Genomic DNA, 144,179 nt, shown 5'->3' on the forward strand with positions numbered 1-144,179 from the left:
GGTTACTTTTCCACTTCTGTGTAGCATCTAAGTAAAGTACACTTGTCAGCTCGTTAGAGAATACAAGAGTAGATAGCATTTCAGGTGTTCAATCCTTGATGTCTCTGTAAAGCCCCGGCAAAAGGCACTATCTTTAGTGAAAAACAAATCAAAGCTTTCTTTCCAAGCTACCATGAGACGATGCAATAATGAAACCTTATAGATTTAGTACACTCTAAGCTACGCTTTATCTGCTGTAGAAGTGCTCCTGAAAGTTAGATGCACATATGCTTAAGAATTCTACTGTACTCCTTGTCTAAGAGAAAAATCACCCACCCACCCACACACACACACACACACACACACACACACACACAAACAGATCTAAACATTAAATGCTGAATTTGCACCAGAAAGACAACTGGAAACAAAACCCTGCTTAACATTGTCTGTATCTAGAGCAATTGTCCTTTCTGAGCTCCTTATGTCACTTCTGAAAATAATAACAATAAATAGCCAGTCCTCAGCACATATATATCTCCTCAGTGAAACAAATCAGATAACATTGGAAAAAAGGCCAGCTCACTGATCTCAGCCCTTTTATCTCAACGGGATTTTCCAGAAATCATGTGGATAGAGATCACACAAATTAGTCTGCTCCTTCAGCTGTCAGTAACAGGAAAGTGTGTGTTAATGAAATTTCACTATTGATAGACATCAGCATTTTCCAGAAAGGAGATGGCATCATTTTCAATACAGGAAACAATTTCTCAATGTATAGTCAGATTCAAAATACACAGAAAATATTGAATGACAGACTTAAAACTTAAAACTCAGCAGTGGCCGGTGCCGTGGCTCAATAGGCTAATCCTCTGCCTTGCGGCGCTGGCACACCGGGTTCTAGTCCCGGTCGGGGCGCCGGATTCTGTCCCGCTTGCCCCTCTTCCAGGCCAGCTCTCTGCTATGGCCCGGGAAGGCAGTGGAGGATGGCCCATGTGCTTGGGCCCTGCACCCCACGGGAGACCAGGATAAGCACCTGGCTCCTGCCTTCGGATCAGTACAGTGCGCTGGCTGCGGCGGCCATTGGAGGGTGAACCAACGGCAAAAGGAAGACTTTTCTCTCTGTCTCTCTCTCTCTCTCACTGTCCACTCTGCCTGTAAAAAAAAAAAAGAAAGAGTTACTGTGCTAATAAAAATATAATGAGGCCAAGTTCCCTGGGGCTGTTTATAAAAAAATAAAATAAAATAAAAAATTTAAAAAAAAACTCAGCTGTAAGGCAAGTTATTTATTAACTATTGTTTCTAAGAATAAATAAAATGTGTTTTTTGGGATTTTTCCACTCTAGAATCAGTACCAACTGCTGAAAAAATCAATATAATGTTAAAAAATTCTTGCCCATAGAAGTTACCTTGGTTCTCAAAAACAAACATTACCTGGAATTCCAGTTCAGCTAGTGAGACACATGATCTTTTATCTGCCCTATTCCATTTTCCCTGATTGGCAAACACAAAAAGGCAGCAGCTTCTAAAGTAATTTCCCAAATTGCTTTCCATAAAGTATTAATAAACATTCCTTAAAGAAAATATCTATAAAGTATATAGGGAAAATATATGCTTCAATGGAAAACCATGATTGTTAGTATCACAACCTTCTGGGTTATCTGATCCTGCACTGCCATTGTCTTTGAGCTATTTTATAGTTCTATAAATTATAGACATTTGTCAGAAATGCAAAATACATATATTCAGTCCATAGCTGTAGTCTGATCTAATGATTTCATATTTTGTGTTCATTCACTCAGGTGCTTAGGTTAAAACCTAGAGAACATTACTGGTTCTTTTTCTTTTCTGTCACTTGTCCACATTTAATCTTGTAGCAAGTCCTATCAGCTTTAATATTAAATTAGATCCCAATTCCCATCATTAAACAACACACGTATTTCCACCACTGTGGTCCAATGTGGTCATTTACCTGACAATCAGATGATGAGTTCAAAAACAAGTCAAATCATGTTATTCCCCTGCTTTCAACTTTTCAATAGCTTTTCATTACACTTAAAATAAAATCCATACCTCTTACCAGGTAACCATCAGGTAACCTTCTCCTCCATTACACACACACACACATACACACACACATACTGTATTAATCTCCATTTTTCCATTGTCTCATTTTGACTTGAAAATGCCACATTTATTCTAATTCCAGAGCCTTTACAAAATTGCTCTTTCTTTCCCCCAAGAAACACTGTCTTCTAGGTTTTCTATGACTGACTCTTTTTCTATGACTGTATGTGTCTCATAAATACATTATGTACATGGTAATTCTTCCCACTGTGCTTGCCCTCCCACCTATTCTCCCCCAACTTCCAGCTCTCTCTCTTGTTTTATCCGAGAAAGAGAAATAAAAAAAAAATGGAGTAAAAAAAAAAAAAAACTAAGAGAAGTGTTCCTCAACTGTCTATGCAAGGGCTGCTATGTTATTGCTTCTCGAAGGTAATTTCATTTTCCCCCTTCTTCTTTTCCCCTCCTTCCTCCCCCTTTCCTTTTAGAAACTTAATTGCCTTTAAAGAAGAACCCAAGGATGTTACTTCTTTTGTGAGCTCTTGGACATAACTATAACTTATGAGGTGTAGTAATATCCTCCTTTTAATATACTAAAAGGAAGTGACTCTTGAGAACAAGTTTTACTCTTAAGTCTCACGGTACAACTCTTTGGGGACAGAGGTCCTGCATGGGAAGTTAGTATACAGTGACTCCTGTGGTTTATTTAACAAATAACACTCTTATGTATGACATCAGTAATTGCCCAAGGCTCTTGACATGAGCTGTCTCAGCTATGGAAGCCTTTTAGATCCACTAGCTCAACAGAGCCATAAGCAAAGTGGAAGTACTCTCCTCTCTTCAGAGAAAAGTACATCCTTCTTTGGCGAACCATTCTTTCCTCTGGGGTCTTGTCCATGGGAGTCCTTTGTGCAGGACATCTTTTGCCAGAGTGTCTTGGCTTTTCATGCCTGATATACTTCTCCTGGGCTTCCAGCCTGACCTGAGTGCCTTAAGGGCTGATTCGGAGGTTGGAGTGGTACCTAAAGCAACTGTCCTTCTAGGAGTCTGCTATATGGACTGCTTCCCTATTGGAGCCTTCTCTTTTTAAATCGTCTATTATTGTTTCCATATACTTATTCCTATTTATATGATCACTTGTTCACTTGATCCTATCTATATGGTCACTTTAGTACTTAATCCTATCTATTTGGTCTTTATAACACATAAGCTGCTATTTTTAATCAGCCAGCTTAAGGAATTTTGGGGTTCTGTGGCATTTTGTTTACCTGTACCCTTAGGAGTGAGTCCTTAGAAGAGTATGTAGGACTATACTGCTTTGCAGTTATGCCCTTAATGCTTTTCAACATTATAGCTTTAGGGTCTTGGCAATTCTTTCCACCATGCCCACCCTAGCACCCACTCTCCCATCTCCCTTCCTCTTTCCTTTCCTACTCTCACTCTTATTCTTTATTAAGATCTATTTTCAATTAACTTTATAACATATATGATTAACTCTGTTAAGTAGATTGTTCAATGATTCATATGAAAGAGAAAAAGGTAAGGAAAATACTCCAGGGGAAAAGAAAGGAAAGTATAATGAGAAATGTAGAATAAAAGACTGTTCCTCAATAGTCAAGAGAAGGGCTATTCAGAAAATCATTGCTTTTCATAGTGTCATTTTCATTTCTACATGCTGCCTTTTAGGTGCTATATGAGTTATCAGATATCAGGGGGAACATACAGAATTTGTCCCTTTGAGATTGGCTTATTTTGCTAAGCATGATGTTTTCCAGTTTTGTTCATTTTGTTGCAAATGCCCAGACATCATTTTTTCCTGCTGTGCAGTATTCCACAGTGTACATATCCCATAATTATTTTATCTAGTCTTCAGTTGACAGGCATTTACGTGGATTCCATGTCTCTGCAATTGTGAATTGAGCTGCAATAAACACGGAGGTACAGATATCTATTTCATATGTTGATTTCATTTCCCTTGGGTAGATTCCCAGGAGTGGGAAGGCTGGGTCATACGGTAGGTCTATGTTCAGACCTCTGAGGTATCTCCACACTGTCTTCTATAGTGGCTTTACTGGTTTTCTATCCCACCAACAGTGGATTACGGTATCTTTTTCCCCACATGCTTGTCAGCATTTGTTGTTTGATTTCTGTATGAAAGCCATTCTAACTGGGGTGAGGTTATCTGCATTTCCCTGACAGCTAGCAATCCTGAGCATTTTTTCATGTGTCTGTTGGCCATTTGGATTTCCTCTTTTGAAAAATATGTTTTAGTCCCTTGCTCATTTTTTAACCAGACTGTTTGTTTGTTGTTGAGTTTCTTGATCTCTTTATATATTCTGGTTATTAATCCTTTATTAATTATATAGTTTAAAATTCTTTCTCCCATTCTGTTGGTTGTTTCCTCACTTTCCTGAGTGTTTCTTTTGTAGTGCAGGAGCTTCTCAATTTGATGCAATCCCATTGTCTATTTTGGCATTGATTTTCTGTGCCTCTGGGGTCTTTTCCAGGAACTTACTGTCTATGCCAATGTCTTATAGGGTTTTCCCCAATGTTCTCTAATAAGTTCATGGTGTCAGGTCATAGACTTAGGTCTTTAGTCCATTTTGAGTGAGGTGTCAGGTAAAGGTGTTGCTTCAAGCTTCTGCATGTGGTGATCCAGTTTTCCCAATATCATTTGTTGAAGACTGTCCTTACTCCAGGGGTTGATTTTAGCTCCTTTGTCACAGATTAGTTGGTTGTAGATATTTGAATTGATTTCGGGTGTTTCTATTCTGTTCCATTGTTCTATCTATCTGTTTTTTGTACAAGTACCAGGCTGTTTTGATTATAACTGCCCTGTAGTATATCTTAAAATCTGGTATTGTGGTGTCTCTGGCTTTTTTTTTTTTTTTGTATAAGATTGCTTTAGCTATTTGGAGTCTCCTGTGTTTCCATATGAATTTCAGCATCATTTTTTCCAGATCTGAGAAGAATGTCTTTGGTATTTTGGTGGGTATCATATTGAATCTTCAAATTGCTTTCAGCAGTATAGACATTTTGATGATATTGATTCTTTCAATCCATGAACATAGAAGAATTTTCCATTATTTTTGTGTCTTCTATTTCTTTCTTTAATGTTTTGTAATTCTCATTGTAGGGAACTTTACCATCTTTGGTTAGATTAATTCCAAAGTATTTTATTTTTTTGGTGGCTATTGTGAATGGGATTGATCTTAGAAGCCCTTTCTCATCTGTGACATTGTCTGCATTTAAAAAGCCTGCTGAGGGCCAGTGCTGTGGTGCAGCAGGTTAAAGCCCCAGCCTTTAGAGCCGGCATCCATGTGGTCGCTGGTTGAAGTCTTGACTGCTCCATTTTGGCCTGGGAAAGTAGTGGAAGAAGGCCAATTCCTTGGGTCCCTGCACCCACTTGGAGACCTGGAAGACACTCACTGGCTCTTGGCTACAGATCGGCTTAGCTCTGGCAATTGCAATCATTAGGGGAGTGAACTGGTGGATGGAGAACCTTTCTCTCTCTCTCTCTCTCTCTCTCTCTGGCTCTACCTCTCTCTGTAACTGACTTTCAAATAAATATCTTTAAGAAAAAAATGCTGTTAGGACCAGCGTTGTGGCAAAGTGGGTTAATGTCCTGGCCTGAAGCGCCAGAATCCCATATGGGCACCAGTTCGAGACCCAGCTGCTCCTCTTCCAAAGCAGCTCTCTATTATGGGTTGGGAAAGCAGTAGAAGATGTCCTAAGTCTTTGGGACCCTGTACCTATATGAGAAACCTGGAAGAAGTTCCTGGCTCCTCGCTTCGGATCAGCACAGCCTGGGCCTTTGCTGCCATCTGGAGAGTGAACCCATGGATGGAAGACCTCTCTTTATGTCTCTACCTCTCTCTGTAACTCTGGCTTTCAAATAAATAAAATAATTCTTTAAAAAATGCTGTTTAATTTTGTGTGATGACTTTATATCCTGCTACATTTCCAAGCTCTTCTTTGAGTGCCAATAGTCTCTTAGTGGAGTCTTTTGGATCCCCTAAGTATAATATCATGTCATCACCAAATAGGGATAGTTTGACTTCCTCCTTCCCAATTTGTATCCTTTTGATTTATTTTTCTTGTCTAATGGCTCTGGCTAAAACATCCGGGACTATATTGAAAAGCAGTGGTGAGAGTGGGCACCCACATCTGGTTCCAGATCTCAGTGAGATTGCTTCCAAATTTTCCCCATACAATAGGACACCAGCCATAGGTTTGTCATATATTGCATTCATTATATTGAGAAATGTTCCTTCTATTCCCAATTTGCTTCAGGTTTTCATCATGAAGGGGTGTTGTATTTTGTCAAATGCTTTCTCTCTATTGAGATAATCATATGGTTTTTATTCTTCATTTTGCTAATGTGATGTATCACATTGATTGATTTGCAAATGTTGAACCATCTCTGCATACCAGGAATAAATCCTACTTGATCCAGATGAATGATCTTTCTGACATGTTATTGGATTCGATTGGCTAGTTTTTTGTTGAGGATTTTTGTGTCTATATTCATCAGAAAGATCGGTCTGTAGCTCTCTTTGTTGTATCTTTTTCAGGTTTAGGAATTAAAGTGATGCTGGCTTCTCAGAAAAAAATTGGGAGGATTCCCTTCTTTTCAATTGTTTTGAATAGGTTGAGAAGAATTGGAGTTGCTATTCTTTAAATTTTTAATAGAATTCAGCAGTGAAGCCATCCAGTCCTGAGCTTTTCTTTGTTGGTAGGGTCTTTATACTACTGATTCAATTTCTGTCTTGGTTATTAGTCTGTTTAGGTTTACTATGTCTTCCTGGTTCAATTTAGGCAGGTTGCATGGGTCAGGGAATCCATTCATTTCTTCTAGTTTTCCCATTTTGTTGGCATACAGTTCTTTGTAGTAATTTCTGAGGATTCATTTCTGTGGTGTCTGTTGCTACATTTCCTGTTTCATCTCTGATTTCATTAATTTGGGTCTTCACCCTCCTTTTTTGGGTAGTTGGGCCAATGGTGTGTCAATTTTATTTATTTTTTAAAATAAACAGCTCCTCGTTTTGCTGATCTTTTTTTTTTGGTTTGATTTTGTTGATTTTTTCTCTAATTTTAATTATTTCTTTTCTCCTACTAGTTTTGGGTTTGTTTTATTGTTGTTTTTCTAGGTCCTTGAGATGCATTGATGTCTCATTTATTTGGTGCCTTTCCAATTTCTCGATGTAGTCTTCAATTGCTATAAACTTTCCTCTTAACATTACTTTTGCTGTATCCCATAAGTTTTGATATGTTGTATTGTCATCTCCATTTATTTCCAGAAATTGTTTGATTTCTCTTTTGATTTCTTCATTGACCTATTGTTCATTCAAGAGCATGTTGTTCAGTCTCCAAGGGTTTTCAAATGTTCTGAGGATTCCTGAATTGTTGATTACTATCTTCATTCCATTGTGGTCAGAGAATATCCACAGTATGATTTTGATTCGTTTGAATTTGTCAAGACATGCTTTATGGCCTAGCATGTGCTCAATCCTAGAGAAGGTTCCATATACTGGTGAGAAAAAATGTGCATTTTGTGGCTGTAGGGTGCAAGGCTCTATAGATATGTCAGGTCCATTTGATCCATAGAGTCGATGAACTCTGTTGTTACCTTGATGATTTTCTGTCTGGTTGATCTGTTCAGTGCTGAAAATGGGGTAATGAAGTCCCCCATTACTATTGTATTTGAGTCTATATCTCCCTTTAAACCCATTAACATTTCTTTTAAAAAGCCAAGGGCCCTGCAATTAGGTGCATATATGTTTAAAATAGTTAAATCTTCCTATTGAATCGATCCCTTAATCATTCTTTGTCTCTTTTAATGGTTTTTGTGTTAAAGTTCATCTTGTCTGATACTAAGATGGCTATTCCAACTCTTTTTTGGTTTCTGCTAGCATAGATTATTTTTTCCATCCTTTCACTTTCAGTTTGCATGCATTTTTGTTGGTGAATTGTGCTTATGGAAGGCAGAAAATGGGTTTTGTTTTTTAATCCATTCAGCCAGTCTGTATCTTTTAACTGGAGAGTTGAGATCATTTACATTCAGGGTGACTATTGTTAAGTAATGACTTTGCCCTGCCATATTTCCATTAATAGTTCTAATTTTTTACTTTGGATTTCATTTGTACTTTTACTGGACAATTTTCTGTCTTCACTTTCACAGTGATGTTCTTGTTTCTGTTTCTGTGTGTAGCACATTCTTGAGCATCTTTTGTAGGGCTGGGCAGGTAGTTACAAATTCTTTCAATTTGTTTGTTATGGAAGATCTTTATTTCATCTTCATTCATAAATGAGAGCTTGCAAGGTACAGTATTCTGGGTTGACAGTTTTTATCTCTTAGGACTTAAAATATATCTCACCATTCTCTCCTTGCCTGTAGGGTTTCTGATAAGAAGTCCACAGTGAGTCTAATTGGTGTTCCTGTGAATGTGATTTGGTGTTTCTCTCATGTACATTTTAGGATCTTTCTTTGTTTTATTGTGGAGAGTTTTACTACAATGTGTCATGGTGAAGATCTTTTATGGTCATGTTTATTGGGAGTTCTGCGTACTTCCTTTTTCTTTCTTTAGATTGGAGATGTTTTCTGTTGTTATGTCATTAAGAAGCCCTTCTAATGCTTTCTCTCTTTCCACAGCTTCAGAAACTCCTAGGACCCACATGTTGGGTAGTTTGATAGTATCTTCTAGCTCTCCAACAGTGTTTTTTAATTTTCTAATTTCTTTTTCTTTTCTTTGGTCTGACTCTAAAATTTCCAGAAGTTTGTCTTCTAGCTCTGATATTCTTTCTTCTGTTTCACCTATTCTGTTGTTAAGGGTTTCCATTGCATTTTTTATTTGCTCTGTTGAATTCTTTATTTTTAGTATTTCATTCTGGCTTCTCTTTATCTGAATTCATGGGAAAACTTTTCATTTAGTTCATGAATTTTCTTCTGATTGCTTCTAAGTAGTCTGATAATTAATTTTCTGAATTGTTTCTGGCATATCCTTGATCTCTTCATCTTCCCCTTCTACTATTGAAATGTTGTAGTGTTCCTTCGGGGGATTCATATATCTTCCTTATTCTTATATAGTGCTCACATTTAGTGTCTGGTTGCTTTTCTGTGGCAACTTTCCTGTGGGCACGGTTTCCTCTGTTCTTCTCTCTTTCTCTCTGCCTCTCCTCTCTCTGTGTAACTATGACTTTCAAAAAACTTAATAAATCTTTAAAAAATAAAGAAAGAAAGTCTCTGGAAAGAACATACTATAAGGTTATCTATAGTTTTTATTTTCCTGGACAAGTATTTCCTAGAATAGTAAAGTTATGTTGATGAAGACAGTAAAAGAATAAATTCAGGTTAACATAGAAAGAATAGAGAGGCACCAAGATAATGGAATAAGGAGGGAACTTATTGCTTAAAAAGTGTGGAGAGATTGCAATCTCAGGAGTTACGGAGAAACAGATCAACCAGACAGAAAATCAGCAAGGAAACAACAGAGTTCACCGACTCTATGGATCAAATGGACCTAACATATCTACAGAGCCTTGCACCCTACAGTCACAAAATAATCTATTGAGATTATTGCTACAATGGGTCTATGCGCTGTGAGCAGGTGAGCAGAACCTCACCTGCTGGAGCCCAGCTCACTTCTTAGTGGTAGTGTGGGTATGAGCTCTGTTGCATGGAGCCCTGCTTACTGGAGCCTGGCTCACTTCTTGGTGAGGGTAGGGGTGGATACTAGCTCAGGTGCGCAGAGCCCCATCTACTGGTGGCTGTCTCACATTTCAATGGTGGTGTGAGTGGTTATGAGCTTCCAATAGACAGGGCTTCCCCTGGCTACACAGCCTGTGTATTGGGGGAAGATATTCTTCTGGATTGTTGTGGCCCTGATTCTTGGGTGGGGTGTGAGATGAGGTGACACCCATGATTGATGGGCATATGCATGGGAGGCAAGGGTGGCAAGGGTGGCAGGCCCTTAATTGTATCCACGTGTATAAACAAGCAACAGGGAAAGAAGGCTTCTCCCATGGGCTGCAAGTCCAGGTTGGGGGAGGAGGTAAGGAGGTGGGCAGGGTGGTGTCCAACCTCTCCACCTGTTCCTCAATATTTATCCCCTCCTTCTTTTTCCAATGTGGAACTTCAAAAGCTCTTTGCCAAGTTCTCCCTTCCAGTGCTATCCATACATCTGTAGACCTGCAAATTCCTATCTCATCTGGTCCACTATAAGCTGGTACCAAACTCCCCAGTCTAAGCCTCCACCATTTCCCCTTTATTCTTGCTCTCTTGGCGTGTACCTTGCCAGCTGGCCTCTGCATTTCTCCTGGGTTTTCCATTACAAATTTCCCACAGCCTTATCTCAGACATGTATCTTCTCTCCTACTTACTAATTTTGCCCAGCATGATTCCAATTGCCACTATTCCACCATCTTGGTTCCTAAATCATGGAAAGTCCCAGGAGCATGTCCCCTTTCGTCAGGACACACAGAGAGCAAAGCAGAGAGTGTGGGGCAGAAAAAGTCCCCAGCATGTGGGACTTACAGATGGCAGATGCAGAGGCACAAAAGCAGGGCATGGCAGGGTGTGTGCTCACAAACTGTCTAGGATAGCACTGGCAGAGCAAGACACACAGTGAATGCTGGAGAAGGAACAGCAGGCCTTGCAGGGCTGACTCTGATCAGTGAAGGAATCCTTATTTTTAAAACTTGTTCTAATGATATCTTTTCAGAGAAGCCTTCTTTAACCATCCTTTTTGGAATTACTTCCTCTTTTCCTAACTCTGCACTTGTTCTACTTTATTTTCTACATTGCATATACAAGAATCTAATGGCATTATTTACTCTTTCACTTACCTATTGCAATCAGTTCCCCCTAACAGAATGTAGTCAAAGATCCACCTTTTTCACAGTTGGATTCCCAGTGTCCAGAACTGATAGTGGCATAAGGCTACATGATAATGTCCTCTGCCACAATGTATGTTCACATTCAAAACCCTAGAACCTTCAAATCTACTCTAGTACTTTGCAGATTTGATTAAATAAAGAGATGGCAATCAACATGTTATCCTGGATTATCTGAGTGGGGCCTAAATATTATGATGAGAGGGTTTTTAAAAATTTTTATTAATTTATGAAAGGCAGAGTTACAGAGTGACAGAAGGAGAGAGAGCAATCTTCTATCCACCAGTTCACTCGCCAAATGGCCAGGGCTGGGTCAGGCCTAAGCCAGGAGCCTGGAACTCTGTATCTTACATGTGAGTACAGAGACCCTAGTACTTGGGCTATCTTCTGCTGGTTTCCCAGGCACATTAGCAGGAAGCTGGATCAGAAGTGGAGCAGCCAGAACTCAGAAAGGCATCCATATAGGATGCATTGGTGGTACATTAACCTGGTCCTCCACAATGCCTGCCCCAAGACGGTGAGGGTTTTTATAATGGAGAGTAACAAGGTCAATGGGAGAGATAGTAGTGACATGATGAGCAAATTGGTGGAGCAATAAACAAGCAGCCAAAGAATAACAGCAGCTTCAAGAAGCTGAAAAAGTCAAGGAATTGATCTTCCTTTAAAATTCCTAAGGCATGCAATCTGCCAACACTTTGATTTTAGCTACTTGAGACTCATAACTTCTTTTTCTTTTTATTTTATTTGAAATGCAGATCAACAAAGAAAGAGGACAGAAACAAAGGTACCCCATCCACTGATTAACTCCACAAATGCCCATAATAGCCAGAGCAAGGCCAGGCTGAAACTAGGATCCTTGAACTCTGTCCATGTCTCTCTCTTGGGTAGTTGAGAAGTAAGCACTTGGCCCATCACCTACTGCCCCCCAGGTACATTGGCAGGAAGCTGGATGGGAAGTAGAGTGGGGATTCATACTCAGGCACTCTGATATGGGATGTGGGAATACCAAGAGGCATCTGAACCACTGCACCCCAACCTTGCTGCTTGAGACTCATAACTTATTACTTCCTGAACTATAAGATAATAAATTTGTGTGGTTTGAAGGCACTAAGTTTGTGATACTTTTTTAAACAACAATAGCAAATTAACACACATGCAATAGAGTACTCACTTACTGAATCAATTATTAACAGAGGAAACATAATAATAATTTGGAGCAAAGACTGTGAACTAGAACCTCTTGGGTTAAAATCTCATCTCACCTCCTAGATTAATGATAGTGCACATAAAGCACTTTATGTAATCATTACTAAAATAAAGTCAGCTATCTTATTATTTGGTCTTATACTTCAGAAAGTAGTACCAACCCTATGTTTCCTTATCTTGGCTGCATATTAAAATCACTAGAAGGGATACAAATTGCTCATGCCTTACCTTTGAAAGGTGTGGCCAACTACATAATTTTCAGGGCCTCATACAAAATGAAAATGTAAGCTCTTTATTCATTAATTATTATAATTTCATAAAAGAAAACACAACAGCATAACATTTAAAGTAAGTTTGAGTCCTTCTAGACATGGGGACCTCTGAGACTGCACAAGTCAGATTCCCCCGGAGCCCACCTCACCCAAAGGATTCTGAAATATACCTTACCTACAGTAGTGTTCATGTATCTTTAAAGTTTAAAAGCCAAGTTATTCTAGTGTAAAACCAGAGTTGACAACCTGTAATATCATCTAAAATATTAAAAACACTAGATTAACATGTAATGCTGGCTCTCCAGAATACCCCTAAAATGACTTGTGGGTTAAAACAAAGTTGAGATTAATGCTTACTGTGGTAAGGTTGAGCACTACCTCAACTGCTTTAGTTGTGTCTCGGAGAAAGGAGGGTAAAATTGGGATGTTTGCTGAAATTTGGAAGTCTCCTTTAAAACATTTCTCAGAGTAGTTCAGACTTGGTTAGGACTAAGTAAGGATCAGGATACAACATTATGTTCAGTGAATGCCTTAGTATAAGCTACCACTTGACGCCTTCTATTGAAGAGTATGCTGGTCTTCAGAAAGTCTCTGGAGGGGCCAGTGCTGTGGCGCAGTGGGTTAACGCTCTGGCCTGAAACGTAAGCATTCTATATGGGCGCCAGTTCTAGTCCCGGCTGCTCCTCTTCTGATCCAGCTCTCTACTATGGCATGGGAAAGCAGTAGAAGATGGACGAAGTCCTTGGGCCACTGTACCCATGTAGGAGACCTGGAAGAAGCTCCTGGATCCTGTTTCAGATCGGCACAGCTCCAGCCATTGCGGCCAATTGGGGAGTGAACCATCGGATGGAAGACCTCTCTCTTTCTCTCTGCCACTCCTCTCTCTATGTAACTATGACTTTCAAATAAATAAATCTTGAAAGAAAGAAAGAAAGTCAGTCAGTCTCTGGAAAGAACATACTATAACGTTATCTATAGTTTTTATTTTCCTGGACAAGTATTTCCTAGAATAGTAAAGTTATGTTGATGAAGACAGTAAAAGAATAAATTCAAGTTAACACATAAAGAATAGAGAGGCACCAAGATAATGGAATAAGGAGAGAACTTACTGCTTAAAAAAATGTGGAGAGATTGCAATCTCAGGAGTTACGGAGAAAATGGCAGAGGAAACTCTCCATAAATTAGAGGCACACTGTGAATCAATGTGAATGGTGTGGGCACATACAATTCAGGATCGCGGCAGCCAAGATCCTCAGTTCCAGCTTTGGGGAGAGAGGTTAGGTCAGACTGCAGAAGCACAAGTCATTGGCAATAAAGCTGTGGGAAGAACCTGGCGCAAGTTTAGCTTGGAGCACTGTGGGGGACACTATAACTGGCAACCTAGAGGGAAAAAAAGGGGGTATGCTCCTCTCTCCCTAACCATCTTGGGCTGGTGTCCTGTAACTAGTTGAGAGCAGGTGGGCACGATTTTGGACTTATGTAATAGCTGTGCCAGCTCATGTCCACACCCTCAGCAACCAGCCAGGAAGAGTCAGTGGGAGAATTGACAGGGGGCTGGGTGCTCCTGACAGTGGGAGCTTTGTATGCTGGGACTGTGAAAACACTGTGGCTGAGTGGGAGGGCACAGAGGGACAGTATTTGAGCAATCACTGTAGGCGGCTCCACACGCTCAGGGCTCTAATTCTTTGGTGAGGGTCATTGCTGCAGGATTTGTGCTCACCCTGAGGACTGCATGGATCCTTGTGTGATTCTCGTGGAAGCACAGATGAATATTATATCCACTGGGGTCAAAGCAAAAGGCATTGGTCTCCTTGGAGGAGAGGAGGTGAGTGTGAGACTACGCCAACAGAGTTGAACAAATTTCTCCTCTGATAAAAAAAAAAGAGGGGATTTATCACACCTAATTTGGGAGTCATCTTGGACACTCCCCTCACACTGTAGCAATGAACAGCGCCCCATGGCCATTCCTACCACACGCCTCAGGGTATTCACTGAAATAGCAGACACTCCACTAATCCACAGGGGCAAAATCAAAGATAAAAGCCATCACAGGGAAAAAAAAAAAATATATATATATATATATATATATACACACACACTAACAAGTATCTCCAAAAATGCCTAAAAAATAAACACAGCAATTCAACAAACAAGAATAAGGAAGACAACATGATCCCCCAAAGGAACACAACAACACATCAATACTAGAACGTGAAAATGAAGAGATTGAAGAAATGCCAGAAACAGAATTCAAAAAATTGATTGTAGGATTACTTAGAAGTAATCAGAAGTAAATCTGCAGATTAAGAAATCCATACATGACATTAAGGAAAATTTTTCTCATCAAATAAGATTTTAAAGTGAAATCAAAATGAAATATTAGAAATGAAGAATTCAATAGAACAAATAAAAAATGGGGTGGAAAGCCTTAACAACAGAATTGGTGAGGCAGAAGAAAGAATATCCAAGTTAGAAGACAAATTCTGGAAATTTTACAGTGAGACCAAAAAAGAAGAAATTATAAAACTAAAATACAGTGTTGGAGATATATGGGATACTATTAAATGACCCAACATAAAGGTCTTAGGAGTTTCTGAAGGTATGGAAAGAAAGAATGGATTAGAAGTCCTTTTTAGTGAAATAATTATAGAAAACTTCCCTAATTTGGAGGAAAAAAGGGACTTCCAAGTACAGGTAGCACATAGAACTCCTAATAGTCATGACCAGAAAATATCCACAGAACATTGTAGTAAAACTCTCCACAATAAAACATAAAGAAAAGATTATAAAAGCTGCACAGGAGAAAGGCCAGATTACTTTCAGAAGATCTCCAATTAGACTCAGTGCAGCCATCTCATCAGAAACACTACAGGCTATGAGAGAGTATCGCAAGATACAGTCCGTCTAAGTCTTAAGAGAAAAAAAAAAAAAACTGTCAACCCAAAATACTGTACCCTGCAAAGCTCTCATTTATGAATGAAGGTGAAATAAAAACCTTACATAACAAACAGAAATTGGAAGAATTTGTCATCACCCATCCAGCTTTACAAAAGATGCTTAAGGATATGCTAAACACAGAAACACGGTCATCACTATGAAAGAAGGTGAAGGCAGAAAATCTCCAAGTAAAGTTACAAAGAAAATCCAAAGTAAACAATAGGAATATTTATGGAAAAATGGCAGGGCCAAGTTGTTACTTATCAATAGTCGCAGAATATAAATGGCCTCAACTCTCCAGTTAAAAGATACAGAGTGGCTGAATGGAAAGAAAAAAAAAAAAGCAAACATCTATTTGTTGCTTACAAGAAACACATCTCACTGACAAAGTTACATGCAGACTGAAAGTGAAAGGATGGAAAAAGATTAAGCCAAAAAAGAGCTTATGTAGCCATCCTAGTATCAGACAAAATAAACTTTAACACAAAAACTGTTAAAAGAGACAAAGAAGGGGGCCAGCACTATGGTGCAGAGGGTTAAAGCCCCAGCCTGCAGCACCAGCATCCCATATGGGTGCCAGTTCAAGTCCCAGCTGCTCCTCTTCCAATCCAGCTCTCTGCTATGGCCTGGGCAGTAGAAGATGGCTCAACTCCTTGGGCCCCTGCACCTGCATGGGAGACTGGGAAGAAGCTCCTGACTTCTGGCTTTGGATCAGCTCAGCTCTGGCCATTGTGGAGATTTGGGGAGTGAAACAGCAGAATTGAAGAAATCTCTCTCTCTCACTGACTCTACTCTACTTCTCTCTGTAGCTCCTCTGTCTCAAAACAAATAAAATAGGGGCCGGCGCTGTGGCTCACTTGGTTAATCCTCCACCTGTGGCACCAGCATCCCATATGGGCACCAGGTTCTAGTCTCGGTTGCTCCTCTTCCACTCCAGCTCTCTGCTGTGGCCCGGGAGTACAGTGGAGGATGGCCCAAGTGCTTGGGCTCCTGCACCCACATGGGAGACCAGGAAGAAGCACCTGGCTCCTGGCTTCGGATTGGTGCAGCGCCGGCCTTATTGACCATTTAGGGAGGCAACCAATGGAAGGAAGACCTTTCTCTCTGTCTCTCTCTCACTATCTATAACTCTACCTGCCAAATAATTTTTTTAAAAAAAGGCAAAATAAATAAAATAATAAACTGTTGAGGATCTTTTTTTCAAACTCTTTGTTAAAATTTTTCCTTATTACAGAGGTAATCTTCTATGTATAAAGTTACTTGAAAATAGATTTTAGTAAAAAATAAGAATGGGAATAGGAGGAGGAGGAAGAAGGGAGGGAGTGGAGGTGGGAGGGTGAGTATGATGGGAAGAATCACCATCACTGTGTTCCTAAAGTTGTATTTATGAAATGCATGAAATTTGTATATTAAAAATAAAAGGTTTCTGGGGTCAAAAAAAAAGTATAAACTGTGTAGATAGTCTTATTTTCACCAGAAGAATCAAACAATTTGCATGGTTCAATTTAAGTAGTGGGTAAATTGATCTAGACTTTAAAGGATTCGATGTCAAAGATAAGGCTTGCATCACCTCAAAGCCTGTTATGGTAGAATGCATGGATCTAAATAAACCCTCCAGGTTAAATCAGAGTTTTCATAAAACATATTTCTAAAAATAATATCCTCAACAGGTATTATTCATCTATAAAAACTGTAATATAACAACCTTCAACTGGGTTCTAACATAAGAACTGAAAGCATTTATTTTTCATCATTATAATGATAATCCTTCAAACATAAAGGTAAATTATGAGAAATATTAGAGCATTTTAAAATTTTTGGGCCATATAAGTAATAGCAAATTTGTAAATCTTATACTCAAGTCTATAACAGAGAACACTGAACTAGTACAAAAATCAGAATTGAGTAGACTTCTCCAACTAGTATTTCATGGCAGTTACTACAAACTGAAACATGTTCTAGTCTTTACATCTGTTTTACATTTTTTTCAAACACAGCAACAATATATGATTTAGAAACTTTTAAGGGAAACCATTATCTTTCAGTGTAGCCAGGGTGATGTCAAGAGTAGAATTTTTTGTTGAATTTTAGCTACAGAGGTTATAAATCTAAAACAATTTTTAGCAAATTTTCACAAAGAGAATCAGCTCTGATTTCCCATTAACTTGAGGTATTTTTCCAAAAGAAAACTAATTAATAATGCTTTATTTAAATGGGAGACTAATTCCTTGGGTTGATAAGGGTATAATGCTAAGAAAGCAGCCCCCTGAGATATCTTTACATGTAAAATTAAATTGCATATAAAAATACATTAATCATTACACACTGTTATTGACAACTTATGATGATCACATAGAGGTAACAAATGAGGCAAAAGAAAAATTTTTTCTCTTGCTGGAGCAGCAAATGTGAAGTTTTCTTTTTTACACATCCTCAAGGCTAACTTATTTCTTAGCAGACATGAAAAACGTAGCAGAATCAATATGACTAACTTCAGAACTCAAAGCTTGCAAAAAGGTTATGTTGGGGAAGGAAGGAAGAACAATTATTTTATTTCTGGTTTTAGATTGAAGACAAAAAGCATCCAACTTAAAGAATGAAAAACAGTTGGAAAAGAGGCAACAAACTATATCATCTGTAATGTATTACTTTCATTTTAATGTAGGGACAAAATATTATTTAATATTTGATGATTCTTTTTCAACTCCAGGAAGGAATAATATAATTTTGTCCAGTTTTTTTTTCCTTTGTTCTTTGCCATCCTCCTAGATCTTATTACAAATATTCAGATCAATAGAAGGGCAGATCAAAATAAATGAAAGATAAAAGAAGAACAGAGCAACAAAGATTGAGACATAAGGAGAAAAATTGAAACACAGAAGCAAAGGAGGAAAATACAAGAGCATGTGCTAAAAGAATGAAGGAAAAATAGTTTTATGGGAGGAAAGAATCGAAACTGAGAAAGGGGATAGAACTTCAAGGGTAGCTCAATATACCTGCGTATGAGAGAGCAGGAGAATAACAGAAATGACTGGAATATGGATAATGAATTGTATGGTCTCCACTTGGTATTTTTCCAGAAATAAAATTAATTACTTATGTTGCTATATGTTGTGGTGAATCTTATTATCTGGAAATACTGGGACGCAGAGATCCCCTAATTTAAGATGTTAAGATGGGTTACATTCTGGGAGTGAATCTTCAAGTTTTTTGGATTGTAATGTGATACCTAACTGTATCTTGAATTAAATCACTGCTTGAATCAATAGTGCAAATTTGGTATGAGGTCCAGACTCAAAGGGATAACGATGTGAAATTAAGAGTGGGTTCCTGAAATAACCCCAGAAAGCCAGAGAGCCATGTGGCTAAGTGTTTGATAAAAAGGACACTGAATGTGGTGGTAGATGGGATCAAGTACACAGCTCCAAGTTTAAAATCAGATGTAGGAAGCAATATAATGCAGTACAATTGAGGTCACTTCTATGAAAGAAAAACTTACCTTGTGAAATTCCAAATTGGATGTTAGTTTCAAGAAGCATCAATGGCCATCCAATTTCTTAAGAAATTATTTTTCATTCTTAACAGAGAAAGGCAGCCTATTTCAATCCTGCTTAGAGTAGTCAAAAGCTGCTGCCTTGTTCCACTCACAGTGAAAAGATTAATTCCAGAGGAGTCTGGCAGCTACCATGGAAGCCAACTGCAAGACAATTTTGGAATAGTTGGAACAGGCTAACAGTTCTCAGGAGCTTGAGAAATTTCTGGGAAGTATCATGCCAATGAATGGCCAAATCAAAAACTATTGAGTTGTGATTTGGGCATTCCACTAAAAGGAAGCAAAGATGTACAAAAATAAAGAAGTAGCACTGATAGGCCGGCGCCGTGGCTCAATAGGCTAATCCTCCGCCTTGCGGCGAAGGCACACCGGGTTCTAGTCCTGGTTGGGGTGCCGGATTCTGTCCCAGTTGCCCCTCTTCCAGGCCAGCTGTCTGCTGTGGCCCGGGAAGGCAGTGGAGGATGGCCCGAGTGCTTGGGCCCTGCACCCCATGGGAGACCAGGAGAAGCACCTGGCTCCTGCCTTTGAATCAGCGTGGTGCGCCAGCCGCAGCACGCCAGCTGTGGCGGCCATTGGAGGGTGAACCAATGGCAAAAGGAAGACCTTTCTCTCTGTCTCTCTCTCTCTCACTGTCCACTCTGCCTGTCAAAAAAAAAAAAAAAAGTAGCAGCAGCACTTATATCCTCCACCAGGGTGACCATGAATTCAAAGCTAGAAATATTGACATTAAAGTTATGGATGTTTTTGAGAGGATATGCCCATAAACAGTAAGTACCTGGAAGAATTCCGAAGGTGGAATGTCTGCCAGGAATGATGGAATGAGTCCTGGCAAATCTCCTGATAGGTAAGATATGATTTACTGCATTTTAATTTTCAGAGCAAAAGTCACATGAATTTTCACTGCTGGTGAAGTTGACCTAACCTGAGGTAGAAAAAAAATGGGTTGTAATAGCCTTTAGGATCATCAAATGGGGCTCATTCCAGAGGCCTCATACAGTTTTATGGAGCTTAAAGTGATAGCAAAAATATTCCATCTTACTGAAGCCTTCCTAGATAAGCATAAACAGCATCCAAATTCCAATCAGAAACCTCCTTGGAGACAGCTCTTGTTGGAGACTGAGTACGACTTTGGCTCTTGTGATGAGAAATTTTGGAGAACCCAGCATGGGTGAGTCCATGTGATGATCACCCCAGCTTGCCTAACTAACCCTGGAGGGACTTGACAAAGCCAATATAGGCTTCTGTTGTACAGAAGGGAGCATCTGATGCTATCCTCCACCACAAGCATGGTCAACAGCTGAGTCATCTTTTCCAATATGAGGAACCAGAAACTGGGGAACGAAAATGAAGATTCTTCAGAATAGAATAGGGGAGGGAGAGAGTGATTAAATCTGGAATCTGATATGTTCACCACCAGGCAGTTTTCCCATTCTCTGCTTCCAAATTTTGTGGAGAGAACAATAAAGCATTTTGGCAGAACCCAGACAGTTCTTTCTGTGAGAAGCACCTGATGGAAATTCAGGTATGTGCAGCATAAGCTGGAGAAACTGGAAATTCAGGTATATCCAGCATAAATGAGAAACTGGGTTGTGGGTAGCATCAGTTGGAAAGTGTAATTGGCACACAGGCACCACTCCTTTTGACAAATGTAAATTCATGGTCATCTGTCCAATTTCTCTTCCAATCAGGGAATATTCTGGCAATGTCACTTGGTATTCACTACTTTCCTGGAGTAACTGAGCAGTGAGGAGAACCACACAAGCAGATAGGGTATCTATATCAGAAAAGATCTTCAGAAAAAGGATCCTTCTCCTGAAAGAGTAAAGATGGAGAGGCTGTGTTTGCAAAGAGAGAGAACAATTAACGTACAATCTTGGAAACACCAAAGAGAATTTTCAGTGGTATAATAAATAAAAGAGGAATAACATACTGTATTGGGATAAAGAATAGCTTTGGAGAACTGAAATCAATTTTCACTTTTTATTGCTACAATGTAGTTCTTTTTCAAAGTGTGGTCTCTTTTTCTCATAGGTGCTCTCACCAGTATGATACCATCCACCCTGAGGTCCTCACCAGAACTCCTCTCATGCCAGCCTCAGGTCTTTTAATCCCCCAAATGGTAAGCTAAATAGAAACTTTTTTTAAAAGTTACCCTACCTCAGATATGTCATTACAATACTACAAATGGACTAATACAAGCGGGTTTGTTAAAATTACTTATTGCTTCATTGGTAGATATGGAAGTCTTCATTATCCCCATTACAAAGATGAGGTTAGGTAACTTGTTCAAGTTCACACCAATAGCAAGTGGCAGACTTGGGATTTAACTCCCCAGGAAGACTTGTTCTGGTACCTGTGCTCTTTAGCATTTGCTCCCCTGCTGTGGTGGAATGAGGTGAAAAGGTCATACCAAGATGGCCCCTGAAGTAAAATGTTCATGCCAAGATGGCCACTGAGGTGAAAAGGTCATGCCAACATGGCCACTGACGTGAAAAGGTCATGCCAAGATGGCCGCTGACAACAGAAACTGCCTGGCAACAAGAGCCTGACTGGCAACAGGCTGTGATTGGATGGCTTTGGAAACTATCTGGCAACAGGCTGTGATTGGTTGGGGCATAGACCACCCCTTGACCGGATTGGCTGGTCTTGACTATATAAGTTGTTGTACTAACTGAAATAAATGAGTCTGCAGGGCTGCTTGCCTCAAACCCGCTTTCACCTGACTCCCGGGGTCTGTGTGGTGACTCCACACCTCTTGCCCCCACCACACTCCTCCTCTCAGAAACAAATCCACTGCAACATTGTTGAGAAATCAACTGCAACACCCTGCTAAAGTTATCTAAGGATACTTCAAAAAGTCAAAAAGTTCATAGAAAAGGAAATTAAAAGATATCTATTTTGGTGGACAATTTTGAAATCCATGCATATTTTTTCACATTTTCCATGAATTTTTTGAAGATTCCCTCATATGAATGTTCCATTCTGGTGATAGAAAAAGAAGACTGGGAATACCCTGAGAAATATAATTCTGATATTTTTGCCAAATATTATCAATGAAATAGTCCACAGAACTTCTTACAATTCAAATATTCAACAGACCAGCTAGATAGAAACACTCTACATATGTGTCAGAATGGATAAGCAATATGTAGTCTATTCATATAATGAAATATTACACACCAATAAAAAGGAATGAACAACTGACACATGCAGGAGGGATGGACATCAAATATATTATTTTGAAAAAACACATTTTTGAGAAAAGGTCCCCTATTCTTTGGTGTTCTTATATTCCTTCTTTCATGTTTGTTTTATTTCAGTTTCCTACTAAATAACTTCATTATCTTACAGATTTGGAAAATTTTAATCCTGCTGTGTGATAATTTCCTTGTGTCCCCCATAATTTTGGATTGTGAGTCCATATTTTTTTGAGGATAAGAAAGTTATTTATTTATAATTATAATATGCAGTATTCATTTGTTTAAAGATTCTTTAAAGGAATGAGATAAGAATACAGATTTTATAGGAGGTTTTAAATTTTTAGCTTTTAAAAATCAGTTTTCTTGTTTTACTTTTTCCCTCTTCTATACCTCTTTACATTTCCTCCTGGAAGTGAATAACTACACCTCCTATTGTCACCCTTTGCTGCTCAGCCTTATTCCCCTCATCAGTGAAAGTAGAATTAAAAGATGTTTATTTTAGTGCAAAAAAAATTGAAATTTGTGCATACAATGAATCTTTAAAAAGTTCAAAAGAGGTACAAATTATTGAAATCCTTACTTGGTATAAAGTTGGTCTTCTGTATATAAAGATGGTGGAATAGGGAGGGAGCTCACTGATAGTCCAGGAAAACACAGTTTAATAAGAGTGGAGATAGTGAAGTCTCAGGGAAGAGTTGGGGAAAAAACTACAGAGGGAACTCTTCCGGAATTAGGAGGACATGGTGGATCTACGTGGAGGACACGGGTGCCCACAGATCAGGAGCCCAGCTGCTGAGAATCTTCTCCCAGACACCAGTGCTGGAAACAGAGGTGAGGCGAAACCACAGTAACCAGAGACACCGGCAGAAAAGCGGTAGGAAGAGCCTAGAGGGAACGAGGCTTGAAGCCCCATGGGGGAAAGTACACCAGCCTAACTAGAGAGAGAAAAAAACAAAAGGGACAGTACGGACACAATTCTGTCTCTCCATTCACTTTACAAAGGCAAGTGAGACAACAGAGCAGGCGCCATTTTGGACATACGTAACAGCTGCGCCAGCTCGGGGCTGCGCCCGCCCTCAGCCAAACAGTAAAACTTGACTCTGGCTGGAAGTAATAACAGGAGACTAAGACCTAGTGAATATGTGGAGCTTATGAACCAAGACTGTGGAAAAAAAAAAAAACAAGGGTGTGTGGGAGAACTCACAGTGTGGCTGAAATGTGAGTAGTCTTGGTGTGATAAGCCACAAACTCGGTAGCCTTGGCTACCGGGTGAGATCATTGCAGGGGAATCTGAGCTTACATTGAGGACTGCACAGATCCTTTGTATGGTCCTTGGGACAGGACAGATGAATACTATACCCACTGGGGCTAGCACTCAGGCACTGATTGCCATCAAAGAGAAGAGCTCAGCTGAACAGAATAAGTTCCCTTATGAATAAAAAAAAAAAAAGAGAGAGAGAGAGATTTACCACGCCAAAGTTGTGTCACCTTTGGCACACCCTTAACCCTGAAGAACTGAACAGAGCTCTTTGGCCACACCCACCACAAGCCTCTAGAGATTCACCAAAAGCAGACAGTCCACTTAATCTAGAGTGATAGTATAACGAGAAAAGCCACCACAACAAGGAAAAAAAAAAAAAAAAAAAGAAACCAAAGAATATCTCCACAATGCCAAACAACAAACGCAGAAACCAAGGAAACAAGAACAAGGAAGACATCATGATGCTCCCAAATGAACATGACACTCCAATACAAGATTATGAAGATGATGAGACAGAAGAAATGCAAGACACAGAATTCAAAAAATTTATGATAAGAACATTTAGAAGCTATCAAAAACAAATGCATAAACTACAGAAATCTACACAGGACAGGACAAAAAACCTCTCTCGTGAAAATTAAATCTTGAGGAGGAATCAAAATGAAATGAGGAATTTATTTGAACATGAAAATGAGATATTGAAGAGAAACCAAAATGAAATGAAGAATTCAATAGATGAAATGGCAAACACATTTGAGAGCCTTAAGAACAGAGTCAGTGAAGCAGAAGAGAGAATATCGGACTTAGAAGACAGAGCACAGGAAAGTATACAGTCAAACCAAAGAAAAGAAGAGGAAATTAGAAATCTAAAAATATTGTTGGGAATCTACAGGATACTATTAAAAAACCCAACATTCAGGTTCTAAGAGTTCCTGAAGGCATTGGGAGGGAGAAAGGATTAGAAGGCCTTTTTAGTGAGATACTGGCAGAGAACTTTCCAGGTTTGAAGAAGGACAGAGACATCCTAGTACAGGAAGCTCATAGAACCCCTAGTAAACATGACCAAAAGAGATCCTCACCACGATAGGTTATAATCAAACTCACCACAGTGAAACATAAAGAAAAGATTCTAAAATGTGCAAGAGAGAAACGTCAGATTACTCTCAGAGGATCTCCAGTTAGACTCACAGCAGACTTCTCATCAGAAACCCTACAGGATAGGTGGAAACAGCAAGATATAGCCCAAGTACTAAGAGAAAAAAAAAAAAACCTGCCATCCCTGAGTATTATATCCTGCAAAGCTCTCATTTGTGAATGAAGGTGAAATAAAGACCTTTCATAGCAAACAAAAATTGAAAGAATTTGTCACTACTCGTCCAGCCCTGCAAAAGATGCTTAAAGATGTGTTACACTCAGAAACATAGCCATCGATACGAAAGAAGGTAAAGGAAGAAAATCTCCCAGTAAAAGATCACAGAGTTCATCTTAAATAGGATTTAGCTATAGATCTTTTAACTTGATTAAGCATGTTTTCAAGAGTAGTTTTGTGCATATTTCTGCTAGTACATCCCAACCTGCCACTCCACTAGCCTTCTTACAAAAATTGTTTTTGTTTAGTGCCTTTTAAGGTGAAGAATTAGCACATATTCAAACCCCAAGTTCTATGAGGTCAGGCCCATGATTATGTTTCAGGGCAGTCTACTGTTTTAATACATAGACCAGATAAAGACAGGTAAGCTTTCTTGTAGTCTCCATGTGTTACTGAGCAGAATTTTGTTTCACTAAAAATGTAGCTGGGCATTTTATGTATTTCATTTCTAACTTTTCACCTTCTACAGTCAAGGTGGAGCATACTACACCTGCATGACCAATAAAACATAAAATCTCTGGTTACCTAGGGAAGTAGCTCTTCACCACCATCACAACCACCACTGGAATACCAAGTCATGTTTATTTACCTCATGATTTTGGGCCCCTGTAACTTTTTCCTACTTTCTTTTTAGCTCAGCTCTGTATGTCAAAAGATGGACTATATATATGTTACTCAGAATTTTGAGTTTTTGTATTAGGAGGGTTTTCAAATTTTCTGTTCCACAATATTGTCAAAAAAGCTTTGGAAATGCTAGATTAAACTCCTCCTTGGATATCCATATCATTAAAAAGCCTATAAAAACAAAACAAAAAAACTACTAAAAATCCTGTGTTGGCCCTAAGTCACCTCTTTGCATTTTATGAATGAGGAAATTCTCCTCACCCAGGGATAGCCATGGCCTACTTCTTGAGGGAGGTCATGACTTTAACCTATGACTATGACTGTGTTTGAATCGCAGGGCTTTATCTCTGTGTTGAACTGTGAGAACAGATTGACTGACTTAAAACAAATGCCAATACCACTCATACATGAATTAAAAGCATAGAAGAAAAATAAATCAACCTATCTAATACCAGTTAAGAAGACAATTTTCTCTGAAAGAGGGTAAATTCTATTTCTCCAGGTTCAGTGGAACACTCTTAAGAAGGGCCAGATGACCTGATGTCGTATCAGTCATACGTCTTTGCCCACAGCTGATTCCTTTCTTGAATGATATGAAAACTATCAGAGTACTAAGTACAATACTGTTATTAACCCAAAGAATAAAAAGTGAATAGCTAATCCTTAAACTCTTGCTTTTAATGTTAACTGTCATACGGAGACTCCTGCTTAAGATTTATTGCACAGAGTTAGAATATGAAGGGCTTCATTGTTTTGTGGACTTCGCAGTTCATCTCTGATATACAAATATTCTCTGGGTCTATCCTGTGGTCTCTACACAAAAAAACTAATAATTTTGAAAAAGGGCTCCACCAGTGACAACACTAAACAAATAATTCTGATGGCATAAATATTTCCAAAGGATAATGTTTTAAGTTGACATGATTAATTACATGTCTACTAACCAGAATCTCATTTAGGAATTTGAAAAGAATTTATACATTACTGATTTGATGTCAAAGATATTGAAATGAGAGAGAAAGCTCATGCAAAGAAATTACGTCCCATCACTTCCTAAGAAAAAATGAGAGCCAGAATCTATCCTGGTGGTTATCAAAGTACTTCCCTTTGAGGTTACTGCTATTCCTATTTTCTCACACACATATCTTTGGGGTTGCTCTGGGTAGATCTGAGATCCCAACACTACCTCTTACTCTGCAACCTCTAATCTTACCCTTTGTCACATTCGCCATCAAAATACCCAAACTGGATCAGGATTTTTTTTTTAAATAAGATTTCATAGCAACTCAACTTCTCCATTTGTAATTTTTTTTTGTTTGGCCAGGCAGAGTTAGACAGTGAAAGAGAGAGACAGAGAGAGAGTTACAGACAGTGAGAGAGAGACAGAGAGAAAGGTCTCCCTTCCGATGGTTCATTCCTCTAATGGCTGCTACGGCTGGCACTGCACCAATCCAAAGCCAGGAGCTGGGTATTTTCTCCCGGTCTCCCATGTGGGTGCAGGGACCCAAGCACTTGGGCCATCCTTTGCTGCCCTCCCGGGCCATGGCAGAGAGATGGACTGGAAGAGGAGCAACCGGGACTAGTACCCGGCCCCCCAACCGGGACTAGAAACCAGGGTGCTGGCGCTGCAGGTGGAGGATTAGCCAAGTGAGCCACGGCGCAGGCCTTATCTCACTTTTTAAAAAAGGTTTGATTTACTTGAAAGTGATAGTTACAGAAAGAGAGGGAGACACACACACAGAGAAAGAGGGAGAGAGAGAAACAGACTGATTTTCCAACTACTAGTTCACTCTCCAGATGGCCTCAGGGTTGGCGAGGACAAAGCCAGGAGCCAGGAACTTCTTCCAAGTCTCCCACATGGGTGGAGGGGCCTAAGTACTTGGGCCATCTTCCACTGCTTCTCTCAGGCCATCACCAGGGCACTGAATCCAAAGTAGGGCAGTAGGACATGAACAGGCACCTATATGGAATTACTGGCATTGCAGGTGGTGGCTTTATCCACAATGGCACAATGCTGTGCCCCTTATCTCACTTTTTAATGGCCATCTTCTCAAATAAAATATAAACTCCATGAAATCACAACACAGTTGAAAAAATCTGATATTCTGAAGACTAGCAATGGTAAAGTCCAGGAAGAAAATTACCAGAATTGGAACCATATGTATTGTGTGCATTCAGATCATTTTTCCTCAGGAGCTCACTCAATGCCAAGCACTAGACTTCCTAAGGCAAGTGAGAGAAAGTCATTATGGCAGATATTGTTAGTTCTCAAATTTCCTTTCATCCTTAAGTATGTGGCAATATTACATTCCCTAGTCCCTCTTTCACTTGTGTGATCCTATGACAAAGTCCTTTCATAGGAAATGTGAATACAAATGATGCATATGTGTCTTTTAGCAGCCTAACTTTAAAATCTCTCAGGAACGTCACTCCATTTTCTCCTTCTGACTGGTTGAAATGGAAATGGCCATAACCACATTAGACGGCACATATTAGACAGCAAAGCCTCCCTTTAACCTGTATCCCAGAAGAGCCCACATGAAGCAAAGACACTATTGCCTGGTTTGCCTGACTCGGACAAAGTAAACAGTAATAAAATTCTTGTTCTTAAAGCTTGAGATCTGGGAGTTTGATAGCATAGTATAAACCAGGCTAATACAGTTAACCAATTTCTTTTTTTTTTTTTTTTTTTTTGACAGGCAGAGTGGACAGTGAGAGCGAGAGACAGAGAGAAAGGTCTTCCTTTTGCCGTTGGTTCACCCTCCAATGGCCGCTGCGGCCGGCGCACCGCGCTGATCCGATGGCAGGAGCCAAGAGCCAGGTGCTTTTCCTGGTCTCCCATGGGGTGCAGGGCCCAAGCCCCTGGGCCATCCTCCACTGCACTCCCTGGCCACAGCAGAGAGCTGGCCTGGAAGAGGGGCAACTGGGACAGAATCCGGCGCCCCAACCGGGACTAGAACCCGGTGTGCCAGCGCCGCTAGGCGGAGGATTAGCCTAGTGAGCCGCGGCGCCGGCTACAGTTAACCAATTTCAAGAAGTTCATGTTCTAACAAAGAATTCTTGTAATTGTGGAATATGTTCCATAGAACCTTCAAGGTTAGATCGAAGTAGGGGATTGCCTTTTGCAATACAGCATGGTTGGCTTCAAAAACTGCAGGTTTTGCCATCACCAAAGATGGATAGCAAGCTCAGCTAGGCTGAGACAGAGAGTGAGACATATTTCTTTTTATGGGCAAATAAACATCCTGAGCCATTCTTGTGGGAAACAACTTGGTAGTACATAATTTTGACAATTTCTATCTCCTATTCATTCCCCTACTGTCTTCCAAAAGAAGTCTCTGAGGTAAAGGAATCATGTCACTTCCTTTGTGGTCTCCTACTGCTACAGTGGCAGGAACGTTTAGGTATGGAATATTCTTTTACATGTTTTCGGAGACTACTAGGTCTGTCCACAGTGTCTTAAGAGTAGTAGCACCACTAGGCATCTGCTCCAGTCCTAGCTAACCTGAGACCTCAGAATACAAACCTGAGATGTTAAGTGCAGTGCATTTCTATGGGCAACACAATGCAAGAGCCTTTGGACTCTTCCATGAAGAGCTGAAAAGCACATGGTTTGAGTTTCACAAACTTGAGGACAGGGAAATGAACAAATAGATGAAGGTTAAACACAGAGGAAAATTATTTTTAAAAAATTAGTATTTTTTCACTGCCTATGCAAATAGCTTTTGTGAAAATATTTATATGAAAAGCAATACACCATTTTGTTTTTAGTCATCAGTATCATTAGGTTTGATGAAAATGGAAATTTATACTGAAATGAAAACATATAGGACCAAGGATTATGTACAATTTTGTGAACAAAAGAATTGTAACTCAGGCAATGTACTGCTTGAAACACAGATTTTGACTTCTCATTTTAGTTGCTGCAGATGCTGTTTGAGGAAGCAAATACATAAAGAGAAAACATGTATATACTGGGCTTTAACTCGGATTACTACAAAGAATATAAACAATGTTTATGATACGTTGTTTTACAAATAAGCAGTGTTTTTCTGTATTAAAAATTGCATTTCCAGAAGAAGTCATCTATTAAATATGATTAAACTACATTGGAAACAAGTCAAAGCTGTATGAGTCACATATATACAGTATTATAGTCTACATAAAACTTTTCTGACAATAAGTCATCTGAAGGCCATGGCCTGGGCTATAGCTATCAAAGGCCTTTCAACTGGACCTCTAGCTGTGGAAAAGCTTTTCACAAAGTTGCCCCATCAGATTTTATCAGATGTGGTAACTCCACATCCAGCCTTTTCAAGACAAGTTATCATCTTGTTCAGAGGATCAAACCGTTAAGACTGAGGTAAAGAGATATAACATATAAAGGAGTTCTTCTATTGGCACAAAAGATTTACATGTATACTTTTTGAGATGTTGGTATATTTGACAGGATACATCAACCACCACATATATAATACTGGCAGAAATAACATTGCAACACTGAGATGACGTAGACAACCCACTGCAACATACTAGCAAAAGTACCAGTCTCTGTCTCCTTTCTCTTAACTTCCCACCAAAAGCTTTATATTGAAATTTTAGGACTGCCCTATCTTTTCCATGTTTTTAATTTTTCTTTGGCCTATTTCTTTCTTTCTATCTGTAAAGCAACATACCAGCTCCACTTCAAAGGACTTGGCTGTAAGTCACACGGCAAGCATTTGCTTTAAAAAGAATTTACATCATCTACCCCAAAGGCATTATGGGATACAGGTTTGGCACACTCACATATAACCAAATCATGTAACAACAACATAGATACTAATAAGAGGTTTGGACCACAAAAATCCAAATTTGGTTTTTTCCACTGTCAAAAGCCAACTTTTTGGAAATGTGTCCACTTTTTCGTACAGTAGTTAATCTGAAATTCTTTGTGCAAAGAGGACTATAAAGTAACAGATAGGGGTCACATGCACAAGATAAGGCGGTAAATAAGTGTCCATGAAATACAAACTCCTGTTAACTGAATAGGCCCTAGTCCTCATTCTGTTCAATGATTATATTTCAAAGAGAGAGTAAGAAATGAAATTACCCATATGTTGTTTCAGTATGGTATCTAAGCAAAGTGGGCTGGTTTAGGAGATCTAGCAAGAGATGAATATTGAAGACATCAATAAGAGAATAATTAGAAGTTTCAAATTTCCCTTCTAGTCAAAGACAAGCTACCCTATTCCAACTACCCACATATAATCACTACAAAATCCCATTTTGAAATCCAGTTTTATTTCATAGTCACTTTTACTTCACTCACCTAATATTAATTTACATAAAATACCATTGTGTAATTAAATTATTGATACTACAATGGAAGAAAGCATGATTATTCTTTTATTTTTTAAAAAAATTATGTTTCCATGCAATGGACTTTTCCATTAATTACATTATCTACAGGAAAAAATCCACAAAGTCCTACCGAAATGTTGATCTAATTTTAAGTATAAATATTTTATATTGACTTTTGATCTTTTAGCTTTATATTCAATAAGTATTGAAGACAAATCCAAAGGCTTCCATTGGAAACAAATTAAATATGTAAATATCAGGCCATTTTGTAAAAGAACTTTTAGTTAGAATGTTTAAAAAAGAGAAAATGAAGAAAAATTATTCTCAAGCAGATATTTAAACATTAACGGTATCCCATTTCCCAAGATATTTTTCTCCCCCCTCCAGATTTTTCTTAAGTATGGCTAAAAAAGAATTTTTTAAAAAATTCTAAAGTTAGGTACTATTTGGGATACAATCAGAACTTACATTTAGAAAAACAAAGGTGGGGCATACATGTGGCACAGTAGTTGAGCTGCCCCTTTTGGGACATCTGTATCTCATATCTGAGTGCCGACTTGAGATCCAGTTCCTCTGCTTCTGATTCAGCTTCCTACTAATGTATACCTTGTGCTCAAGTACTTCAGTTCTCTTGCCACTTCCATGAGAGACTGGGAATGAGTCTGGGGTTCCTGACTTCAGCTTGACATAACTCTGGACTTTGTAGGCATTTGCAGAGTGAACCTGCATATGGAAGATCTCTATCTCACTGACTTTCAAATAAAAAATGAAAATAAATATATATTTAAAATATTAAACAAAGCAAAGTTGGGGCACTCCAGGGCTTCAATTGTAAAATAATGTCAAATCAGGAGAAATGTGAATTTGATCAGCAATCATTATAGACATATGTTGGGAAATGTCACTAGGTGGCCCATAAATATGTGCAATCATTGTTAATAAATTTTTTAAAAGCAAAAGTGGATTATATTTCTTGATTGCTTCCTCTTTAGTGAAATACTTCTCTAGAAAATGAATATGTACACAAAGAGTCTGGGGAGAGATTATACAGAAAAGCCAACTCTGAGAACTTTCTTATTCCCACACCTCTGAATTTGAGCTTAGTTTTCTTTGAAAACCTTGCCTCTTGGATTGAAAGAGAAAGAAATTCAGTGACAGGAGGACAGCACCACATAACTCTGACTCAGAAAAGAACCCTGACATCAGGGTGACAGAAGTTCCCCTTGAGAATAGTGGCATTCTGGGTGAGGATGTGTAGAGGAGCAGAAGAGGGGCCCATGTCAAAACTCTCCTAGGCCACAAATTCTGTGATGGCCTCAAACCTCAAGTCACACTCTGAAGAGTGCAGTTACAACTGCTAAGTGAACCTCATTGTACTGGGGCTAAAGACTGTTAACTAGAAAGATTGAAAAATAAACATCTCTAGAAACTTCCTTTGTGCAGTTTGTAACAACCTCATTTAACCACAGGAGGAAAGAGTTTCAGAACCTCCCATGCATTAGCGAACCCCATGCTCACAGTTAATACAAAGAAAGCATTATCTAAACAGGCAGATAGGAATATATTGCATATTGCTTTTTAAAGGTGACAAACTTTTTTGATTTTCATAAACCTGTACTTGTTATTTTGTCTAAACTCAAGGGACATTAAGATTGACTTTAGTTTTTATATGCTGAGAATCTAATTTTATGAATTTATTCGAAGACATAAATCAAGGAAGGGGGAAGTGGACGGATAGAATTTTTAAAAGAAATTGGGATCCCTGGGAACTTACCGTAGATTGAGTACTGAGAGATTTACAAAGAAACAATTCTCTAAAATATTAAGGAAGATGGAAACAAAATCAAATCTTTCACTTCCAGATATTGACTTCTATTAATATTTTCACCAAAAGCATAGCAGTGAAGGAAATAAGGAATGGTTTCTCAGTTAATATTAAATACAAGAGCCAGGGAACCCCTTGAAATGAAAACAACACAACACTATATCAAGTTTTCTTCACAAAAAATACCTTGTCTTGGCAAAACTTAGAGGATTTTTTCCTTCAGAAAGTATATTATTGAAGAAATTTTGGGGGAAATAATGACATTTTGCCCCCCCAAAATAAAGAGACTTCTATCCTGTAAAATCTCTACTTTCTTTTGAATTTTTGAAGAATATATCATTTCATCCTAGATGCCTGGCATTCATGGCTTCATGGGTTGTGGTCACTGATTATCTACACCCTTAAGTCAGAATAAATGTGGCTGATGCAAATCCAGCTGCTGTCTGAATCTTCTCTTAAGCAGTAATAACAGTGAAGAGAAGGGGAGCCTGGAGACCCAAGGTGAAAAAGCTGGAAACATAAAAGCTAACAAATAAAACATAACAAAGGAGACTTAAAGGGTTGGGATAACTTCCAAGCAGGCTCTCTCAATTTCTATCTCTAAAAAAGTGTTTGCGCACTGTGGTAACCAATGTTTCTTCCGTTTGACAAAAACAAATTGTAACAGAAGAAGAGGAAGCCAAACCTCTGCTACACAATGAGGATGCTCAGGAGTAAAGGCTACTTTACCTTCTTTTGTATGGAGCCCGCTGCCTTATTTCTGGAAGGTGCTAATGAGCATGGGGGTTGCCTCCTTTGGTCAACTCTCTTCCCATCCCAAGCTCTCAGACAAATCCTAATACTGTGTTGTCCTTTTGTTTACTGATGTCATATCTGGAAGATTCCCTTAGGATATATGAAACTACCTTGAAACCATATGACTTAGAGATCATCTTTTAAGAGAAAAATTAAGAATTTGGTTTAAACTGCAGACCAGAGGGAAGCTGACATATTTTTTGGTCTGTATTCATGGGAAGAGCATCATTAATCCTACAGTCCCTTAGTGGCAGGCTGACTTTTGCGCTGCCTCAAGGAGTCTTCCAGACCCTCTATGTCAGCCACACGGGGCTGCTCAGGGAGGTCATCAGTATTATCAGGTTCGACTTCTGCCTGGGACACACTGCCTTGTCTCAGGAGCCCTTGGTCATTGGTGTCATTCTTCTCCTCATCCACATTGCCAGTTGGGTTGTCCTCTTCCTCTTCCTCCTCTGCTTCATCCTCATCAGCAAGGTCTTCTTTCTCTTCTTCATCATCTACAAGGCTGTCTTTGTTTTCTTCTTCATTCGAATCATCCTTTTCCTCCTCTGCATCCTGTAATTGTTCAGCACTATGAGCATCCTCTGACCTCTGATCTTGCTCTGTGGAAGACAGAGAATCATCTTCTGAATAAGCAATGTTAACTTAGTAATATTTTGAGTGGGGGTATAGCTGCAAACTGAAATTTGTGGGAAGCGAGTTTTCTTTACATTGAAGCTATGGTATAACACAGGTCAGATTCTCTGGTCAGCTTTCCAGCCTCTTTTAAGGCTTCTCCATCCATCTCTCTCTGAAGATTCTCTCGACTATGTTGACTCTGGCAGAGCATGTGGACACAAAGAGCAAAGTTTCCCTCATATTTTGCACCTTGTGGAAGGCTCAATAACCCACTAGTCATGGCAACTGGTTCACAAATAAAACAAGCTGGGTCAATCTGAGTGCTTCCCAGGAGTCTGTGGCAACAGTCAGACTTTTGCAGGGAGCTGGGACAGCTGACAGCCACTGAATGAGTCCCATAGAAATCAAAACCTAACACAACTGGGGTATGCTTGAAGCCAGACCATCCTTGACTTCTCATCCTTGGACTATCAGATGAGTGAACTAATAAATTTTCATTTTTTTCTCTAAGATGCTTTATACTGAGTTTTTGTCACTTTTAAGAACTCAAAGGATCACATGATATTTGTTTTTTTTGGGGACTAACTATTTCACCAAGCATAATGGTCTCCAATTGCATCCATTTTGTTGTGAAAGACAGGATTTCATTCTCTTTTTTATGGGTGAGTAGTATTCCATCGTGTATATATACCACAATTTCTTTATCCATCATAGATTATTTTTGTTTATCTATAAAAGTCTCAAAGCCTCAAAAAGTTTAAGAACCCCAAAATTATGATTTTACTTAAACTCCCATATAAAATTCAACAGCAATTATGAGGTTTTATAAGTCTTTATTTAAAGTTCCCCAACTAGTTAGAAATAATGACATGTGAATCTAGGACCATTTGGTCCCAGAAGCAGTAAAGAGCAGGAAAAGGACTTGGGGGAGTAAGTATGCTACTGACACACAGACACTCAATAAATGTGATTCTCCTCCCTCCATTCTCATTTCAGTTCATATGAAAGAAAACATGTCCACTGATTAATACAGCACATAAAGGGGAAAAGCAAAAACCAAAATTAAATATTTCCTAATTTAAGAAAGAGATAAAAAAGAATTTTTGTTGAAATCTACCAAGTGAACCAATTTTAAGAAATTTGATGATTTGGTCACCTTGCAAATCAAGGAAAACCCACTATCTATATGAGCAAAAAACTAAATTACAAACTTCAAAATTTTAAAAGAACTGTATTGTATGAGTTCATCATACTTACCAGAACGTTCAGATAAATCCCTTGGAAGTGGCACACAGAAACATTCTGATATTACCACCAAGACCTATAGGGAAAAAGTAATTTTACAATAAGTAGTTAGGACATTTATTACCAAAGGGCCTCAAAATTAGGCCTTGCCTCTATAAATTAGGTATTCTTAGACAAATAATTAGCAGCTGGTCAAGAGTCTTCAAAAGGGACAAGGATATAATTAAGAATTTCCTACTTTTCAAATGTGACATAACACAGGAAAATATTATTAATTTAGAACAGGGATCACAAAGTCAAAAGTCTATAGAGAGCTCACTATAAGTGGATCAAGTATCTATAAAAATAACAAATCTTCAGCCAAATCTAAAACGTTTTTAAAAATACTGTTCTGAACAAACCAAAATACTCTACATGAGTGCAGCTACATGAGTGCCCCCCCCCATTAATAGAAAACCCCCAATAGAGGGGAATTCTCTTAAGAGTAAACATTAGGACATCGCCAGAGAGATGAATTGTGAGAAAACTCAACAATGTGAACTAAATCCTGCTTTAGACAGTGAACAACTGGCTTCTTTTCTGACCTTGACTGCAGCACCAGTCACTTTCTACTTCTAATAAACACTCCTGTCCCCACGACAAATTATAAGCTTCTTCAGGGTAGGATCACTGCAAGGTCGTGTTCCACACCGGCACTAACACAGGCCACAGTGATGAAATTCATGGGTTATGTCCACCAAGGCAGAGTCACTGAAGCTAGAATAAGTCAGAGCCGCTCTACCTAACTGTGATTTTTCTTTCCCCTATAGTACCACACAATACAAAGAGATCCAACACAGGAAGAGGCTGCCTGTTTAGGAAAGCTATACATTTATTCTTGTGCCTAACACTCAGAATATAACTTCTCTTTGAATAACACCCATGCCTTTAAAATAAGAATAATACTAATATGTTTGTGTTTAATGTGTATTCTGAAATTTATTTTAAAAAAGATTTTATTTATTTGAGAGTAGAGTTACAGACAGTGAGAGGGAGAGACAAAGGTCTTCCTTCCATTGGTTCACTCCCCAAATGGCCACAATGGCCAGAGCTGTGCCGACCCGAAGCCAGGAGCTAGGTGTCTCTTCCTGGTCTCCCATGCGGGTGTAGGGGCCCAAGCACTTAGGCCATCTTCTACTGCTTCCCCAGGCCACAGCAGGAAGTTGAATTGGAAGAGGAGCAGCCGGGACTAGAACCAGCGCCCATAAGGCATGCCAGCACCAGACGCAGAGGATTAACCTACCCTTGAAATCTTAAATAACCCAAAGTACTAGGCTTTTTGATTCACTTTTATATCATCAAATGAGCACAATTTTTAAAGACTATTTACTGTTTGTATATTCATTGATTAGTTTTCTCAATATGTGGATCAGTAAGTTCAAGAGACCCTACTGCCATCTGAGGGGAGGAGGTCTTGCAAGAAGAAAAAAAAATGGCAACCTAATTGTAAAGCAATATGGAACCTCACAATAAAAAAATGAATAAAGACTTTTAATACTTAAAATATAAACATAATACTTCCAGGGGCCGGCACTGTGGCACAGTGGGTTAAATCTCTGGCCTGAATCACCGGCATCCAATATGGGCGTTGGTTCTAGTCCCAGCTGCTCCTCTTTTGATCCAGCTCTCTGCTACGGCCCAGGATAACAGTAGAAGATGGCCCGGGTCCTTGGGCCCCTGTGCCCATGTGGGAGGCCCAGAGGAAGCTCCTAGCTCCTGGCTTTGGATCAGCGCAGCTTTGGCAGTTACGGCCATGTAAGGAGTGAACCCAGCATATGGAAGACCTCTCTCTCTGTCTCTACTTCTCTCTGTAACTCTGTCTTTCACATAAATAAAATAAATCTTTAAAAAATAAATAAATAAACATAATACTTCCAGTTATGGGATGCAGAAGGATCATGAACGAGAGCTTGAATGAGGAGGCAATTAAGGTTCTGGGCATAGCAAGGAGAGAAAGGGTAGCAGAGCTGCCTAGGCACCCTAACCTATACCAAGGTATATCCCAGGAGCTCTAGGATCCAGAGAAATCCATGAATGCCAGGTGAAGTGGAGCAATGGGCTGCAGGAAGGCTCTGTGGGTGGGTTATAGATCCATAAGCTGCAAGCTCTTAAGTGTATTTGAATAGTAAAGAGGGAAACATTTCCATATTGAAGGACTAGGGTTGAAAACCTTCCATCTGGGGCAAGAGCTGTGGCTCAGTGGGATAACGCCCTGGCCTGAAGCGCTGGCATCCCACATGGACACCTGTTTAAGACCCGGCTGCTCCACTTCCAATCCAGCCTGGGAAAGTAGTAGAAGATGGCCCAAGCCCTTGGGCCCCTGCACCCACATGGGAGACCTAGAAGAAGTGCCTGGCTCCTGGCTTCGGATCAGCGCAGCTCCAACCGTTGCAGCCATCTAGGGAGTGAACCATTGGATGGAGGACACCTCTCTCTCTCTCTCTCTCTCTCTCTCTCTCTCTGTGTGTGTGTGTAACTCTGACTTTCAAATAAATAAATATATCTTAAAAAAAAAAGAAAACCTTCCATATTTAATGTGACAGTCTTGTGTTAATTAGCCGTTCATAGGATAGAATACTTTTAGAATCTTCTGAATTCCACCTGGATGGCAGAAAACTTGATCCTAATGTAGTTCAATGCAAAAAGGAGACACCATACAGTGACAAGAAATATAGGCATTTCTTAGAAAGCCTAGGAGGGAATAAGTTGCACATATGATGGAACTGGGCCCTGGAGAGGGCTGGCTGGTTATAAGGGCCTAGGAAAAGCTCACAGACATCAGCCTAACCTTTGCCTCTCATTAACTGTGTGACCTTGGACAAGTTATTTAACTGCTCTTTTACTTGAAGTGCATTTGGGCTAGACTATTGTCAAAGTTTGTTTTAACACTAATGATCTAATGGTATACAATTCCATACATAAGTTGTCCTCTCAGAAACAGGGAGGAAAATATTCTCACGTTTTCAAATTATCTCAGTTCAAGGTCTGTCTTGTGCTCTAAAGAACCATTCCCTTACAATAGGCTACCTTCTAAGCCACTATGAATGGCATGGTTTTGAAACGGAGTCTATGGGAAAATGATGCCTTCCTCTTCATTTTCTGCAAGGACCTTACAGGTTTGAACTTCTACCCAGAAAGGTATAGACAGGTATGCACCTAAGTGAAGTGGACAGATGAATTTACATTCAGAGAGGGTGATGGTCAAGCCTCCTTCTTATAGGAGACCTTGTGGTAGGCACTGGTCAGTTGTATCTAGAAAATTAATCTACTTAAGCACCAAAATTTGGACAATGTTTATAAATACCAACTGAAACAGACACTACATAATAGAGGCAAAAGAAACTCAGGCCTTTTATTGTTTTGTGATGGAACTATTCGTGCTAAAAAGACTTTAGCCAGACCTCTGAATCACTATCTATGTTCTTCATGGCTCTCTCACTGTCTAGAGCCTTGCTATGTTCCAACCTTCAGAAGACATTCACTGATGACAGAAAGTGATGCTTACAGAATGCTCACATAAATGGACTATGCACTTAAGAATCTCTCCTACAGTTGTTTGAAATACATTATTTCTAAGCCCTGAGCCTCTTATTTGTATGTGAAAAATTTTAGCAAAATATCTCATCCATCACTAGACTCAATCAAGAAAGCAAACGAAAAATCAAACTAGCAGCCCTATTTTGACTCCCTATCTTTTGAATTAGGAAACACATAAGGAACATAATAACTGAGCATATGAAAAGCAATGAGTTGATAAACAAATCACTTCTCCACAGAACAAGTCCTGTCCCTCTAGGTCACTATGTAAGATGAACTCCATGAAGACTCAGAGCAAGACAATGAATCTGAAGAGTCATGAGAACCAAGCTTTGTGAAGCTGCCTGCCTGGGCTCTGCTTTCTGTCCCCAGTTAATGGCAAAGGCATCACAGAGCAGTGGACCACCCACCTGAAGATCTCACCTTTACTACTGACTCTGTGAAGTAGAAATGCAGGTGAATCTCAAAACTGTTGGTTGCAGATTCTCTATGAAATACAGCATCTCAAAGCCTCTTAGTATGGAGCTAATTGCTATTCTTCTATTCTGGGAAATTCTATGCTCAGCAATTTCATCCTTATTCATTCTATCTAGACTACTCATTTAATTTGACTCAGTTGGTGAGAATATTTTGAAAAAAAAAAAAAGCCTTTAGATCTGCACTTCCCAACAGATGTGTCATCCCTCAGGGAGTCTGGGCAGGCCATGGGCAGCTGCTCTTCTAGGCCATTCAGAACCACACTCAAGCACCCTTGTCCAGCAGCAATAGCAAACCCAAGGATGCTACACAAATACCATTCTCTAAATAACTAAGAGGCAAAAAAACAATTGAGGAACACTTCTCTATAATCCTAGAACTTAAAAGAAAATACTATTCTGGAACAGATGGTTTAATAATAATGTGGCTGGTGCTGTGACATAGAGGGTAAACCGCCACCTGCAGTGTCAGCATCCCTTATGGGCACTGGTTGGAGTCCTGACTGCTCCACTTCTGATCCAGCTCTCTGCTATGGCCTAGGAAAGCAGTAGAAGATGGCCTAAGTGCTTGGGACTCCGCACCCGCATGGGAGGCTTAGAAGAATCTCCTGGCTCCTGGCTTCGGATCGACCCAGGTCTGGCCGTTGTGGCCATTTGGGGAGTGAACGAGTGAGTGGAAGATCTCTCTCTTTCTTTCCTTCTCTCTCTCTCTGCCTATGACTCTGCCTCTCTGTAACTCTGCCTTTCAAATAAATAATCTTAAAAAAAAAAAAAAGGTTGGGGGGAAGGACGGCACTGTGGTGCAATAGGTTAATGCCCTGGCCTGAAGTACCAGCATCCCATATGGGCACCGGACCAAGACCAGGATTCTCCACTTCCAATCCAGCTCTCTGCTATGACCTGAGAAAGCAGTAGAAGATGGCCCAAGTGCTTGGGCCCCTGCACCTGCATGGCAGAACTGAAGGAGGCTCCCACGTTCGGATCAGCACAGCTCCAGCCACTGTGGCCAATTGGGGAGTGAACCAGCTGATGGAAGACCTCTTGGCCTCTCCTCTCCTCTGTGTAACCCTGACTTTCAAATAAATAAATCTTTAAAAAATTAAGAAAATAAAATATAAAAAAAGAAAGAAAGAAAAAGAAACTGAGTCCCAAGACAAAATAAATATTTTAAAATCAATAAATAAAATTGTATAACTTATTCAGAAAAGGTGAATTGAAAAGTACATATGAAATTAAAGATTACTGAAGGCAAAATTCCCAGTTGCTGAGTGTTTCACAAATTTCACAATTGTAAAAATAATACTTTGAGCACAGATATATGTCTGCTATATTTCAGAAATGTATTAACACAAAATGTATGAGCCTACTGCTTTGAAATTATTTTTTTAAATTAAATGATCTTCTCAACTTCTTATAAATAAGCAATAGTCTGGTTCACATAATCACTTGAACAGTCAGCATCAATTCTCTTTCTTCAAACCAAGCCTTCAATAACCTTCCTACACTGATTATTTGAATCTAAGTTTCCATCTGAACTTATTCATAGGCAGGCTTGATTCAATTTCTTGGAATTAAAATCAAACTCAAAGATAAAAGTCTAAAACTCCTTATGCTAAGAAGTTTTCATTCATCTTTTGATAGGTTCACACTCAAGCTAAAATGCCCACATGTCATCCATCTCTGACCCACCCACAGCCTCATAAAAATAATAAAAAAAAAAAAAATCAAGCTTCCCTTGGCTCCTTAGAGTTGTGATCCTGCTATACCAAGTTATGATTCACTATAATATCAACTGCTAAACTTTTATTTTTTAATATTTTTTTTATTTGAGTCTTTTCTTTTTTTAGTTAGTTGGGCCAATGGGGTGTCAATTTTGTTTATTTTTTTCAAAAAACCAGCTCCTCGTTTGGCTGATTTTTTGTAACTTTTTTGATTCAATCCTGTTGATTTTCTTCTCTGATTTTAATTATTTCTCTTCTCCTACTAAATTTGGGTCTGGTTTGCTGCAGTTTTTCTAGATCCTTGAGATGAATTGAAAGCCCATTTATTTGGTGCCTTTCCAATTTCTTGATGTAGGCACCTATTGCTATAAACTTTCCTCTTAACACTGCTTTTGCTGTATCCCATAAGTTTTGGATATGTTATGCTGTTGTCCTCATTTATTTCCAGAAAGTTTTTGATTTCTCTTTTGATTTCTTCTATGACCCAGTGTTCATTCAGGAGCATGTTGTTCAATCTCCATGTGTTTATATATGTTCTAGGGATTCCTGAGTTGCTAATTTCCAACTTCATTCCTTTATGGTCTGAGAAGCTGCATGGTATGATTCTAATTTCTTTGAATTTGTTGAGACTTGCTTTATGGCCTAGTATGCGGTCAATCCTAGAGAAGGTTCCATGTACTGCTGAGAAGAATGTAAATTCTTTATGTGTAGGATGAAAAGTTCTGTAAATATCTGTTAGACCCATTTGGGCAATAGTGTTGTTTAAATCTACTGTTTCCTTGTTGATCTTCTGTCCTGTTGATCTGTCTATTTCTGAGAGTGCAGTATTGAAGTCCCTCAGTACTATTGTATTGGAATCTAAGTCTCCCTTTAAGTCCCTTAATATATCTTTTAAGTAAACTGGTGCCCTGTAATTAGGTGCATATACACTGATAATCATTACATCTTCCTGTTGAATTGATCCCTTAATCATTATATAGCACCCCTCTTTGTCTCTCTTAACAGTTTCTTGGTCTGATATTAAGATGGCTACGCCCACTCTTTTTTCATTTCTGTTGGCATGGTATATCTTTTTCCAGCCTTTCACTTTCAGTCTGCATGCATCTTTGTTGGAAAGATATGTTTCTTGTAAGCAGCAAATAGATGGGTTTTGTTCCTTAACCCATTCAGCCAATCTGTGCCTTTTAACTGGACAGTTCAGGCCATTAACGTTCAATGTGACTATTGATAAGTAGTAACTTTGCCCTGCCATTTTCCCAAAGATATTTTCTAATATATCCTTTGAACTTCCTGTGATCTTTTGCTGTGAGGTTTCCTTCCTTTACCTTCTTTCATATTGATGACCGTGTTTCTGTGTTTGTGTGTGTAACACATCTTTAAGCATGTTTTGCAGGGCTGGGCAAGTGGCGACAAATTCTTTCAATTTCTGTTTGCTATGAAAGGTCTTTATTTCACCTTCATTCACAAATGAGAGCTTTGCAGGATATAATACTCAGGGATGGCAGTTTTTCTCTCTTAGCACCTGGGCTATGTCTCACCATTCCCTCCTAGCCTGTAGGGTTTCTGATGAGAAGTCTGCTGTGAGTCTAACTGGAGATCCTCTGAGAGTAATCTGACGTTTCTCTCTTGCACATTTTAGAATCTTTTCTTTATGTTTCACTGTGGTGAGTTTGATTACAACCTATCGTGGTGAGGATCTCTTTTGGTCATGTTTACTAGGGGTTCTATGAGCTTCCTGTACTAGGATGTCTCTGTCCTTCTTCAAACCTGGAAAGTTCTCTGCCAGTATCTCACTAAAAAGGCCTTCTAATCCTTTCTCTCTCTCCATGCCTTCAGGAACTCTTAGAACCTGAATGTTGGGTTTTTTAATAGTATCCTGTAGATTCCCAACAATATTTTTAGATTTCTAATTTCCTCTTCTTTTCTTTGGTTTGACTGTATACTTTCTTGTGCTCTGTCTTCTAAGTCCGATATTCTCTCTTCTGCTTCACTGACTCTGTTCTTAAGGCTCTCTAACGTGTTTGCCATTTCATCTATTGAGTTCTTCATTTCATTTTGATTTCTCTTCACTATCACACTTTCCTGTTCTACTAGTTTCTGTGTTTCATTCTGATTCCTCCTTAAGATTTCATTTTCACAAGAGAGATTTTCTATTCTGTCCAGTAAGGATTTCTGAAGTTCAAGAATTTGTTTTTGATAGCTTCTAAATGTTCTTATCATAAATTTTTTGAATTCTGTGTCTTGCATTTCTTCTGTCTCATCATCTTCATAATCTTGTATTGGAGTGTCATGTTCATTTGGGAGCATCATGATGTCTTCCTTGTTCTTGTTTCCTTGGTTTCTGTGTTTGTTGCTTGGCATTGTGCAGATATTCTTTGAATTCTTCTTCCCTCGCTGAGGTGCTTTTTTCTTGTTATACTATAACTGTATTAAGTGGACTGTCTGCTTTTGGAGGAGCCTTAGAGGCTTGAGATGGGTGTGGCCAGAGAGCTCTGTTTGGTTCTTCAGGGTTAAGGGTGTGCCAAAGGTGACACACTCAGGTTAGGCGTGGTAAATCTCTCTCTCTCTCTCCTTTTTTTTTTTTTTTTTTTTTTTGATTCAGAAGGGTACAGCTGAGCAGAATTGAAGGTAATCAGCTTCCGATCTCTGGCTCCTGTGGGTATATCATTTGTCTGCTCTTTCCCAAGGACCAAAGAATCTGTCCTGCCCTCAGTGTGGGCTCAAATTCTCCTGCAGTCGCCCAACGGTTGCCAAGGTTACCGAATTGTAGCTTCTCTAGAGAGTACTCACATGAACTCCGTGAGTTCTCTCACCCACCGTCTCTTTTTTCACCATCTCAGTTTCTTAGCTCCACACATTCACTAAGTCCTAACCTCCTGTTATTTCAACCCCCCACCCAGAGTCAGGTTTTTCTGTCTGACTGAGGGCAGGCGCAGCTCTGAGGTCATGCCTTAATATTTATTTTAAAAGACTCCATTTTCCCCATTTCTTTCAGAGAATCTTGATATTTAAATTTAACTACTTGAGATACAAAGAGGGAGAGAGAAAGAAAGAGAAAAGAAAAAGAAAAAAAAAAAAACACAGAATTCCCATACTCTGGTATACTCCCCAGATACCTACAATACCAGAACCAAGGTCTCCCACTTCAGTGGCAGGAACCCAATTATTTGAGCCATCATCCTGCCTCCCAGGCCTGTATTAGCAGGAAGCAAGAATCAAGAACCAGAGTTGGAAATCAAATCCAGGTACCCTGATATGAAAGACCGATGTCTCAAGCACTAGGCTAAATGCCTGCTCCCTTGAGCTTATTTCTACCAAGACCTTGCTAGGGGCAGGCATTGAGCATGGTGGTTAAAATACTAGTTAAAAAGCCTGCATTCCACATCTGAGTCCCTGGATTAAATAATGGCTCTGGCTTGTAACTCAAGCTTCCTGCTAGTGCTGACCCTGAGAGGTACAGGGATTGCTCAAATAATAGGTTCTTCTCACTGCATAGGAGGCCTAGATTGAAGTCCCAGGTCCCTGCTTCAGTCTGGCCCAGCCCTAGATATTGCAAGGATTTGGGGGTGGGAGTACTGGTGAACCAGCAGACAAAAGTTCTCTCTCTCTGCCTCTTGAGTAAATAAAAATAAATAATAAATTATATAAAAATACTTTAAACAGACATGAGGATAGACTTTAAGAAGTTTGTTCTTTTACACAAATTTTTAGTAATCAATTCTTCCCATTTCAGAAAAGTTTAGAAGATATGTGATTAGTATTTATTACAAAGACTTTCAAGAACTTATCTTAATTAGAATTTAAAATACAATCAAATTGATCAAGTATAGGTTAAGAGAAAAATAAATTATTTTTATCAAGGAATAAAACATGCTAAAATATTTATAGTGGCCTTTAACATTATGTGAATACAGGGGCTGGTGCTGTGGCATAGTGGGCTAAGCTTCTGCCTGCAGCACTGGAATCTCATCATGGGTGCCAGTTCAAGTCCTGACTGTTTCTCCTCTAATCCACCTCTCTTCTGTGGCCTGGGAAAGCATTGGAGGATGGCCCAAGTGCTTGGGCCCCTGCACCTGCGTGGGACACCCAGAAGAAGCTCCTGGCTCCTGGCTTTGGATCAGCTCAGCTCCAGCCATTGCAGCCATCTGGGGAGTGAACCAGCAGATGGAAGACCTCTCTATGTCCCTCCCTCTGTCTGTAACTCTGCCTCTCAAATAATCTTTTTTTAAAAATCCTACTATTAAAAATAATAAAAAATAAAGTTATGTGAATATACTTATAATTCCAAAACTCACCAGAAAATATCTATGAGAAAACGTACACTCATACTAGAGAGTGATTTTCATTTCCATAGAAGACATGGAAATCACTCTGAATCTTAATTTTATCCACAGCAATGACTGTGTTGTTTTATTTATATTATCTTGCACCATCCACTCTGGGAAAACCACAACATGCTTAAAAGCAGTTGTTCAGGATTGGAGGTTCAATTGGAGAACACGATCAAGAAGAAAATCTTCCATCTACCCAAAAAACACATTCACCCCTTCAGCCTATCACCCTAGTGCTCTGGTCAAGTAGGCAAAGCTTGAAATCAAAGCTGACACGAGCAAGAAGAAAATCTTCCATCTACCCAAGAAACACATTCACCCCTTCAACCTATCACCCTAGTGCTCTGGTCAAGTAGGCAAAGCTTGAAATCAAAGCTGACATGGTTGTCTTCAAAACTGATGAACAATTCAAGCAGAGTCTATATTTTCTCTTCCATCACTGTCTATATTCTGAGCAGCACAGCAGCATACTTCCTCAGAATATTTATGTGATAAAATTAGAGCATAATCAATGAATTTTCCATTATATTTCATATTACCATTGTAAGTAGTATAAAACAAGAAAATGCTATTTAAGTGCTTACATTACACATAGAAGAATGCTTATTAATTTTCTTTTTCTTTCTTGGCTTATAGTTTGCAATGCTACAAAGACAGAAAAAAAAAATTGGCATCATCTCTTACCAGACCCATTAAAAGGCCGAAAACCAAGGTTGCTATGACGAAAAAGACATAAGAACACCAAGCAGGAATTCCAAGGGTCACTGTGAAATAATTGTGAAGATGCTGCAAACAGAAAAAAAAATTTTTTCTTATAATGAGGACCAAGAATATTTGCTTCTCCTGCTTTCACTATAATTCAAGTCTGCAATTTGTCTATATATATATAAGTTCCCAGAAAGGTTTATGTATCCAAAATAGTTTTAATGAATAAGTCAAATCTTATAACACTGGGACAATGAGAATAACAATCACATTCATACTTAGTAAGAGTTATACTTCTTTACAGTTCATGATCTGGAAAAAATATTAGTAGAGGGTTTTGCTAGTTCTTTTGCTCATAATAACAGATTTCTTTAGTCCCCCTCCCCTAATAATTAGATACATTTCAATGTTTACTCATAATATGGGAATCCATAAAAAATTACACTCCCTGTGCCTTTATCAAGTTTTTTAAGTACAGGCAAATTACTACTTACAGAACCCCACCTATTTAAAATATCTCCATACTTCCTTTTCCTAATCAGATTCTCATTACTCTGCTCCTAGCCATCCTTAATAATTTTACTAAACCATCATAAAACCTACAATGTAGTATTAGACAGAAGGGACAGTTTTCCTGATGAATTACTTATGAGCAAATGAAATTTCATCAGTGTTTGAGTAGAGTTTACATCCTCCTTTATTCTTACTGCCCCCTGGGACTCTATTTGATGACAAATCCTTTTCAAAGAGTGAGGAAACATATTCTCAGCTAAAACTTACTTACATTTCCAATAACATAGGAATTAAATCAGAATGATTCAGTCATCTGGTTTAGACCCTTGCAGCTATAAAAACAGCCAATAGCTTCAATCCAAGCAGTTACTGACATAATATAAAATGGTCCATATTAAATATCACTCACAAGTAGATACAATGGCTAACTAAATTGCATAGAACCAGTAAATCTGATTAAAATGAATCTAGTTTTATTTTTACAATTCTCAAAATCTAAATCACTCCCATTGGTTTCTTATTTTATGTTGATGGAATTAAATAAAAATATTTTATTCTGGCTTTATTCTTAATGATACACACAGAAGTTTAATTTATCTAGAGTAATCTGAGACTTCTCTCTATAATTTTTTTTCTTTTCTCCTAAACCCAAGCCCCCATCTCTATACAATTTTTCAGCACAATAGACATATCCCTACAGACACAGCAATGATTTTAAACACCGACACATATAAAGTATTTTATCTATATTTGGTGAAAAAGGAAAGGATGCATCAAATACTTAAGCTTCACAGAAAATGTAAAAAACTCTTGATTTGTAAGATTGTTATCTTCCTTCTTTGATAGCCCTGGTCACCAAACCGTGTCCAATCAAAAACATTGCTTATGACAAGTAACTCAGCATTCTGAAAGCCAGCAGGCAAAAGAAGTATCTGACATATCAAAAGATATCTTCAATGGATACTCTGTCTTGTACAGTTCCCAACTTTTTAGAAAACACTGTGTTTGGGGCCTGCACTGTGATACAGTGGGTTACTTACATTGCTTACAGCGCCAACATCCCATATTAGAGTGCTGGGTCAAGTTCAGGTTGCTCAGCTTCTAATTCAGCTCCTGCTAATGCTTCTGGGAAAGCAGTGGATGATGGCCCAAGTGCTTGGGCCCCTGCCACCCACATGGCTTCAGCCAGGCTTAGCCCTGACTGTTGTGGTTATTTGGGAAATGAACCAGAAGGTGGAACATCTCTCTCCTTGTCTTTCACTATCTCTCTATGCCGTTCTGTCAGATAAAGATATATTTTGTAAGAGAAAATACTGTGTTTTAAATACAGTTTTTGCTTATTTTGATCATGCAGTGCCACTATCAGTATTAAGCTCTGAAATGTATCAAAGAAAACTATGTTAAAAGTCAGTCAGCCTCCATTCTGACCCATGGATGTATTCTGGAATTTCCTTTAGGAATATCCACTGTCTTACTTTCCTTATATGCTTGGGATAAATCTTGTGCTATCTGAGTCCTTCTGGACATTGTCTTTTGCCCTTTCTGCAAAATAAATGATTAAGGCAACCCCAAGGTGTTCTGTAGATTTCAGTAAATTATCTCCTTAAATAGGTTGCTACCTAATTTCAACATTTCTTAGTACTTTCAAAACATCCTCTTATTGTCATAATCTCCATTTGAATTCTCTTGTTTTAAATTAAGGGATTTATTTCAACTTCTCAGAGAAACCCTGCCATCTTGTGGTCTGTTAGGTAATTATTGCTAGACTCATGAATCAAGTTGTGTTTTTATAACTGCAGATATAAATCTTTATTCATTTACTTTCTCTGAATCCACAACAGCTTTCGAGTCTCTTATAAATGTTAGGATTTGTGGTACTATATAATTAAAGATTTGTTATATATGTTTCCAAAGTAATAACTGATGAAAACTAACCTCAGTTTTAGAATTTTTTAATATATTTTTATTTAATTGCAACGTAAACTGACTGCTTTCACTGATCCCTGAGGTTGGCATTGTGGAGTAGTGGGTAAAGCTGCCACCTGTGACAATGGCATCCATTCAGGGCACTTGTTCAAGTACCAGCTGTTCCACTTCTGAACCAGCTCCCTACTAATGTGCCTGGGAAAAGCAGCAGAAGATGCCCCAAGTATACAGACCCTTGCCATCCACATGGGAGAGCAGGAAGAGATTCCAGGCACCTAACTTCAGCCTAGCCACCCCCCCCACCCCGGTTGTTGCAATTATTTGGGGAGTGAAACAGCAGATGGAAAAGATCTCTGTCTCACCTTCTTTCTCTGTAACTCTGCCTTTCAAATCAATTAATCAATCCTTAAAAAGAAAAAAGAAAAGAAAATACTGACCCCTGATCAGTATTATATGTGCTCAGTACAAGGAAGAAGACTACTCTGTTTACTGAAAATGCACTAAAATATCATCTGGTGGACATAGTTTCTTATCATACCAGATGACTTGTTTAAATCAACTTTTTGGCTACAGATTCTAATGAAAAGACTAACTGAAAACATCATTACAACAGAAATGAGAAGAACATTCAAATCAGTCATCAGATGGATTTAAGGAATAAGGCCAAACAAGGCTTCCATGGATTGGAGCCTTCCCTACCAAGATGCTACTACTCCCTCTAGAAGTCCAAATTACTGCAGGTCAGACTACAGACAACCCAAGCACACCCACCTATACAGCACAGGGTTCTGAATTTTTCAAAGTTGGGTTGGCTCTGAAAAACTGACAGCCTTTCAAATTAGAACATGCCTGAATCACAGGTTTACTATGAAGAGCAGAGGGACAAGTGCTTTTTCCCTTTCAGATACAACACAAGCCCTTTCATCCCTCTCAGACACAGATCAGAAGCTTCCCTTTATAGAAACTGCCAAGCACTCCACAGGAGTGGCCAACAGCTCACTTGCCATTCCAAGCTGCACTTCTCAACTTTTGCAACAAGACACAACCTTGCAGCCTCTCAGAGATCATTTTACCATAACATCCTACCAAAATTTCCTTTCTTTAAAAAAAAAAAAAAAAAAAAAAAAAAAAAGATTTACTGGGGCCGGTGCGGTGGCGCACTAAGTTAATTCTCCACCTACGGCACCGGCATCCCATATGGCTGCCAGGTTCTAGTCCTGGTTGCTCCTCTTCCAGCTGTGGCCTGGGAAGGCAGTGGAGGATGGCCCAAGTATTTGGGCCCCTGCACCCACATGGGAGACCAAGAGAAAGCACCTGGCTCCTGGCTTTGGATCGGCATAGCTCCGGCCGTGGCGATCACTTGGGTGAACCAACTGAAGGAAGACCTTTCTGCCTCTCTCTCTCTCTGTCTGTAACTCTGTCAAAAAAATAAATAAATAAATAAAAATAAAAGATGTACTATTATTTGTTTGAAAAGCAGAGTTACAGAGAGACAGAGAGAGAGAGAGATCTTCCATCCACTGATTAGCTCCAAAATGGCCTCAACAGCTGGAGTTGGGCTGAAAAAAAGCCAGGAGCCAGGAGCTTCCTCCAGGTCTCCCACATGGGTATAGGGGTCCAAGTACTTGGGTTATCTTCCACTGCTTTTCCCAGGCACATTAGCAGGGAGCTGGATTGGAATTGGAGCAGCTGGGACTTTAGCCAGCACACATGTGAGATGCTGGTGCTACAGGCAGCAGTTTACCTGCTATGCCATAGCACCAGCACTCACTCTCCCCTTAAAAATATTTCTAAGAAAAATTACCAGGAGGAAATAGCTAAATCACAGGCAGACATTTTCAACGAATAAAATACATTTTGTTACTCTCCAGTCTTAACACTCATGGCTTTTAATTTTCATTATATTTATACAGCAGTAAATCTTCTGTCATGTCATTCCAATCAAAAAGAAAAGCAATATTCATCACAAATTGTCCTCCCAAAGATTTAGTGCATCTCATTTTTGCTGAAATTTGCCATATGCCTGTATCCTTTCAGAACAACATTTAGGAAAGATAAGTGGCACCTTATATAACCTCAGTGAGCAGCAGAGTTGCCAAATTCAATACAATGATGCTTTAAATATTTCAAATGGTAAATTTAGTTTGTAACTGTACAACTGCCACAGAACTCTCTTTTAAGCCTGCAATCAGCCTTGGTTAAAAAATGTTTAAGTATTCTGTGTTGCCTATGACAAGAAGGGAAAAGTAAAATAATGAGGGCAACAATGATTAATGGATATAACTAACACAAAGAAGTTATCAAGCTGGTGCCACAGCTCACTTGGCTAATCCTCCGCCAGCAGCCCTGGCACCTGGGGTTCTAGTCCCGGTTGCTCCTCTTCCAGTCCAGCTCTCTGATGTGGCCCGGGAAGGCAGTGGAGAACGGCCCAAGTGCTTGGGCCCTGCACCCGCATGGGAGACCAGGAGGAAGCACCTGACTCCTGGCTTCAGTTCGGAGCAGCGTGCTGGCCATAGCGGCCATTTGGGTGGTGAACCAACAAAAGGAAGACATTTCTCTCTCTCTCTCTCTCTCTCTCTAACTCTGCCTGTAAAAAAAAAAAAAAAAAAAAAAAGGCACTTATCAAGTACATGCTGGGTGCCAGGTTCTGTGCTGAGAATTCATAGTCTAATAAAAACAGAGCTCAGAAACATGCACATGAGGTGGGAGGTACGACCTGTGCTCCTGCAAGAAAGGGCAGTGCCTCTCCACAGCCAGCTTCGGAAAGAGACAAGACAGAAGACTGGATGCAGCCTCACTGGCATTAGCCGCTCCACATCTTTCCTTCTTCCACGTTGTTATCTTCTTTTTCTGATACTTTATACTTCTAAGGTTCTAGCTTGCTTCCCCTGTCACCCACTCCCACACCTTCTCCCTCTCTCTTCATAAGCACTGTATCTTTTGTTCATTGCTACTGTGGTTGCACCACAGTTATAGATTATCTTGACATGAGTTAAAAACAGATTATTCTGGCCGGCGCCGCGGCTCACTAGGCTAATCCTCCGCCTAGCGGCGCCGGCACACCGGGTTCTAGTCCCGGTCGGGGCGCCGGATTCTGTCCCGGTTGCCCCTCTTCCAGGCCAGCCCTCTGCTGTGGCCAGGGAGTGCAGTGGAGGATGGCCCAGGTGCTTGGGCCCTGCACCCCATGGGAGACCAGGAAAAGCACCTGGCTCCTGGCTCCTGCCATCGGATCAGCGCGGTGCGCCGGCCGCAGCGCGCCGGCCGCGGCAGCCATTGGAGGGTGAACCAACGGCAAAAGGAAGACCTTTCTCTCTGTCTCTCTCTCTCACTGTCCACTCTGCCTGTCAAAAAAAAAAAAAAAAAAAAAAAAAAAACCAGATTATTCTTCCTACAGCTACATATTTGACATTTTTGGGAGGATTCTGAGCAAAATAAATAAGCTAAGTGTACAGGCAGAATAGTCAGTTTAGGAAGACTAATTAGTGACTCTCATTAAGGGCAACTGCACTAGAAAATGAAGTGGGAACCATGCTAAGAAGTCTTACTGGGAAGTCAGGAATTGGGTCTCAACTAGCCATAGGTCATATACCTTGTAAATAATAAGACAATGGCCAGACTCTAGAAAAATAAGTGATAAGTATCTTATCAAGTAATGAATGGATAGGGACTATTTCAAAGAACAAAAAAGTCACAAAAGTAATTATGGGGCTTGGGGAAGCCAGATGCTGATATGGGGGTAATACCAGATTTTTATTATCCATATTTTTAAAGATTTATTTGAAAGGCAGAATGACAGAAAAAGAGACAGAGAAAGAGAGAGCTTCCAGCCACTGGTTCCTTTCCAAACAGCCACAACAGCCAGGGCTGGGCGAGGAGCCAAGAACTCCACCTAGGTCTCCTACATGGGTAGCAGTTTCCTAAGTCCTTTGGCTACCATCTACTGCTTTCCCAGGTGGATCAGAAGGCAGTTGGATCAGAAGTGTAACAGCCAAGACTCCAGTATGGGATTCTGGCATTGCAAGTAGAGCTTTAACCTGCTATGCTGCAACACTGGACTCATTACAGTTTTTTAAGGTACTTTACACATATGAGATCAAAATAATCAATAAGCCTACCATTTATGTTCTTTTATGTATACCTACTCTCTCCACACACAATCAACAATCAGAGCAAATATATTGGTGACACCTATAAATATAAATGGACTAAATTCGTCAGTAAAAATAAGTACTTCTTGCTATGTGCTTTATATAAGAGTATTTAAAACATAACAAGAGGGTTGAAAATGAAAAAAAAAAAAACAGGAAAATGCTAATCCTAAGGAAAAATACAGTATTGATATCAGACAAAACTGGCCTTACAGAATGCAAAATATAATTATGGGGTGTTAAATTTTACAGTTTATCTTATAAAACTGTGTTTTTGGGTCCCCTTTTGAAATATCTGGAATGAAATTTAAAATATATATATATATATATACATATCACATATATTCTTTCTATCATGAAGAATTATTAAGAATACTTAAGTATTCTGAAGCAGATATTTTATTCTCTAAATGGCTCTTTTCTGCAATTTAGCGCATCTACATAGAATCCATCTGTGTTGCCCACAACTAAGCACAGTACATACAAACATAAAACACATATCATGGCCTTGAAGCACTTTAATTTCCAAACACTATAATCATTCACATGATACAATTTAAAAAAGTAATTCCTGAACTCTTTTTAATCTAATCAATAAACAGCAAGCTATATGAGGTCATATATATATATATGTGTGTGTGTGTGTGTATGTTTGTATGTGTGTGTATCTTTGAAAGATATCAATCTGCGAAGGCCATGATCAACTTCACCTAATCTCTTCTTAACCTACAGAACAAATTCATTTCCTGATATGCACTTATCAAAGGTTCCATGCTAAGAGCTTATTGTCAACGCTGCCTGACATCTATCTATTACAATTATCTTATGAAACAAACATTACAATTCCAGAAGCCCAGACAGCTATCAGGCTATAAGTCTTCGTCAATTTTCTTTTATAAAGATTTATTTATTTATTTGAAAGGCAAGGATACAGAGAGAGAGGGAAGGAGAAGGAGAGAGAGCTTCCACCCACTGGTTCACTCCCCAAATGGTTGCATTGGCTAGGGCGGGCCTTGCCGAAGCCAAGAGCCAGGAGCTTCTTCCAGGTCTCCCACATGGATGGCAGGGGCCCAAGGACTTGGGCCATTTTCTGCTACCTTCCCAGGTACATTAGCAGGGAGCTGGATTGGAAGTGGAGAAGCCAGAACAGGAACTGGTACCCATATTGGATGCCAGCACTGCAGGTGGTGGTTTAACCTTCTATGCCACAGCGCTGGCTCTGACTTTGTCAACTTTTAATGTCAACACACTGTAAAATGCACAACTCCTTACTCTCTATTCCAACTATGCAGTTCATAATGCTTAGCCCTCAGCTAAAGGTCTCACCAATGTCAAGGAAACAGAAAGAGGAAACTATGTAACAATCAAACTCTGGAGGGAAAAACACTGGTTTATGTTTCATGTGAGAAACAACTTCTCTCTCCATGAAACCCAATGAAACATGAATGAAAAAGACTGAATCTAAGTCTCTGATTTAATATATATGATATATATTTATATCTTAATTCAATCTTTATATGCATATATTTTATATATATAAAAAATTGAGAAAAGCCGTTATAAGAGGTCATTCTTTAATTTCTCTCAATAACATTTTTATGCGTGAGAAAGAGTCTGCATGAGTTCCTTGAATACTAAGTTCCAAAGCTGACAGCATGACCTATGACTATACCTTAGAAAAGACTTACATTGGGACTCATATCAAAAGATTTTTTTTAAATAGTTTGAGCTGTATTAAATTCCAAAGCAATTGTGTTAAATCTAGTTGTTGGACTTGGTTCCTCATATAGAAGAGAACAAAAGTTTGTGGGACATATTCAAGATTATGTAACAGTTCAACATTTTAACCTCAGTAATTGTTGGAACTCACAGAAATGACTCAGTGAAATTATATAATCACACATAGAAAGGGTCTGAATTTTTTTAATAATGCTTTTTCTTAAAGACCAATCAGTAAGTATTTTAGCTTTATGGACCACAACTCTCTGTGTCTTTGTCACAATTACTCAACAATACCTACTGTAGCACAAAAGCTACAGTACGTAATCATGAACATGACTGTGTTCTGAAACTTTATTTATAAAAACAGGTGGCTCAGACACTGGCAGCAGTTGGCTGACCCCTGATGTGAATTACTTCTAGGCTCAAACTTGATCTGTAGGGAGATCTGTCAATGGGAAAATAAGGTGACATAAATGACCAAAGCCCTTTTGCTTGGCTAAAGAATTTCATCGATGATCTAAGAAATTGTGATTTTACACAGTAATTTCAGGACTTGTTCAGTTCATGCCCTTCGACACAAGACTTATTATCACTGGAACAGCCATATGAGAGCAGATGTGTGACTTAAGAGGAAAAGTGAAATTGTAAGTATTTATTTTCCTATTCCTTAATATCTATATTTTATTCTGTAAAACTTCCAAGATTACTTACCCATATCTTGCCAGAGATGCTAAAAAGACCAGCCATTCCAGACATCCTAAAAAGAAATGAAGAAAAGAATCAGTGACCATGTATACTATGACAAACAAATTATAACTCAGGTCAGCAGGACTCTCCCTCTACTTCTTGCTATAAATTGTTTCCTTTCTAAGATTCACTTCCATTCTACAGTTTTAGTTCTATGGACAGTATTTGGCTGACTCTGCTGCAAATAACATTCTAATTCCTTGGCCCTCTCTCCCTTCATGGTATATACCTGGTAAATATCCAGATGAGCAGCTGAATACCTTTGGGGAAACATCACAAAACCAGCTCACTGTTCTGGCTGCTTCACAATCCAGCCCTAAGTGAACTATCAGTATTGCCCAGGCCTTACTGCCGGTTTTCTCTTTTAAGGCTTTGAGACAATAGCTGATTTCCTTTTCCCTCTTTTCAAACTTTACAGAAATATTTTACTTCCACCCCTACACTCTGTCAGTTAACAAGTACTACTCATATGTCACTGTGAAACCAGAGGCCAAATGTGATCTCTTTTATCTTCCCACCACCAAATCCGAGCCTGGTGTACCAACTGCATCTGCCTTCTCTTATTACAATAAAGACTGTTGTACCTTACCACAGTCCAATTCCTCCACTTGTGCCTTGTCTCCTATCACTTTTGTTTTGCCAATGACTTGGTTCTGTCATTCCCTTCTATTACATTAGCAATTCTCCCTTCCACATTGATCAGCTCATCAGCACACAAACATGTTCTGCTCCTTTCTAGACCTCACGTGGCTCTCTAGTTTCTCAAATTTCCTCAAAGAGTAATATACACTTGCTCTTTCTTCTTCCTAACCAGATCTTTAATCCATTTAAACCTGCCCTCCACCCCCACGGGGCTTTGACACTACTTAAGATGCTTCCTGGCCAGTGCCGCAGCTCAACAGGCTAATCCACTGCCTGCGCCGCCAGCACACCAGGTTCTAGTCTCGGTCGGGGCGCCGGATGCTGTCCCGATCGCTCCTCTTCCTGTCCAGCTCTCTACTGTGGCCCAGGAGTGCAGTGGAGGATGGCCCAAGTGCTTGGGCCCCGCACCCGCATGGAGAGCAAGAGAAGCACCTGGCTCCTGGCTTTAGATCAGCGCAGTGCGCCGGCCGCAGCACACCGGCCGCAGCGGCCTTTGGGGGGTGAACCAACGGAAAAGGAAGACCTTTCTCTCTGTCTCTCTGTCTACTCTGCCTGTTAAAAAAAAAAAAAAAAAAAAAAAAAAAAAAAAAAAAAAAAAAGATGCTTCCTTTAATGTCCATGTCTTAGATCAGCTCTCCTTCACCTTTAATAATATGGGGCACAAGTGGCTATTCCTTCCTTCTGGAGCATCTTTCACTTGGCTTCTGGAAAATGGAACAGCCTTGGTTTTCCTCCTGCCTCAAGTAGATATTCATGTTCCATTCTCTTTTGTTGATTCTTTCTCTACCCTCCTCTTAATTTGAAGATGGCTTGCGGTTTAATCCCAAGCACTTTTTTTTTTCTTTCTAGGTGTTCCCTTCCCTCATCAGTCTTTAAACACCATGTATGTTTTAAATTTGTGTTTTGAATTCTCCATGGAGATCCAAATCATGTATCCAATTGACCTGTGTATGATGTCTGCATCTGTAGCTTAATATGTCAAACACAGAATCCTTGATTTTCCTGCACCCAAATCAAATGATACAAGACCCACTGAGTACTCAAACCAGAAACTGAGAGATTCTCATTGGTGAATCCTTCATCTCTTTCACATTGGAAGTCCACCTTCAAAACGTATTTTAAATTCACATGTTTTCTCCATCCTCACTGCTGCCATCCGAAAACAAGCTACTATAATGAAGTTTGACAGCCTTCTAACCTCATCCATTCTTGCCCTCTCCAATCTCTTCTCCTTGGAATTAACTTCCCATCCCATGTACTGATAACCTCCAAGATACTCACTGGGGCCACAGGCTCTGCATGCTCTGGCTTTGGTTGGTCCTCCCTACACAGCTTATACAACTCTGCCTCCTTGTTGCTCTGCTCAGCCTTAGCTAGCACTTTGCTTCTCAAGCACACCAAGCTCTTTGCCAAACTGGGGCTTATGTGCTACACCCGTTCCTAGGAACATTCTTCCCCTGCTCTTTACCTGGGCTAAGTCCTTCTATCCTTTAGTTCTACCTACCATCATAGTCCTTCCCTCAGAGTAACCTCTCTGAGCCCCTTCATCTACAGCAAGCACATGACTCTACACTTTGTTCTCTGTACTAGTAAAGTACATTGTTATTTTAGGCACCCTAACCAGACTATGATTCTTTGTATCTTTGGTTTTTGTGTACTCTGTCTTTCTTCTTCACTTTAAGTTTTCTGAGGGGAAGAGAGGAGTCATTTCTATGTTGTTCACTATTAAATACCTAACACTTAAAATAATACCTGGCGGCCAGTGCTGCGGCTCACTAGGCTAATCCTCCACCTTGCGGCGCCAGCACACCAGGTTCTAGTCCCGGTCGGGGCACCGGATTCTGTCCCGGTTGCCCCTCTTCCAGGCCAGCTCTCTGCTGTGGCCAGGGAGTGCAGTGGAGGATGGCCCAAGTACTTGGGCCCTACACCCCATGGGAGACCAGGATAAGTACCTGGCTCCTGCCATCGGATCAGCGCGGTGCGCCGGCCACAGCACACCAGCCGCAGCGGCCATTGCGGGGTGAACCAATGGCAAAAGGAAGACCTTTCTCTCTGTCTCTCTCTCTCACTGTCTACTCTGCCTGTCAAAAAATAAATAAAATAAAATAAAATAATACCTGGCATAGAATCAGTGCTCAGGTAATTACATAATGAAATGCTGGAGGTGAGCTGCTTTTACAGAAATTTGTTTCCTGAGTGTTAATGTAGATACTCATAGATTATTTATTACTGTAATATGGCACAATTTGTTCCTATTTCAGTAGGTATATTTCTTATATATATTCATATAACACTATAAATGACAATTCATTCAAAATTACAACCACTGTGATAATTACTAAGTAAACGCCTTATTTACTTGAACAAATAAAGATACAGTTTTCCCCAGCAGTACTCTGCTAGGCACTGGCAAATAAACTGTAGACTTTATTTTTCACAGACCAAACAACAACTCTTTCAACAACCATAACTCAAGAAAGAGATACTTCCCATCTTATCAATAAACTTAAAAGGAATGAAGATGGGCAAATGGTATTTTAGATCATATTTTGTAAAGAGAAAACAATTGACATGACTTGGTGAAAAAGCTGGAGGAGAGGCTTTCTGTAACCCCTCCAAATCTAACTGCTTAATTCTCAGTATTCCAAAACTAGCTAAAACACATGTGGGTCACAGTATCAGAAATACTGCAGGGCCCAAGTATGGGCATGTGTGGTCTGGGTAATCAGAAGTGAATATAAAGAAAAACGTAGGGTTTCAAGGGCAACAGACTAACTTGGTACCTCTTGTTTTAATTATAACACCTTGTCATTAAAAAATTAGCAAGTTACGTCAGAGAAGCTGGAGATTTCCAGCCAGTCAGAGGCTCAACTGATTGCCATTTTTTCTCTAAGATGTAATTCTGCAGGTCTTCAAAGATTCCTGGGCCACGGTAACGGCGGAATATTCCATCCTTTGCACTGTAAATCATAAAAACAAGTAGAAAATTAATCCATCAAAATAACAGGTGTTACAGGTAATAAAAATCAAAATAACTCTTAAGCATCACATGAACTGCACTTGAATTTTAAACTGGCTCAAATGAAGAAAAAATATACTTAGCTTCAAATCAGAAGCAGGCATAAATTTTAAACTACTATAAATGAAAAATGCCGTAACTGAAAGTATTAAACACTTAGCACAATTTTTAGCAGTGTTTAAGATGCCAAATTACATTTTATTATTTTTGCAACCAATTATTTTTTTCTCTTACAATAGCAAAGTAGCCATTGTCACCAAGTTAAAAATACTATATCCACATTTCCAAATTCACGTCATTCAAGTCCCTCCTCCTCCAACAAAAAACTTTTTTTGTTGTTTTTTTAAAGCTTTATTTAATGAATGCAAATTTCACAGGTTCAACTTTAGGAATATAGTGGTACTTCCCCCTATACCCACCCTCCCACCCCACTCCCATCCCACCTCCTACTCCCTCTCCCATCTCATTCTTCATTAAGGTTCATTTTTAGTTTATATACAGAAAACCAACTCTATACTAAGTAAAGATTTCAACAGTTTGCACCTACACACACACACACACACACATAATGTATAAAGTACTGTTTGAGAACAAGTTTTGCAGTTAATTCTCATAGTACAACTCATTAAGGACAGAGTTCCTACATGGGGAGTAAGTGCACAGTGATTTCTGTTGTTAATTCAACAATTAACACTCTTATTTATGATGCCAGTGATCACCCGAGGTTCTTGTCATGAGCTGCCAAGGTTATGGCAGCCTTTTGTGACCACAAACTCTGTCAGTATTTGGACAAGCCCATAAGCAAAGTGGATGTTCTCTCCTCCCTTCAGAGAAAAGTACATCCTTCTTTAATCAAACATCTGCCTTCAGTCTTCCCTCCCTCTCATCTTTTGCTCTTTTGCCAATAAAGCTTCCCAGGAAAGAATCTTCAGTTGCCATTTTCTCCTCTTTATCAGTCACTGACTACTCAATGAGAATGAGGATTCAATTCCCACAACTCCACAGAACCTGATCCCCAGTGACTCCTAAATGCTATATCCATGGGCACTTTTCCTTCACTGTCACTGGCACTGTCCATTACTAAACACCTCTGCTTTCCTGTTTATACTTGGCCTTTAAGACATGAGCTCTCTGGGCTTCTTCTATGACCAAGCCTTCTTAGTCTCCTTCACACGATGTTTTCCTTAAAGATGTCCTAATGCTGCTTAGCCTCGGGTCCTTCGGTTCTATTCGTGGCTTTTCTATGTGTTCTCTTTAGATGTATTTCAGTTGTTATCCACCTAAATGCCCAGGAAATCTCAACATGTATCTCCAGTCTAGATCTTTCTTCTGAGCTGTAGAGCTGACATCAAACTGTGACCTACACTTCTGTGGCATAAGTATTTTACACTGTTTTTGCCATTCTGGCATCTATTTCAATACCTCATCTTATTTGAATGTCTCCTTTTTTGAAGTCCTAGCAAGATCATTTACTAATTATACATAGCCGATTGATATTCATCAGAGACTCTTCCTTCCCAGGACTAATCAGTCACAAAATCACATACCTCTTAAGTAGCTATGGAATCAATATTTTCCTTTCTCTCTCCCTCCACTACTACCTAAGCCTCCAAAGACTCATCACCCAGCATAAGTGAAACACACTTCATGGGCCAGCCAAGCAGAACTAGTTATTTAAAGTTCTCAGAAGGTACCTCATGTTTCCTGGACTTTTACATGCTATCTCCTTTAATTAGAAAAACCTTCTCTACCTTACCGGCTTAACCCATTCCACTATATATTAAGATTCATCCCACTTCTAATTTCATCAGAAAAATCTTGTTTGACTTCCTGCTCCCACCTAACCCCTGCTTGAAATCAGTTCTTTCTCCACAGCACTCCAGGCATTTTTCCCCCCTAACAGTGATTAATCAGAGCAGACCAGTCTTCCTCCCTACAGACATTATGCTGAATGTATAGCGGTCAGGGAAGACAACTCAGAGTTCCTGCTATGCATCTACTGACTTCTAATCTTTACAAGGCCAGAAAATTATTCAAACTTACTGAAAAAATGCTGGGAGCGTGGTGACAAAGAAGCGGCCACTAAGACCTATACAAAACAAACATACACAAAAAGTTATAAGTCAAAATCAGAGTAACCCAAGTACCTAACTTAAATTCCAAGAACATACACTCTTGAGCTTTTTTTTCTAATCAATAAATAAAACTGATGCAATTACTGAATCACATTTATTATTTAATTAAATAAATTGTATTTTTGCCCATCTTTATTTACCTAACATCTTCCAGTCAATGACATACAACTTGCTTAACTTTAATGGGTTACCTTGGAATCTTCTGGCTTACTCCTCACTTGGAATTGATGGAGACTGAAAGGATAGATTACAGAGTATACATCCCGGGTAAAATATCAACTTCCCCATTTACTAGTTTTATAGCTTTGAATAAATTGCTCAACACTTCTAAGTGTCACTCACCTCATATGTAAAATGGGCATTTTAAAGCCTAAATGAATTGTTCTGAAATTAAACTAGATCAAAAATGTTAACATCTTAAAAAGGTGCCTGGCAAACAGTGAATAACTCAATAAAGTATAGGTATTTTTATAAAAGTTACCAATTTATGAGAATAATAAAAAATATACAGAACAATTAAAATTTTGTAGGAGGGTCTTCAAAATTCATGGAAAATGCAGATTATGAAAAAACTATACAAGGATTTCAAAACTTGAACCAAAATTAAAATTAGTTCCATTTTCAACATACTGTTTTCAGTACCTTCAAAAAATCTTTGCACATTTATAAATCTAGCAATAGTGTATACAGAATACATGTACATGAGCCATATTTTTTCCATCTGTCTTGTCAAACTCTTACTGAACACAAAATGCATATACAAAGTACAAATCCTAAGCTACATAAAGGCAAATAAATCCCTTACTCACTCAGCAGGTAATTAGGAAGAACCATTGTTTTAGGGACTATAACTCTTTAGCACACAGATGAACAAAAACATGTAGTTTTTGTTCTCATAGAGCTTACAGTCTAGAGACAGATGGAAATAATCAAGTAATCATAATTATGACTATAAACAGACTCAGATAATATGAAGAATTGGGGCATTTAACAAAAAGCCTAAATGAGACTAACATGGATCACAGACCCCTGCCTTTTAAATGTTTGCAAATAAATGATATTTATGTGAGCATCATGAGTCAGTTAAAAGAAGGAAAGCTAAAAGATTCTCCTGGCCAGCAGGGAAAGATGACAGAGATATAATTTTACTACTTTTCATCACTTCTACTTTTCCCACTATAAAAACAATTGACAAAACCAAGCACCTATCCAAATCAGATCACTCAAATTTTACATCTCGATGGTCACTTATAATTTGAAACAGTGGAAGCTTTACATTTAATAAAGTGAGAATTTTTTTTACCTATTTTATAAATTAAACCAATATTTAGTGTAATAATTGAGTCATCTATAAGGATTCCTTTTTTTTCCTCATGTAAACCAAGAAGTCTCCAAAACATCCCATGGTACTTAAAATACAGTACCCTGGGTTGAGTAGTAAAAGTCAATGTCACAAGAGAAACATTTGCTATATAAATGGGCCATTGTATATTAAAAATAAAAAGATCATATCCACAGTAACATAAACACAAGTGAGGAACAATGTTTAGTCTAGCAGTTAACAATGCCCACATCCCACTTCAGTGTTGCTGAGTTTGATTCTTCACTCTGGCTCCTGACTCCAGCTTCTACCAACGCAGACCCTAGAAGGCAACAGTAATGGCTCAAAAGCAACTGGAGGCCAGCGCCGCGGCTCAATAGGCTAATCCTCCACCTAGCGGCGCCAGCACACCAGGTTCTAGTCCCGGTCGTGGCGCTAGGTTCTTTCCCAGTTGCCCCTCTTCCAGGTCAGCTCTTTAAATTTAAATTTAATTTAAATTAAATTAAAAAAAAATAGAAAAACAAAACAAAACCAGTGAAAGCCAAAATAGTCCTTGGATTATGACACACTACTAAATCTTTATATGGGAAGTTCATCTCAAATAACTGTCACTTCTGAGGAGCTGAAAGGCATCAGACAGCTCTGAGTCTCATCTCAGTTCTCCAGAAATGTATGCTAATCTTAAATATTGATGCTATGAGGACTGTGGAGGGAGAAACTGCAGTATGAAAAGTTAACACAGGAGCATCTCAGAATGGAGAGGGACCAGCTAATATCATGGCTTTAGGGTTTCAAAAGCATAAATGTGGACCTTGACAAAGTGTTACAACAGTATCGCAACAGCTCATTTCACAGTTTACATAATTATCAGTGCAACAGACTTCAGGAAGTTCACTGCTTGCCTAAACAAGTACACTGCTCAACCTTGAACTAAGCAAGTGCACTCCCCAACCTTTAAATTAAAAGAGCAACAATGTTTGACCACAAAGTCTCCCAAAACTTCTGCATGCATTTTTTCCTTTAAGGGTAACTTCTACTTTAAAATGAAGACTGTGGTGCAACATACAAGAAACATAAATCCAGAATGTAAAAACTTTTTAAAATCTGTCAGAAAGCTGTAACACATGGAATAAAAGAAAAAGAAGTGAAAGTTAGAAAAAATAAAATATGGAAGTAAATTATATTTTGATATGTGAAAACAAAGCAGAAATTATTTAAGGTCAATATTAAGAAAACAGAGGTAACTAACAGTTTTTGTTTTATTTATTACCTGTGTTCCCTTCGCCATGTTACTAAAGCTCTTTGAACTTTATTTTTATGATTAAGATAAAAAGTATGTTCTTCAAAGAGTTTTTTGAAGGTAAAACAACTAAACATGTGAAACATCGTTACAATTAGATATACTCACTAAACATTTGTTATTATCACACCAAAACAGAGCAGCAAAAGGAAAACAAAATAAAAGAACCTTACCTTCAAGACAGAAATAATGTTGTCAATACAGTAGAATATAAATACTAATTTTTATAATTACAAATTTTTTTTAAAAAGTAACACTCTAAATCTAGTATGGGCAAGTGGCTTCTGTAGTAACTTGGTGGTTTTAACACAAGGCTGATTCTGGGCAGCAGTAGGGGTCAGCCTTACCTCTAACCTAGTGTAACAGCCATCACCCATGTGCGATATATGAGCAGCTGCTGTTTTCCTGTCCTTGACAAATAAGCTCATTTGCACAGAACAGAAGGTTCAAGTACATACTCATTAAATTCAATTTTTCTCATTCAATTAAACATCACCTGATGTACAGACAATGTAGTATAATCTAGTATAAGGCCAATTCTAGTCCTGACTTCACATCTCAGCTGTAAAAATCCAATATGCTTATAATTCCTACCCTTGGTAATTCTTCAATTTTCTGTTTAAAATACCTAAAATTATAGAAGAGTCACAGGCATAACTAAAAAGTGTGTGAGAACACTTCAAAAACTTTTGTTTTTTCCTCTTTTTAAATTTTACATACAAATTTATGTATTTATTTATTTATTTATTTACTTTTGACAGGCAGAGTTAGACAGTGAGAGAGAGAGAGACAAAGAAAGGTCTTCCTTTTTCCGTTTTGGTTCACCCCCCAAAGTGGCTGCTATGGCTGGCGCGCTGTGCTGATCTGAAGCCAGGAGTCAGGTACTTCCTCCTGGTCTCCCATGCGGGTGCAGGGCCCATGGACCTGGGCCATCCTCCATTGCCTTCCCGGGCCACAGCAGAGAACTGGACTGGAAGAGGAGCAACCGGGACAGAATCCGGCGCCCCAACCGGGACTAGAACCAGGGGTGCCGGCGCCGCAGGCGGAGGATTAGCCTAGTGAGGCGTAGTGCAAATTTAAATTTTACTTAGCAAAATTGTAAGCTTGAGGTAGGTATTGTGGGATAGCAGGTAAAGCTGCCACCTATGACACCAGTATGCCATGTGGGCACCAGTTCAAGTCCCAGCTGCTCCATTTCTGATCCAGCTCCCTGATAATGGCCTACAAAAGCAGCAGAAAATGGCCCAAGAACTTGGGCCCCTGTCATCCTTGTAGGAGACCCAGATGAAGCTCCTGGCTTCCTAACCCTGGCTGTTGTGGCCATCTGGGGCGTGAACCAGCAGATGGAAGTGATCTCTCTCTCTCTCTAATGCTGATTTTCAAATAAATCAATCAATCTTAAAAAAAAAAAAAAAAAAAGAATGTAAGTTCTACAAGAAGCTAGACCTGTTACTTCACTGTTCGCCTCTGTATTTCTGTTACCTCTGGCACAGGGCCTGGGCCATAGTGGGAAATAAAATATTTTTTGAATAAATACATTATTTCTAATCCTTATTAAAAGACTGACAGAATTAAGCTTGCAATTTAAAGTAAAATTATAAATTTAAAACAGTATAATTTGAATGAAATATCTGCATGAATGTGGAATTCTGTCTCCCAATTTTTAATTATGAGATGCAGTTTTTATGTTTTTAATCATTTAGGATTCTAGAGGTTTTGCTTTTTAAAAACTGTCCCAACAGACAAAACAAATAATTACCTCTCTTGTTGCACTATGATTTTCTTCACTATTGCTATAGAATACCAGACAGAAGAGTTTTGTTTCTTTCTTGTTTGACAAATACTTCTAGGATATTTAGTTTATTTGTATATACAACTACACATCAATGCCAAATATTTTAAGACAATTTTCTCTTAATTCACTTAAGAACTTAACTCATTCACAATGGAAAAAAAATAGCTGTAAGTCCGTATTTTTAGATGGAAACACTATATTCAATTAAACATTAGATATGTGGATCCATCACAAGTTAGCTGTTTGTCCTTTCAATTCAAATCCAGCTGTTAATTCACAGCAGGTATACCAAATGACTATAATGTGAATTGGCCAGCTGCATTTTTAAGAAACTCATAATAAAATGTATCTAGTGCCCAAATCTAACATCTCACAATGGATTTTATTGGACTCAATACACTAAAACATAAAAACAAAGGTAAGTACAATGATTTGATCTCCAAACAGAATAACTCACTATAAAACAGCCAATACCATAAACAAATAACTATAATTCTCCATTTCTAAATAGAGGATGGGCACAGGTGACTCTTTTTTCAAATGCTTGCAAAGGTGGAGACTGGAGGACTCATGGCTTTCAGTAGAAATCTCATCTATGGGTTTGCCAATACATCCATCTTAACAGGCATCATACATTTTATTGTTCAAGTAATTGTTACTTTATGCTTTGTACATTTTGAACTCATAGTTATCACAGGAAGATGAATAGCTACTCTTTCAAACCTACCTTTTTTTCCCCCTTATAAAAAGATTCAGAGGGGCCGGCACTGTGGCGTAGCAGGTAAAGCCTCCAACTGTGGAGTTCCAGTCTCAGCTGCTCCACTTCCTATCCAGTTCTCTGCTACAGCCTGAGAAAGCACTAGAGAATGGCCCAAGTCCATGGGCCCTTGCACCCACATAGGAGACCTGGAAGAAACTCCTGGCTCCTGGCTTTGAATGGGCACATCTCCAGCCATTGCAGCCAATTGGGGAGTGAACAAGCAGATGGAAGACCTTCCTGTCTCTCCCTCTCCTCTCTACGTGTAACTCTGACTTTCAAATAAAATAAATAAATCTTTAAAAAATAGTAAAATATAAAAAAAAGACTCAGAAAGTAGAAACTGAATGTTAATAAGAACAGATGACTGATAAAATTGGAAAATGGACAAATTTTAAAGATTTAGATCATAAGAGCCAGGCTTTTCTTCTCAATTTACATATAAATCCAGTTTTTTTAATTGCAAATACAATAAAATATGTGTTTCTTTTCAGAATTTAAAGTCTCCGTTTTCTCTCTTTACTCTTTGAAGTAAAAGCAGCTATCTCTTTAAAAATGTTATCAGAATTAACAGGAATAGATGGAATGCTAGAATTAGAAATTCTGAAATCCACTGTGGAACATCTGATTGAGGCATTATGTATCTTAAACCCCAAAGTATCATCCCACAGATTATCTGCTTATCCCAAAGATGGGATGTTTCTTCCTAATTGAAATAATTATAGTCACCACTTTAACCAAGTATTCAAATGTATCATCACTAAAGGTGATAGTATAAGCCTCAGGATGAGACACATATGAACTCCTGGTACCACCAGTGAAGTACTTTTACCATGTATGTCTAATCTCAGTCATACCTTGGTAGGGTTTGTTGCTGCCAAAATTGATGTTGAGGTTCAGCCTCTAATGTACTGGTGTTGGGAGATGAGGCATTTAAAGAAAGATTAAAGCCTCTCTCAGGCGTGAATTCTTCCTCTCATGGAACTAGGTTAGTTACCATGAGATCAGGATGGTATAAAATGAGTTTGGCTTCTTGGCTTACTCTCTTGTTCCCACTCTCACACATGTGCTCTCTTCCATACACACCCATGTCCCCTTCCACTTTTCCTTCAAGTATGGCCCTCGTAAGAAGCCGGAGAGATGCCAGCAACTACCCAGCCTCCAGAACCATGAGCCAAAATAAAACTTTTCCTTCATAAATTACCAAGCTACTGGTATTTTGTTAGAACAACAGTGAATGGACTAAGACATGTCTGTGGGTCAAACTTACAGTTACAGAAAATACAGTTAAATGTAACCATAAGGCAGAAGTAGGGAACTTTCTTTTCCCCAAAGGGCCATTTGGATATTTATAACAGTATTCATGTGCCATACAAACTTATCAACTTAAAAACTAGCCTGCCATAAACATAGTGAATTTCAAGTTCTGCCTGCAGTTGCCTTGGCAGGGCCAGACTAAATGATTTTACAGACTTACATGGCCCAAGGGCCACACATTCCCCACCTCTGCAGGAAGCACGTAGGAAAATACTGGCCTGGTGTCTCTAGAATCTATGTCTGAAAAAGTAGTCTGAGAGAGACTAAAAAGACCTAACAACCAAATGAAATTTGTGAACCTTGAATGAATTCTAATTCAAAAAACTATAAAAAAAATCTGTGAGAAAAAAATCATGAAGATTTTAGCATGCTAAAGAATTAAAGGATAAGGTATCATGTATCATGATACCTGAAACTTACTTTCAATGGCTCAGCAAATAATAATATAAATATATACACACATATGTATAAACTCACAATAATAATATAAATAAATATACACATTTGTATGTATAAACACACAGGTACATAAACAGATTCTGATATGCCAAAATGTAACCTATTGATTCAAGGTGGCCACTGCACTGTGTAATCAACATCTTAGTCTTTTAATTTTTCCAGAGTGTCGCTCCCCCTCTTCGTGGAGGAACGACACTAAGCCCTGCCTAGGCTTCATATCCGAGTCACGGCACCATTATGTCGCTCCCCCTCTTCGTGGAGGAACGACACAGGACCCTGCGCTGTTCTTTCGTCTGCTCGGCCCTCCCCGGGTTTGCTGCTGGTTCTTCCCGGGTTGGCTACTATCCCTTCCACCTCCGTGGAAGGGCAGTTCCCCCTGGCCGCATTCCCCACTTCCGCAGGGGAGCGGCACACCGCCGGCCGGCTTTCTCGGGGGCTGCACGGGTTCCCTTAGATGTTCCCCATAGATGTTCCTGGTGCATGCCGTCTCTCTCCTCCTTTATAGTCCTCCTCCGCCAATCCTAACTCGGCTGCCCACACGCCGAGTACGCTGCTCTCCAATCAGGAGCAAGTCCTACAGTTTATTGGTTGAACTGGAGGCAGCTGTGCGGAAGCTGTTTACTTCTCTCCCAGCGCCATATTGTGGGAGAGCAGATGCATAGAATAAGTCTTAATTCCAGTAACTCAGTCTAGTCCGGATTGTTCCCCACACCAGAGGCTTGCAAAAGTTAAATAACTTTTGTATTTATAGTTAATGTTTACAGTACCCGGCTCTTGAATGACATCCACTTTTCCTACGCTGATATGCAGGACTTCCCCATTCTTAGCGAACGTCTCCCACTCTGAATCAGTCTGCTGGCAGGATGGACACCATGGGGCATAACTGTAAGAGAAGAAGAGCTTATTGATAAAATACATAGAAAATTTTATGAAATGAAGTTGGGAAGCAAGAGTATTTAAGTTAAAGAAAACTTCTTAATTAAAGGGAAATATAAAAGTAAGCTTTTCCAAAATCACAAAAACAGAATATTTTTCCTCTAAGAATTAATGCATATGTATCAATTGTATAGAAAAAAATTAGTCAAAGTTTGAGAATATTTTCAGGAATTATTGTAATGTATAATGATTTGGGGATTAGGTATTTAACCTAGCAGAACAGACTCCTGCATTCCACATTGCAGTTTCCAGGTTTAGTCTCCAGATTAGGCTCCTAAATGTAGCATCCTGTTAATGCAGGTCATAGGAGGCTGCAATGATAGCTCAACTAGTACAGTTCTGTCACTTACATGGAAGAACTGTACTGAGTTCTCAGCTTCTCGAATTCAGCTTTGACCCAGGCCCAGAAAGACATTGTGGGCATTTGGGATGTGAATCAGTGGATGACTCTGAAGCATGTGCCTCTTTGTCTCTGCCTCTCAAGTAAATAAAAATATCACAATTCAGTGTTATTACTATAATACACCCAAATTTTGTCACTTCTCAGGTAGATTTTGATAGTGAGCACTGTAAGTGCCCCATTAAAGGAGGACAATTTTTGCAAGGGTACCCCAGAATTAACCAATTCAGTTTAGATCCATCAAGGTTACAAATCTGATGTGCAGAGACAGAGGCTTATCACTAGTGCATTCTCAGGAATGTTTTGAAATATCTGAATATGGGGTAGTTTGGACCATTCCAAGAAGGAAAGCAGTAGCTATAAGCTAAACCAGCCCCAGTCAATACTTTCTTAAATAGGGGTTAAATATCTTGTACCTTCAAGTTACAGTCTGTTTTTTATACTCATCTCTTATTCAAATACCAGTAAGCACCTTGTTAAAAGTCAGGGTTACAATTGTGAAAAAGATATACTTGGTGCCTCCTTTCCTTATGGGCTGTACAATCCAGAGATAAACAGAGAGAGAAATACAATCCAGATGGTATATCTGTGCTAAGATTAGCTAAAGGAGGAATGACAACCAGCCATGGGTCAAGGAAGGCTCTAATCTAGGTGGAAAGAATATGTGTGAAAACTCAGTGCACTATAAGAGAAGCATAAAAATATTATCCACAGTCATTTTTAAGTGATTTTTTAAGTGATCAGAGTGGTTTTTTTAAGATTTATGTATTTATTTGAAAGGCAGAGTTACACAGAGAGGAGAAGCAGAGAGAGAGAAAGGTCTTCCATCCACTGGTTCACTCCCCAATTGGCCACAACAGTCGGAGCTGTGCCGATCAGAAGCCAGGAGCCAGAAGCTTCCTCTGCGTCGCCCACTTGGGTGCAGGGGCCCAAGGACTTGGGCCATCTCTCTTCTACTGCTTTCCCAGGCCATAGCAGAGAGCTGGATCAGAAGTGGAGCAGCCAGGCCTCAAGCCGGAGCCATATGGGATGCTGGCACTGTAGGCAGTGGCTTTACCCATTATACCACAGCACCAGCCCCTATCCACAGTCTTAAAAAAAAAAAAAAATCAGCTTTATTTGAAATTCTGTGGTAAGCACTAAACAGGAAAAGAGAATTATGATCAGATTTACATTTTGGAAAAATCTTTCCAGTAATTATGTAGGTAAAGGATCAGAAAAGGTCAAGATTGAAGCAAAGAAAAATTGAAGTATGAACAACCATCCTGGCAATGTTAGTCGTTTCATTTGGTCTTCCCCATGTCCTGGAAAACATCACAAATATTCAGACCACAAAGCTCTGAAGTTCCCCAGGATTTAATCTGAAGATGTTAAAAATGGGAACCCAGAACTGCTTGGAAAGTGGTAGGTTGAACAGTATCCTTTTGAAAGATATGTCCAAGTAGTAAACCCTGTTACCTGTGGATATGACCTCACTTAGGGTAAGGTGTTTTGAAAATATAATAAAATTAAGGACCTCTAATGAGATCCTCCTGGATTTAGGGTGGGCCCTAAAACCAACAACAGGTATACTTGTAAGACAAATAGAGGAAACTGACAAAAAGCAACAGAGTGAAGAGCATATAGAGATAAAGGCAGAGATTGGAGTCATGCAGCCACAAGCCAAATCAGCAAGGTTTGTCCACAGTCACCAGAAGCTAGAAGAAAGGCATGGAACAGACCTTCCCATATGTACTAAGACTCCAGGCCTGGCAACACCTGCAGTTTGGACTCCTGACCTCTGGAACTGCAGAGAATAAATTTCTGTTGTTTTGAGCCATCAGGCTGGTTATAATTTGTTCTAGCAGCCCAGGGAAAATTATACAGAAACTAATTTTACTTTAAATTAAAATAAATTGAGATCAAATAAGCCTTCTGGAGACTGAAAGAGCTGGCAACACTGTGATTAATACAAAATATCACGAACAAACAATAACATATGCTAGAAATTCACTTTACAATATAAACATGACACAACTAAAAGGAAAATTATCATTTACAGAATAATGTCACAAAAACACAATGGCACAAGGGAAAAAACATTTTGTTTTGCTTAATATTTCTCAGAGGATAAAAGTTGTAATTAAAATATATCAATCAATGCTCACAAAACAGAACAAGATAGTCCACAGGGGGAAAAAATCAATTAGACATATCTTTAAAATCTACTTAAGCTTTCCAAAATAAGCCTTTCATCAAAATATTGAGGGAATAAAGGAAAGAGATAAAATATCATTAAAATGTTCATATACAATGGGTGCATGTTAGAGTAAATAAATTGCACCACTAAAGGGTAAGAGAAAAGGAGAAATAGATGGAACAAATTTGCCAATTTATCAATGACTACTAAATTTAGATGACAGGTAATAGGGGCTCACTTTACTACTTCTATTTCTGTGTCCATTTAAAATATTTCATAAATTTTTATAGATCAATATCAAGTTGTGAATTACCAAGCTGAACATTGTAAAAATATCAACTGCCTTTCATCTTTCTTTTCTTTTCACAATTATGTTCTTTTCACAAAATTTCACTATTTCTACATTATAAAAGGAAGGAGGCTTGGGAAGAGAGATAGTAAATGACTGCTTGGGGTCAGTACTGTGGCTTAGCAGGTTAAGCCTCCATCCATGGCACTGGCATCCCCTATGGGTACCAGTTTGAGTTCTGGCTGTTCCACTCCCAATACAGCTCCCTGCTAATGCACCAGGGAATACAACAGAAGATGGCACAAGTGCTTGGACCCTTGCTAACACAAGGGAGATCTGGATGAAGCTCCTGGCTCCTGGCTTTGACCTGATCCAACTCTGGTTGTTGCAGCCATCTGGGGAGTAAACCAGCAGATGGAAGTTCTCTCTCCTCTTTGTCTCTCCTCTCACTATAACATTATATCTCTGCCTTTCAAATAAATAATAAATTTTAGGAAAGAAAAAAAAAGAATGCCTATTAAAAAAATCAAAAGAGAACCCCTCCCAAACACACAAACACACACACACAAACACACACACACACAAACACACACTGCCTTAGGGAAGGAAACAAAGGGGGAAAGTGCTAGACAGGTCAAATTCCATAACAAGATTTAGGCTTAAAAGGGCTGTCAGATCATCATTTTCATATGGTTTTAAAATTCTGAAATACACACTAATATGTTAATACAGTTTAAAAGTTAATGGGATTTTGATGTTCATAAACTAGCATTAGCAAATAACAAAATACTGAAACTGGATAAGTTTGATCTTTCACATTATAAAAAGGTAGAGGGTGTTAAAAAAAAAAAACAACAACTAAGTAGGGGGAGAGATGCATTTATCTTAGGAAAATTATTGAAAATCATGCAGAGCAGAAGCAAAAGTGTGGGGAGCAACTGGGAGCAACTCGGACTAGACTAAGTTACTGGAATTAAGACTTATTCTATGCATCTGCTCTCCCACAATATGGCTCTGGGAGAGGAGGAAACAGCTTCTACCCAGCTGCCTCTCACCAACTTGACAAGCTGCAGGACCTGCTCCTGATTGGAGGAGAGCAGCGTACTCGGCGTGTGGGTAGCAGAGTTGGGATTGGTGGAAGAGGACTATAAAGGAGGAGAGAGACAACATGCACAAGGAACATCTAAGGGGAACATCTATCTGAAGGAACATCTGAGCAGCCCCCGAGAGAGCCGGCCGGCGGTGTGCCACTCCCCCGCGGAAGTGGGGAAAGTGGCTAGGAGGAACCGCCCTTCCACGGAGGTGGAAGGGACGGTAGCCAACCCAGGAAGAACCAGCAGCAAACCCGGGGAGGGCCGAGCAGACGAAAGAACAGCGCAGGGTCCTGTGTCGTTCCTCCACGAAGGGGGGAGCGACATAATGGTGCCATGACTCGGATAGGAAGCCTAGGCAGGGTTTAGTGTCGTTCCTCCACGAAGAGGGGGAGCAACATAATGGTGCCATGACTCGGACAGGAAATCTAGGAGGGAAGAAGCGGGAAGAAGTGGGAAAATACCGGAGAGAGAGAGAGACTAGAAGACCCTAGGGAAAAGCCGGACGGAAAAGGTGCCGGAAAAAGCTATCGAAAGCCTAGGCATAGACTCGGATACAGACTGTGGGAAAGAAGTTAGGATTGAAAGCTAGGATTTAAAGTGAAAGCAAGAAGAAACTTAGACTCAGATACGGACTGCAGGTTGAAAGTCAAAGTGAAACCTATAAGAAACTTACTCGGATACAGACTGTGGGGAGAAGCCAGGAGAAATGAGAGGGGAATATTGTTGTTGGAAGAAAAGTTAGGGAAACATACCAGGTAGAGAAAAATGTTAGGGAGGATGAAGCCGCGGGGGCAGGCCGAGGCGGAGACGTAAGCTATCTTGGAATTCTTCAAGTCAGCCCGGGGAGCAAAAGGCGAAAATCTGGAACCAGAGGCAGAGACGTGGGCCGCCAGGTTGGAATTCGCCAGGTTAGCCCGGGGAACTTGGACTGAATGCCGGTGGCGGAAACGTGAGCTGGGCTGTGTGACTCACGGAAGCTGCAGCGCGCAGAGAGAGCGTGCGGGGCACAAGTGGGGAGAGCGCATGGGGCGCGGATAGATAGGGAACGTGGGGCTAGCGCGAAGGCCATGGTGCGGGCGCGAAGGCCGTGGAGACCGCGGAGCGCGCGAAGCCGAGCCGCGCAGAGCCGGGAACCCACCGCAGGGCGGGCGCCAGGAAGCCGCGCAGATGAGAGAAGCGTGGGCTGAAGCAGCGCAGAGCCGGGAACCCGCCGCGGGGCAAGGCGCCGAGAAGCAGCCTCGGGGCGGGCGCCGGGAAACCGCGGGGATAAGAGAAACAAGTTTAGAAGTAAAATGAGAGAAATAGGAATGCTGGTAGATAGAAGTAAAATAGGAGAAATAGGAATGCCCGGAGATAGAAACAGAGAAAAATAAGGCCTCCCCACAATATGGCAATGAGAGAGCTTGGATTCGGTCTGCCTGATTAGTAAGACGATAAGCACCTGCTGGCGGCTAGCAGCTTACCCGCTGCAGGTCACCGAAGACAGGCACGTTATCAACATAAGTCTCCCCACAAGACGGCAATGAGAAGGCTTGGATTCGGTTTGCCTGATTGGTAGGGCTTGTAAGCACCTGCAGGCAGTTCTCACAGAGCAGAGCATGCGCTGCAGGGCACCGAACACAGGCATGCATCAGCGCCTAAAAACCTCCTCGCAACATGGCGAAGAGAGGACCCGGATTCGGTTTGCCTGATTGATTGGGCTTGTAAGCACCTGTGGGCAACTCTAGCGGGCAGAGCAGAGTGTGTGCCGCGGGGCACCAAAGACAGGCGCGTATCAACGCCAAAAATAAAAAGAAAGGGGGATCTGTGGGGAGCAACTGGGAGCAACTCGGACTAGACTAAGTTACTGGAATTAAGACTTATTCTATGCATCTGCTCTCCCACAATATGGCTCTGGGAGAGGAGGAAACAGCTTCTACCCAGCTGCCTCTCACCAACTTGACAAGCTGCAGGACCTGCTCCTGATTGGAGGAGAGCAGCGTACTCGGCGTGTGGGTAGCAGAGTTGGGATTGGTGGAAGAGGACTATAAAGGAGGAGAGAGACAACATGCACAAGGAACATCTAAGGGGAACATCTATCTGAAGGAACATCTGAGCAGCCCCCGAGAGAGCCGGCCGGCGGTGTGCCGCTCCCCCGTGGAAGTGGGGAAAGTGGCTAGGGGGAACCGCCCTTCCACGGAGGTGGAAGGGACGGTAGCCAACCCAGGAAGAACCAGCAGCAAACCTGGGGAGGGCCGAGCAGACGAAAGAACAGTGCAGGGTCCTGTGTCGTTCCTCCACGAAGGGGGGAGCGACATAATGGTGCCGTGACTCGGATAGGAAGCCTAGGCAGGGTTTAGTATCGTTCCTCCACGAAGAGGGGGAGCGACAAAAAGTATAGCCAAAAGCCTTGCTCTTCCCTCTCTAGAGCCAGGCCCCACAATCAGCAAGACTTCAGAAAGAAAGTCACCTTTTCTAGCTCCTTAAATCTCTCCAGAAAAGACTATGACATCCAACTCCAAAGTCATTCTAAAAGTCATTAATCTTCTTATCATAGCTCACTGTCCAAGCCTTGAGATCCAAGAAACAAGAACCAAACCTGCTGACATCTTGTAACATGTTTAAAAAAAAAAAAAAAAAAAAAAACTTGTACCTCTACAATTCCAGGGGAGTGTTTGCCAAATAAATAAGTATATTAACCTTGATAAAAATTATATTCTTCCTCTGAGGAAATAGTTTTTCTAATATTTTCTAAACACTAAAATGGCAGATGAGACTGGGTGAGGCAGATGGCCAACTTTAAGGGGAAAAAAAGGAACACTGAATTATTTAGTATACTTCAATATACATTTCAGAATACCAGACAAGAGTTCTGCTGGAGGAATCAGAAGGAGCAACCATGAAATCACCATGTGATTCTGGGCAGGTAAATAATTTTTCCATGTTTTAGCTTCCTCACCTATAAAACAGGAGAATAATTGTAGCTTTCTAAGAAGTTTTTTTTTTGGGGGGGGGGTGGGGAGATTACTAGCACGTATAAAGCAGGTACACATTAAAAACAATCACTAATACAAATTATATTTGCAATATTCCACTTGGTTTCCATGAAGCATTAGCTCGTCTGAACTTTACAAACTCACTACCAAAAGACAAAATAGTTTTACAGACTGTGTAAGGTTACCTAAGACCACTCAGAGGTAGAAACCAGATAGAGGGATTTTTGTTGTGGTGTAGCAGGTAAAGCCAGCACCTGTGACACTGGCATCCCATATAGGCACTGGTTCAAGTCCCAGCTGCTCCACTTCTGATTCAGCTCCCTGTTAATTGCATGGGAAAAGCAGTGGAAAATGGCCCAAGTGTCTAGGCTGCTGCCACCCACACAGGAGATTTAGATGAAGCTCCTAGCTCCTGGCTTCAGCATGGGGCCCAGTTCTGGCTGTTGCAGCCTTTTTTGGAGTGAACCAAAGGATGGACGATCTCTCTCTCTCTCTGTCTCTCTCTCACCCTCTCTCTGTAACTCTGACCTTCAAATAAATAAAGCTTTGGAAAAAAAAGATGGAGATTTGATGCAATAAAAATATTCAAGGTAATAAGATGCAACAGCAACAGGGAAAAAAAGAGAGCACAAGAAAGGAGACATGACAAAACAAGTATCAAAAATAAGGGAAAAATTCAGCACAATTTAATAAACTTTATTTACCTAGGACTATATCTGCCTACAAGTCATGGGCACAGTTGTTAAATCACAATAATTATTAAAATCCTACTAACTTCGGCCGGCGCCGCGGCTCACTAGGCTAATCCTCCGCCTAGCGGCGCCGGCACACCGGGTTCTAGTCCCGGTTGGGGCGCCGGATTCTGTCCCGGTTGCCCCTCGTCCAGGCCAGCCCTCTGCTGTGGCCAGGGAGTGCAGTGGAGGATGGCCCAGGTGCTTGGGCCCTGCACCCCATGGGAGACCAGGAAAAGCACCTGGCTCCTGGCTCCTGCCTCGGATCAGCGCGGTATGCCAGCCGCAGCGCGCCAGCCGCGGCGGCCATTGGAGGGTGAACCAATGGCAAAGGAAGACCTTTCTCTCTGTCTCTCTCTCTCACTGTCCACTCTGCCTGTCAAAAAAAAAAAAATCCTACTAACTTCATAATTTTTAAAAATCTTAGTCTCTGGTCTATAGATAAACTATCATATATACTTAAGTTTTGGTGAAACTAGACTTTGGATATACAATTATGATATAGCCTTAGATATGCCATTGAGATAATTTTCTATGTAGCTGCTACCATTTGTGGCACAGTTAATGGCATCATTTTTGAGATTTAATCAGCACTGAGTTGGAGTTCACCAAATTGTTCTGTCAGTGGTAGAGATACATTAGCTCTGATCTTAGGTGTGGGAACTGGTCTGTTGTTGCCACAGCATTGTAATTAGTACTCTTCTGTACTTAAAGGACAGGAATTTAGAATCTACTATATGTAAAGCATCTCCAGGGATAAAATGAATGTAAAGAGGGATAAACCATGTGACTCTGATGTTTCTCTGTATGTTAGTAAACATACATAATTTGTATATATAAATATAGCTTATTTATGTACATATGCATGTGTGCATAAAAATTCAGAAAGGAGTGAACATGATCATTTACATTCTTTACAACTAGTTCACAGCAGCAGTCTTCAAAAAACTATAAACAACTTGGCCTGCAATAACTTTGTGCTGCACACAAAAATTAATATTTCTTTAAGAGCTCCCATGAGCAATTAGCACCCTTTTAGTAACAAAAACAGTAAACCAATAACATTGTAATTGTAAGTTTTTGGAGGTCACAACGATGTGTAGAATCAGAAAGCTTCATAGAGACATTCAAAATATATTCCAGATAGCCAAAACATTCCATTCAATTACATCAGCTTGGATATGAGTCCAGTGTAATTTTAATCCTTTCTAGAAAGCCACATTCAACAGCATGCTTTCTGTTATACATGTTAGTATTCATGTACAAAGTACACTGAGTTTTCATGAAATGTGAGATAGTTAAAGGGTCTTGATCCTTTCATCATGTGAACTCATTGCATTTAATATGAGATTTCATAAAGCATTCTAAACCTCTCAGAGAAGGCCTTACCTAAATATATTTCTGAGAAAGAAAAACTCACTAAAAATAAATTTTATGCACCAATAATAGACAACTTTTCTTTTTCTGTTTTGGCTCTAATTTTGTCAGTTTCTCAGTACTTTCACTTTTCTCCTGATTTTTTCTTATCCTTGCAGAAATGAGAAGGACAACATCAGATAGTGTCAATTTCCTTTTAGAATTTATTTTGACCAAAACATTCAAAAGAATCTCTGTTGGGGAGAAGAGATGAGTACATTCATCTTTCTACAACTTAGTAAATGAAATTAAATGTCAGCAAAATGATGTCTTAGCCACATCAGGTGTCATTCTACTTTTTGACAAACATGGAAAAACTCTTAATATGATCCAGGAATTGAAATCCATATGCTCAACTCTATTATTTAGGAAGTCATTTCTGGAACATGTTAATGAAAAATAAAATACTGCGACCAGCACTGTGGCATAGTTGGTGGAGCTACCACCTACAGTGCTAGCATCCCTTATGGGCACTGGTTCGAGTCCCAGCTGCTCCACTTCCAATCCAGCTCTCTGCTATGGCCTGGGAAAGCAGCAGATGGCCCAAGTCCTTGGGCCTCTGCACCCACGTGGGAGACCTGGAGGAGGCTCCTGGCTTTGGATTGGCACAGCTCCAGCCACTGCAGCCACTGGGGGAGTGAACCAGCAGACAGAAGACATCTCTCTCTCTCTGCCTCTGCCTCTCTGTAGCTCTGCCTTTCAAATAAATTTTAAAAATCTTTAAAAATTAAATAATAAATACTGACAATTCCATAAGAATCACACATCTGCTAGAGAAAATGGAATTCACTAGTGCCACTAGGATTAACAGTTTACTAGGGCAGTGACTGCTGCATCATTTGTACCCAGAACAGAATCTAGCAGGTCCTAGGCCACAACAAATATTTATTACATGAAAGAACAAATGGGATACGATAGTGATTATCTTTAATATTTAAGAACATATGGAAAGATATTATTTTCAGTTATATACTCAGAGGATTAAAGGGATAATTAAAACAATTATTCACTCATTCATTTAGTCAAAAATTACTTATACCTACTACTTAACAGTTATTAAGGTTCTGGAGGCAAACTGGGAAGAAAAACTTTGCTTCTGTACTTAAAATCTTAAAGTCAACTGGAAGAGTAAAAAATCTACTACAAAAGCATAAATAGAGGCAAGCATTGTGGTGCAGCAGGTTAAGCCACCATTTGCAACGCCCACATTCCAAATCAGAGTGCTGGTTTGAGTCATAGCATCTCCACTTCTGATCCGTAATCCAGCTTCCTGCTAATGCACCTAAGAAGGCAGTGGATGATTGCCTAAATACTTGGGTCCCTGCTACCCTAATGGAGTTCCAGGCTTCTGGCTTCAGCCAGACTCAGCACTGACTGTTATGGGCATTTTGGAAGTAAACAAGCAGATGGAAGACATCTCCCTTTCTCTGTCTCTCCATCTCTGTCTCTCTCTCACACTGTCTTTTCCTTTGTCACTCTTTCAAGTAAATAATTTTTAAAAAGCATATACATAAATTTACAATGACTAAGGAGATAAGGGTCATAGACATAAACAAGGCATGGTGAGAAAGATTATTCCTGGAGTGTTAGGATGTAGGGAAGGTAGGGCACCTATTTATATGGAGAGAAGCATCAAGAATGAACATACAACAATGCTTTTCATTCACAGAACCTAAAGAAATGATTAGAAGCACAGATGGGACCCTGAATCCTGTAGGAACAAGGCCTCCCTTCCTGTATTGCTTGCAGCTGGCCAGCTTTCAATAACAGTCAGTCAGGCTCTGTGCTTTCCTCTAGTGTACTCCAACTACTCCCCCATGCTTGTAACTGGATAGCAAGGTTCAGACTTCAACTCTAGTTCTGAGCTTGCCCTCTACTTACTAAGTAGTGCTTTGGACAAAGATTTAACCTTTTCACCTTCTCTAGTCAGTGACAATGAGGATGACAATACTGCATCAGATCATTGGAATGATCAAATAAGACAGCATCTGGAACATGTGTTACAAGCAATGTAACTATTTACCATGATCATAATGATGATGATGAAGCCGTTGTAGATGACAAGTTCTAATGAAGCTTTTAAATTCTTTGCAGAAATAATCTGAAATTACAAACTGATTTAAAAATAAAAGATTTATTTTGTTTATTTGAAAGGCACAATTACAGTGGGAGAGGGAAAGACAAAGAGAGAGATCATCCATCTACTGGTTCACTCCCCAAATGGCCACAACAGCCAGGACTAGGCTAGACCAAAGCCAGGAGCCAGGAGCTTCTTCCAGTTCTCCCACACAGGTGCAGGGGCCCAAGCACTTAGGCCATCTTCTGATGCTTTCCCAAGAGCATTAGCAAGGAGCTGGACTGGAAGTAGAGCAGCCAGGCCTTGAACTGGCACGTCCATATCAGATGTTGGTGTCCCAGGCATTGGCTTTATCTGCTACACTACAACTCCAGGCCCCCAAATCACATACTTCTGTGTTAGCTTATGAGCTCCCCTTTTGCATTTATCTAGGGCAGTGGTCTCCATTTAGAGGCATCTAGAAGTGTGCAGGGAATTGGGGCTGTGATTTTTTTTTTTTTAAGATTTATTTATTTATTTGAAAGTCAGTTACACAGACAGAGAAGAAGAGGCAGAGAGAGTGGTCTTCCATCTGCTGGTTCACTCCCCAATTGGCCACAATAGCTAGAGCTGCACCAATCTGAAGTCAGGAGTCAGCAGCCAGGAGCTTCTTCCAGGTCTCCCACACAGGTGCAGGGGCCCAAGGAGTTGGGCCATCCTCCACTGATTTCCCATGCCATAGCAAAGAGCTGGATCAGAAGGCAGCCAGGACTTGAACCAGCACCTATATGAGATGCCGGAACTGCAGGCAGCAGCTTTATCCATTACACCACAGCGCAGGCCCCTTGTGATTGCTTTGATGTCACTTGACTAAGGATACGCTAGAATGAAATGGGCAGGGGCCAGGTATTCCAAAGGTGTCACACCATACATCAAAGTGCTATTCAATCCAAAATGCCTATAGTATACTGTTGAAAAGCACTGGTGAGTGCTTTTCACAGAGGAAGCATCCCATGAACATCTATTAAATAACTGAACACTACTTAAAATTTGTTTCTCTCAGAACACAGCAAACTGCCAGTCCCTTGAAATCATGACTGCAGCTCATTAGTTCTTGCCTTCCCAGGTCCCCAAATCCAAACCTAATATTCAATCAACAATCAAGAAAATCTATTAACCTGTAAGATATCATCACTCTTTGAAACAGAAAAGTTAAGGCAGTGGTGCTCTACACATTCTCTCCAGAAATACGAAGAATACTGGAAAGACAATATTAAAATCTAGAGGTGCTAGGGAAATCAATAAAACTTTGCTCCATTCACTAGGTACCTAATTTCTATGTAGAAACACAAGCAAGAGCAAATTCAGAAAAAGTAGTGCTTTATAAAGAGCTTTACAGAGATAAGTTTCAAAAAAATACTGTCCTCTGAACATTAGTTGAAAGGTAGCAGATCAAAATTAATCTAGTTGGACATATACTCATTTCTTTGGGGAGTAAAAAAGCCACCAGAACACTATATGAATGTATCATATTATGTACTTTTGTGCTTCAAAAAAACGTGATATTCTCTAGGACTGATATAATGTCAGCCAAGCAACTATTTAAAAGAACAAAGCGTTGCAAAGCAAATAAATGAAGAGTAGTATAAAACAATGGAAATAAAGCAAGCACAGAAGCTATTTCAAAGGTTAAATAATTTCTCCTAACTCAGAAAAAGGACAAACTTTTCATTAGAAAAGTACAGCAAGGGGAAATAAAAGTACAGCAAGCCAATTTGCAGTGACATAGCAGAAATAGGGGTAAACATTATAAAACAAAGTATGAAAGCTAACAAGAGAAAAATGAGTCTACAATAAAACTGCATAAGTCCATAGCATTAAAGAAAATGTAAGTACTAATGGGAGAATTTTTCAGATCTTTAAAAAGATTTCAGAGTAGAAACGCTGAATTACTATGAATATTTATTTTAAGTGATACCTCTCCTTAACAGAGAAGTACATTTTTAAAACTGGTAAGTAAATTATAATTCAAAGAATTGACAGTTTGAAAGACAAAGAAAATATAGAAAATTAATTTTTGTAATAGAAGCTTTTCATGTCTCAGAGAAGACAAACACTGCTAGGTTCTTCAAAATAAATTAATTTTCAATGCCCATATAACCAGGAATTGCATTCAGGGACTTTGTATGACTTGGAATATAAAAGAAAAAATTCTCAGAAGAAAGGTAATCTATAAGCCAATGAGCAAATAAAGAACTGTCATTCACATTAATGTCAAACTTTCAATACCATCACAAAACTTTCTAACTTGCTCTTTAGAGAAATTAAATGTCGTCTATGGCCTGCTAATAATCTCCATTTATTATAACTGGTTCTCCTGAATAAAGTGTTAACAGGAGGTAGTGTTAACACATTTTGTATATTTCTATTGTATCCATTAGGAAAATAATCTGATAACTGAATACCTAGAAATTTATTTTGGGCATATATTGAGAATATAATGAATTGTGTATTTGCTAAAATGCTGGATTTTTTCAAAGGAAGGAGAAGTAGTATCATGCAAAGATACAGAGAAATAAATCCCAAATAGACGAGAGGCACACAATTCCTCAGAAATAGCATTTAGCTTCCGGTATCTAGGAAGAAGGTAGAGGCAATGGCTTAAGTCCTCTCCTTGCCAGCCTCATATCCACCTATACTTCTAGATTACAAGATTCATCTTGCAGCACAACTCAAACATACTCCACTCAAGTGGCTACATGGCCAGCTTACAGCAACTGATCACTACATCTAGCTTTGCACTTTTATAAACAATCAAAATGTGAACCATCAACATAGGAGTTGTTGGCTGTCACTATAAACTTATTGGGGCTTACACTCACCAAAGCTTTAACGTTCTTAGCTATCTTACTTTTAAAAAAAAAAAAGCAATTCCAAAAGGAACTGCAAAGTAGTTGACATCATTAAACACAGAAAGGCCTTTCTGCTTTGATGGTAATTATGGATCCCACTAGTGTAAATATACTGAAAAAAAAGAAAAAGAGAACCCTATATTGTCTGACAAAATGTATAGCTTCCCTGCATCTGTTCTAATTATTACAAACTGACAATCCTATCATAAGGTTCCTCTTACTTTGAAAGTTTCTTTCTAAAGTAGTATATGGGGGGCTGGTGTTGTGGTAAGGCAGGTAAAGGCATCACCTGCGACACTGGCATCCCATATGGGCACCAGTTGGTGTTCTGACTTCTCCACTTCCATTCCAGTTCCATGCTACTGGCCTAGAAAACAGAAAAAAAGATGGCCCAAGTGTTTTGGGCCCCTGCTACTCACATGGGAAACTGGGATGAAGCTCCTGGGTCTGGCTACTTCCTGGCCCAGCCCAGGCCATTGAGGCCATCTTGGGGAGTGAACCAGGAGATGGAAGATTCTCTCTCTTTCTCTCTGTAACTCTGACTTCTAAATAAATTAATTAACTTCTTAAAAAAGGAATATGACCGCCTCATTCTCTCCTAAAGTGTTTAACTTTAATAATTCTTTCATGTCTACAGAACTCTTTCATTTTATTGATTCATCATGATACTAATGGCATTTCATTTTGAGGTCTAAAATATCCTTCTTAGTGACCAAAAGGTGAATGCATATTTGAGGGATAATGCGCATTATATTTTTCAAGCAATATAACCCATCGAATAACAGTGACATAACTCTGGACTCTGACCTCACCTTGAGGTTTTCACTCTGTATTCACCTGCTTGCAATCTAAAACTGAAAGAACCAAAACATTTGGTCTTAACCACGTGTCTGTATTCTCAACATAAACTTAATTATCAAATAGTAGTGACCAAAGATATGCACTGTTGAAACCACAAGCTAAAGAGATGTAGACTCGGCCATCTCCAGACATTATGCACTTTCCCTGCAAGCCCAACATCATGGTCCCTCAGGCCTACTCAGACAGCTGTCCAATGTCCACCTCAAGTCTTCCTCCAAATGATCATTTCCTTACTAGTTTCCTAAACTAGAAGTCAAACTCCAATCAGCAAAGCCCTTGCTTTCACCTTACTCAAAACTAGTTTCCAATCTCCTTTGAGCAAAGGCACTTCTATTGCCATTTTTTATTGTCCAAGGGGGCAATTTGTTAATGCCCTTTTCTTGACCACACTCGCACAATTATGACATCTACCCAAAAAGCCTACCTCTAAGAATTGTAACAAATATCAGCATTTTTTTGTCATCTTGTTTTATAAATTTAGAAGGCAGCCATGCTTGTGGTCTGTTCACAATGGCATGTCGACGTCTTCCAAAGGAAAGTCAAGTTACGTTACACAAAGTGGTCGGCCTCCGCGTTCTGCAGCATCTATTAAACAAATAGCTGGCCCGTGCGTGCCCGCATTCATACAGCACACGCATGTCACTGGATGTCCTTTCTCCTCCACACGCGCTCCTGTAGTTAAAAGCACAGCTTTCTGGCAGATTCTGGCCCCCTCCCCAGCCCACCTCCCCCTGGAGCAGTTGCTTAGAGCCCCCCAACCTCCCCCGCCAAAAAAAGCCACTTTTCCCAAAAGCAAGGAGCTGGCGAGCAGGGGAAGCCGCTGCACCCGCAGCTGTCACCACGGAGCGCCGTCGCGCATGCGCGGCGCGAGCAGCTCGGCCCCCAGCGCCGCAGGTCGTCCGCAGGGCGGCTCCGGAGCCTGAGGTGGAGCGAGGGAGGCGGTGCGGGAGCGCGAGCGGACCGCGCGGCGTGCGGAGGCTCACTGCCTCAGGACTGGGTGGCGAGCGGGGCGGGCGGGCACACTCACAATTTCAGCATCCACTCGCCCTCCATCACCAGCGTCCAGTTGGAGGCGGTCATGGGCTGGACCCTGCTCTGCTCCGCCGGCAGCGAGGCCTGCTCAGAGCCGGCCGGAGTCTCCGCCGCCGCGGCCGCCGCCAGCCAGGCGGCCAGGAGCGTAGTCAACAGCCGGCCGCAGCACCCGCCCGCCATGTTGGGACACGAGACAGGCTCCTCGACAGGGTGTGTGGGGAAAGCGAGCGGCCTCACACGACCGCCCGCTCGAGGAAGCCTTTCGAGGCGGCCTGAGGAGATGCCGAGCCGCTCCGCCTCCGCCCCACTGTGCACAGACACCCCGCGCGCGACGCGAGCCGCTGACACCGCCTCTTCTCGGGCGGGGCCTGCTGAGGCCACGCCCCCTCCCGCTCTGCCCGCGGTTGCCCGGGGTGCCGGTTGCCTTGGCAACAGCCGTCCTTTCTTCCGGAGCGCCAAGCTGAAGAAAACCAGATGACCCAACGTGGTGGAAGTTAGAACCTTGCGCCGCCGGCAGGCGCAGGGTCCCGAGAGGGGTGGAGAGGTGAGGGGAGAGGGGCTGGGCATGCGGGATTTTTCTAAAGGAGAGACGTGGTTAGTCGTTAATAAGCCCACCTGCTCCTCAGGGGTAGCAGGAAGACTAGCCGTGGACTGCAAAGTCGACGTAATGTTGAACGACAAACGGAGGGACAACGGTGCGCATCCCTTGCCGAGGGAAGTGCCTCGTGCCTGTGAGGTGACACGTCACTGCCTGGTTGCAGACAATAATTAAACCAAGCAATGCCACTGCGTTTTCTTTTTAGAAAAATGATTTTAACAGACGCTTTTTAAAAAAGGAGTATTACACATAAAAGGAGTCAGATAAGACCGCCAGTTGTAATCACAAGGGACTCACCTTTCTCTCAGCCGCAGTTTTGTCAGATTTGAACTGAGAGAAAATGACTTTCAAATCTCTTTCCAGATACACATTAAACGAATCTGTTCCTTGGGACCGCTGAGCCATTAGTGTGTGAGACTGAATTGCAAATAGAAGGTGGGTGCCTGTCTTCAAAATGTGCTTCCTCTTCACTTACCGCTGTGCAAAGCGTGAAACTAAATGTGGTTTACAGATTATGAAAAAGATGTGGTTTCTTTCCTACGCTTAAAATAAAAAGCTACACAACGAAGAGGACTTTAGGACCCATAAATTCAATCTCCAGTCAGTAACCTAGAAAGAAAGATTAATTTTGCCTGCAGGGAAGATCTTGCCTGAATTGGGTATTGATTAGTAGTAGCTAAAAGCTATGTGTGAACCCAGATCTGTATCATCAAAATATAATATTCAAAAGTTTACAAACTATTAAGAAAACGTTTTTTGAAAACAATGTTACTAAGACTCACTGTTACTGTGAGCACTGCATCCCCCACAGTCAATGAGAAACATTTTACTGTGCTTGTAAAAAGAAATGCTTCATAAACAAGAAATCTATCATTATTTTCTGTGTCACTTTTTGTATAGGATATGACTGGCTTAAAAAGAGTTCTTAAAGTAATATTTGCTATTAAGGAATTATTGATTTTATTGAGTGTGAGAAAGGCTTTATGACTATATTTTACATCTCTATTGGTTATAGATAGTGAAATATTTGGGCATGAATTAATATGATGCCTAGAATTTGCTTTAAAAGACCCCAGCAGTAAAATGTGGGTTGTGGAAGGAGGATGTATAGTATAGGGTTGGCACAATGTCAGTCACTGTTGAAGCTAAGTTACTTTTACTATTTTATCTATTGTGTATGAAAAGTCAAAAAGACAAAGTCTAGGGCTCACACATTCACACAAACTCATTGCTCAAGCACGTCCTGTTTCTAACAGAAATCGTGCACTCAAGGATGGCATTTTCTGGCCTTCGGAGTGAGAAGGGTAGGAAGCAATATATCAAAAGTGTGTGGGAGGCAGTGAGGAGGCACAGAGCAGGGTGATAATGCCCTTATAGTCAGACCACAACCAGCCTCTCCATCTCAGCCCTGACACTTCTAGTCATGTGATTTGGGGGCTAAAACTAGTTAATATCAAGGTTCTCTTTAATTGCAGATGATGGTACACTTTGCTCCAAATGGTTGCTATGATGATTATAAGAGTTAAGGATAATACCTAAACTATAGTGGTAGGTCTCAAAAAAATGTATGCATTAGTATTATTTGCTTCTAAGGCTCTCTAATTTTTCTTACGTAAGTTAAATTTACTTCGTGTGGTTCACGAACTAGCTTCAGTTCTGCCCACCTTACATTCCACCATCCTTTGTGTTCCAGTAACACAAAGCTCCTCCCCACTCCCCAAGCACACTGTGTACTTTTATGCCTCCTTGCCTCTTCATTCTGGTTAAAATATTCTTCTTTAGTTACCCAGTGAGTCATTATTCAGCCTCTATCCCATGCAAAATGAGCTGCTATCTCCTCTCAGATACAATGGTGCTCCTGTACAAACTCTACTACATTTTTTTCCATATTGTAACACAATAACATGTAGTTGTCACCCTCTCCCCTCATCCCTCCAGCCTACAAGGAACTCTTCAAAGTTAAGGGCTTCACTTTATGTATCTTAGTCCTTAACAGAACACTCATTACATAACAATAGTAGGTGTAAGCAGCTTCAGACACAGTGCTCAGAGATCAGACTCCCTAGTGTTCAGGCCTGTGTGTGATCCTCTTCTCTTGAATGTGGCCTGGGCCTAGTAACTCACTCCCATATAAAAGAATATGGGAATATCACTTCTGTAATAAGGTTAGAAAAAGAGTAGAATACCTGCGACTTCCTTCTGACTGGAAATCTTTTTCCCCTCTTGCTTGCTCAGTCTGAGATTCTGTGTGGAGAGTTCCATGTGACAAAGAACTGAAGGAGGCCAACCAACATCTCATGAAAAACTGGCTTCAATCCAACATCCCTGTAAGAACTGGTCCTACAAATAACCACATGAGTTACCTAGATAGCAGTGGATCTATCCCTAGTGCCGTTAAGATGACTAAGCTTATGAGTGACCCAGAACCAGAGGGCACAGCTTAACAGGGTCCTCTACCCACAGAAACTGTGAGGTAATCAGTGTTGATGGATTAAGCCACTAAGAGTTAAGTTGTTATGTAGCACTAGGTAACTCAGTGAGAGTACAATCATTTTCATATTTAAAGTATGGATTTACAGTTTTTAAATGATTGGTATCTGGTACTAGGAAAAAAGCTTATATCCTCACAGTAGTGTCCAATGATAGCCTCATGGTACAGCTATGGTTATACAAAACTACATGAGTCCTAGAAGGAAAGGGAATTCCCTGGACTCTGATGAGGTGGCATTGTAGGAGAGTGGAGAAGAATGTGGTGTATCCATGTCTAGTTCTCCTATCTTTCTACTCTGCAGTTAAAAATCATTCCCTAAGTGGGTTTCCATACTCCCCTTGAAGTTTGGCACACCAGTGTGACTATTCCGTCAATAGACTGCAAATAGAAGCAGTGTGATGTATCACTTCCAGATCTAAACAAATCATTGGTGTAAGGTGCTCCAGTGTTCCCCTGTCCTTCTATGGTTATTTTAGAGAAAAGATCATTATTAAGCAGTAGCATGAATTGCTAAACTGTCTCATAGAGGACAGATGGCCTGAGTAGATTCCGAGATTTTCAGTGGACTTCACATAGACAAATTTTTGCTATGATAGCTTATTCATGTTAGGTGTTGTTGCATAACCAACCATCCAAAAACTTTGGTCTCATGGTTCTTGGGTTGCTGGGCTCAGCGAGACTGGTTTTGTTTGTGTTCCTTTATCTAGTGTCAGATACTTGGAGGCTAAGGCAAGAGCTAGCTGCAACCATTTGCATTCATCATGCCTAGCAGCTGGTACAATATGGCCAAAGCAGCTGAGAACTGATCAGGAATATGTATTAGTTAAGCAGCCTCTCCATCTGGCTACTGTGGGCTTCCTTATAGCAAGGCACTTTCAGTACTTTCATACCTTCTATCTTCAGAGCAAGAATTCCCAAAAAGCCCAAGTAGAAACTGTATTTCTTCACAAGACTTTGATAACATAGGGTCTGAGAATGCTGCTTCTGCCATATTCTATTAGTCAAACAAGGCATTAACAGTCAAACCAGACTAAAGAGGGGAGGAATTAGACTTTATCCTTAACAAAAATCCTCAAAATAAATCTGACTAACCCACTGTCTTATTTATTTGACTTATTCAAATTAGTCAGGAGTAGCCTGGTATTATTTGTTTGTTTTGAGGGGAAGATGTGGTATTCCACAGAGCAGTGTGGGAACAACAACTCCATTTTTACCTTTTTGAATAGGTCCTGTGAGACATGTGTTTGGGCAAAAGGTATTGGAATGATTTTTAAGTTCTTGGGCAGCCAGATGGTTTGAAATTGTGGGATTTAAGTACCCACAAGACTGCAAAATTTTTGTTAAACTTGTTTAAAGGAAAGATTAAAAAGGATATAGTGATTCTTATGTAAACAATCCTATGAGGATAACTATCTTCTGTATTCTGAACCCTTCTTAGCCTTAATAATGGATGTAAAAATCCAATACACGATGAGAAATAAAAACTTACATTCTAATGGTGGAAACTTTTAATACATAGTTACAGGCAAAGATTTTTATATAATTGACAATTTGAGATTTCATATTAAGAGGATAATCTATGAAAGACAAGGAGATTGTTTTCACATTAGGAACTATACAATAAGGTATAGAAACAAAATACAATAGTTTTCTTGTTAAGTGTGGTAAAACTTATATGGAAAAATTAAATAAGCTAAGCAATGTAGTAAAATTAGTTCATAAAGTAATAATAGTACAAGAATTTAATTACACAAACAGATTTGCTAAATGCCTTACAGGAACAAGAGGTGGAAGGGAGAATTTAAATAGGACACATTAAATGTCCTAGAACAGATGGTAGAAGATGCCATGAGGGAGAGAAATACATTGTACCCAGGCTGGTGACTAGGAAAAATTCCAGAAAGAGACATAGTAAGCCTCTAAGAAATAACCCCAGGACTATGTCTTGCTAAAAGAAAGTCAACTAATTTTTTCCAAAGTAGTAAGTGAGCTCAGGAAAACAGCTGCATATAAGAGAAATACACACAACTGAATTCTCTGTACAACTCAATTTTCTTCCCACTTATTAATACAAATTAATTTTAAAATGTAATATAGATAAATATTCCATTCAGTAGCAACAAAAATCTTCTAAAATAGAAACATGCAAGACATAGGGGGAAAGCTAGAGGACTTTTATATGTCATAGATGTCAGTTCTCCCAAATTAATATACAAATCTAAGGCAATATAATTCAAAAAACCAACCCAGACCTGATAGAATTCTAAAAGTATATGTTAAGCTAATGCAAAAAAAAAAAAAAAAGCAATTATAGAGGACTTGATCATAGGACTTCTTGGAGGGCAAAAAAACTCAGTCAATGAAAGCAAAACTAAACAAATGGGACTGTATCAAAGGTAGAAGCTTTTGCACAGCAAAGGAAATGATCAATAGATTAAGAGATATCCAACAGAATAGGAAAAAAATGTTTGCAAGCCACATATCTGACAAAGGATTAATATTTCAAATATATCAGCTACTTAAAAAGCTCAACAGCAACAACAAAAATTCAGTTGAGGAATGGGCAAAGGACTTCATTACACAGTTCTCAAAAGGAGAAATACAAATGACCAACAAATATATGAAGAAATGCTCAATATCACTAGCCATCAGGGAAATTCAAATCAAAATCACAATGAGATAGCACCTCAACCCTGTCAGAATGGCTGAAATTCAAATAAGAGAGAGTAACAAATGCTGGCAAAGATGTGGAGAAAGGGGAACACTTACACACTGTTGGTGGGAATGTAAATTAATACAGCCACTATGGAAAACAGTGCGGAGATTTCTTAAAAAACTAGAAATAAACTTGCCGTATGATCAGCAATCCACTACTTGGTATATACCCAAAAGACTTGAACACAATGTATCAAAGAGATACCTGCAGGCCAGCACCGTGGCTCACTTGGCTAATCCTCCACCTGCGGCACCAGCACCCCAGGTTCTTGTCCCGGTTGGGGCGCCGGGTACTAGTCCCAGTTGCTTCTCTCCCACTCCAGCTCTCTGCTGTGGCCCAGGAGGGCAGCGGAGGATGGCCCAAGTGCTTGGGTCCCTGCACCCTCATGGGAGACCAGGAGAAAGCACCTGGCTCCTGGCTACAGATCGGCGCAGCACCGTCCGTGGCAGCCATTAGGGGAGTGAACCAATGGAAGGAAGACCTTTCTGTCTGTCACTCTCTCACTGTCTATAACTCTACCTGTCAAAAAAAAAAAAAAAAAAAAAAAGAGAGACACCTGCACAACAGCACTTTTTACAATAGCCAAAATTTGGAATCAACCAAGGTGTCCATCATCAGATGAATGAACAAAGAAAATTTGGCATATATGCACAATGGAATATTATTGATCTGTAAAAAGGAAAGAAATTTTACCATTTGTAGCAAAATGGATATGACTGGAGGACATCATGTTGAATGAAATAAGCTAGACCCAGAAAGACAAATACCACATCTTCTCTTTATATGTGGGAGCTAAAATTTAGCAAACAAGAAAGCAAAAAAGAAGAATAAGAAGAAAAAACAAGAAAGAAATGTCTGTGGGTATCAGTATTGCTGTAAACATAATTTTGTAAAGCTGTGTTTTATACTTTTGTCAAACCAGTGGTTGACAATGTTATACTACTATAGTTGTAATGATCTGTGATTACTTTAAAATATACTGTATATGGGTGACATGGTCATTTTTCCATTCAGTTGTTTATAACTGTAGTCTATACTCCCACTAAACTAGGGCATTTTTGGTTTTTACTTTTAAACTTCTTATTCGGGCAAGTATTAAGCCTTTCTACTGTAATATAAATTTAAAATATGTTATCTAACAAGCTAAAAAAATGAGAAAGAAGGAGGCTAAGAAGGAGAGGGGCAGAGAGGGAGGGAGGGAGGAAGGGAATATCATGTTCTTAGAATTGTGTCTACATAGCACATTGAATCTGTTAAAAACTAATTAAAAATTAAAATAAAAGATGTGCTGGAAAGTTCCAGTAAAATGGAGATAATGCCATAAGAAAAAGCAAATTGATAAAAAGAAAACAAAACCTCAAGAAGTAAAACTATATATATATATATATATACACACACATATAAGATACATATATAAGATATAAATACATAAACATATATAAGATACATATACATATATATTAGTATTTATATATGTTAGAGGTAGTATATTAGTCAGTATGAGGTATATGTAGGCAGTAATAACAAACCCTAAAATCTCAGAGCCTGACTACTGAAATTCATTTCTCTATCAAGCAAAATCTACCTTATATCCAGGAGACTCTCCAGGGAAACTATGCGCTGGGCAGGGTCTAAACAAAACAGACTTCTTCAATCTTAGGGCTATGCTATCTCAACAGAAAACATTTTCCATGGTAATAGCAGAAAATGAGGAATGTAAAAGGCTGCAACAAGCTTTTGGTTTCCTCAGTCCAGAAGTTACACCCACCAGTTAAAGCCTGTCTAACCAAACGCGTCATTGTTCTTCATGGAAACTAAAAGCTGATGAACCTAATAATGTCAAAAATGACATTTCAGGCCGGCGCCACGGCTCACTAGGCTAATCCTCCGCCTTGCGGCGCCAGCACACCGGGTTCTAGTCCCGGTCGGGGCGCCGGATTCTGTCCCGGTTGCCCCTCTTCCAGGCCAGCCCTCTGCTGTGGCCAGGGAGTGGAGTGGAGGATGGCCCAGGTGCTTGGGCCCTGCACCCCATGGGAGACCAGGAGAAGCACCTGGCTCCTGGCTCCTGCCATCGGATCAGCACGGTGCGCCGGCCGCAGCGCGCCGGCCACGGCGGCCATTGGAGGGTGAACCAATGGCAAAGGAAGACCTTTCTCTCTGTCTCTCTCTCTCACTGTCCACTCTGCCTGTCAAAAAAAAAAAAAAAAAAAAAGACATTTCAAATCAGTGGGAAATATTGGACTCATATACAGTCATTAGTAGGACAATTACTTCTTAATCAAAAAAGAAAAAATTATATATCTAAAGTAAGCTATACTCCAACATAAGTTCCAGATCCACCAATGAAAAAATTTCTAGAAATTGTCCATTCATGACAAAATTTAAAGTGTTTTTTGAAAAGGTTTTGGGGAATAATTTTATGATGATTTGGTGGGCAAAGTCTTCCTAAGTAACTCTTGAAACACTGGAGCCAGAAAGAGACTTTGGGAAATCAGCTATACAATGAAAATAATTAAGCAAAGCTCAACTGGACAAAATGATCTTAAATATGGACAGCATATAAAGGTTTAATATATCTGAAATTCAAGAATTTCTATGAATAACTGAGAAAAACACATAAACCCCATAAGATAATAGAAAAGAATAAAAATACCTGCAGAAGAAGTAAGAACAAATGGCAGGTGAATAAAAAAGTTGCTCATGCAACCTGCTGATCAGGAAAATACATTTCATAATTCCTAATAGTTTATTTGTTGACTCCTTTAATTCCTCTTAGGAGTCAACCAACTAGGACTAGATACTCCAGCACTGTAAAATGCTCAATGGACTCTAGTCACAACTTCCCTTTTGTAACTTCTTGCTTCCATTCACATTATGATTATGCTCAGTGATTACCTGATATTTTGGAATATGGTATGTGTGTGCCTGTTTTCAAATAGTAGTAAATGGAAACTGGAAAGGAGACAGGTACAAAAGTTATTCTATCGCAACTTTGTGCCTCAGATATGGCAAATGGTACACAAAGAAAAACAACTTCAATGAATAAAAGTTACCTATAGTGTTTGGAGTTCTTCAGTAATCACCAGGCTTTGCAAGTTGTAGCATAGGATCTGGTGTCTTCATTTAATTCAACAAATTCCAGTGAGCATATGTTGTACACAGATCTCATACTAGATTCCATGAGAAATCAAAGATTTGGATCTCTGTTCTTAATGAGACAAGGCTTTAACTGATAACATTCAATAATAAAAATCAAATAATAGTTGGAAAACAGTAACACAGGAGATATGAGAAAGTGTTAAATGAACATGTTCACATATAAATGGTCAGTGATCTAGAGCATTTCGGAACAAGAAGACTAAGAATATACCAGTTAAGATTCCAAACTTTAGAACTACTTTTGGATATATAGGATGACAACTTGAAGAAGTGGGGCAGAGAGAATTTCAGGTGGGGAAAATGGTATGAAAAAAAGAAAGTGTAAGAAAATTTAACTCTTAACCTGAAAAAAAATCTAAAGCTTGCTTATTATGAAAACATATTTGTGCTTGTCTCTTGGCATTTGGAGATCTGGGATTCAAGAACTATATTTGTGGACTTAACACATTTATTTAAGATTTATATTTATTGAACAGAAGAAACTGGAAAGAAACAAAGATGTCCATTGAGTTTATTTCTCTGCTCCAAGGCAATAAAATTAACTAAACTACCAGCTCTTGTGTGTCTACCAAGAATTTACTTTACTTTTAAGATCTCATTTTAGGAAATGTTTCTTGATATTTGAGCCAAATATTTTTTAACACATGAGGGATCTTCAAAATTTCATGGAAATGTGTATAATAAAAATGCAGGAATTTCATAATTTTTGCACCAAAATAAACTTATGGGGCTAACATCATGTTGCAGTGAGTTAAACTGCTGCTTGCTATGCTGCATTTGAGTATCAGTTCGAGTCCATGCTATTCCTCTTCAGATCCAGCTTCTTACATACTCATTTTGGGAGACAGCAGAAGATGGCCCAAGTACTTGGGTCCCTACCTCCCGTGTGGAAGACAAGGATAGAGTTCCTGGATTCTGGCTTCAGTGAATAGAATCTGGCTGTTAATCTTTCAAAATAAATAATTAAATACTTTTCTTTTTTAAAAAAACTTACCTTTTAATTTTATTTATATGAACTTTTTGAAGTACTCTAGTACTTCATTTTTTTAATTTTGTCTTTTCTACATTTCAATGAAGGGGTAAACAATTATTCATCATTCAATAAACTTTATAGCCTTAACTTAAAATCTTTGCCTCCATTTCAACCTCTTATCCCTTTGTCTTCATATATAATTTTGAGTCAAAATTAGACACAGATAAGCATTCAAATATTAGCTAATACAGGCCAGCAATCAACATCTTGTACTTTATCTAAAATAATTTGAGGAAATTACTTGAGAGTAATTTCTACATTGCTTATAGAAGATGAGAAAACTGTTAAGATATATTCTTGAAAGAGAAAACACAATTAAAATGTAAATAGAATAAAATGCATGTTTCACATAAATAATAGTGCCATTTACTATGGAACCATTTAAAATGCCTAGACTTTAAAATGGTCACTGTTGTAGGAGAGAATTTATGCAATGCCATTTATCCTATGCACCTGTAGGATTTATGCTATGCTGGTAAAGGTTTGACAACCAACATCTGTCAGGTGGGGAGCTCTGATTAGATGGGTTTGCTGATTTCCATGGTCATAGTACTCTCATTGTGGCTAATTCCAAATTACCAATATTCTAAACCACCAACTTAACATTCATCAGCTTGTAAGATTTCTGAAAAAAAAAATTTTTTTTTTTTTGACAGGCAGAGTGGACAGTGAGAGAGAGAGAGAGAGAGAGAAAGGTCTTCCTTTTTGCCCTTGGTTCACCCTTCAATGGTCGCCGCAGTCAGCGCACGGCGCTGATCCGATGGCAGGAGCCAGGTGCTTCTCCTGGTCTCCCATGGGGTGCAGGGCCCAAGCTTGGGCCATCCTCCACTGCACTCCCTGGCCACAGCAGAGAGCTGGCCTGGAAGAGGGGCAAGCGGGACAGAATCCGGCACCCCGACTGGGACTAGAACCCGGTGTGCCGGCGCCGCAAGGCAGAGGATTAGCCTAGTGAGCCGCGGCACCGGCCAAGATTTCTGAAATTTATCAATTTGTTTCTGCAAGCCAGGGAAAAGTGACTCAAGAAGCACACTGCAAATACTGACAATAGAATACCAAATTTTTTATCCTTTTCTCATTTTAAATAATAATGATATGGATAAGTGACTCTAAAATACATCTATATAATATATGAATATTGGGGTGTATATGTGTATATGTGTGTGTGTGTGTCGTATATTTGTGAACTGAAAATACTATGCTTAAGTCTTATCCTTTTAGACACTTAAAAATATAAATTTCTTTCCACTTAACTTATTTGTTAGCTAACCAAAAACACATATGTTGTTGAGTGGATTCTTATAAATAAATGTAACTGGTATTAAATTACTGACTTGCATCTTCCTTATTTCATGTGTGTGTACATGCACTCATACACACACACACACACACACACACACTGCCCTTGAGTTTCTAAATGACTTGATTTAGCACAGGTGGTTGGACTGAAGCAGTGATCCTCTTTCCAAAATAATTAAATGACGCTTTTCCTCTGTTCCATAGCAGATTTATGGCACTGCCTAAATTCTAATGAATCACAATATTATTTTTCTTCATAAAATGTACTTACATAAAAGACAACATGTACTTTAAAACATACTTAATATAAAAGAACACTGTGTTGTCAAGTTTTTAGCATCTACCTATTTTTTACTAACAAAAATGAAAATGAATTCCTCATACTAAAGGGCCAGAAATATGAGGCTAGTTTAAAGATACTTATTTTGAAAATTGAAGCACTTTCTCCATTGCATTTATTTTATGCCATGTGAAAAAGAGAATTTTAGCTAATTATTAAAGATATTAAAATTCCTCTTCTATAAACTAGTAACTTATAAAAGCCTCTTGGATAAAGGAACTAGAAAATAGCAGCAACCTCAAAGTAAAGATTTGGATGAGTATCCAAAAACACTCCTGAGGGAAGGTTCACAGTTGCCCCCATACTTTTCTACTTTAAAAGGTAGTAGTTCAAGTAAAAGTCATGTGGGAGTTACAGGTGTTTAACCTAGTGGTTAGAATGCCAGTTAAGATACCCATATCCCACATTGGAGTACCTGGATTGGGTACTTGGCTCCAGCTATTGACTCCAGCTTCCTGCTGATGCAGATCCCAGGAGGCAGCAGTGAGTGGAAGCTCATCATTGGTTCCCTGTCACACATGTACGAGATCCAGATTAAATTCCCAGCTCCCAACTTTCGTCTTGGCCAGGTCCTAAGTTGTTGCAGGAATTTAGGGATAGATCAGAGGATAGTGACTCTCTGGCTCTCCTCATTACTCAAGCTTATTTTAAAAATGTATTTATTATTGCATGTGAGTGTTAGTGTATACTTTCATCAGAAAATTATACTAGTGGTTCTCAATGGAGGTGCAGCGGGGGTGACTCTACCTCCCTAAATCCTGCAGAGACTTTAGATTATATCTGGAGATATTTTGGTTGTCAGAACCTGGGATGGATAAGGTATTACTGGCATCTAGAAGGTAGAGTTCAAGGATGCTGATAAATATATTGTAATGCACAGATCAGCATCCCACAATAAAAGGCCAAAATGCTGACAGAAATGTTTTACTATACCCAAACATTTATATACATTCAAGTCACACAATCAAGTAAGTGGGACATTGTCAACATCCGTGACACCTCTCACCTGGTTCTCCCTTATCACACATCCTGCCCCTTCTGGATGTGATCTCAATTTCTACCTTGCCTACCTTTATAGTTTTGTATGTAGCCATGTATCACTAAATGATAGGGAAGAGTATTGCCTGTCACATATTATGTGCACAGAAATTTTAGTTCAAAGTTAAACTTTCATCAACTATTCTCAATATCTTAACTTCTCATATTCAACATTATATTGTGAGGCTTATCCATTTTCTTGAATGTAGCTGTAGTCTCTTTGATAAATTGCTACATACCATTGCACTGTGTGAACAAAACATTATTTATGCATCCAATTTAAGATAGATGAATGTTTAGACAACCACAGACAATACTGCCACGACAACTCATGTACATGGTCCTTGGAACATATGTGTACCAGTTGCTCTATCTTATATATATATGTAAGAGTGGAATGTTAAAGTACAGGATAGGTGTGTTTTCAGTTTCACCAGGTAGTACTAAATTCTTGCCCAAAATAGTTGTACCAACTTCATACTTCTACCAGTATATATGAGAATCCCTGTTGAATGACTTTTCTGATATTTACTATTGTCAAACCTTTAAATCTACCCATGTGGTGAGTCTATAATGATAACTTGTGGAGATTTTAATTTCTATTTATCTGATCACTAACAAACATTGAGACTATTTATAAGTGTTTATTAACCAGTCCACTTCTTTAATAAAAAATCAAATCAGGTCTTGGGCTCATGATTGAGTTGGGTGTCTGTGTGTGTGTGTGTGTTTAATTGATTTACAGATGTTCTTTATATATTCTGGAAATTAGTCTTGACTGAGGACTGATTTTTTTAAGATTTACTTATTTATTTGAAAGTAGAATTAGAGAGAGGAGGAGAGACAGAGATCTTCCATCCACTGGTTCACTCCCCAGATGGCTGCAACGGCCAGGGGTGGGCCATGTGGGAGCCAGGAGCCAGGATCTACATCTGGGTCGCCCACATGGGTGACCTGAGTTCAAGCACTTGGACCATTTTCTGCTGCTTTTCTAGGCCATTATCAGGGAACTGGACCAGAAATGGAGCAGCCAGGACGTGAACTTGCACCCATATGTAATGCCAGCATTGCAGGTGGTAGCTTTAACCACTAAGGCAAAACACTGGCCCGGTACTTTGTTTTTAACTAGTTTTCTATTTCAATTTTGATTAATAGAATTTCTTAAAGTTTTAAATGTACTTAACTGCATTTTTCCCTTTTGTTAGTACCTTTTGTGTCCTATTTAAGAGATTTTTTTCTCTCAACGTTGTGGGGGTTGGGGATGGGACTGTTTTTCCAAAATAATCCTCTAAAATCTTTCAAATTATTTATTTATTTATTTATTATTATTATTTTTTTTGACAGGCAGAGTGGACAGTGAGAGAGAGAGACAGAGAGAAAGGTCTTCCTTTGCCCTTGGTTCACCCTCCAATGGCCGCAGCGGCCAGCGCGCTGCGGCCGGCGCACCGCGCTGATCCGATGGCAGGAGCCAGGAGCCAGGTGCTTTTCCTGGTCTCCCATGGGGTGCAGGGCCCAAGCACTTGGGCCATCCTCCACTGCACTCCCTGGCTACAGCAGAGGGCTGGCCTGAAATTATTTTTAAAAGTTATTTTTTTTTTTACTTATTTCATGTATTTGAGAGTCAGAGAGACAGAGACAATGAGAGGGAGGAAGGGAAGGAGAGAGAGAGAAAGGGTTTGTAAGAAAGAGAGAAGCCATTCATCTGCTATCCAAATTCCCCAAATGGCCAGGACTATGTTGACCCAGGCTAAACCAGGTGCCTATTTATATTCATTGAATTATTTTATATGATGTGAGGTAGGAGTTTAATTTTTATATAGGTCCTCAATTTTCTCAGAAACCTAATGAATTTTCTTAGCCTTCCCTAGTGCTCTGTTCTACTACTCTGTCATAAAGTATTCGCATACTAGCATATATGTAATTCAATTTCTGAGTTGTCTATTCTGCTTCATTGAACTATTTGTGTTCCCTATTTTAAAATCATACTGTTTCAACTAGTATACTCTATGACACGTAGTGATATATTGTAGAGAAAATTGTACCCATTTACCTATATTTTCATGAATTCTACAAGTACATTTGTTTCTCTATTTTTCCACATGCATCTTATAAATATTTGATTGTGACCAAACATCAAACAAATAACAACAAACCAATTAACAAAACTGCTAGGATTTGCAATTTTTTTTCTCACATGCATTTATCAAATAAGTGGTAGAATAACTAAATCAGTGTAACTAAGAATTTGATATAAAATCTTAAATGTTGTCAGGAAGGGTAAGTCAAATATACTTAGAAACACCCAAATATGTTTTTTAAGATTTATTTATTTATTTGAAAGTCGGAGTTACACAGAGAGAGAAGAAGCAGAGAGAGAGAGAGAGAGGTCTTCCATCCGATGGTTCACTCCCCAACTGGCTACAAGGGCCAGAGCTGCGCTGATCCAAAGCCAGGAGCCAGGAGCTTCTTCCAGGTCTCCTACACAGGTGCAGGGGCCCAAGGACTTGGGCCATCTTCTACTGCTTTCCCAGGACATACCAGAGAGCTGGATCAGAAGTGGAGCAGCCGGGTCTCAAACTGGTGCTTCTGGCCAGGACGTTAACCCGCTGTGCCACAGCGCCAGTCCCGAAACACCCAAATATGTTGAGCTACACTTGCTTTCTTTCTTTAACTCTTCCTTTCAAATAAATAAAATAAATCTTTTCAAAAAGAGTGAAGAATAGGTCACTAGCTTTCTGATATACATTAACTAACTCCCACCATTTATAAAAACAAATTATGACACATGAACGAGAACATTTATATCTGCATATGAATCTATTTTTAAAAAGAAAGAGAAATGCATTTATGAAAATACTATGCATGGATTTCAAAAAAATTATTGTACCAAAGTATGCTTTATATTTTAATTCTGTTTTTCCATAAGCTTTTTGAGCTGCCCTCAGATTTGGTCATTTTTTAATTTGTGAGGGAGTTTTAAGAATTTTTTCTATGATTGATTTTCTCTTCAGTTGTATACTTCTCAGTTTTCTATGCAATACTAGATTTCTAAGAAACAGAGTTTTCGTAGGATTTACTGTTATATAAGTATCAGTATTTTACATCTTTCATAATCATTTCTTTCAAATCACCATTTTTCAATTGACTTATAGATGTCCTTGTTGAAAACATAATGAATAATAAAGTGTGTAGTATGTAGCCCAGTATCTATTACATAAAAACTAACTCAGAATTGTAGTAAGACTACAATATACAAGACTACTCATTAGCTGTCTTTATGAGCTGTAGTCATGTAAATTTATATGCATGGTTTCAACTTTGCATATGTCATCTTACAGATACCTCACACAGATTTGTAAATGTTTTGCTGAAGTCTTTCTAAAAAGAGCCCCATAAAATTAGTTGCAGTTGATTATCAGAAATAAAAGTCATATTTCACTCTACATTAGCAAGGGAAAGTATTTTCCAGTCTGTAAGTATAAAATTAGAACTTATATAGACATTTTGTTAAAATGGGATTCTATTACAAGAGGAATGGTTATGAATTCAGGAGCATGTTGAGAGAGCAGTAAAGGTTGCTTTGGGTGTTGTGTAGTGGATATGTGTACTTTGTGATAACTAATTGAGCTGTAGATTATGGTTTGTACACTTTTCTATATGTGTATGTTATTTTAATTAAAGCAATTGAAAATGTCAAATTTTCAAAACTTGTTGACATAACGTAATCATATTGGAAAATAAACTAGTTTATAGAATAGTACTTTTAAATCATGCTAGAAAAATATATAAGTGTGTTCAATCACAGAGAAAAAATACTTGGCTTTGTGGCACAGAGGGTTAAGCCGCCACTTGGGATGCTTATATCCCGTATCAGAGTGCCAGTTCAAGTCTTGGCTACTCTGTTTTCAATCCAGCATCCTGGTAGGCAGCAGGTGATGGTTCAAGTATACTTGAGTTCCTGCCACCCATATTGGAGACCCAGATGGAGTTCTAGGCTCCCAGCTTCAGCCTGGCCCAGCTCTGGCTGTTGCAAGCAATAGGGGGATAAACCAGTGTATAGAAGATCTCTGTCTTGGGGCTAGTGCTGTGGTGCAGTGGGTTAAAGCCCTGGCCTAAAGCGCTGACATCCCATGTGGATGCCGGGTCTAGTCCCAGCTGCTCCTCTTCTGATCCAGCTCTCTGCTGTGGCCTGGGACAGCAGTAGAAGATGGCCCAAGTCCTGCATGGGAGACCTGGAAGAAGCTCCTGGCTTCGGATCCGCGCAGCTCTGGCCATGGTGGCCATCTGGGGAGTGAACCAGCAGGTGGAATACCTCTGTCTCTGTAACTCTTTCAAATAAATAAAAAGAAATAAAATCTTAAAAAAAAAATCTCTGTCTCTCTTTCAAATTCAAAAATATTTGAAGGATATACATCACCAATTTCCTAGTGTTTTGTTTTAGTTGATAGACTTGTAGATAATGCTCTAACAACAACAATTTTATTTATTTATGCATTATATTTATACATTATATGTTAATACAGTTTTCCATTGATGTATTTTATATTGTTTCTAATCTTTTACTCTTGTAAATAATGTCACAATGAATAATGTTACTCACATACTGTATTCTATTTAGGCAAAAACATCTGTAGAATAAGTTCTTAGAAGTTGAATTGCTGATTTAAAGAAAATATGCATTTGTACAGAGCCAGCACTGTGGCACAGTGGGTTAAAGCCCTGGCCTGCAGTGCTGGCATCCCATATGGGCACCAGTTCAAGTCCTGGCTGCTCCACTTCTAATCCAGCTCTCTGCTATGTCCTGGGAAAGCAGTAGAAAATGGCCCAAGTCTTTAACCCCTGCACCTGTGTGGGAGACCTGGAAGAAGCGCCTGGCTCCTGGCTTTCGGGTCAGCTCAGTCCTGGTTGTTGTGGCCATTTGGGGAGTAAACCAGTGAATGGAAGACCTCTCTCACTCTTTCTGGCTCTATCTTTCTCTATAATTCTGTCTTTCAAATAAATAAAATAAATCTTTTTTAAAAAAGATAGAAGAAAAGAAAATATGCATTTGTAACTTTGACAGCTGTAGTCCTCCATGGCAATGATCTGCCATAGATACTGCCTTAAGTGAGTGGCTCCACAGGTGCCGTCACCTAGAGATCTTTCTGCAGGTGAGGTTCACAGGATCGTGAGGCTTATCCATTTAATTCTCCAGGTATAATCTAACTGACATTTTCCAGGGAGCCCAATCTCAATGATTCTGAGTTCGAGGAGTATTTTCCATAGGCCATCCTCAGATGGTGGCTGGCTTATAAGGGCTTTTCAGGGAATCGTGTCTCTTCTCCTAAAACTAATCCATAAGTCTATTTGTTGGGATGTCTAGTTGACTTTGAAGTTAGACTAGATCACCTGTCCTTCCCATGGGGACATGTAAAGAACTGAGGGGATCTCAGGCAACCTTATCTCCTTCCTCCCCTGAAGGATACACAACAGTTTCTTAGGGAGGCTTGATAGCTGGGGATAGGCTTCAATGGAGATTTTAAACTAAAAGTCTTCTGGTGTATGTGAGCATATTTCCTATTTTAAAAAATGATTAAATACAGTTATTCAAAGTAAAGTAGAATCGTGCAAGAGAACATGATATTTCTGGATTTCTGTCCCTGTTCATGGAAAAATGCTTCTATGCTGTACTTTAAATCATTGCCAATTTCATTTTGGTAATGGGATATTTGGCCCGGAGAACACTGGGACTGAGAAGGAGTGTGTCACAGGATTAAAATCCTTTGGCTAAGATCAGTAGAGATTCTTGTGTTTGGTTTCAGGGGCTTGTCTAATAAAAGTCTTTCTTTTCTCCTGAAATATATCAGTGGATTTTATGTACTTTCCAAAGGTATTAGTCACATTGCCATTTTAAAATTTGACCATTATATTTTATTGTGCTTTATGAAGTAGCAACCAGGCTTCAGGACATTTCCATATTAGTCCAGTCTTTGTCACTTAGTTGCCTTAAGTAAGATATAACTTTTTAAATTTTTAATCTCAGGTGAAGATATAGTATGATATGGTGAAGAAAACCAGACAGACATAGGATTCAGACTAGAGCTGGCATGTCACTTACTATTTATGTGGCTTCAAAGTTGCTTAACTTCTCTGAGTTTGCCCAATTTATTAATTTTATAATTACTGTTTATAATTAAAATTTGAGATTATTTTAGGAACATTTATCCTCTTCTCCAAGTCCAGTAAATTTGGCTGCATAATACTAAAAATAAAAAAAGCTTCTTTCTTTACAGTAGGCACAAGTCTTTTCTTGACTTTCCTTAAAGTAGAAAAATCAGACTGCATGTTGTGACGCTTCACAGCAATGATCTAATTTGCTTTTCTTTTGTTTACTGCCAAAAATTTAATTATATACATAATCTAGAGTCAGTAATAGTTTGTTTACTTCAGGGGACAATAGGTTTTTGAAGACCATTTCTGAGAATCAACTTATTTACAAGCCCTGTGCCCTCTGTGGGAGCATGAATCTTGCCAAGATCCCTGGACACATAAATTTGGATATTCCCAGAAAAGACTAATGGGCACTAGCCTGGGATGCCTCACTGTGATAGGATCTTGAGTCAAGCATCTAATGAGGTGATGCATGAGAAAATCTTGACACAGTTTTTAGAAATTTTTTAGATTATTTTATTTTATTTTATTTGAAAGGCAGAGTTATAAGGGTGGAGGGAGAGAAAGAGAGAGAGAGAGAGAGAGAGAGAATCTTCTGTCAGCATGTTCACTCCCCAGATAGCTGCAATGGCTGGGGCTGGGCCAAGCCAAAGTTGGGAATCTGGAACTCCATCCAGGTCTCCCATATGGATGGCAGGAACTTGAGTACTTGGGTCATCTTCTGCTGCTTTCCCAACTCTATTAGAACTGGAGTATCTGGGACCCAAACCAGCACTCACATGGAATGCTGGCACTGCCTCACAACACCAGCCCCTTGATATAGTTTAAAGTGCTATATAGATTTTGTTTATTGTGATGATGATGATGATGATAAAATAAGAGTCAGTGGATCACCTTTTGCCATTAGCAGGAGCATACTAAGAGGAAGGTGTGACAACGTGTGTGTGTGTGTGTGTGTGTGTGTGTGAGATATGGGGCCGGTGCTGTGGTGCAGCGGATTTAACACCCTGTCCTGAAGCACTGGCATCCCGTATGGGCTCCAGTTCTAGTCCCAGCTGCTCCTCTTCTGATCCAGCTCTCTGCTGTGGCCTGGGAAAGCAGTAGAAGATGGCCCAAGTCCTTGGGCCCCTGCACCTGCGTGGGAGACCCGGAAGAAGCTCCTGGCTCCTGGCTTCAGATAAGCACAGCTCCAGCCATTGTGGCCAATTGGGGAGTGAACCAGAGGATTAAAGACCTCTTTCCTCTCTCTCTGCCTCTCCTCTCTCTGTGTAACTCTGACTTTGAAATAAAAATAAATAAATCTTAAAAAGAGAGAGAGAGAGAGAGAGAGAGAGAGATCAGCAGGTTTCCCTAAGAACTGGAGGACTGATATAGTCCCTTAACTAGAATTTTAAAAACAAAACAAACAAAGCCACAACAACAACAAAAAACTATGTTCTTCTTATATTTGTGGATTCTCAATCTCAGCTGTATTAAAATTTTGGACTTGATAATTCTTTTTGTGGAAGTTTGTCTTGTGCATTTAGGATGCGTATTGTCATCATTGACCCCTGTCCACTAGTGCAAGTTCCATCTCAATTGCCATCTCAATTGCCCTCGCAATTGAAAATATCTGCAAACGTTGGCCACTGTTACCCTACTGAAATACTTCTATAGGTATGATATGCTGGCACATTTATAGCAGACACAAATAGTATTCAAGAACAGTGCTATCACTGACATAAAATTGCACTCTGCCCTACAGAGATGTTCAGTGTGAGGTGCTTAACTCTGGGAGAACAAGACGGTTTTTCCAAGTACAGTAGTTGGTACCAGCGTGCCTTCAGTGCAGGTGCAATTAGAGCAACCAAGTGGAACAACCGAATAAGGTGATTTAGGTAGCGTTCCTTGTTCACTGGAAGCCTCTGACTTCTGTACATCCATAGTTTTACTCTCTCAGCCCCATCCATTGATAAAACCACCATCACAGTAAGAGTCACTCCCTGGGAAAATGGTGGAAGTTATTCCACCCAGAGGGAAATGGGCAATATTTTTCATCATACATTTTAAATCATTTTCTGAAAAAAAATAAATAGAAAGTTCAGGCAAGAATTAAAAGTCTAAAATGCAAACTTCCTCTCCGTTTTCTGGTGTGAGCCAGAAAACATGCTGTGCGTTTTATATTTACAGATAATATAAAAGATAGTAAGAAAGTGTCAGTGTTTTTTGTTGCTGCTGCTGCTGCTGTTACTGTTTTTTGTAAGTGAAACTGTAGAGTTCAGCTTCAAGCACATGAAAACTGAGCATCCTTTATTGACACCTAAGAAAAATAGGAGCTGACACCAGCATAGATTGCATAGAACACCACAGAAATGATGCTGTGCTCTTCTCAGCACAACCCATCGAGGGATTTGCCATGAACATGTGTCTTGTTATCTGGGAATGTTATTTTTGTTCCCTAGTGACCTTGATGTCTGCCAAGTTTCAGCACTGTAAAGTTACTGTTTTTCTTTTTGTATTAAATTTATATTTTGGGGCCCAACTAACTAAAAAAAGAAAAGACCCAAATCAATAAAATCAGAGATAAAAAAGGAAACGTAACAACAGACACCACAGAAAGAAAAAGAATCATCAGAAATTACTACAAGGACCTGTATGCCAGCAAACAGGAAAATCTATCAGAAATGGATAGATTCCTGGACACATGCAATCTACCAAAATTGAACAATGAAGACATAGAAAACCTAAATAGACCCATAACTGAAACAGAAATTGAAACCGTAATAAAGGCCCTCCCAACAAAGAAAAGCCCAGGACCAGAAGGATTCACTGCTGAATTCTACCAGACATTTAAAGAAGAACTAATCCCATTTCTTCTCAAACTATTCAGAACAATCGAAAAAGAGGGAATCCTCCCAAATTCTTTCTATGAAGCCAGCATCACCTTAATCCCTAAGCCAGAGAAAGATGCAGCACTGAAAGAAAATTACAGACCAATATCCCTGATGAACATAGACGCAAAAATCCTCAATAAAATTCTGGCCAATAGAATGCAACAACACATCAGGAAAATCATCCACCCAGACCAAGTGGGATTCATCCCTGGTATGCAGGGATGGTTCAATATTCGCAAATCAATCAATGTGATTCACCACATTAACAGACTGCAGAAGAAAAAACATATGATTATCTCAATTGATGCAGAGGAAGCATTTGATAAAATTCAACATCCTTTCATGATGAAAACTCTAAGCAAATTGGGTATAGAAGGAACATTCCTCAATATAATCAAAGCAATTTATAAAAAACCCACAGCCAGCATCCTATTGAATGGGGAAAAGTTGGAAGCATTTCCACTGAAATCTGGCACCAGGCAGGGATGCCCACTCTCACCACTGCTATTTAACATAGTTCTGGAAGTTTTAGCCAGAGCCATCAGACAAGAAAAAGAAATCAAAGGAATACAAATTGAGAAGGAAGAAGTCAAACTATCCCTCTTTGCAGATGATATGATTCTTTACTTAGAGGATCCAAAGAACTCTACTAAGAGACTATTGGAACTCATAGAGGAGTTTGGCAAAGTAGCAGGTATAAAATCAATGCACAAAAATCGACAGCCTTTGTATACACAAGCAATGCCATGACTGAGAAAGAACTGCTAAGATCAATCCCATTCACAATAGCTACAAAAACAATCAAATACCTTGGAATAAACTTAACCAAGGACGTTAAAGATCTCTATGATGAAAATTACAAAACCTTAAAGAAAGAAATAGAAGAGGATACCAAAAAATGGAAAAATCTTCCATGCTCATGGATTGGAAGAATCAACATCATCAAAATGTCCATTCTCCCAAAAGCAATTTATAGATTCAATGCAATCCCAATCAAGATACCAAAGACATTCTTCTCAGATCTAAAAAAAATGATGCTGAAATTCATATGGAGGCACAAGAGACCTCGAATAGCTAAAGCAATCTTGTACAACAAAAACAAAGCTGGAGGCATCACAATACCAGATTTCAGGACATACTACAGGGCAGTTGTAATCAAAACAGCATGGTACTGGTACAGAAACAGATGGATAGACCAATGGAACAGAATTGAAACACCAGAAATCAACCCAAACATCTACAGCCAACTTATATTTGACCAAGGATCTAAAACCAATTCCTGGAGCAAGGACAGTCTATTCAATAAATGGTGCTGGGAAAACTGGATTTCCACATGCAGAAGCATGAAGCAAGACCCCTATACCTTACACCTTACACAAAAATCCACTCAACATGGATTAAAGACCTAAATCTACATCCTGACACCATCAAGTTATTAGAGAACATTGGAGAAACCCTTCAAGATATTGGCACAGGCAACGAATTTCTGGAAAAGACCTGGGAGGCACAGGCAGTCAAAGCCAAAATCAACTATTGGGATTGCATCAAATTGAGAAGTTTCTGTACTGCAAAAGAAACAGTCAGGAGAGTGAAGAGACAACCGACAGAATGGGAAAAAATATTTGCAAACTATGCAACAGATAAAGGGTTAATAACCAGAATCTACAAAGAGATCAAGAAACTCCACAAAAACAAAACCAACAACCCACTTAAGAGATGGGCCAAGGACCTCAATAGACATTTTTCAAAAGAGGAAATCCAAATGGCCAACAGGCACATGAAAAAATGTTCAAGGTCACTAGCAATCAGGGAAATGCAAGTCAAAACCACAATGAGGTTTCACCTCACCCCAGTTAGAATGGCTCACATAGAGAAATCTACGAACAACAGATGCTGGCGAGGATGTGGGGAAAAAGGGACACTAACCCACTGTTGGTGGGAATGCAAACTGGTAAAGCCACTTTGGAAGTCAGTCTGGAGATTCCTCAGAAACCTGAATATAACCCTACCGTTCGACCCAGCCATCCCACTCCTTGGAATTTACCCAAAGGAATTTAAATTGGCAAACAAAAAAGCGGTCTGCACCCTAATGTTTATCGCAGCACAATTCACAATAGCCAAGACCTGGAACCAACCTAAATGCCCATCAACGGTAGACTGGATAAAGAAATTATGGGATATGTATTCTTTAGAATACTAAGCCGCAGTAAGAAACAACAAAATCCAGTCATTTGCAACAAAATGAAGGAATCTGGAACACATCATGCTGAGTGAAGTAAGCCAGTCCCAAAGGGACAAATACCATATGTTCTCCCTGATCGGTGACAACTGACTGAACACCAAAAAGGAAACCTCCTGAAGTGAAATGGACACTATGAGAAATGGTGACTTGATCAGCATAGCCCTGACCTGTTAATGAACAACTTAATACATTATCCCTCTTAGTATTTTTTTTGTCTGTTCTACTTAATATGACTGGTTTAATTCTGTAATTATCGCACAGTTATTCTTAAGTGTTGAAAATTAACTGAAATGTGATCCCTGTTAAACATAAGAGTGGGAATAAGAGAGGGAAGAGATGTATAATTTGGGACATGCTCAAGCTGACTTGCCCCAAATGGTAGAGTTAGACACATACCAGGGGATTCCAATTCAATCCCATCAAGGTGGCATGTACCAATGCCATCTCACTAGTCCAAGTGATCAATTTCAGTTCACAATTGATCATAATGAAAGGACTAAGAGTCAAAGGGAGCACATAAGCAAGTCTAGTACCTGCTAACACTAACCAATAGAATAAATAAAGGGGAGAGTGATCCAACATGGGAAGTGAGATACTCAGCAGACTCATAGAATGGCAGATGTCCTAAATAGCACTCTGGCCTCAGAATCAGCCCTAAAGGCATTCGGATCTGGCTGAAAAGCCCATGAGAGTATTTCAGGCATGGAAAGCCAAGACACTCTGGAAAAAAGATCTCTGCGAGTGAGATCCCAGTGGAAAGAACAGGTCATCAAAGAAGGAGGTACCTTTCTCTGAAGGGAGGAGAGAACCTCCACTTTGACTATGACCTTGTCGAAACAAGATAAGAGTCGGAGAACTCAGAGGGCTTCCATAGCCTTGGAAACTCATGACTGGAGCATAGGGAGATTACTGATGCCATAAACAGGAGTGTCAATTTGTAAAGTCAACAACAGGAGTCACTGTGCACTTACTCCTCATGTTGGATCTCTGTCCTTAATGTGCTGTACATTGAGATTTAATGCTATAACGAGTACTCAAACAGTATATTTCACTTTGTGTTTCTATGGGGGTGCAAACTGTTGAAATCTTTACTTAATGCATACTAAACTGATCTTCTGTAAAAAAAAAAAAAAAGAAAGAAAGAAATTATCAATTCCCAACTTGACTCTCACTGGGATTAAACATGACAATAGGTCTGATCTGATTCATCATCATTTAAAAAAATCATCTATTATTTTTCACTTTATGTTTCTGTGTGGGAGCAAACTGTTGAAATCCTTACTTAATGTATACTAAGCTGATCTTCTGTATATTAAGATAATTGAAAATTAATCTTGATGTGAATGGAAGGGGAGAGGGAGTGGGAGAGGGGAGGGTTGTGGGTGGGAGGGACGGTGTGGGGGGGAAGCCATTGTAATCCATGAGTCGTACTTTGGAAATTTATATTCATTAAATAAAAGTTAAAAAAATTTATATTTTGGGAGCAGACTGGAAGATTATGCGCTTACCCTACCTCTCAAAACTTGCCCACTAAGTCTAGCATTTATAATGGGATCTTACCTGCAACAATTAATCCTCGGGTACTTTTCTAGTAATGATCTTTTTTATGTCCTTTATTCCATCTACATATATTAATTGCATTTTTCCATAAATTTAGAAGCTTTCCATTCTCCTCCTTTTAGTTATTCAACTATTTATTCTCTAGTTATAGGAGTACATGGATGCTTCACTTATTCTTTGGGTTATAATCCAATATTATCATTTTTTTATTTATTTGCTCAAATTGCCCTAGTTTTGACCATTGAGAGACTTTCCAAGTTATTGCCTATGTCTTTCTGACATGCCAGCATCCTTTTTTGAACATTCCTTTACTTTCTGGCACTACAAAGGCTTCCAGGCTCATCTTGGTATTTTATTAAATGAAACTGTTTTCTTCTCATTTAAAAAATATAGACTAAAAGGATTTTAGTACAGTTGATAAAAAAAGAGAAGTAGGATATATACAAAAGCCAAGTAATTATCCTAAAAAATATTCACTCTGCAATGGAGATGTAGAATTGTTTAGGAAAATATGAAAGCCACACAGTAAAAAGTAATTAAACTACACAAAAAAAGAAGTGAGTTTGAGAAAAGGAAAAATAAGAAAGAGCAGAAAAAAAATTTCATTTTGATTTAAATGACACTAAAGCACAGCAGATGACAAAAAAAAAAGTAATGGAGCAAGAAGATGCAGTGATGATATAAATCAAGAAGTAATTTAGAAACATACCAGGGGATTCCAATTCAATCCCATCAAGGTGGCATGTATCAATGCCATCTCACTAGTCCAAGTGATCAATTTCTGTTCACAATTGATTATAATGACAGGACTAAGAGTCAAATGGATCACATAAACAAGAGTAGTGTCTGCTAATACTAACCGATAGAATAAAAGGGAGAGAATGATCCAACATGGGAAGTGGGATACACAGCAGACTTAAAGAATGGCAGATGTCCTAAACAGCACTCTGGCCTCAGAGTCAGCTCTTAAGGCATTTGGATCTGGCTGAAAAGCCCATGAGAGTATTTCAGGCATGAAAAGCCAAGACCCTCTGGCAAAAAAAAAAAAAAAAAAAACCTAAATGAAAGATCTCTGCGAGTAAGATCTGAGATCCCAGTGGAAAGAACAGCATCAAAGAAGGGGGTACCTTTCTCTGAAGGGAGGAGAGAACTTCCACTTTGACTATGACCTTGTCTAAGAGTTGGCGAACTCAAAAGGCTTCCATAGCCTTGGCAACTCATGAGAAGAGCCTAGGGTGATTACTGATGCCATAAACAGGAGTGTCAATTTGTAAAGTCAACAACAGGAGTCACTGTGCACTTACTCCTCATGTAGGATCTTTGTCCTTAGTGTGCTGTACATTGAGATTTAATGCTATAACTAGTACTCAAACAGTATTTTTCACTTTGTGTTTCTGTGTGGGTGCAAACTGTTGAAATCTTTACTTAATATATACTAAATTGATCTTCTGTATATAAAGAGAATTGAAAATGAATCTTAATGTGAATGGAAGGAGAGAGGGAGCAGGAGAGGGGAGGGTTGCGGGTGGGAGGGAAGTTACGGGGGCGAAAAAGCCATTGGAATCCATAAGCTATACTTTGGAAATTTATATTCATTAAATAAAAGTTTAAAAAAAAAGAAATATAAACTGTCAAATACACACACACAAAAAAAGAAGTAATTTATATCTGAGTTTATATAATATTTGCATTAAATTTTAAGTTTATTATATGCATAAATTTATTATGAAAAAATTAAAATTATGATATTCAAAATTTAGGATATTTAAATTAAGTACCTTATTTGCACTGTGATAACATTTATGAGAATTTGAAAAAAATATCAAAATTTCCTATCTTTTATAGTTCAAGGAGTTTTGGTTCTAGAATTTGTGAAATTTGTATATAAGTCTCCCTTCTTTGAGATTGAACATACAAAGGTACCTCAAAAATTCATGAAAATGTCATTAAAATACATTTATTGTGGTGCAAAAAATTTAAAGTTTGTGCATGAGTTTTCATAATATGCTTTTTCCATGAACTTTTTGAAGACTCCTCATACTTTAATTTTTGTTTTCTTTTTTCCTTAAAAAAAATGAAATAGAAGAGATGAAATGATGACAGGATTTCCAAATCTTTCTTCCTTCTTGAACTGAATTTCAAGCTTTCGCTAGCCATCCTCGCTTCTGATTCTGGTCCTCTTCCTGAATGTAGCAGTTTTAAGTTCTGGTCCTGGGCTGTTTATCTTGTGTCCCGTCTCCAGTCACTGGAAATTGAAGACCCCTGAGGTGGCTCTGCTTTCCTAATCATGTGTCTGCCTCTTCTGTAGGAGCTCAGTTCTAGATTCATGTTCCCTTGGGAAGGAACTCTGAACTCCAAGTATAATACAAGTTCATCAGAAATGAAGATGTACTAAAGAGCCAATAGTTATCACAGCAAAGTACTGTAGCAGACTCATGTGCATATGCAGACTCAGTGTAGGAGAGAGGTAGCAGCTCAAATCACTGGGTAAATGATGATTTGTTTACTCGAAAATGTGACAAACACTTAGAAATAAAGTCAGATTTCCTCCTCACACTATATGATCAACTGAGTTTGTGGTAGATAAAGGCTTCTTTAAAAATACTGAAAGAAGCACAAGCCATAAGGTAAAAATGGATGCACCTGCATATAACCAAATTAAGAGTTCCTGTGTATGATATCATAGACAAAGCCTGGAAGAAGTTAAAACACCTGTCAAAAATCCCTAGGATATTAATATCAGTACATGCAAATAAATAAAGAAATGAGGAGGCATCCAGTAGAAAAGTAGAAGAAAATATATGAATAAACACATCACAGAATAAACAAAAATGACTGTCAAGCATGTGGAGAAATACTTGATCATACTGAAGATAAGATTAATGGAAGGCAACAATAAGTACATATCTTTTTAGCAAAAGAAAATCTACACAATCATATAATGTAAAGTGTTAGCAAAGGCACAGGGAAATGGAATGCTCATAGCTTCCAAGTAGAAATTTGAACAGTGCAGCATTCTGACAGAGATTATTCATTACTTTGTGAAATTATATCTGTAAAATCCTAAAAAAAATTCTTGAAAATATAAATTACAAAAATCCTTGCGTAAGGATCACATAAAGAATGCTTGTCTAAGTTTTACTTGTCATTCCCAGAATAGGAGGCTATCCGCTTTTATATAACTGGAATGAATGGGAGCAAAAATGTAATGTATATTGCTAAGTTACACATAGTGCGTAGTGCTAAGAGTTAGACATAGACGATAGAAACAGAAACAACTAAGGGAGGATTCTAAAAAGAATTCGGAGGAGAATAAATAAGAATCTGAATTAAATCTAGAGTGAAATGCTGAAGATGAGTAGGTAACACAAGAGTAATTTTGAACAAACTAATGATAATGTATGGTGATTTTAACTCAGCACCCAGATCAACCAAATTACACGTTTTTGTATTTTTCCAGTATTCTGTTTTTATACAGTGCAATCTATTTTAAGCCTTCTATATGATGGATAAACATTAAGGCTACAGCAAAAACACATCCTGCTTTATACTCAGCACAATAAAAATATTATTTAGGGGTGGGTTTTGCTGCTCAGTGGGTTAAACTACCACTTGGGACCCTGAATCATATATTGGGGTGTCTGGGATTGTGCTCCATCTCCATCCCCATCCCTGCTTCCCATCGAGCTTCCAGCTAGTGTGTCAGGGAGACTTCAGATGATAGTTCAAGTGCCACATCCATACCTCCCACATGGGAGACCCAGATAAGAGTTCCTGGCTTCAGTTTAGCCCAGCCTCTAATTTTGGAGTGAACCATTAGTTAAAAGATATAATCTCTTTCTCTCTCTCTCTCTCTCTCTCTCTCTCTCTCTCTCTGTGCATGCCTTTCAAATAAATAAAAATGAATAAATATTTTTACAATAATTATTTATTGCAATGGTCAACACATATGCTTATAAATGTAGCCTAACTTAGGAAACACCACCATAGAAAAATATTTATTCACTCATGCACATGGCCTTTCCCACAAGGTCAAATTAAAATTTCTGTGTCTTCCAAAGCTTAAATAGTGTCTTATCAATGACATGCATAAATAACTGTAGAAGCAAGAGTCGACTTATATTTTATTTTTTAGTTAGATGGTTGTCACCGGAGCTTATTATTACTCTGCTGATTGCTACCGAAATCAGAAAAACAAAGATTAGAACAAAATATTCTATACCTTCAAATGGTTTCAATAAAAATCCTAGAGAATTTTCATTTATTTATTTAAAATAAAATATTATGAACATTATTCCAGAAGCAGAAAATGAAACAGTGTATTAAGAGGAAAATGAACATTGCTTCCAAAGTGACAATAACTTCATTTTTATCAAGTTACATACAATCATGTTTTATACTCTATTGAAATTATTTCCTTCCATGCCCCAAATTCTAAATAAGGATGTCTGTAACATATATGTTAACTCCTTACAGCACTCACTCTACTGCATGCTAGCCAAGAATAAAGAACAAGAACGTACATTTCTTGGCAGTTCTTCGTGAAAGTGTGCGTGCTGCTTGGTCCTAACCAAAATTTAAAATTCTGGACACTAGATGGCGATAGAGTTCACAACTACTCAATCCTCTTGGACTCTGTCTTTGCAGTGCTCTATTGTTCATGCATTTAATTTATTTATTTTAAACTATTTTATTATTCAAATATTAATATGACTCAGATAACTGTAGAGTACTATGAATTCATGGGGCAAAGACTTTTCTCCTCTTTTTTGTCTAATCTTTTATATTTCACCTAAGCATATTATACATTTAAAATACATATCATGTAAATACATTAAATATATAAATATCAAGTAACATTAACAAGGAAGTACTTAATAGTAACATATATACCTGTGTTAACTGTTTTATAAATAAGAAGTGATCCCAGCATTTGCCAAACAGCAGGAAGTCACTATAATATGAAGGAGTTGGCTTTTGTTCTTCCTCCATTCTACTTAGGCTAATCATCATTTCAAAGATGTGCCATTTGGGGGCCAGGCCTCTTGCCTATGTCCCACATTGAAGTACGTAGTGTAGTTTCAACCCCCGGCTCAAAACACCTGATTCCAGCCCCCTGCTAACGTAGACGCTGGGGAACAGTGGTGATGGCTATCACCTACATGGGAGACCTGGATTGAGTTTCTGGCTCCTATCTAAAATCATTTCAGGTACAACACTGGGGGAGTGAATCAGCAGATGGAAGCTCATTGTCTCTGTCTCTCTGCTCTCAGTTAAATTAAAAATAAATAAAAGGAAACATGTTATTTCTTTAAAATTACAACAAAGTGACCCTTGTAACAGGGTAAAACATTCAATGGTTTTGCAGAATTGAGTCTTTCTTGCATCTGAAAACTTAAATCACAATTTACAATCACAATCACTTAAATTTCCCTGTCACAGTAAAAAAAAAAAAATACAGGGAAGAGAAAGAAAAAAAAAAACTACAGTCTATCAAATGCATAAAGAATGAAACTTACATGGTTTATGTGATTGCTAAAAAGACAGTAAATTCAACATCTTCATGCTTGCAAACTTGCTGTCTTACTTGAAAAAAAGTCACTTAACATCACTCGATTGCTATGTAACAAGAAACCAACTGATATATGAGAAATGCACCGAATATTTCACATAGGTTATATATTTCCCACATTGCCCTCTTATCCTCAGTGAGCAGTCCACTTTTCATCCTGTCCTGAATTTTAGAAATAACTTTAATATGTGCCCAAGTTCTTCTCACTCTGGGGACTAGCCTTTGAGCTCAGAGAGACCAGCATCAGCTGCTAATGCCCCTCCTTGGTGATCTGGGTCCCAGAGCCTCTGGATCTTCCTAAGGGCTCAACTGGTCAGTGCACCCCCCCAGAAGGATCAGAGTTTCAGCTCTACACTCCAACACCTCGCCTTTGTTCCTGCAGCTCTTGGGGTGACAGTTGTTTCCTACAGGTCCGCACTCAGGGATGCAGTTTTGGTTGGCGCTTTATTTCTTCAGTGCTAGGTTAACAGGTCTTTGCATTGAATTCACGCTGTCAACAGAGCAGGCATTGTTTCTGTCTCCTGAGAAACACTGACTGATCAATCATTCATTGGTCTGAAGTGTTCTTCAAATCTTCACCATTGAAACTGTGATAAATTTCTCATCCAGTATGGTCTGATATTAATTCATTCATAGTAAACAATTGTATTTATTCTGAATTGAAAATAAAAGAACCTCCTAATGACAGGCTAGAAAAGTCACAAAAGCAAATTTAACAAACATTCCAGCTATTTTTGTAAAGTATGTATCTTGATTCTATAGCAAAAAATTTATTCTTACAACTATAACTATTTAAATTGACTGGAAAAATACAATCTAAGGATTTCAAAAAGGGGAAGACATTTTTGGCTCTGAAACAGAAAACATCAATGTCCTATATAACAGTAAAAGAAAGTTGGATATGGTTAAGGAATTCTGATAATTATAATGTCCATAAGATTAGTAACAATGTAGCATGTTTATGTAATTTCTTGCTTCTCAGAATGGAAGGAAACCATCTGGACATTTCTTTCTCTTTCAACAACATGACTTTTTCAAAGAGTAGCTGCAGTTTAATTGGAATGGAGTTCTGTCAGAGAGAAATCAAATTAGCTTGGATTAAAATTCGAGGATTATTATTTATGTGTTTTGGTAGTTTCTGTTTTTCTGTAACATTTCTCTACTAGAGTAGATAGATATTAGAATAGCTGGCTCAGTTGTATTTTGTTTTGTTTAATGAGATGTCCAAGCTTGCTTTTTTATTACTACATAAAAGTAACCATGGCTACTGTATTTTTGAAGATTCAATTTTTTTTCTTATGATGAACATAATTTTATTGAGCTTTTTTTAAAAATCAAATTACATAAATAGTACTTTGTTTTGAAAAAAATCAGAAGAATACCATATTATATGGAGGAAAGTAAAAATGCCCTAAATTCTCATCACCCAATCTCACTATGCATTAATTAATTTTATGTAAAATTGGTGATAGGAACTTTTTTTTTTATCACTTTGTGAAACTGTTTAGTATTATGTTGTATAGCTGACCTTGTGGGTACCTGGCAACCCATCAGTTCTAACCCTAGTTAAATATACTGAGGAACTTTGACCACATGCCCCAGGAAGTATACATAGGAATGTTTATAGTAGCCCCAAAGTTGGAACAGCATGGTTTTCCATCAACAGGAGTTGAGATAAATAATTTGTGGTATAGTGAATACTACACAATTATGCAGCTCTGAGAGTAAATAAACTATCTCTTTGAAACATAACTAACATTACTTTTGAAAGAAACAAAGTGATTACAAAAATGACTATAATTCCATTTAAATGGAGATGAAAAAGAAAAACTAAATTTTGTTTAGGGATATGTGGTTAATCCTTAGACAAGAGAAGGGAATGACAAAGCACTGTAATCATTTTTCTGTCTCCATTATCTTTTTCTTACCCCCTCCCTCCAATCTCACATCTTCATTCTCTGCTAAAATCCTGGTATATGTTCTTACACACTACAGAAGCATGAAGATAGATTGCTTGGATCTGTCTTCAACAAAGAACGTGCCATACTGGTGTGAGAAATGCAGTCAGCTGACTGGCCCAGTGGCTGAGCCTACAGGGTCCATCTCATTCTGTCAACTTTCCAGTTGAAGATACACTCTTCCTGGGGCCCACCCCAGCCACTGACTGGGCAGCATGGGGGTACTTAGGCGGCCATTTTTCTGCACACTAGACTCTTTCAGTGTATAATCTTTATACTCCCCTTTAGGTTGGTTAGGGCTCTGAGAGATCCTATCATAATTTAAAGCTGTCTCCATCCTACCTACTTCCTCTCCTTTGTATCTTTCATAGGTGCAACTCCATTTCCCTAATCTCTTACATTCCTAAAGCTTATCTTAACATCTGCTTCCCAGAGAATATAATGGAGGCACTTACCTTTCTCCAATTCAATTAATTAAATACAAATTCACACATTAGAAAATTTAGCATTGTCTATTCATGTTGCTTTTCTCACTTTATGAGGTAACATGGAGATGCCTCCAAGTCCACCATTAGAGGTCCACTTCATCATTTAATGGTCACTTAAGATCAGATGGCATTCATTTACCTCAATTTGTCAGTTTCCCTCTGATGGGATGTTTTCCTTTCTTTTTGCACTTCAAAACACACTGCTAGCAAAAACACTTGTATGCTCATTCTAAGATACCAGTCTTTTCATTTCAATAGGACAGATTCTCAGAAGACTTCAAGGACAAGTGTGTATATTGAATTTTAATAAAAATATTGGCTGATTACATTTCAAAAGTCCTGGAAAATGGATACTCACAACAGCCAAGTGAAAGGATACCCATTTTTTTTCCCACATTCCTGTCAATAGTAGGTGATGCACACCCATGATTTTTTCCAGTCTGAGAATTATAAAGTGCTACAACTATTATATTTCAATTCTCTGACTGCTAGAAAAATTGAGCATTTTCCATATGTTTGTTGTTCATTTGCGTTTTTATCTATAGATTGTCTTTTCATCTCAATAGTATTTTTCTATAAATTTTTTATAATTTTTAATATTTCTTTGAGTGTTATGTAGCATAACTACATACATTTTCAATTTGTGTATAGTCAAATATGTCTACCTTTTGTAGCTTCTTGAGTTTTCCATCTTGATTAAAAAGATTTCAGTATAACCTGCTTCCTGCCCTTTTAAATTCTAATAGTTTTCTAAACTTTTTCCATTAAATTGATCTCTTTTTTGCTTTCTTTATACATTTCTATATGTAACCAGCTTCAATCTGTTTGGCTACATGTGAGGTCGGAGTCCAGTCTAATGTTTCAGAAGTACAACTCAATATTCCATGATCATTTTTAAAATATATCATGTTTCCCCCACTATTTTCAATACCATCCTTGTCATTCTTCATACTCCTACTTATAATGTAATACATTCAGGTTTCTGGTCTGTTACATATTATACCTTATTCTGTTGATGGTAGCTTTAGAGTAGGCTTCAGTATTTGAGAAATTACACATTTTCTTTTTCACAATTTCCTGCCTAATTTTAATATTTCTTGTATCAGATATGTTTGATCCTAGAACTTTCAGTGGGATTTTGTAATTTTCTTCCCCTAAGTCCTTTATCTTCCTTTTCAAAATTATTCACAAGTATTTTATAGATTTTGTCTCGCATATGCAAGGAGCAGTTTCCAATTTTCTATTTCTACCTGGCTATTTCTAGTGATTATTATATTTTTATCTTTTAATTAGCTAATTGCCTGATTTTAAACAAAAATTTTCTAGGATCTCTTTTTGCTTATAAGTGTGAATAAATAATTGCACATATTTTAAAAATTATTTTATTTCTTGTTTTAATTCACTAGAATTTCTAATAGCTCACTAGGCTAACCCTCTACCTACGGCGCTGGCACTCCAGGTTCTAGTCCCAGTTGGGGCGCCGGATTCTGTCCCTGTTGCTCCTCTTCCAGTCCAGCTCTCTGCTGTGGCCTGGGAGGGCAGTGGAGAATGGCCCAAGTACTTGGGCCCTGCACCCACATGGGAGACCAGGAAGAAGCACCTGGCTCCTGGCTTCCAATCGGCATTGGCACAGCACGCCGGCCCTGGTGGCCATTTGTGGGGGTGAACCAACAGAAAAAAGGAAGACCTTTCTCTCTGTCTCTCTCTCTCACTGTCTAACTCAGCCTGTCAAAAAAAAAATTATGATAATGAGCATCTATGTATATTTTCTTATTTTAATGGTGGTGGAGTTAGTGCTTCATTAATCCAAATGTAGGCCATTATTTCTTGAAGCTTTAGAATATTAAGTAGTTTATTTTTCTCCCTTTTGTATTTAGATTTTTACTGCCACAATGGCTGCTGAATTTTCTGAAATCCTCTTTTTATATCTATGCATTTTTTGTTTTCTCTTAAATTAATGAATCAACAGGTTTCATATATTCAGAGATTTTTCTAATCTTGTGCTGTCTGAGCATTCCTGATACTTCTTTTTTCAGTAGATTATTATTTTTGGTATGTTGACTTCATTAAGTGAAAGGGGGGCTTTTCCAAGGCATTTTCTCTACCATAGAGTTAATATTACTTTAATTTTATTTGAAAGACTGAGGTGGAGAGAGAGAGAGAGAGGGAGAATATACAATATATTAACATTATCTGGGCCGGCGCCGCGGCTCACTAGGCTAATCCTCCGCCTTGCAGCGCCAGCACACCGAGTTCTAGTCCCGGTCAGGGCGCCGGATTCTGTCCCCATTGCCCCTCTTCCAGCCCAGCTCTCTGCTGTGGCCAGGGAGTGCAGTGGAGGATGGCCCAAGTGCTTGGGTCCTGCACCCCATGGGAGACCAGGAGAAGCACCTGGCTCCTGCCATTGGATCAGTGCGGTGCGCCGGCCGCAGTGCACCAGCCACGGCGGCCATTGGAGGGTGAACCAACGGCAAAGGAAGACCTTTCTCTCTGTTTCTCTCTCTCACTGTCCACTCTGCCTGTCAAAAAAAAAAAAAAATTATCTGTAGTCATGTTATTGTATAAATCACACCTAGAAATTCTTACTGTTATCTAGTCATAATTCAAGTTCTCCCTGCATTTCTAATTAGTCTTGTGTATTTAGCTACCATGGTCATTGGTTTGCAATCCTGACATTTGATTCATTAATTATGTTTTCCACCTTATATAATATTCCATTATCCTGTTACTGTTTCCAATTTAGAATTCTGTCTTGTCTACTATGAATCTTGTAAGACTTGTATTATTTTTACTTTTATTTGCCTTTATCTACATTATCAGTATGGATGTTTCTCTTTTTCTTAGGGAAATATCTTCTTTCTTCTTAAAATTTGTAGAAACTTATTCTTGAAATTCAGAATTTTAGCCAGAATATACCAAGCCTCAAATTAGCAGCCTGTCAGGAGTTCATTTTGTCCTTTAATTATGAAGATCTATCTTTCCTCCACTCAGAAAATTTCTTCTATTACTTAATTATCGTTTCTCCTCCATCTGTTCCTTTTTCTCTATTTGGAATTCTTATTAATTGCATTTTAGAGTTCCTGGAGTTGCACTCCAAATTGTGTTTGGTTCACCTCAGGATTTCCAAGTCTTTGTAATTTATTTTGCATTTGAGGATATTTATTAGACAGGATTTTCCTGTCTGATATAGTTGGTCTGCTACTGAAGTATGAAATTTTTAAAACATTTGTTTTTATTTCCAAAAGAACTTTATGTCTCATAATTGAGTACCCTTACATTTATTTATTTATTTATGCATTCCTTCATTGGCTTATTTTGTTAGTTAGTTGCCATCTGTTGTTTTTTGCTAGAAGCCACCTGTGCAGCATGCTCAGACCTGTCACCTTCCCTTTGACTTCTGGCTCACCCCACTTTATTAATCTCTGCCCTACTTGTGGATGACTTACACTTCAAAACAATTTTAACAGTAATCATACATATTTATAGGCTACAATGTGATATTTCAATATACATATACACTGTGTATTATTAAAACAAGGTAATTAACATTTCTTCTTCTTTGACATTATTTTATGAATGGAGGTTTGGATTTTCATTCCTCTGTTTATGCAATATATACTAGAATTTTGTGAACTGTAGTCTCCTTCACTATGCTGTGTAACACAAGGAACTCATTCCTTCAATCAAATTCTGATTTGGTACCTAATATTCAAACTCTCAATTCTCCCCATCCTCCCCAGTGTTTAGTAATCCTCATTCTGTGTTCAGAATCAGTTATTTTTTTTCCCACATATAAGAGAAGATGCAGTATTTGTCTTTTTGTGCTTGGCTTATTTCACTTAACATGATGTCCTCCAGTTCTGTTCATTCAACTCAAATGACAGGACTTCACTTTTTATTGCTGAATAATATTACATTGTGTGTGTGTATGTATATATGTCTCACATTTTCTTTATTCATTCATTTGATGAAGGACACCTTAGTTAATTCCATAGTGTAACTGTTGTGAAGAGTGCTGCCCATAAGTAGATATTTGATACCAGAAACATCCAAGAAGAAACCATAGTTACTGGTGAAATATCACAGGAATTCTTAGTAGAGTCTTAAAGCAAGAATGGCTGCTGTCATGGTCACTGTGTTGGTGACCACAGTCAATTTAATAAAATAAGAAAGAAATTATATGCATTGATTATAAAGGAAATGATAAAATTGACAGTTTGCAGATAGTATCATGTATCCTCCCAAACTTAAGATTAAAAATCAAAATACTATTAGAAAGAGCATGAGAATTTCTCAAGGTTGTAGGATTAAGATTAATGATCTCAGCGTCTCAGAGCAGTAATAAAGATTCTAAAATTTGGCACTGCGGCAAAGTAGGCTAAGCCTCCACCTGCAGCACTGGCATTCCACAGGGACACTGGTTTGTGTCCCAGCTGTTCCTCTTCTGATCCAGCTCTCTGCTAATGGCCCGGGAAAGCAGTTGAAAATGTTCCAAATGCTTGGGCCTCTGCACCCATGTGGGAAACCCCAAAGAAGCTCCTGACTCCTGGCTTCAGATGGGCCCAGGTCCAGCCATTGCAGCCATTTGGGAAGTGAACCAGTGGATGGAAGACCTTTCTTTCTGTCTTTCCCTCTCTCTGTAACTCTCTCTCTCAAATAAATAAATAAATAAATAAATCTTTAAAAAAGATTCTAAAACATCTACAAAAGAATGGACTACATATGAGAAGAAAAGGGGAAAAAGACAATGAGTGTATAAAAAAATACACAAAAATCTTAGATGAGAAAACAACATTATGAGCCGGCTAATCCTCTGCCCGCAGCGCCGGCACCCGGGGTTCTAGTCCCTGTTGGGGCAACAGATTTTGTCCCGGTTGCTCCTCTTCCAGTCCAGCTCTCTGCTGTGGCCCAGGAAGGCAGTGGAGGGTGGCCCAAGTGCTTCGGCCCTGCACCCGCATGGGAGACCAGGAGGAAGCACCTGGCTCCTGGCTTCGGATTGACGCAGCATGCCCACTGTAGCGGCCATTTTGGGGGGTGAACCAAAAGGAAGACTTTTCTCTCTGTCTCTCTCTCTCACTGTTCTATCTCTGCCTGTCCAAAAAAAAAAAAAAAAAAAAAAAAAAAAAAAAAAAAAAAAGATTTAATTATTTATTTGAAAGAGTTACACACAGAGAGAAGGAGAGGCAGAGAGAGAGACAGAGAGACAGGTCTTCCATCCAATGGTTCACTCCTCAATTGGCCGCAACGGCCGAGGCTGTGCTGACCTGACGCCAGGAGCCAGGAGGTTCTTCCGGGTCTCCCAAGGACTTGTGCCATCTTCTACTGCTTTCCCAGGACATAGCAGAGAGCTGGATTGGAAGTGGAGCAGCTGGGTCTCAAACCGGCACCCATATGGGATGCTGCCACTGCAGGCGGTAGCTTTACCCTCTACGCCACAGCACCAGCCCTAAAGGAAAAATTAAACAAAGGAAAGATGCTCAAAGTTATTGATGATCACTAGAATAGAACTTAACTCATTCGGCACATGGGATGTCAAAATTAAAGAAATTGAAAGCATCAGTTTGCCAAATATATGGCGAAGTAGGTGCTCTCAATTACTATTGCAGGATGGGAATTGGAAAGTTGACATAGACTGTTAAAAAGTTGGGGGGTTATTTGACAATATAATTAAAATTTAAGTCCCCACACACTTCAGTCCAGTAGAAATAACTATATTAAGATTTCTAATGATAAAAGAAAATGGATCATGAGAGATCAGGAAAGTATGTACAGTTGTAAAATGGAGATTTATTTTTGTAACATTTTATTTGTGACTATCAAAGTTGTATCTCCAGCATTTGTGTTATCTGAGCTTTTATGAGAATATATTCCTGTAATACTTGTGCACTTAAAAAAATTTCAAGAGATGCTACCAATTTATTACAGTTTGGCAATAACTTAGTTTCACAAGATAGTTCATAAGATATGAAATGATTTTACCACCATATTCTCTTTTACCCTCTCCCAGGCCACTAGCTTTAGGAAAGGTAAACAATGTGTTATTTTTAATAATTGCTTTATTATATAGAAATAATTACAATGGCAGAATAGGAAGAACAAGATATTATGGTAAGCCCTGGCTTCCCAGTCTCACTAGGCAATTTCCTATATTCTTTTAGGATTATAAGTATCAGATGAAACTCTAATTTTCACAAAATTGTTTCTATGCCCTAAAATGAAAATTGTTTTCTTTCCACAGCCAGCATGTTAGAATCATCTTTTTTTAAAAGATTTATTTATTTTAAGATTTATCTTTAAGATTTATTTATTTATTTGAAGCTCAGAGAGAGAGAGAACTTCCATCTTCTGGTTCACTCCCCAAATGGCCTTAACAGCCAGAGCTGGGCCCGGCAGAAGCCAGGAGCCTGGAGCTTCATTCAGGACTCCCATATGGGTGTAGGGGGCCCAATCACTTGGGGCCATTTTCCGTTGCTTTCCCAGGCACATTAACAGGGAGCTTAACCAGAAGTGGAGTAGCCGGGACAGGAACCAGTGCCCATAGGGGATGCTGGTTTGCAGGCAATGGCTTTACCTGCAACGTCACAACACCAGCCTCTAGAATCACTTTCTAATTAAGAGGTCTGCTCAATGAGCGATTTTCTTTCTCCCAGAGATGCCTAAGACAGTTTTCGCCTTAACAATCATTTTCTATTGTGGGACACTACTCAACTTCTTTCAAAGCTGATTGGATCCGAGTGTTCACATTACTCTAGATATATTAGGCAAAATGTCTCTCCTTAATATTTGGAAATGAGACTCAGAGACACTAAAGCATTTCAACAGATTGCTTACACAGAGCACAGAAACTAAAGAGATTGGGCAATAACGTGAGATGTGTATTCTTAAGGAAGTCAAACCATTCTATAGTTGAGGGGAGATGTTAAAGCAGACACACAGAGAAGCTGAGACGGAGACAGAAGGAGTCAGTTGGGTTCATAATACTTTGCATTGAAAAAAGTCTTTATCAACATTAACCTTTACTGATCACTTACTGTATGTCAAGAACAATCAAAACTTCTTTACAATCATACAGTCTATCTCAGTCCTGAAAACAGCCAGATGACTAAGGACTCTTAGCAGCCCTATATATGAAGGCAGAGTTTACCTACCTGTCATCTCAGAGATGGTAATGAAGACAGCCAAAAATCTGAACCCATACTGAATTACTGCAGAGGCTAGGTTTGCTATTTATTAACTTCTATTTTAATTTGGTTTCTTTTTTCCCAACAAATTTTTATTTTCAAAATCCTCTTTTTTTCCCTAGTATCTATCTTTAGAGCCTCTCCACCAAAGGTGCAATAAATATTATGTATTTTGTTTTGTTGTCAACTCTTTTAGTATCCTTTAATCTGAAATCGTCCCAGATTTTTTTATTTTGTTCTAATTTTTGGCTTTTTATCCATGCCTGTTCACAGTAATCTACTGCTAAATACCCCAAAATTTAGTGACTTAATGCCATTAACAATGAGAATTTTATTACAGTCATTAATATTATAGGTCAGAAAAAAATAAGACACATTGGAGATGGTTTGCATTTGTTCCATGCTTCCTATACCTCAGCGATGGAATGACTGGGGGAGATTTGAATGGCTGGAGGCTGGAATTATTTGGAGGCTGCTTTATTCACACATCTGAGGCCTAGAATGGGACAATTTTAGAATTGTGTTCAGCTGTGATTATCAGCCACACATGGCTGTTCGTTGTGGCTTAGGCTTCCTCACAACATAGAAGCCTCAGGGTAAACTACTTACATGTGGTTCACAGCACACTACGATTTTGTAATCATTTGCTTTCATCCACCTCCAGTCTCTAGAGCCAGTGATGTCAATTTTTTTCTATCTGGAATTTTCCAGAAGGCCCCATCCATGGAATAAAACCATATGTAACTTTTTATATTTGGTAATTTTCACTTATCACAATATGTTTGGGATTCCTTTCTGTTGCATTTGTCAGTAACTCATTCCGTTTTAACTCTGAGTAGTCTTCCATCATATGAATGCACCACCTTTGGTTTATTCATTGATTTATCATACAGTTGTTAATTTCTTAACTTCTTTCACATTCTTATTAGCAAAATAAAAATCATCAATTGAGATCATGCAAGTTTGGAGCAAGCAATTATCTTTCTAATAAATCATTTTTCCACTGAATTTTGGTTGAATGCAATTGTTTCCATTTCTCAGCCAGGATGTTTATGGCGAGTGTTGAAAGAAGATTAAGTTCCAGCTGGCCTCATAACAATTGGATAACCAAAGGATCATTCAAGTACAAAACTTTTTAAAACCGGCCCAGAGTCAGGTATGGAGGTGGAACACTCTCTTGGCTGAGTTTGAAGCCTTAGGACCTCAAATGATGCTGTTAATTAGGCAATTGTGGACTTCCTGTAGGAGGGAGAATGAAAAGGCAAGGGCAGAGAGAGATACCACAGAGGAAAACATGGATATTTCTGCCTTTTCCATTATCTAGCTCCTTTTCTTGCAATAATTCAGATTGAGTCATTTCACATTCTGTGCATGGTTTCAATAGGTTAGAAACTAATTTTAAAGCCATTAAAAATGAGCCCATGTCAGCATTGTCTCCATGACCCTTTGCCTTTACAACAGCTGAGAACAATGTTGCCTCACTGGTTTTTTTCATGCTATTGTATCATTTGGCATAAAACAGGTGTGCCTCAGACGTTTCAATGCCAACTCAACATAATGTGCCTGAACAATTCTCTAATTTCACTGTCAAGGCAGCAATCTTTTCTCCTTTGTTAAAAGGCTCTCAAAGTCACTGTAAGTAATGTCAATGCATACCGAATTTAGGGCAAATAACACCTTTGCCTTTTCTGCTAACTTTGAATCTTTAAAAAGCAAGATATGAAAAAATACAGATGAGCCCTGGAATGAGTAAATTGATTCTAAATTTGTCTGGTTTTATGACAGTAAATATTTCCAAGAAACAAGAAAAACATTAGAAATAAAAGTTTTCTATATATTTGAAGTGTCAAGTTATATGTTTTGTTATTTTTTAAAATTTCAGTCTTTTTAATTTGATAAGAGTCCTTTCCTTGAGAGATTTTTCCATTGAAAAGTGAAATGAGTATGAACTTGGGCTCGTAGACTGGTTGTCTGTTTCCCCTTTTCTTCCTCCAGGTAGCTCCTCACTAAAGTCGCTTTCTTAGGAACTCTCATTAGCAGTGTCCTGGCCAGCTGCACAATTGGACACAAACTTTCTCACAGTTATCTCAAAGAGGATCACATAGATACACAATTATATGTCTATATTGCTCATTTTTGCACAATGATTAAGAATAAAAACAAATTCCATTATTTTCCTAACATATTAAACTAGCATGTATAAATAAATAAATGTATAAAAATAATTTAGTAAATATGAGGCTACCTCAAAAATTTCAAATAAAATAGAATTAAAATTAATTTATTTTAGTACAATTTTTAAAATTATTTATTTTCGTTTATTTGGAAGACAAAGATCTTCTGTCAGCACTAGTTCACTCTTCAAATACCTGCAACAGGCAGGGCTGGATCAGGCCAAAATCTGGAGCTATAAATTTGATCTGAGTTTTCCACATGGGTGGCAGGGCCCCTATTCCTTGAGCCATTGCTCATGACCTCCCAGGGTATACATTATCAGGAAGTTGGAATTAGAAGACATGCTAGAACTTGAAGCCAGGCACTCTGATATAGATGCAGATGCTCCAAGCAGTGTCGTGGGACGGTAATTTAGAAAGACTGCACATAATGCATAAAGTGGTTTTAGGGTTGAAAATAACAAAGCCCTAAAGATTTTTGCAAGAGAAAATTTATTATATAATGAGAGCTTTACTTTAGTTGATAATAGAGAAAAGACAAATTAAATAATCAATTTTAAATGTATTTTGTGACATAACTTGATACAACTTGATGACCTGTTGAATGAGGAGAACTGAAGATAGCACAAAAATGACATTGAGGGTTTTAGGCTAATGCTAGTAGTTTCCAGTTCTAGAAAATATTAATAGCACTAAATAGAAACCAAATTTAGGAAGATGATAAGTTATTTTGAGATTTTCAGATGTTTTATTCTTTTGCATTTGTTAATGGAGATAGTAATTAAAACTAATGGGAAATCAAAGGTGGAAGCAATTTGACTATACCCGAAGCATTTGCAGGAGAAAAGATCAATTAGAGCAAATAGTAGTAACTGTGGGATAAACTTATAACACAAACAAGTTTGGACAATGAAATAATAAATGAAGATTTCATAAAGATCATCGGACTTATGATAGAAGACTAAAACATAGCTTAATACATACATCTTTCTCTATATACATAGTCTCTTTCTTGGCATCTTTATTACAACCTAATATAATTGAGAAACCATCAGCACTAATATGAGAATAATTAAGAGAAGTCATAATGATTAACCTACCATTCATATTTTTCAATGCTCAAAGTTGCAAAAGAGATCTACCAAATGGGTTGTCTTCCTAAGTTTTCCTTTTGTCAACTGTATCTTTTACTATAATTCATCCATACAAAACACATTTTAAGTTTATATATTTATTTTTATTTGTTTGAAGGCAGAGCTACAGAAAGAGTGAGAGAGAGAGAGAGAGAGAGAGAGAGAGGAGAGAAATAAAGAGAGAGAGAAATTTCCCATCTGCTGGTTTACTCTTCCAAAATGACCAATGGACCAAGTCAAAGCTGGGACAAGGAACTAAATTCTGGTCTCCCACATGGGACCATCATCTACTTCCTCCCAACGTGTGCATAATCAGGAAACTGGATGAAAAGCAGAGCCAGTATTTGAACCCAGACACTCCAATAAGTTTTGTAGGTGTCCCAAGCCAGCGTATAACTTGGTTACTGCAATGTCCCCCCACAAACATTTTTTTAAATCCCTTACTATGCTTCAGGATGATTCTAAGCCCTGGGATGTAGCAATGCACACCCAGCAGTCACCAAATACCAGTCTTCCTCAATAACCACTTAAAGGTTATCCAGAAGCACTCCTCAAAACGCACACCAAGTTCTCTGTTTATGTACTTTCCCATTCCCCTTATCAAAAGCAACTATAGTTAAATAAACCAATGATTGTAAAAGGTAACCTATTTGGGGCTTGGTGATTGCAGTGAGCCAAAAGTGACCTGTCTAATATAGAAAGCTAGATATTCTGATTTCAGTGTAGCTCTGCTAACTGTAAAATGCTAAATAAACATTTAATTTGCCCCCTGTACTTTAGCAAGTGCAGCCTGTTTTATGAATAGATATCAAATTCAAGTTCATAACTGTCCTAATTTTTTACATCACCAGAGCTTTTGACATTGCAGTTCATTTTCCCAGAAAGGACAGTGAGTCCTTAATATAATTATTTAGCTAACCTCTGAGTGAACTAGCTCTGCTGTCACTGCTAAAATTTGGATGTACTCATTGTATTAATAGGTTTTGGCTCATTTCTGCTTCTTCACTTCCATCTTTTAAGAATAGATCTTATTCTCAGTGGTCTACATTGTGAAGATACAAAAGGCACTTTGTGAATAAATCCTACTGTTGCTTTTAACTATTATTTCCCCTTGGAATTTGGTTCTGGAATCCCACACAGTTAAATGATAAGATGGGAGGCACTGAGGATACTTCATCATTTAGGGAAACTCCCTAAATGTAATGTTGGCTCACAATGTGAAAACTGGTTGATGTTTTATGTTAGTTGCAGAAAAATTCTCATTCTCAAGATTCAAAGTAAATATATGCTTTCCCCAAACTGGTCATTAAAACCCAAAACGTTCCCTACCAACGTGTTAATAAATACTTGAAAACTGTCTTTGAACATGTTTTGATCTAGGCTCCATATATTATAAATAATGCTTTGAAAATTCATTGTTAATTCTACTTATTTTGTGCTTTGATGGACACAATTTTTCACTTCAACGAGGTAAATTCTTACCAGAACATCAAGTTTGAAATATACATTAGGGGATTTCAAAAGTTATTGGGGAAATAGAATTTAAAACTGAGGTTATTTTGGTAAAAAAATAGAAATTCATGTACAGTTGTTTCATAATACGTACTTTTTTTTTTTTGACAGGCAGAGTGGACAGTGAGAGAGAGAGACAGAGAGAAAGGTCTTCCTTTTGCCATTGGTTCACCCTCCAATGGCCGCCACGGCCGGCGCACCGCGCTGATCCGATGGCAGGAGCCAGGAGCCAGGTGCTTTTCCTGGTCTCCCATGGGGTGCAGGGCCCAAGCACCTGGGCCATCCTCTACTGCACTCCCTGGCCACAGCAGAGAGCTGGCCTGGAAGAGGGGCAACCGGGACAGAATCCAGCACCCCGACCGGGACTAGAACCCGGTGTGCCGGCGCCGCTTGGCGGAGGATTAGCCTAGTGAGCCGCGGCGCCGGCCCATAATACGTACTTTTCATTTACTCTCTGGAGATCCCTCCCAAGTAACCTGCAATACTAAAATTTTAATGAAATAAAATAGAATGTTTCAAAATAGCCATCTGGAAGGAACCCAGAATTTAGAAAGTTATTCACACCTTTAATCACATTGTTTCTCTGCAATAGGTTTCTGGCCCATTGTATTTAGAGATGTCTTGAAATATGTGTTTTCACTCTGATAGAAAACAAAGAAAGCTAACTATCTGCAAGAATTCTTGAGTAAATATGTCTTAAACAGAGGTACCTATGTGGAGGAGGGAAAAAGAAAAAAGAAGAAAAGGAATAAATAGATTTTAATTATTCTCAATGCTAAGTTGTCTTAAAAAGGTTCCAGTAAGGGAAATCATAAAAAAAACTACAAATAATACAGCTTGCTAAAATTACTACATATGAAAAACTTCCTCTACGATATGTTTCAAATGAAAGGAACTTAAATCTGTATTTCAATGTTAGTCATACATTCACTTTATAATCTGTTCCAAAATCCTTCAGATCTTGAACCTTTTTATACACTATACATCCAAGATTGTACTTTTATTATTGGATTAATTTTTCAAAACATACGATTTACGATTAAGATGGCTTCTAAGCACTTTTAATTTTTAATGTCACACTGGGTATGTTATAGGCACACCATGTCCATAATTGATAATTACATGGGAAACATTGTATGGTCCTGCTTGAAAGAATGGAAGTTTATTTCTCATTCTACTTAAGGTCAAAGTTTATTTCTCACTCTGCTGTAGTTCAAAGTTTATTTCTCACTTTGATGAAGTTCTAAATTTATTTCTCACTTTACTGAACACTGTGAGATATAAACAAATCTCTGAAAAAATAAACTGCCAGAGGGTAGTGGCGATGAGCACGCTGTGGTGTTTCTTCTAGTGAAAGCCAGTCATGACACTAGAGTTTCCACAGGCTTTAAAAACAAGTAGCTGGCATGTGTTGTTTAAAATATCTGAACTATATTAAGGCTCTTGACCATGGCTTTGATTTTACGCATGCTGATGGTGTAAACAATCATGCTGGTTGACTGAAGCTATTGGGAAGGTATTCAGCTATGACTACTGTGAGGCCACCATATTTCCAGGTTACGAGATCTAAGACAGCAACAATCCAATCCTTGCTTCCACAGCACCTGTCAGTGGAGAAGGTGGTAAGCTTTCAGCTGGGGGCAGGAGGTGCAAGATCTTAGTGACTCTTCTCCTGAGAACTGTAGGGTCACATGTTCAACTACATCATATTAGGCAGAGACCTTTAGACTGATTGTTTGCCAGTGTGTAAACCAAAGCAAGAAAACCACCAAATGATGCTGTAACTCAACAGAACGACTTTGGGGTGAATGTCTTCCAATAGGAAATAAAATTTTAGAAGAAACAATAAGATTTAAGTGTCATGTAATATTTTATATCTTCAGCTGGCTACATAGAAAATTTTGGTGAGTAGGTTGTGAATGCTTTATTTTAGAAAGCTTTAAATAGATAATGCATAACTCAAATATATATTTGTGAATTCTTAATTTTTGGACATTTTATTTATCTTAGAAAAGTTTATGATGTTCATGGGTGCTCATCTTGTTTTTATCTTAGAGAGACAGAGAAAGAGAGAGAGACAGACAGACAGAGAGCATGCCTACCCACTTGCTCACTCCTGACATGCCTGTAACATCTGTAGCTGGGCCAAGGTTTAAACTAGTAACCAGGAACTCAATCCAGGTCTCTCATGGAGGGGTGTCAGGGGCCTAACTACTGAGCCATCACCTGCCATCTTCCAGGTCTGAATTAGCAGGAAATTAGAATCAGGAGCCGAGCTAGGACTTAAACCCAGATCTTGTATGCAAGAGTCCAACCTGTGACTTAAATCACTAGACCAAATGACTAACTTTGGAAGTTTCTTCTTTATTGGCTTCCTTCCTATTTTCTAATGACCTCAACTCTGTCATAAAAATTAAGGACTAATAAGTTTATAACTCTTACATGGTAAACCTTAAAACCAATTTTTTTAATTTTTAAAATTGTATACATATATTTATTTGACAAGCAACGATACAGAATGTGTCTGCATTCACTGGTTCACCCCCTTAAATGTGTACAACAATCAGGCTGGGCCAGGCTGAAAACGTATGCTGGTAAATCAATACAGGTCTCCCATGTGTTTGGCATGAACCAAATTACTTGAGCAATTACCACTGCCTCTCAGGATCTGCATTGACAGGAGGCTGAAGTCAGCAGAAAGAATCAGGAATCAAAGTTAGGTGCTGCAATGTGAAATATCAACATTTTAACCTATGGACTAAATGCTTGCTCCCTATTTCTTTCATTTACAGTAAAGTAAGTAAAATGTTTTTGCATTTCTACTAAGTGCTATATACAGGATGGTAGAAATCTGCATGAAAATTTCTCTTTTAGAAGGAGAAAATGGAAGCAAATTATAGTAATCATGTATAGAGTAGGATACAGTTATTCAGAGAGCTGGTATAGATAGTAAGTATGATGATGAGCTAAAGGAGATGTTTCATGAGGTCAGACAGAAAGTGTTTTTGTTGGAAATTAATATGGAAAAACTGTAATTCATTATCTCAACAAACTTTTAAAAAAGCACCACATATGTACAAGAAAATTCACAAAATAATGTGGGAACAAGTACAGCTGGGATATGAAGAGAGTTTGGTGCGCCCATCAGTTATCTATTGGCACAATACTGATGCATAATGATAATCCTAAGTTGGTGGCATACAGTGATAACCTTTTATTTAGTTCATGAGTCTGTGGCTTCAGGTGTTCTGGTCTGGTCTCAGTTGCTCTCACCTGGGATTGTTCATGTACCTGAGGTCAGCCATCTACGTCTTTTTTTTATTTAAAAATATTTAATTTATTTGAAAGAAAAATAGATATCTCCCTTCTATGCATTCAGATCCCAAATGCCTGCAACAGTGCAGACTGAGTCATACCAAAGCCAGGAGCCAGGATCTCTCATAGAAGTGGTAGATACCCCAACTTCTTGAGCCATAACCTGCTGCTTCTCAAGTGCAAATTAACAGGAATCTAGAATCAGAAGCAGAGAGATTCTAAAGCAGAATCGGGAACTCCAATATAAAATGCAGGTGTCCCAAGCAGTGGCTTAACCACTGCACAAAATCCTGCCCAGCCAAGGGTTATTAAGGATGCTCTGTTGATCTTGCTGAGGCTCACTCTATGGGTGCAGACTGGCTGGCTGTTGGTTGATGACCTTAGCTGACATGAATGAGGCATGTTTCATTCCTCACTAGACTACCCCAGGAATGTTTTCATGGCCTAGGAAGGTGCAAGTCTGAGATCAAACCCAATTGCACAAGAGCTTAGAAAGTTTCAGCTTATTGTTTCTTGGAATAATAACCCTTTGTTAAAAACAAGTCTTATGGTTGACCATTGTTTCAGAACAGGTAAGTACAACAAAATTGCAAGGCATAGGCCACGAATACTGAAAAGGTTTGAGAATTAGGGTGATTAATGCAATTGTTCTGCCAGAGTGAAATAACTATACTCTGAGTATAGAGGGAAACAGTATATTCCTTTGGGAATTAAGAGCAGACCACGGTAAACTGAAACTTCAGTGGGCTCATGAAAAATTTGAATATGACCTTGGATAAAAAGTTGCTTGTTAGAGAATTTCAGTAGGCGATGTAGTGGAGCAAAGACATGGTAGAAAAGCAATCAGCCCAGGGGGGAAAAATGACACTCATTTGACTATTTTACTCTAGCACTAATTTGTACTTGGGAAGTAGCAGGAAGCAAGGTTTAAGATGGGAGTGTGAATTGTCTGGGATCCTTAGCTAAAGAGTCTGAATTTTATCTTATAGGCAACAAGAACCTCTAAGTTTGCAAGCAGAAGCATGCCTTTTCTCAGGATAGCTGATATCCAAAGTGGATCTTGTGTTCTCCTGTGTAGATTTGCTAATTCTTATGCCTAAAGTATTGTTAGACCCAAACAAAGCACCATCACTACATGGAATTTCTTTAATAATGATATAAATTGAATTAAAAAGTATTAAAGTGTTAATGGAAGCTAATACTGGCAATTTTGAAAATATCTTTCTGTAGTATGTTTTGGTTCATTCTCATTTCAGACACAAATTGTGCAGTCTAAAATTTTCTTGAAACTAAATGGAAAAATAAAGACTAATCCAGATAAACAGGAATTATGATTGCTGGTTAGAAAGCAGAAAAAGTAATAAAATAAAAAAGAATTTTAGAACAAGATATACTTTCTTGTGGAATAGACGATTCAATCAGAGGAAACTAGAGAGAAAAATACTTTAAGTATATTGTGATAATTTTACATGAAGAGCTAGGCATAGGAATTTTAGTCACTAATAATAGAGGTCTTGTGGGATTATACTTTTAGTGAACTAAAATAATTGTATTTATCTTAGGATACCATAGGACAGAACTGCTAGGATTACAGAGTAGATATCATCAGGATTCTGTTTATATCCCTCAGGCCTGCCGCCTAATTTCCATGGCAAGTATCCGCATCAGTTTTCTTAAGAGCTTTCTTCAATGTTCCTTCCGATTTTGATGTCCTTTCTGTTTCATTATCCTGTGCATATTGCAGACTGAAAATGACAAGGATTTAGCAATGTTTAGGAGCAGGTCTTAGTCAATGACTTAATAATTGATTATTCAGTTGGGTTAAATTTTGGGCGTGTGTTCTATACTGTCTCTCAGAGTTCCCCAGCAATATTAAACTTTGATAAACTCATGGTGGTGACTTCCTTGATAGCACACCCCACACCATTTATTGGCTTTCTTTTCTTTCTTGCTTCACTTCCCCACTCCCATACTGATACCTTCTGGATTACTCCGAAAATAAACTTCAAACCTTCAAATACTTATCTCTGAGCATACAAAGGCAGGGACCTGAATGAAGACAGAAAGGATGCCTGTAATTGATTTAGTGTTAGCCAATAGAGTTCTATTTGACTAGAGCTGCAAACTATACAAGCATGCATGTGTAAGAGATAGGAATAACTGGAGAAGAGCCTACTGAAATGCTCTAATGCGTCATACTTTTGCCAGTTTCCTCTCAAAAGAGGCTTAGGGCTGTATTTATCATTACCAACAAATTTAGAATAATGTTTTGTTTTATGGTCAATGATATTCTGTTCTAGCTCATTCTAGTAAAACAAATCTACTAAATGTGTTTTTAAATACAGAAAGACTTATTCTGGAAAAAAAAAATCCGTGTCACTTTGTAGTGCTTTTGTTGCTAAGACATTACCAAGCTTAAGGTGAGATATGAGTATGTTCTGCAATTGGTGATGAAAGAGCCATCAACATGAGTGACAGACCATGTTCCACGCATTGGGCCCACATAGTAATCTTTCTCTTGAAGCACCTGTGTATCCAGAGAAACTCAGATTTTGCAATAATGATGATATTAGATTACACCTTTAGTAACACTATTACATATAATTATATATGATATATATTACTGTCCTTTACTATATCTATATCTATATCTATATCTATATCTATATATAAAGGATAATAGTTCCCTCATCTGATATTAAAATTAGGAGACAGGAAATGGATATAAAGGCAGGAGGCATCATGGATATGGAAGCACATTCATTCACTGGCTATAATTAGTTATAACTCATGGATTACAGATTGGCAGAAAATAGTCTTTTAGTTCAAGAATTACAACTTTGCTAATGCTATTCTCAAAATTAATGTTATTAATAATAAAAACAATGAATAAAGATTTTCCTATTTTAACCCCATAAATTGCATTCCAAAAGTAGAATATAGAATAAACCTCCCATCCCTTTCCAATCATTTTGCTATGAGCACCTTGCAGTTCTCTTTCCATGAGACTTACAAAGTCCTGGAAAGTGGACATCCATTAAAGTGTCAAAGATAGGGTGGGCATTTCGCATAGTTTTTAAGATGCTGCTTAGGACACCCACATCCTGCATCACAAGGCCTGGATTTGAGTCCCAGCTTCATTTCCAATTCCAGCTTCCTGCTAATGGGCTCTGTTGGAGCCAGAAGTGATGGCTTAAGAACTTGGGTCCCTGCCACCCATCCTAGAGACCTAGGTTGAGTTCCTAGCCCCCAGCTTGGGCCTAGCTCAGCCTCAGCTATTATAGGCATTTGAAGTGTGCAATAGCAGATGGGAGATCTCAATATGTCTGCCTGTATTTTACTGCCTCTGCCTTTCAAATAAATAAAAAAAAAAACTATTTAATGAATTAAAAATAAAATGACTAAGATAAATAGAAAGTATGACCCTGTCTTCACAGGAAGGAGTAGAGGGATGACCATTAAAAGGGTCTTTCCTTTCCTTTCCCAGAACATTGAGAAAACATCTGTCAAAAATACCCTAGCTGTAAAACATAATGCATACTTTAAACTATGTTGTAAAGAGACAGTGTACAATGTTATTCACTCTTATGTAATAGAATCTAATTAAACAAATTATTTTTAGTAGTGTGCAGCATCTGCCAGAAGCCTAATTTTTAAAGTTGCTATCACTAGTTCTATTTTATAGTTAATATAACTGAGAAATTAAAAAAACATCCAAAGCTCATAAGTCATTATTCAGCAATGATGCTTTTGATTGTGGTGTTACAACTAAGAAGAAACAGGACCCAGGAAGAATGCAGCACATGAGCTGTTCATTTGAAAAGGAGATAAAGAGATTGGGAATATGAAGTACTGCTCTCATGGGCTGCAGTAACTCCTTTTGAACAGAGAAGAAACTAGTCATAACTTCATTAGATTAGTTTCAATTATTCATAATTGATGGTCCTTCTCAAATTTATGAGAAGAATAAAAATTCAAAATAGTCATTGCCTTTGAAAACATAAGAAGTATTTTATGTCACTTGTGTCTTTGTTCTGTGGCCAATTTTATATATTAAGGGAGAAACACAAACAAGTGAGGGAAATCTAATTCCAGAAACTCTCTACTCAATTACTTTCCGATTGTTCTTTACTTAAGGTCAATTCTGAAAGCAAAATATCATCTGACCATATGGGAGTTTTCATATTAATGAAATGGCTTTGATAACATCTTACTAACCATCAAACAGGACAGTAGCTCATGCTTTCATTTAGTTCCATTACTATTCTGTTTCTATTATTTATTTGGCTATATATTTGAAAGATAAATAACTGGGAAAAAGTATAAACCGTAAATACATTGAAATTATTTCAGCGATATTATTAACTTTCTATAAAGAAAAATATACTGTAATGATGTTGTGTGAAATCCATCGATTAAGGCAGTGGGCATTTAGCCTAGAGGTTAAGATGCTCACAACACCACAGTTCGACTCACAGCCCAAACTTTGACCCCAGCTTCCTGCTAAAGCAGGCCTTGAGAGGCAGTGGTAACAGTTCAAGTAATTGAGTCTAATCACCATGTAGGACACCTGAATTACATTCCTAGGTCCTGGCTCAAGTCCCAAGAACCGGAAGAAACAGCTTTATGATGATCCTTTGGAGAAGGGTATTGGTGTGAGTTATTAGGAACGAAGCACCTGAAAGCAGAGGAATGAGAGCAAAGACCAGTCAAGGGGATCTGAGGGCTTCTGGGGAAAGAGCAAGGGAACACTGCAACAGCACCTCTACCCATGCAAAAACACTTGATAGTAAGTGTCATTGTGTCAATTCATATGTGGGATTAAGCATGCCACAAATTAAATGAAAACCCACTGTGCACGTGACTTACTCACATACCATCATGATCTTCAATTACATCCATTTTGTTGCAAAGTTAGGATTTCATTCTTTTTATGACTGAGTAATAGCCCATTATGTAGATATACCAGTTTCTTTATTCATACACTGTGGACATCTGGGATGATTTTGCATGTTTGCTATTGTGAAGAGATCTGAATAAACATGAGAGTTCAAGTACTCTTTCTTTTTTCTTTCTTTTTTTTTTTTTAACAGGCAGAGATAGTGAGAGAGAGAGACAGAGAGAAAGGTCTTCTTCCATTGGTTCACCCCCTAAATGGCCACTACGGCCAGCGCAGCACCGATCCGAAGCCAGGAGCAAGGTGCTTCCTCCTGGTCTCCCATGTGGGTGCAGGGCCCAAGCACGTGGGTCATCCTCCACTGCCTTCCCGGGCCACAGCAGAGAGCTGGACTGGAAGAGGAGCAACGGGGACAGAATCCGGTGCCCCAACCAGGACTAGAACCGGGGGTGCCAGCGCCACAGATGGAGAATTAGCCTACTGAGCTGCGGTGCTGACCCAAGTACTCTTTCATACGCTGACTTCATTTCCTTTGAATGTATCCCAAATAAATGATATAAATAATAATGTTTATTTTACATGTATATCTATATATAATAAAAGAAGTTGAAGAAGATATACAAATAATGGAAACAACGCCATATTCATGGATTGGAATAATTAATATTATCAAAATATGTATACTGGCCAAAGGAACTTACAGATTCAATGCTATTTCAATCAAAATACCAAAGTCAGTTTTGAACAAATTAGAAAAAAAAAACATAAGTTTCATATGGAAACACAAAAGCCCTTTATAGCCAAACCAATTTTGCACAATAAAAGCAAAGATGAGGCATCATAACCCCAGATTTCAAGACATACTATAGGGCTATTGTAACTGAAATGAGATGGTACTCGTATAAAATTAGACACATAGATCAAATGAACAAAATAGAAACACCAAAAATAAATCCATATATTTATGACCAACTTATTGTTTTACAAAAGCAGGAAAAATAACTCCCTGGAAAAGGACAGTCTCTTCAATAAACGTGCATGGAAAAAATGGATTTTCACAGGTAGAAATTTGAAACAAGATCTCTTTTTAGACCCTAAACAGAAATAAACTCTAAATGGATAAAAAATTAAAATGTAAAACTCAAACAATCTACTAGAGGAAAATCTATGGAAAAACAATCCAAGATATGGGCATTGGCAATAATATTTTGGATAAAACCCCATAAGCAGAGGCAATAAAAACAAATATATAAATAGGGTTATATCCATCTAAAAAGTTTCCATAAAGTAAAGGATATGATCAATAGTGTGAAGAGGTAGCAAAAAATATTTGAGAAAATATTTGCAAACTGTGCAGCTGATTAAAGGATTAATTTCCCTACACTTTGAACAGGAAACTTCTCAGGAGAACCAACAATTTTGAAACCTAACTGGAAAAGAAACAGAGTTATATACACATTTCTACTCTAGGACTTTTTACTACTATTAATGTACATTATAAATCCCCAAGAATAGTGAAAATATTGTGTGGGGCTGTTTTTTAATATTAATGCTCCATAGACTCACTTTGTTATATTCTGTTAAGAATAATTGATAGAGGGCCAGCGCAGTGGCTCACTTGGTTAATCCTCTGCCCGCGTCGCCGGCATCCCATATGGGCTCCGGGTTCTAGTCCTGGCTGCTCCTCTTCCAGTCCAGCTCTCTGCTGTGGCCCGGGAGGGCAGTGGAGGATGGCCCAAGTGCTTGGGCCCTGCACCCGCATGGGAGACCAGGAGGAAGCCATTTTGGAGGTGAACCAATGGAAGAAAGACCTTGCTCTCTGTCTTTCTCTCTCACTGTCTGTAACTCTGTCAAAAAAAAAAAAAAAAACTCATTTTGCAGACCTCAATTTATACTTTGAAATATATAATTTGAATCAATTTATAAAAATGATAACATACTATAACAATAGATGTGTATGACTACTTCATCATATTGCATTAAAATAGAGAAAACATATAATAGTTCTAGAATAAGCACTTGCCAAATCTATACCCATTCATGATTTAAAAAAAAAAACTCATTAAATAGAAGAATATCTTAAGTACTGCCAACAAAATACCTTGATCAAACATCAACCTAAATGGTGAAACATTTAAATATCCATTTAAAACTTAGTTGTAAAGGTCTCCATTTTTCATACCCTTTTGATAATAAGAAATATAATAATTTGAAAGTAAGAATTATGTTTCTTATTATTCACATGAGATATACACTAACATGGAAAGCATGAAGAATTCACAGAAAATTTATTAGATTTAACAAAATTTATTAACAGTGTTAGTCATAACTTTAATATAAAGTAATTTGCTTATTTATATAATAATACCTAGAAGATGTAATTTACAAATATGTAATATACAATAACATCAAAGAGTATCAAGTGTCTAGGAATAAATCTGTGTGTCTTCAAAAAGGAAAATTTTTAACTTTCATGAAAAGATATTCAAGAAGATATAGAATTTCATTATTAACAGCAGTCAGTATTATAAATATTCTATTTTTTTCCAGTGATCCATAGATTCTGTGCAATTCCAATCAATATTCTAACAGAGCTTTACTTGAAAATTGAGAAGATGATGATAGAGTTTAAACAGAAATTTAATTGACCAAGAATAGCCAGGACTCTTATGAAGAAGTCAGTAGGGAGGGAATCCAGACATATTATGAAACTATGAAATTTAAGACAGGAAGGTAATGACATAGCAGAGAAATATTAAACAAAGGAATTTTACAGAAGCACAGAGAAAGAGACCTGAGTAAGTATTGAACCTTGGTTTGTAACCAAATAAAGATGGATATGTTATTTGATAATAGAACTGGAAAAAGTAGTAAGCCATTTGGAAAATAATGAAGTTGGATTTCATATCCCACACCATGTTAAAAAAATAAACTGCCATATTAAAGTCTTAAAAGTTTAAAATATGAAAATAAATGTCTTTTAGGTATTGAATCAGGAAAAGACAATCAAGGGAAATCAGGAACATAGGATTTAGAATTATGGTTACTTAGAGGGATGACCAATAAGGAGGCAGTTAAAAGGGACCATACTCAGATCCTTTTCAAAAGTTTTGCCTTTATGTTGGATCAATGGCTGATGAATATGTAATATATTATTTAGACTAACAAATAAAACCAAAGTACATTACACGATATTTTCACAACCCAAGGGTTATGATTACTCAAACTATGGTTCCAATACAAAAAGAGTACAATTGTTTTTAAAATATCACATATCAATGCTTTAAATTTCAGCATACATATGGATTTCAAAATTGACTGCAACAAAATAAACTATTTCAATTCTATGTTCCATGACTCTTTGAAGTACCCTTGTATGAACAAAGGAAACAGCATATCATAATGGTTTGAGCATGAACTTCGGGGTCAGGAAGCCGTGGGTTTGCATCCTGAGTTTGCTCATTAGAACTAATGAGCTCTGTGCAATTTTGAAAAGGGTTTTAAGACTTTAACTTCCTCATCTGTTGAAAGTAAAAAATCTTAACCTTGGGTTGTCTTGAGGTTTTAAACAAGAGCATGAAATTGCAGCTATGTAGAAGATAAGAGTGAATGGGTATTTCTAAGAAACAACCTTCCACAAACCTAAGTTTTCTTTGGATTTTCATGTTAAATTTTGAGTATTTTTAGGTCCTCTTTCTAAAATGCTTTAAATCACTTATTGTCTGTGGGAGCTGGGGGGAAAATGATGAGAAAACTCAGTGAGAATTCAATTTCTGAGAGTGTGTGTGTATGTGGGGTGTGTGTGTGTGTATGTGTGTGTGAGTGTGAGTGAGTGTTTGTGCTCACACGAGCATGTGTAGCAGAACACTTGGTTCTGGAGTTAAGGGACTGCAGTGAGGACTGCGGTAAATAAACAATGAGTTCACCTACTAGAAATGTGGACCTGTCTTTAGCATGTTTAAAGGGACACTTGTCTGCTTATGCCCTGAAATTATACTCTGAAGTTTGATAGGATTCTCATTAACTCTCAGAAGACCCCCCCCCCCAAAAAAAAAAGGAAAGTAGTGCCAATTTTCCATGTCTCACTAGAACAGATAGGAAAGATGTTTTGAAATTTGTAAGAGGTGGCTGCACATCACCTATCACTTGTGACAGGATTGGCGAGAAGGGCTGGCTCCTATGGTTTGAATTCTTGGAGGACTACAATAAGAGGCCCTGTAATCACTATAAACACAGACAGAGTGTGGACCTTTTCAGGGCCAAGAGAATCTCAATCAAGTCAATAAAAGCAACAGTGAGACAAATTAGCAAGACAATGGAGTTGGTCTCAAAAAAGGCACCCTTTGTATCATGAAGAAACAGCAGCGAGAGCAAATGGGAATTTCAGATACTTCAATTTCTACCCACCCTCGAGTGGAAGTCTGAGATCCGTTTTGTGCATTACCAAAGTCCCCACAAACCCAGAATGCTCAAATGTGAGGGGCAACCATAGATGGTAAAGTGGCACCTTGTCTGGTGGTATGTTTTCCTCCAAGTTAATCTGATCCTATAAGGTGAGGATTAGAATTCTTTTAGCTCCTTATTCAGACACTTTTCCAGCTGCTATTAAGCCTTAGAAGGATGGAGGACGATGGTTTGATGTTGGTTGCCTTTTAATGGAGAGTAAGGCAATAGTAGGAAAGAGCTTCAGAAGCTTCCACCGTAGTGGAAGGACACTTTCGCAGAAGGATGTTTGACAAGCATGTGATGTGCTGTCCACACTGCTGGTTGGGGAGATACCCGGTGAGAGACGCCTGCTGCAACCAAAGCCGTGGCTGGAAACATTCTTGGATTGCTAGGATCAATGGAAAAGAGGCATAAACCCTGACTCAGGATTCTCAGTGGTCAGCTCTTTCACCTCATACACAGTAATGTCTCTGGCTGAGGCAGACCTAGCTCTAATATTAAAGGAACTTTTAGCTCAGAAGCATTGTGGATACCCTGCTATACTGAAATTTTGAAGCTGAAATTTGACTCTATTTCTCCCTAGATTTGTAAATTTATTTCAACATACCTGCAGCCCTTCCCAGCTACTGGGTCTTAGTGATTGTCACTACAGTTCAGCCTTCTGAATCTCTCTAATTTTGAAGTTCATTTCACACAAAGCATTTGGATTCTTTCCTCCCCAACGATCCAGGATTCCTTACAAAAACTGACTTATCTCCTCCATCTGCAGTTAATTCTGACAACCAAGCAATTCCATTCTTAGAGCACCTCCCTTTGAAAACTACAAATCTACCCAAGTAATAAATATTTACTTTTTATTTTCCCTTAGACATGCTGCACTTTAAAACATTATTAATAATAATTATAGATAATTATGGGATACAGTGTGATGTTTCAATAAGTATACACAATGTGTACTGTTCAAAACAGTATAATCAACATTTCCCTTTCTTTGACCTTACTTTATGGTTGCAGGCTTGAAGCTTCTCTAATTGTTCATAAAATATATGCTAGGCTATTATGAACTATCGTCTTCCTACTATGCTGTGTAACATAGGAACTAACTCTTATCTAGTACCCAGAACCAAAGCTCACTCTATGCACCCTACCCTCACCCAGTCTATAGTTACCACAATTCCGTTATCAGATTGAATTTTACAAACTTTCTCCACATAAGAGAGACAACATGCAGTATTTGTCTATATATGTTTTTCTTATTTCACTAAAAAATATCTTCTAGTTCCATTCATTTTGCTGCAAATAATAGGATTTCATTCTTTTTTATGGCTGAATA

At 38.7% G+C, this 144,179-nt stretch overlaps 1 protein-coding gene across 2 annotated transcripts; it reads right to left on the minus strand.

Annotated features, from left to right (window-relative positions):
- Positions 1-29,035: 29,035 nt before the first annotated feature.
- TMX4 (thioredoxin related transmembrane protein 4) lies at positions 29,036-87,679 on the minus strand. Of its 2 annotated transcripts, none has more exons than XM_008256383.4 (8): positions 87,459-87,679; positions 68,561-68,676; positions 60,753-60,798; positions 58,522-58,650; positions 55,013-55,058; positions 45,972-46,073; positions 35,196-35,259; positions 29,036-33,922 (listed from the first exon to the last, which is right to left on the minus strand). In XM_008256383.4, the coding sequence occupies exons 1-8, from the start codon at positions 87,569-87,571 to the stop codon at positions 33,555-33,557; spliced, it is 984 nt and encodes a 327-aa protein (XP_008254605.1). In that variant the 5' UTR covers positions 87,572-87,679; the 3' UTR covers positions 29,036-33,554. The 2 variants fall into 2 exon arrangements, with proteins under 2 accessions (XP_008254605.1, XP_002711025.1); XM_002710979.5 differs by lacking the exon at positions 87,459-87,679 and adding an exon at positions 84,670-85,051.
- Positions 87,680-144,179: the final 56,500 nt, after the last annotated feature.

This window comes from Oryctolagus cuniculus, chromosome 11 (assembly GCF_964237555.1).
Source record: "Oryctolagus cuniculus chromosome 11, mOryCun1.1, whole genome shotgun sequence".
Classification (NCBI taxonomy): domain Eukaryota; kingdom Metazoa; phylum Chordata; class Mammalia; order Lagomorpha; family Leporidae; genus Oryctolagus; species Oryctolagus cuniculus.

Excerpts from the sequence above, each read along its gene's own strand:
- TMX4 (XM_002710979.5), bottom strand. The coding sequence starts at position 84,854 with ATGGCGGGCGGGTGCTGCGGCCGGCTGTTGACTACGCTCCTGGCCGCC. Across the intron at positions 60,799-68,560 it reads GGATGTCATTCAAGAGCCGG|GTCTTAGTGGCCGCTTCTTT; the intron begins GTACTGTAAACA and ends TGTTTTGTATAG. Across the intron at positions 46,074-55,012 it reads GCATCTCTGGCAAGATATGG|CATCTTCACAATTATTTCAC; the intron begins GTAAGTAATCTT and ends TTCTGTTTGCAG.